This window comes from Crotalus tigris, unplaced genomic scaffold (assembly GCF_016545835.1).
Source record: "Crotalus tigris isolate CLP2741 ecotype Arizona unplaced genomic scaffold, ASM1654583v1 scf7180000017631.5181431, whole genome shotgun sequence".
Lineage (NCBI taxonomy): Eukaryota > Metazoa > Chordata > Lepidosauria > Squamata > Viperidae > Crotalus > Crotalus tigris.
Window position 1 is genome coordinate 20,652 of NW_024096525.1, and position 122,644 is coordinate 143,295.

General features: G+C 41.2%; 1 protein-coding gene across 3 annotated transcripts; it reads left to right on the forward strand.

Annotated features, from left to right (window-relative positions):
* The first annotated feature begins 56,702 nt into the window (after window positions 1–56,702).
* TTK (TTK protein kinase) lies at window positions 56,703–121,390 on the forward strand. Of its 3 annotated transcripts, XM_039334442.1 has the most exons (23): window positions 56,703–57,039; window positions 78,469–78,614; window positions 79,412–79,555; window positions 80,793–81,018; window positions 85,730–85,836; window positions 88,980–89,123; window positions 90,781–90,877; window positions 90,960–91,041; window positions 91,153–91,250; window positions 92,469–92,559; window positions 94,637–94,748; window positions 96,467–96,645; window positions 100,768–100,934; window positions 101,637–101,757; window positions 107,907–107,999; window positions 110,099–110,256; window positions 110,357–110,508; window positions 114,160–114,284; window positions 116,080–116,160; window positions 117,889–118,065; window positions 118,285–118,375; window positions 118,605–118,702; window positions 120,682–121,390. In XM_039334442.1, the coding sequence occupies exons 3-23, from the start codon at window positions 79,414–79,416 to the stop codon at window positions 120,769–120,771; spliced, it is 2,631 nt and encodes an 876-aa protein (XP_039190376.1). In that variant the 5' UTR covers window positions 56,703–57,039; window positions 78,469–78,614; window positions 79,412–79,413; the 3' UTR covers window positions 120,772–121,390. The 3 variants fall into 3 exon arrangements, with proteins under 3 accessions (XP_039190376.1, XP_039190375.1, XP_039190377.1); XM_039334441.1 differs by lacking the exon at window positions 78,469–78,614 and having other exon boundaries at window positions 56,706–57,039; XM_039334443.1 differs by lacking the exon at window positions 78,469–78,614 and having other exon boundaries at window positions 56,707–57,039; window positions 92,472–92,559.
* Window positions 121,391–122,644: the final 1,254 nt, after the last annotated feature.

The following is a 122,644-nucleotide window of genomic DNA, read 5'->3' on the forward strand; positions in this document are numbered from 1 at the left end:
CATTCTCAGTGACTCTGGATAGCTTATGAAAATAAAAACCCCATATACAAACAGTAAAAGCAAAAATCATAATAGTTGCAGCCTCCTGAGGTCATGAGACCACCATTTGGGACCTTCCCAGGGTGCTTCTGATAAGCAAACCCGGGGAGGGGAGAAGCCAGATTCACTTAATGATTATAGCAAAAATGGTTGTAAAATTGGATGCAATTCACAATGATCACATTGCTTAGCAACTGAAGTTTGGTCCCAGTTGTTGATTATAAGGACTACCTGTAAAACCTAGTAACTATCCATTTTATTACATGACTAATGATATGTAAAACATCATACATTTAGTCTACAAAATTTTTAAGGAACCATGATGTCACCTTGGAAAAGATACAAGTAAAAACACAACTGCAGTTACGCCAACATCTACTAAAATTGGATGTGACTCACTTAATGATCATATTGCTTAGCAATAGAATGTCCTGTCCTTTCTGGTTGTCAGTGAAGAACTATGTGTAAAACCTAGTAGCTATAAATTTTATTCCATAACTAATCATATGGTGAAATATAAGACTGTACTTGGTGTACAATTGTTCGCTATGGCAATTATACTCAGTGCTTTTTTTGTAAAAAAAAAAAAAAAAAGGTGCCGGAACTCGCACATGTTATACAACCCGCCTTGCCTACCCTACAAGGTTCCATCCAAAAAAGGGGCCAGAACTTCGTTCTGGGCGTTCTATGAGAAAAAAAAGCCCTGGTTATGCTAACATCTACTAAGAACTTACATAAATGGGTGCAGGTAGACCTCACTTAGAGCAGAGGTGGGGAACTATGGACTCATTATGACTTGTGGACTTCAACTCCCAGAATTCCTAAGCCAACTATCCCAGCACTGGGATGAACTTTCCAAAGGCTGAGAGAATCGGGAAAAGGAAAGTACCGTACAATCACAGTCATATGATTTACCACTTAACAACCATTTAATGGCACTTTCAATTATGGTTGGTAAATGAGGATTACCTATACTACAAAAAAAGAATGTGATAAAGCCTTTTGACATATTGGTGTCACCCCTCTCTGCAGGGAGATGTGGCCTGTTTAATTAGCCTATCCCGGGAGACGTATGGATCCTATGGGGTTCAGAGAGAGCTTGGGGTTTTCTTTAAGGATGTAGTGAGCAGTTTGGCTGAGAGCTTTGTAATTTCCTGAAGTGAGCAGGTGGCTGGTGCCTTGGATTATATCATTTATATGTGGCCTCTCCCTAGGCACTGATCCCAGAATACACCTTAGTTTATTGAGGAATTCTGGGAGATGGAGTTCCAGAAGAAAACCTGGAGTACCATTGCAAGAAGACTTGAAGCTAGTCTGACCAGACATGAATAAGAACCCATATTAGGGATCAAATTCCTCCCTGTCCTTATTTATCTGCTGATAACTGTCCACCATCTTATTTAGAATGAACCAGTTCCCATTTTTCCATTTAAAAAATATTTTTAATTAAAAAAGGAAGTGTGTATCCCCCCCACAATTTTTATTGACTGTTTTAATTACAATAGGAAAAGAAAATATAAATTAAATTCAGAAAAAAAATAAGAAGAAAAAGTGCAAAAAAAGAAGAAAAAATTGATAACAAATATTTTTTCTTCCCATAAACCAGACATGTCAAACACAAGAACTGTGGGCCAGATGTGATCTGCAAAGCCATCCTGGAAACAGTGAGGGAACGGCCCCCGCTTCCTTGGTCCTGGCCCAGGCCGGCCGGGAGCCAATGTACAATTTTGTGGTAGCCATCTATGCTGAAATGCATTGTCTTAGCTCCACAAGGCCATTTGGAAACAGCGAGGAACCAGTCTCTGCTGTGTCGGTCCCGCCCCCTGGGTGCATGCTGGGGAGATGTCATCCTTTGTGAGGGATGAAGAAATGCACCATTGCTTGGAAGTGGCCAGCAAATGGCCCTCGCCTACTTCACATATCCAGCTTGATGGGCTCTGGGGAAGGGGTTTCGGCAGGCAGCGGGGCGCTCTCACAGCGCCAAGAGACTGAGCTGCGTAGCGCGAATTTGATGAAAAGTGCAATGCTGCCTAGCCCCCAGCCTGCCCGGTTTCAGCAGGCAGGAAGGTGCAAAGCTGGTGAGCTTTGCATCGCCTGGCTCAACCTCTCGGTACTGTGATGAGAGCACCCCGCTGCCTGCCAAAACCAGGCAGGTTGGGGGCTGGGCGGCATCGTGCTTCTTTTCAGATTTGCGCTGCCTGGCTCAGCTTCTTGGCGCTGTGAGGAGAGTGCCCTGCTGCCTGCCGAAATTGGGCAGGCTGGGGGCTGGGCGGCATCATGCTTTTTTTCAGATTTGTGCTGTCTAGCTCAGCATCTCTGCACTGTGAGGAAAGTGCCCTGCTGCCTGCCAAAACAAAGCAGCCTGGGGGCTGGGCGGCATTGTGCAGGTAATGTTGACTCTCACGCTGCTCATGGCATCCCCTCCCCCAGAGCCTACCAAGCCAGATATGTGGTGAGGGCCATGTGCTGGCCACTTCCAGGCGATGGTGCATTTCTTCATTCCTCACGAAGGGTGTTACCACCCCAGCTACATTTCTTGCCTGTTTTTCTCCCGCCCTCATCTCAAATATTTCCCAACATTCTGTGCTTAGAAAGGAAGAAAGGAAAGAAGGAGAGGGAGGGTCTGAGGGAAGTCCTGCCTTAGTCCTGCCCTGCTACCCTTTCACCATCCCCTTGCCCCCTCCTCCTGGCCTATCCTGGGGGTCTCCCATCCTATTGCTAAGAAAGCTTTGGATACAAAGCTGGTCTCCTCCCATGGAAAGGGAATAGGCCTCCCTCTGACTTTTCCCTCATACCCATCATGAGCAACCTGGGTAAGGAGAGCAAGCACAGCAGCAGCAGCCTTGAGGAGGAGGTAAGTGCAGCTGGGCACCCCCCCTGGGGACGTGGGGCTGGGCTTGGTGCCACGGGTGCTCAAGGGCTAGGCTGGGCATTTGACCTCTGCTGCCCATGGCTCCAGAAAACCCGCACCACCATCCAGCCCCCCTTGCATGGCCTGAGAAGAACAGTGAGGCTCCTCCAGTGGACCTTGCCTTGGCACTTGCCCTGGTCCCACCCCCTTCTGCCAGAGACCCTCAGATCTGTCCCACTCCCGCCCAGGCCTCCACAGGCACCCTTGATGTGAATGATGTAGAGCTGGCCACGCCCACCCAGTAGGCCACACCCACTCCAGCCATGCCCACCCAGTAGGCCACACCCACCCTGGCCACACCCACCTGGACCCCCGAGGGCAGCCGCAATGCTGATGTGGCCCTCAGTAAAATTGAGTTTGACACTCCTGTCATAAGCCATGCATTATCTGTATACAGATCCATACATCATCAGTTTTTCAGCAAAAAGTCCATAAAGGATTATTAAACTTTATAAAAACATATTGTTTTAATTGTCATCAAACAAACTTTATATTCCATCCTTTTACTTCTGACAATCTTGATCTTTAATTCATTCAGATATTGTATGATATGGCTTCCCATCAAATTTTCAATTTTGAAATTGCTGAGAGAGATGTTTTGGTTCTTGGAGACCCTGACTCCACCCCCCAACCTTGATATTTATAATTTATATAAAACAATTGTGTATGAAAAAATGCTTTAGATCATCTTTCACTATCTCTTTCAGATACACTGAAGCATAAATAGCCTTTATAGAAAGAATCCATCTATTATTCCTAAGTTCACAAAATGTTTTCAAGGATAAACATGTGTTATACTTCCAGTTCATTACTGATCAAAGTTACAGAAGTAGATGTCAGAGTTCATGACTTCTGCAAATCATAATGTATAACTCCAAGTATAAGACTGTGTAGTGAAAGCTTTTGACAAACAATGGAAACTGTGATACCTATTATTATTATTGCAAAAAGATATCAACTCAAAGTGTCAATGTACGTCAAGACGTAGGATTTAGATTCTGACTCTGAAGAAGCTGCTGTAGTTGAACCAATAGAATAGAATATCGGCCTAAGGAGATACCAAGCTAAGAATCACCTGAGGCTGATCAAACACAAGTGCTATTGGAACAGCTGGAGTAACCAGATGATGAATTATAGCTTCCAAGGGCTTGTCCTAGGTGAGTACAATGAAGAGTAGAGTTAAGACAAAGAAAGAGTGAGGCTTCTTTCTAAGAAGGAAATAGCTATCTTAATAAAAGAGCTGGCTGCAGTCTGATTTAAGAGGTAGTCCTAAACCAACTTTTTCTCTGGAAACAACTGTTTGATCTCCTACTCTGGTGTGTTGTTCCTGTGTATTCTTGTTAAAAAAAAAACCAACCTCTGGAACTGTGATTGGATTGGACTGGCTGATGAACCTGGCTCTCTGTACTTTGGACTGGATTTTGACTTCTATGTGTTCCACTTGAAAACGAAGCTACTCAGTATGTGTGAGTTTGATAGTTGAAACAGGATAACATGAAGTTTTTTTTTTTAAAGAACTTCCAAACTAGTTTAACTATTGATACCTTATCTACACTATGGTATTCTAGTTAAGGATTTATGAGGGGAGTATTTTTTTATTGGCATCAAAAAGAAATTGATACAAAATCAAAAGTAGATACTGATGAATGAATTGATACTACTCCAATTAAGACATAAGCAGAATCTAGTCTTAGGTTTACAATAACAAAAAATCAAAGTGATTTGTAATGAATTGAACCTCATGGAAATAAATGAATTTTATAACAAGGTGAATCTTGTTAAACAAATATTTTGAAAATGATAACAAACCAGATAAACTATTTGTATTACAAAGTTTTTATATTAATACTTGCATGAGATAAAACATTCTTTTTAGTGACATAATAGCCCACTAGACCAGACCATAAAATCAACTCCACTGGAAGACTAAAGCTACTTTTATAGAGATTGGCTGTAATGTTGCAAGTCTGATTGTGTTGTAGCTGTTCCCCTTCTTATGCTCTAGGACAGAGGTGTCAAACTTGCAGCGTCACGTGATGTGTCGCGACGTATCGTGACTTTTTTCCCATTGCCGGCAATGGGGTGGGCACAGTTTCGGCATGATGCATCTGGCCTGCAGGCCGGCAGTTTGACACCCCTGCTCTAGGGAATCAGGATGATATCTGCATGAGCTGCTTCCAAATGTTATCTCGTTTCTCTGGACTTCAAAAATGTTACAGCTCCTTTTCCCTCTGTAATATTTATTTTCATCGAAGTCATTCCTATTCTCTACAAATACATCATGATCAGCTGGATTTCTCCCAAAGGGATACATAGACAATATCAGTTATTTTATGTTATTGATAATATAAATTAGAAGGAGCATGGTGGCTCATGTGGTTAGGATGCTGAGTTGGAGTTTAGCAAGTTTAGCAAGCTGTGTTCAAAACCCAAGTGCTGCTGCATGGAAGGGTGAACTCTCATCCTTGGCTCCAGTTCCTTGATGGGGACATGAAAGGAGCCCCCCCCCCATGCATCCAATGGGCAATGGTGATGTCACCGGCTAATCCTCCCAACCTGGGAGCACTTCAAAAGGTGCCTCTGACATGAACAGGATGGGAATATAAATTAGAAAAACAAGAAAGGGGCTACAATTTTTCTAGATGTGGAAAAAGGCTTTTGCTAATTTTGAATGAGCTATCATATTTATGGCCAGAAGGTTAAGTGTGGTTTGAATTTTCTTAAATGGCTACAGACCCATGCCTTTGTAATCTGTTGCTTAGATTACTGCAACACGTTCTACATGCGACTGCCTTAAAGGGAATTTGGAATCTGCAACTAGTGCAGAATGGGACTGCATATGTAGTAAATCATGCTGGGTACAGGACACAAGTTAACTACTACTACATGAGGTGCACTGGCTACCTGTGTGTTTCCTGTCAGTGTGTTTAAGGTGCTGGTTGTCACCTTTAAAACCCTACCTGGCTTGGGACCAAGTTACCTGATGGATTGTCCATCTTAAAGCAACTGTACCTGTCCAGTCCAGCAGATTGGACATACTGCAGATCCATCAGTAGAGCGTTGACTGGTGGAAAATAGAAGACATGTTTTCTCTGCTGTAGCCTTTGTTTTGTGAAATATGTTCCCCTTGGAGATCAGAATGTCTCCAACCCTCTCTTATTGTAGAATAAAATGAATGTAAAGGATGGATTACCTTTCCTGTAATTTTTTAGGCTTTTCAGCCAGATTTTCTATTAAACATCACAAGAGTTTCCCTACAAAGTATACCAAGGTTCCCTTTATCTATGACAATAGCTACCGGAACACATAATGCTTTTTATTGGAAATCCCATATAATTCTCTTTCAAAGAATGGCAAACTACACTGTATGAGTATGTATCACTATAAAAAATGACTGCATTTGAAAAAACAAAGTTGTTTCTGAATTTGGATCTTTAAATTGTATATCAGTTAAATATTGATTGATTGTTGAACTGATTATAATAGCTTGTGAAGTTTTAAGTTGTTACAAAACATCTGAATATGTAGCATTAAATGAGTGTCAATTTAATTTTTTGTGCATTCTTATATAGGCTATAAAGGTCTTTTCCATTTTTAATTTTTTTTTCTACCATTTTTTTCTTGATTGTCCTTTTAAATGATTTATCCAGTTGCCTCAGGGAAAAAGCACCTTTGGGATAAAGATTGTGCCATTATATGCAATGTTTTGGTTGTGCTGCCCAGCCTGTTCTTATGATTTTCCTAATCGAGTTCCTGGTTCTCAATTTATGATTGATTACTTCAAGGTGCTTTCCAAATATAAGGAATCAGGCAAGGATTATTCCATGATGTGGGAGTTTCATCACTGGAAGCTTTCAAGAAGAGACTGGACTGATCAGAAATGGTGTAGGGCAGTGATGGCGAACCTTTTAGAGACCGAGTGCCCAAACTGCAACCCAAAACCCACTTATGCATCGCCGGGTGCCAGGTGGGTGTCGCTGGGTGTGGCCCATTGGGTGGGCGTGGCTGCGGTGATAATGGCAGACTGGGTGGGACTAAAAAGTTTAATCAATCAATTCCAACTTTGCAAGATCTTTTTTTCCCCGCGAGAAGTTGAAATTGACTGATTGATTGAACCTTTTTTTTTTTTGCACATGGCGGTGGAGGCCTAAAGTGAAAAGGTTTTATAAAACCCAGCTGAAGGCCTAAGACTGGGGCGACGGCACGTGTGCCCACAGAGAGGGCTCTGAGTGCCGCCTCTGGCACCCGTGCCATAGGTTCGCCACCATTGGTGTAGGGCCTTTTGCTTGGGTGGCGGGTTGGACTAGATGACCTATAAAGTCTATTCTACTCTACTCTACTCTACTCTATTCTGGATGTTAGCTGTGTTTTTCTATAAAAAGCTACATTTTAATCTTTCTTTGCTATACAATTGCTTAGATGGAAGGTGCATACTTCAGTTTTATTGGGTTAGTGCATAGCCTTCACTTCTCATACTATTGGCTTAGTGACCTCAACTCCTTAGTAAAAATGCATTCCTGCTTCCTCAAAATCCTTGGTTTGGATAGCTACATGTAGTGCTGGATCATCAGCCTAGCAAAACTTTCAGATTTGGTTTCTGGCAAATCTCTACTATATAGAGTAAATAGAAGTGGGGCTAGAACTGATCCCCATGGCAAGCCATTCTTAATGGAAAAGGGTTTACTAATGGTGTATCCTACAGCAACCTGAAGTATTGGTTTTCTAACATGGTCTCCAGAAGGCTTGTTACTTTAAGACACGGAATAGTTTCCTTAAGCTTGAGCATCAAACAATCAAGCCACACAGTATCATAACTGCAGTCAAATCAATAAAAACCATGGCAGTTTTTAGTCCTTTTGGAAACCAGTTTTGATAAATGAAGTAAGAGCCTTGCTTGCAGCAACTCCTCTTGGTGTAGAACCCAGCCTGAAAAGAAAGGACAAGCCAATCAACACCAACATATTGGTACATTCTGTTATAAATAATTGTTCCAGAAGTTTATACCAAATGTTCATTAGAGCTGTAGGGCAGAAGCTTGCTGAATCATTGTGTGGTTTTCTGGGTTTGGGATATTTTGAACTGACTGGGGATCTTTCTAGTGTTCAAAGCATCTGTATAAAATTGTTATACAAGTCTTCTAGCATGTAGTCCTAAATGTTTAAATAAGCTCTGGGAACATCCCATCAGACCCAACAGCTTTCCTTACTTGCAGTAGGTGAAAGTTACATTAATTAAGAAAACCTGTTATTATCATGTCAATCTTTACTATGACTGATGCTAATCATATGGATCTAGGTGCTGCAACTTGCAATAGGGTAGGAAAACTGATCAAGTGTTATCCCATCAATTTCTTCACCGGAGTGGAGATATTCACAGAATGATCATGAATGATCATATACATCTTTTATTTGAAAGAACTTGATGTACTGCCTCATATTCTCATCACCATGTATTTTGATTAAAGGTATTCTGATGTAGACTACATTGAAATAAAGATCAGGCTAAAGGCTAAAACATATAAAGAATGGTTGCTGGAATTGGGTATGTCTAGTTTAATGAAGAGAAGGACGAGGGGGGACATGATAGCAGTGTTCCAATATCTCAGGTATTGCCACAAAGAAGAGGGAGTCAAGCTATTCTTCAAAGCACCTGAAGGCAGGACAAGAGGCAATGAATGGAAATTAACCAAACAGAGAAGCAATTTAGAACTAAGGAGAAATTTCCATACAGTTAGAATAAATAATCAGTGGAACAGCTTATGCTCCAGCACTAGAAGTTTTTAAGAAGAGATTGGACAACCATTTGTCTGAAATGGTATAGGTTTCCTGCCTGAGCAGGAGATTGGACTAGAACAGGGCTTTTCAACCAGTGGTACGCGTAACACTGGTGGTACATTGGCACCTGGCAGGTGGTAGGCGACCATCCTAGAGAAGTAGTGGGGGAGGGGAATGAGCTGAACTGGCAGCAGCACCGCACTGAGCGAGAGACGGCTGGAGCTGCAGGGCTGTCAGGGTTCAGCAGAAGTGCCAGGATCAGCATGGCTTTCCAGCTGATCGGCTCTTCTTCAGGGCTGTCAGGGCTCAGCAGAAGCGCCAGGATCAGTGCCGAGCTCCAGCTGGAGCTCAGGGCTGATCCTGGTGCTTCTGAGAAGCCCAGAAGAAGCGCCGATCAGCTGGAGCCCTGCCCCTACTCTGCAGAGGGCAGATCCCCATCATCCCCAGCCTGGCAGCGGTGTTCCTGCTGCACCGTTGCAGACAAAAGGGGGCTCTGGTGAGGACGAGGTGGAGGAAGAGGATTTAAGCAAGCTTAGCAACCGGAGTGGGGATCCCCCCCAAAAAACAACCTGGGGAACCTCCCAGCATGACAGAAGTGACCAAAACTTGCTGCATCCACCCAGCAGATGGGAGGGGGAATAAAAACCAAACACCTCCCCACTGCCAATCCTCAACAGAAATGCTCACAACAATGAAAACCTCAGACAGGAGGAAGAGCGCAGCCAGGCGGGCAGGTAGGTGTCTTTCTCGGCTGTGGCTTGGGGGGGGGAAGGGGACAACTTCACCCCCCTCAAACGCTGCCCTTCAAGGTCCCTTCCAACTCTGTTCTTCTATTTCAGGGGTAGGCAACCTTGGCTCTTTTATGACTTGTGGACTTCAACTCCCAGAATTCCTGAGCCAGCCATGCAAGTCATAAAAGAGCCAAGGTTGCCTATTCCTGTTCTATTCTATCACCTGGAATTTTCAGTTGCTGTAAAATGTAGCAGCCAGGTTCCCACAAAAGCTGACCACAAGGAACATGTTTCACATGTTTTGTGGATCCTGCTTTGGTTTCCTAGGAGCTTCCAAGTACAATTTAAAGTGCTGTTACTGATGTATGCAGAGTTTATGGCTTGGTGCTTGTTATCTGCAGCACTAGATCTCTCCATTAGAGTCAGTCCAACCACTGGAGAAGCAGCTAATTGTCCCTCATTTTGGTGAAGGAGGAGGGCATGGAAGTGCTTATTTTTGGAACTGGCCCACCAGCATAACCTCCCACAGGAGATTTATTTGCCTCTACCACTGTCTACCTTCTAGAAAAAGTAGATGATGAGCTTTTGTGGAGGGCTTTTGGGACCTGGTGCCATATATTTTGTTTAGATTTCATCTTTCTTCAGCTAATTAATATTACATTAAAAGATAGCCAGTTTGCTGTAGTGGTTAAGGTGCTTGCCTAGAAGTCAGGAGAGTGTGAGATCTAGTCCCATCTAAGCATGAAAGCCAGCTGGGTGATTTTGGACCAATCACTCTCTTTTAGTCCAACCCACGACACAGGTTGCTATTGAGAGGAAAAGAGTAGAAGGAAGGAGTACTATGATTGTTCGCCTTCTTGAGGTGCTTATAAAGAAATAAAGGGGAGATAAAAATGTAATAAATAAACATTATATCTTTATATCTTGTTATCCACCAAATCTTATGATTGTTTTGCCGCACAAATTTGATCAATAAATAATAAGCAAAGAAATATATGCCAATGTTAATCAGTTAGAGTTATTCTCCTATGGATCAAATCAAATTAATAATATATCTTTGCTACAAACTTAAACACTCCTTAGAGCAGAGCACAGGAATGAAGAACAGAATGAATGGGGAGAGTAAAATGTGAAATTGATAGTAAAATGGCAAGGAAACACCTACTGAATGAATAAATCACCAGGGCAAGATAAATTGTACCCTACTATCCAAGTGAATTATACTCCAGCTAGATTTTTTTTCTGTTACCTTTAAAAATCCCAAAGAGTACTTCTGTTCTGCCTTTCTGCTCTAGATATCTTGGTATTGAAAAAGGAGGAAAGAAATAGCCAGGTAACTATAGTACAGCTGTTTTTTGACACTGATACCAAAGAAAATTATAGAACAGATCATAAAGAACATGTTTATAAAGTACTTCTAGATAAGGGGTGTAAAACTCAATTTCATTGAGGGCCGCATCAGCATTGCAGTTGCCCTCAGGGGGCCAGGTGCTTCCTTCCCAAGTGCCCCATAGGTGCCCAAACACTTTCCCCCCGCCTCTGCCTCTGCGCATGAACTTATCTGCTCTGGGTCAAGGGGTTAGCGGGCTGTGGCTGCTGCCATACACCGTTGGCCTCCATGCGCTTGCTGCTGCTTGTGCAGGCCACGCCCACCCCAGCTTATTTTTGGGGTCTTGTGGAAAAATAAAGCCTTAAAAAAATAAAGGGCTTTTACAAAATTCCATGGGTGAAAGAGAGATCTTTATTTTTGCGCAAAAAGGTTCAGAAGTGACTTAACAATCAACAAATTTCTGAACAAGGGGGAGGGTCTAAACTAAAGCTTTATAGGTTTCTTTTTCTCAGGAACAAAGGAAGCATAGATGGAATCTTACATTGTATATGGAATCTACTTTGTGTAACATTCAGATAGTTTCTCACACGTTAGGTCCATTTCTCATGGGAATACAATGAAGGCAGTTTTTACTTTTATACAATGTTTCTAAATATGCATTAGGTCATTCACGTACTGTTAATACAGCTTTTGGCTAACACAGCTTTCTTTCAGAGATTATGCAGACACATGATTTTTGCTTTTAGTGATTTTTCATTATTATTATTATTATTATTACTTTATTCTTCTTTATTCTATGTTATTCTATTTCTTTCCCACTTTACTCCCCCCTTTTGGAAGTTTTCCAGCTTAAACTTCCATTATTCTACCTCTGATTCCGGATCTCCTGAAGGTACCATTTTATATTCCCATAAGGCTAACATTGTTTCATGTTTTGCTGTTAATTGGGCTGTACTTTCTGAGATCCTCCGAATCATGGCTATAAGACAGGGGATCAAGCAAGGAATTAAAATACATCCTAGAATTAACAAAACTTTCAGGCCTATAAACCTTCATAGTCATAGCAGCCTTGTTAATTCCAGGATCCATAGCAGCCTTGTTAATTCCAGAATCCACTATGGATTCTGTTTTGTTTCTTGAGTAACATACGTGTCCTACCAAGTTGGAAGTGAGACCCCAATCACCATCTTTCCCACTTGTATAGGTTAAATTATTATTTTTAGACATTTCTAGTACCTTGGTATAATTTAACTCTTGTGCCTCCCACGGCCACCTTTCTCCCATGTTTGTTCCACCACACACAAAACAGTTAGACACGCCTAAAGTATGGGCAATGTCTTCTGCTAACTTAACAAAGGTATTGGTTACATGTCTAGATACTTCAGGAATATGTAGGTTCTCCATTTCCTCATAATATGACCAAAATAATGATTTTTGTTCTGGTCTTTTGGTTGCAGTTATAATTTTGACTTCTATTTCTGACATTGGGTCATAGCCATTTGTATCTATTCCTATCCCAAACATCCATTTCTTACTTTCCCACTTATTCTGTTCTAGGAACCAACTGCCATTCTTGACTGTGAGAGTCATCAAATTACAGTTATCCGTTCCACAGGAATTTGCTTTTGTTTCATTCTTTTCAAACAAGATGTGGTCTATCTCTTTTGGGTCTTGGGTATGCCACTTAATACATGACCACCACTTACATTTGACCGCACATCCATCTGGTGGGCACAAGTACTTATGTTTTGGGATAAAGTTGTGAATATTACCGATCCCTCCGCAACCATATGTTGGAGTCCAATAATTAGCTGCTTTGCAAACATCAAAGGTGACGCTAAAACTGGAGTGTGGATTGGATTTCCATTGGGAGATCCCTAAGAGTGCCTGGTCCTTATAGCTAGTTCTTGTTCTATGTGTTTTGATTTGTAAGGCCCAACGATCAGGATCAGACTTCGGGTTATAACACTGATATTGGACACCTTTTCTACAAACTTTATATGTAGTTCTATTGTATGTACAAGAGTCAGGAGAACTATCTTGGCACCCTTCTGGTTTAACTGTATGGTAAATCAAAGTCTTGGTTATCTGGTTTCCTTGTTTTGTAGTTTTGATACAGTTTTGACAACCTTGGTTTCCCTGTGTTTCTGCTCTTTCTTGGTGTGTGCTACTCAATAATTCTTTATTAGAGGGTTTCTGCATTATGACCTCTCGTGTAGCCATTGTACTGATTTGTGTAGGAATGTGTGTGCATATTAAATAATTAACAAATATTACGAGCTGTAGAATCCTCATATCTTCCACCGTGCGTAGAGAGACAGCTTCCTGGGGTGTCTCAGCAAGGTTGTTGATCACACCGTGTCTTGGGAACCCGTTGCTGTATTTCTTGTAAATTTCAACACCAAAGGCTTGTCAGTCTTGTCCACCTTGTAGGTCACTGGATCTGCAGGTGCAGCTGCTTTCACTCTACTCCAATGGATCCAAGACTTTTCCTTCCAGGGTTTTCACTGCCAAAGGAGAACACATGACAACAGTATACGGTCCTTTCCATCTTGGGCTCAAGGGATCTGATTTCCAGTGCTTTACCCACACTCTATCTCCTGGCTTAACTAGGCAACTGTGCTGACTCAACAGTAGAATTTTGAGAAACTATTGCATAACCAGAGTATCTACATCCTTTATCCATAAAGCTAGAACCATCAGTAAACCATTGATAGTCTGGATTATGCAAGGGTTGGTCTGTAAGGTCAGGTCTGCAAGAATATTGTAGTTCTATTGTTTGCATGCAGTCATGAACAGGTTTGGTTGAATCAGGAATTGGCATTAGAGTTGCTGGGTTTAAAGTTGAGCATTGTTGCAGTGTAACTTGTGGATTTCCTAATAAAAGAGCCTGTATTTTATGCATTCGTTGATTACTTATCCATACATGTCCTTTATTGTCAATGATTGTCTGCAAGGCATGACTAGTGTAAACAGTCACTGGAGCTGAAAAGGTTAACTTGTTTGCCTCCTGCAGTAATAGCATAACTGCTGCTAGAATTTTTAAACATTGGGGCCAGCCCTGGGAAGAAATGTCCAGGTGTTTTGACAGATAAGCGACAGGGCGGTTCCAACTTCCCTGTTTTTAGGTAAGGACCCCTAAAGCTACATTTTGTCTTACACCCACATAAAGTGAGAAGGGCTTAGCTATATCAGGTAGTCCTAGGGCAGGGGCTGTAGTGAGAGCCTGTTGCAATTGTCTCATTGCTTGGGTTTGTTCCTCTTGCCACAACAGAGGTTCTTTTTCTGGTCCCCTTAAAGCTTGGTACAATGGTTTAGCTGTGAGAGCGAAGTTAGGAATCCAAATTCTACAGAAGCCTGTAATTCCCAAAAAGGCTCTAACTTCCTGTTTTGTTAGTGGGATGGGAATCTGTAACACAGCTTGCTTTCTCTGGGGGCCCAAAGTTCTTTGTCCTTGTGAAAGTTCATAGCCTAAATACATTACAGTCTCTTGAATTAATTGTGCTTTCTTTTTGGATGCTCTATAACCACAGTCTTGTAACAATTGGAGCAGTCTGGATGTGTTTTCAAAGCAATCCTCCCTGCTTTGGCCAGTTACTAAGACATCATCGACATATTGAAGGCAACAATCCTCTTGTCTGAATAACTTCAGATAAGCAAGATCTTGGGCTAGGGCTTGACTAAAGCACGTTGGCGAATTTTTAAATATACGGCTACCACAAGGATTTGATTGCTTGCCAATGGATTTATTTAGGACAGATCTGGTGGCTCCGTGTCAGCTAGCATCGGGACAACCTGTCCTCCCACCCTTATTTTAACAATGGGTTCTGGGGATGGGGCGATAGAACCCTGTCCTCTTCAGTCTTCCCATTCCATGTCAGCTAAGCCGATCATGTTTTCTTCTCTTTCATCTGTCTGATTGGGATAAACTGGATGCCCTCTTCCTTTGAAGCTCTTTCTGAAGCCTCTCTGGAAAGTCCCTCTAAATCCTCTTCCTCTTCCTCTTCCATACTGGCGAGATTGTCCCCTGGGTTGGCCATTCCTCTGGGGGCACTCCCTTTGCCAGTGTCCTTCTTGTTTACAGATGGCACACTGATTGGGTCCTAGGCATGTTCCTCCCAATGCCACGGCTAACATTTCAACTTTCTTTTTTTCTTTTTGATCTGATTTGCGTTCCTCCTCCCTGTCACAGTTACGGAACATATTGTAGCATTGAAATATTAGTGTTATCTGGTCCAGGAACCAACACCTCTCTTAGAGGGGCAATATTTTCTTCTGTTTTTATTTCTAACTTGCTCCTGGTGCGGCTAGAAACTGTGGTTTCACTTTCAAAGTTATTCAAGCTTTTATCTGTCTCTTGAAGGGATCCAGCTGTTGCTAATTTTCCTTCCTCACCGGCTTCTGGCTGAAATTGGGCTTCTCTTTCAGGCAGAGGGGGTGGAATTTGCTGATTTATTCTCCCTTCTTCTCTTCTAGGAACGTAGGGGGGTGGTCTGGCGATTTCCTCCCTATCTTCCTGGCTGAAAATCTTAGCTTTTGTTTGAGGCTTGGCTTTTTGGCTTGCCAAATATATCTTTGCACATTCTATCTGACATTTTGCTAACCATCTGGGTCTCTGTGCAATGTTGATTTTCCATAGGGGTACTGATCCCAATAACCATTTCCAGTCACAATTTGATGAACCCGTGCAATGAGTTCGGGATTCGTCGATCCCATTTTTGGCCACCCTACGCCCAGGGCAGTCCACTCAGATTCACAGAATCTTTTTAACATGGCTGGATTTGGTTTTGGATCTCCATAATCCCTAGAAAAACCTTCTTTGAAATTCTTTAACATGCACTGGAGTGGCGTCGAGTCAACGCTCTCCTTTGACTTTTTCCCACCCATTTCTCTAATACACTACCATTGATCACTCAGCATGAGCTACAATGGTTTAACCTCCCACACAATCCTGCCTGTTGAAGGCTTAAGGACGACACCTTTGCCTTCTAAGGGGTGATCAATCCCTTCTTCCGATCCAAAAGGGATCAGGTTTCCCCTGTTTTACAATACTTGCCTGCAGGCGTTTTCCAGACTCCTTTGTTGATTTAAGATCTGTCTGTCACCCTCACGGATCCTTAGACTGGAATGCTTCCTGATGGGTTAATTCCCTTTCCTCCCGTCGAAGTCTCCTCGTAGTCAAGAGCTACGAAGCCGGCTTTTGGAGCTGTCGTCGTTTAGGAGAGGGGGGGGGCCCACCAGGGCAATCCGTCTTGGAAGGTTAAATCCTTTTTCTTAAAAGCCCTTAAAAATGTCCCGGCGGAGAAGTCGCCATAAATCTTGTGGAAAAATAAAGCCTTAAAAAAATAAAGGGCTTTTACGAAATTCCATGGGTGAAAGAGAGATCTTTATTTTTGCGCAAAAAGGTTCAGAAGTGACTTAACAATCAACAAATTTCTGAACAAGGGGGAGGGTCTAAACTAAAGCTTTATAGGTTTCTTTTTCTCAGGAACAAAGGAAGCATAGATGGAATCTTACATTGTATATGGAATCTACTTTGTGTAACATTCAGATAGTTTCTCACACGTTAGGTCCATTTCTCATGGGAATACAATGAAGGCAGTTTTTACTTTTATACAATGTTTCTAAATATGCATTAGGTCATTCACGTACTGTTAATACAGCTTTTGGCTAACACAGCTTTCTTTTCAGAGATTATGCAGACACATGATTTTTGCTTTTAGTGATTTTTCATTATTATTATTATTATTATTATTATTATTATTATTATTATTATACTTTATTCTTCTTTATTCTATGTTATTCTATTTCTTTCCCACTTTAGGGGTAGGGCTTATATTAGGCCTACCCCCCAAAATCAGGCTAGGTCTTATTTTTGGTGTGAATCTTATTTTGGGGGAAACACGGTACTACCGCTTTATAATGCCTTGGTAAGCCCACACTTGGAATATTGCATCCAGTTTTGGTCACCACAATATAAATAAGGTGTTGAGATTCTGGAAAGTGTACAGAAAAGAACAACAAAGATGACTGGGGGGCTGAAGGCTACACCATATGAAGAATGCTTGCAGGAATTGGGTATAGCCAGTCTAGAGAAAAGAAGGACTAGGAGTGACATGATAGCAGTGTTCCAGTATTTGATGGGCTGCCACAAAGAATAGGGAGTCAACCTATTTTCTAAAGCACCAGAAAGCAAGACAAGAAGCAATGGATGGAAACTGAACAAAGAGAGAAGCAACCAAGAACCAAGGAAAACTTCCTGACAGTGAGAACAATTAACCGGTGGAATGGTTTGCCTTCAGAAGTTTTGAGTGCTCCAACACTGGAGGCTTTTAAGAAGAGACTAGACAACCACTTGTCTGGAATAATATAGGGTCTCCTGCTTGAAGGGGTTGGACTAGAAGACCTTCAAAGTCCCTTCCAACTTTGTTATTCTGTTAAGCTGCAAAAACTAGCTGAACTGTTTATAAGATTATACAGTTAGATTGCTATATATCAGGGGACTCCAATCCCCAGCTGTGGACTGGTACTGGTTTGTGGCTTGTAGGAATTAGATCACAGAAGTGAGCTAAACTGCATCTGCCCATGCACGTGATCTAGGTAGTATGTGAAACCATTACCCTCCTCCGTGTAAAAATGGTCTTTTCTGTAAACAAGTCCCTGGTGTGAAAAAGATTGGGGACTGCTGCTATATATAATGTGTAAGCAAGTATAGGAAACACAGAAGTGGCCAAGGAAAGGTGAATTAATATTCTTAGGTTTAAAAAAGGGAAGTGCTAAGAAATGCTCAAAGTACCAGACAGGTGCACTATTTCTCATATGCTCATAGGAAGGTAATGCTTACTATTTGCATCATCCCCCCCCCCCACATAGCTTATGTTAAGTACTTTGTTTGTGTGCGAATGATGAAGACACATGGCGATGTTAAACAGCTCTTTATTCTTCTTCTAACAACACCCGAACACAAACAAAAGGCATGCAGTCCTTTTTATATGGCCAGAAACCCGGACAATGTCAGCCAATGCGAACCGAACATTTTCACGCCTTGCATATGCACACAAGGCTGGTGCTGCTCTATCTGGTCCCGGGCAGCTTTTGGAATGCCCGGGACCAATGCAACGTCCCGAGCCTGCTTTTGCAGGCTCAGGACACAACACCCCTCCCCCCCTAGATGGAACATACTTGCGCACATACATGTACATCATACATTGGGAAGAGTGTTATACAGTTTCATTAATCAAATGCAAGGAGTGTGGAATACTCGAGTCTGCCCTCAGGCAAAACCTCTTCAAATTTTATTAATACAACAAATGTATCCGAAATAAAAAAAAATACAAAATAATCTACCACATGTTACTCCCGTTATTCAGGGGCCTCCTGACAGCAGTTTCACAAAGTCTCTCAGATGTTTGGGTGGGCACTTGGCCCGCTGCGACCTTCTAGGGGCTGGAGAGATTGCCTGGCCCACCTGCTCGCCTACCAGGCTAAGTAGGCCAGGGCGTTGCTGCCCTAAATTCCAAGGTGACCCCGGTGAGGATGCCTGGCCTACCTGCTTGCCTACCTGGCTAGGCAGGCCAGGACTTTGCTGCCCCAAATGCCCGGTTGACCTGCCCGCTGCTGGTTGGCTGGACTCTCTAAGTCCAGGCCAGCATACTATGGAGGGGTGGCATTCCCTGAGTCCACAATGGACTCCTCTTGGGAACACTGTCCCTCGAGCCCAAGTCCAGCAGATGGAGAGGACTGGGTAACGAAAGTGCCCCAATACTCTGTGGCCCCCAAGCACGTGCCCGAGGTGCCAGAGTCAGGAGTCGCCTCCATGACAACCTCCTTGCTAGTGACCTCCTTTTGGGAGCAATTGCGGAATTTGGCAAGCGCCCTGATGGAATTCTTTTTTTTCTTGCTGCTTGTGATTTGTGTGGATACCCCCGGTCAATCTCCCTGTCTGGAGCACTATCTGACATATATGAATACTGTGGATACCCCCAGTGTGACTCCCTGTCTGGAGTGATTATGGATGTGTGGGATGACCCCCTATCCCGTGAATTCCTGTTAGGAGCACTTGCGGAACTTTGGGATGAATCCCAAACAGCCTCAGTAGCAGCTAGCGATGGCCTGTTCGGCCTGGGAAACTGTGACCCAGAATGCATGTTATGGTCCTCCCCCCCCCCAGAGCAGAGCCAGGAGTGGAAGGGTGAGAGTCCAGTCTTCAGCGCAGTTGGTCTATGTGTCTGCGAAGAACGTGGCCGTCTCCCAAGGCAACTTTGTATGACAACAGCCCAGAGACCTTGCAAACCACAGCTGTGACCCAGAGATGACCAGGCCCATAGTTTCTTGCCCAAACCGGATCGCCCACCTGGAGTCTCCTAGGTGCCCGCAGTTGTGATACCTGTGAAGCCACCCGGTCAGGGTGCAGCCTGTCCAGTTTAATGATGAGGCAGCGACCCCAGTGGAGTTCAGCAGGGCTCTTCCCTGTGGCTGTGCATGGTGTGGTGCAGTGTGCAAGAAGAAAATCTGCTAACCTGTAATGTCAGTTACCATAAGTCAGTTTCTTGAGGGCATCTTTGGTAGTTCGCACCATCCTCTCTGCCAGTCCGTTGGAGGATGGATGGAAGGGAGCCAAAGTTGCATGGCAGATCAGGTTGGCCTGAAGAAGCCTGGAACTCAGAAGAGGTAAATTGAGGGCCATTATCTGAAACCAGAACATCTGGAAGACCGTGTGATGCAAAAATTCCTCTCAACACCTGGATGGTCCTGGCAGTAGTAGTGGAGGAAACAGGAACAACCTCTAGCCATTTGGAATGGCTATCAACAACAACCAGGAAGAATTGCCCCTGAAAAAGCCCAGCATAATCTATATGCACCCTAGACCATGGGGTTTGAGTTTCCTCCCACCTATGTACTGGGGCTTGAGGCTCGAGGGCCAGGCTGGGCGTTTGACCTCTGCTGCCCAGCCCGCACCACCATCCAGCCCCCCTGCATGGCCTGAGAGGAACAGTGAGGCTCCTCCAGCGGACCATGCCTTGGCACTTGCCCTGGTCCCAGCCCCTTCTGCCAGAGACCCTCAGATCTATCCCACTCCTGCAAAGGCCCCCCCAGGCACCCTTGAAGCGAACGATGTAGAGGTGGCCACACCTACCCACTCCATCCACGCTCACTCAGTAGGCTGCACCCACCCTGGCCACACCCACCCGGCCCCCTGAGGGCAACCGCAATGCTGATGCAGCTCTCAATGAAATTGAGTTTGACACCCCTGACTTAGAATATGAAATCTTGGAATATTAATTGATTATAAATTGAATATGGTATGAGCAAGTATTATGATGTGGCTGAAAAAATTTAGTTTTAGGTTCCATTTAATAGATATATAGCTTCCCAGTCCTGGAAAATAATAGTTCCAATTTATTCTACACTGAAGAGAGCCCTGCTTGAGCACTGGATCCTGTTATGAACACCATACTTGGAGAAAAAAATAAATAAATTGGAACACTGTCAAAGTAGGACAGAAGCCTTACACTACTGGGGCAGTCCATCTTTCCAGCACTGAAATGAAATGTGTTATCTGTCATCTCAGGTCAAATTGAAATTGTATTATGAAATGTGAATAACGTAGAATTAGACATCAGTAGCAGGATCAATGCCTACATTATCCACCAATTATCTTACAAAACTTTTAAGGCTCTTACATGTAATGTCACAACATGTAATAATGAAGGTTTCACATAATATGCCTGAAGCACAATCGATTTATAATTTCTTTCTGTAGAATATACTTATGGACATTCTCACACTCATTGCTACTATGCCAACATGGAGGGAGGGAGGGAGGAAAGAAGGAAGGAAAGAGGCTTTTTCATCTACTTCTCAAATAGAATGAAAATGACTCAGGAGATTCCAAAGATCTCTTTGTAGATGAATCTCAACTTACCAACACCATAATTCCATGATAGTTAGAACAATTATTCAGTGAAACTTTGGCTTGCTTTCAGTTGCTCCATTACTGGAGGTAATTGGACAAATATTTGTCTGAAATGGTATAGAGTCCCCTATTTGAGTGGGGGTTGGCTAGATCGAAGAGCTTCAGAGTATCTTTCATTTCTGTTATCCTGTTAGCTGAGGGAGATGGGCAAATCAAAAATGTGAAATACAAATAAATAAATACTGCTGCACCAATCATATGCAAAATCCTGCAACAAAGATAGCGCCCTATCTTTATTGTGCTAATAAATTTGATTTTAAAAAGCTGATAGTCTGAGGAAAAACAGTTTGTTTCAGGTAAAAAGAAAAATATATAAGAGAACGAATGGAGGGATGATACAAGAAAACCGTGTAAAGGGCTAATCACAACTGTAAATAATTTTTAGGAAAGGAAAACCAATTGGGTAGAATACCACCTTCAGTTGTTTCATTTCTTCTAGATTTATGATCTATGATTTATGATCTATGGCATATTACTTGCTGTTTATGTGTACATTGTGAACTTATGACCGGAAACAAATTTCTTGTGTGTCCATCACACTTGGCCAATGAAGAATTCTATTCCATTCCAGTCGAGTCTACTTTATTCTGTCTTCAGTTTTAACACTATATTACATTTTTATATCTTGCTAACCATGTGACTGTGGTAGTGTACAAATTTGATTAATAAATAATAAGTGAACAAATATATGCTACCATAAACTAGTTAGCGGCATATAGATAAAATCAATAAATAAAATGACTATATTACACCTTTCACTGAAATTTATGTTAAGACCTATTTAGGGGAAAACACAAAAATGAATCGCAGAATGAATAGGCAAGAGTAAAACTTAAAATTGATAGTAAACTGGCAAGGAAATGCCTCTGGCTTTGAATGAATTTAAATCTTCAGGGCAAGATAAATAGTATCCTAGGGTACTGAACCAAGTAGAGTATGATCCAGCTAGATTTATTTTAGAAAAATCCCAAAGAGCAACTTCTGTGACAGATTACTGTAGTAGGCAAGTGTCGAAAAAAGAGAAAAGAAATAGCCAAATAACTATAGTACAGCTGTTTTGGCACTGATACCAGTGAAAATTATACAGCAGATCTTAAGAAATGTATTAGTAAGGTACTTCTAAATCTTAAGGATTACCATCCCATTATTATTTATTATGAACATCTCATCAAATAAACATTATCTTGTTTTTGATCAAATACTCTGTGCGTGGACATTTCCAAATGGACCTGATTAAATCAATCAGAGAATTACATACTCTGCAAATCAAGATGGAGCAGCTTTATTCACTCAGTAAAAAAGGGCCTAGTGATAACTAACTGGTGATAAGAGGGAGATGTGTTACATATATTAGAAAAAGAGAAGGAGATTTTAGAATGCATATTTTTCAGTGTCAATATATTTTATGTGTTACTGTTTGAAAACCAGTAGGAAAGTTTTGTAAAAACTTGCATGTGTGGCTAACAGAAAGAACTAATTTATGAAAAATAGCTCTGTATGAAATGATGGTGAGCATGCCGTGTGTGGTGGTGAACAAAAGCAATGCTCTGCTGGATTGGACCCCTGATCCATCTGGTCCAGCACTCTGTTCTCATAGTGGCCAGCAAACTGCACAAAGAAGCCCAGATGTTTCCTAGCAGATGGCTTTCAGAAGCTGTCTCACAGCCTTCAAGGCTAATAGAATGTAATTAATTTATTCGCTTAAAGATGTTTTAACTTTTGTAAGGCAAGCACTAACAAGTTCCTACCTGACAACTTCTAACTGACAAGTATAAGCAGTTCCAGATTAAACAAAGGAGTCAAAGAACCTGAAGCACCTGAAGGCTGGACAAGCACCTGAAGGCTAGACAAGGAACAGTGGATGGAAGCTAATCGAGGAGAGAAGCAACCTAGATCTAAGGAGAAATTTCCTGTTACAATTAATTAACTTCTTGCCTCCAGAAGTTGTGAATGCTCCAACACTGGAATCTGTTTTTCTCTGAAGACATTTCACTTGTCATCCAAGAAGTTTCTTCAGCTCTGATTGGGTGGTGAGGAATGGAAGGATTTATATTGCTTGCAGACAGCTGGTCATTTGCATTCTTTTAGAAAGTTATTGGGGCCATTTGGAGGCTTACCTGTGTCCTCAGGGTCACCTGAAAAAAAGCACCTTTAGGACAACCATGACCTGAATGACTAAGAATCTCCATAGACATCCAACACTGGAAGTTTTTAAAAAGAGATTGGACAATCATTTGTCGGAAATGGCATAGGGTTTCCTGCCTGAGCAGGGGGTTGGACTAGATGATCTCCAAGGTCCCTTCCAATTCTGTTATTCTGTTAAAACTATTGCTCAAATTATGGATTTCTTGTAAAATTACAATTTAAAGAAAACAAAATAATCAGATCATCAAATTATGAACATAGTCCTATTTTCTGTGATTATACGGAAAAATGGGGTGGGGTGTGAAGTGGACCTAAATATAAGCTTTTAAAATCAGATATAGAGTGGAAGGAACATCTATCAAATTTGCAGATGAAACAAAACTGAGTGAGATAGCTAATGTTCCTTTAAGAGAATAAAATGAAAAATGATTTTCATAGGTTAAACAGATGGGCTGAAAATAACAGTGAAATGTAATAGAGAAAAATATGAAATTCTTTAGGAAATAGATATCAAATGCATATATATATATATATATATATATATATATATATATATATATATATATATATATACACACTAGGTAGGATGCTATATGGCCTAGTAATAGAACTTAGAATATGGAATCTTGGAATATTAATTGATTACATGCTGAATATGAGCAAGCATTTTGATGTGGCTGAAAAAATGCAGTTTCAGATTGCATTTATGTGTATAGCTTCTCAGTCTTGAGAAATAATAGTGCCAAATTATTCAAGGCTGATATAGAACCCTGCTTGAGCACTGGATCCAGTTATGGAGAAGAAATAAATGGAATAGTGTCACAGCAGAAGAGAGGCCTTACACAACTGGGGCAGCCCAGCTCTCTGGCTCGAAAATGAAATGTATCTATCAATGCTGCTAACATCGGATATTCTTGCTTTGATAACAGATGGAAATGCAGCCATTTTCCTCTTTTGCTTTTAGAATTAGTTGATGCTGGGAGGGGGAATATGGATGAGAGTCCAGCTAGTCATAACAATAATAACTCAGTCATGGGAATCCAAGGTTATTGGTGTTGATAAAGATTTGGTGGGCTGGAGAGCTGGGGGGAAAGCCTGCAATTCAAGCTAATTGGGGAATGTGATTTATGATGTTAATTGGAGGAGGGAATTGTGCTTTGCTACTTTGTGCCCAGGGGAGGGGAATTCAGTTTTTGGCTTTAACTATGTAGTGCCCTTTACTTTGTTTCTCGAATAAAAGATTCTTTAAGGTAAACAATGCCTCAAAGTTCTTTTGAAGAATTTCATCTGTTGGAACTGTTAAGTCCTTGCAGTAACGGCGAATGATGAAGACACATCTTTCCAGAACAACTCTTTATTATGTTTTCAGCCAAAACTCCAACAATGAGCAAAGGCACGCAGGCCTCCTTTTATACACCCAGATCCCCGGATACAATGGCAACAGAAACAGGCACTTTTCACGCCTTGCGCATGCGCGCAAAGCCGGTGCCACTCAGTCTGGTTCCGGGCAGCTTCTGCAAGGCCCAGGACCATTGCAACATCCCGAGCCTGCATTTGCAGGCTCAGGACACAACACCCCTCCCCCCTAGCTTGAAACAATTCTGACATCTTCAACATTCTTCTTTGGGAAGTAGAAATAGTCTTATTGTATATAATATTAATGTTTTAATTTTGAGAGAGGAACTGCTCGGGCATTTCCCCTGGACCGCATCAAGAGGGAGAAGAAGAAAGTAAGAAGTAAGTAGGAAGGTTGAGGTGAAGGAGGAGAGGGAGTGAGTGAAGAAAGAGAGGGAAAGAAGTAAGTTGGTTTGAGGTGGGATGCGGTTTGGGGGGAAATGGGCGGGCAGGACCGAATGTGGTGTGTATCAATTTATTTTATTTTTTATCTGAAGTATTTGTAAGATTGTTATGTATTGTAAAGTTGAAAATAATTTTTTTTTACAAAAAACAAAACAGGCAACTGTTGATAGGCCTTGTGCCAGGTCAAGCTTCGCAAAAATGCGCCCCCCTCTTGAGGGAAGCCAGAATGTGGCTTACTACAGGTACTGGATACGCGTATTGCTGTAGTGCCTTGTTCAGTGTTCACTTGTAGTCTGCACATATGCGTATGTCTCTATTAGCCCTGCTGGAGATGCCCTGCTGGAGCAATTTGTCCAGTTCAGCATCAATCTTGCCCTTGAGGGCAAAAGGTACCTTCCTAGGCTTAACCCTAATGGGTGTTATGGAAGGATCTAATCGTAATGAAACTGGAGGCCCCTTATAATCAAACAACGAATCAACGAACACCTAGAGGCAAACAAAGTCATTACTAAAAGCCAACATGGGTTTGTCAAAAATAGATCATGCCAGACAAATCTTATTGCATTCTTTGACCAAGTGACAAAATTAGTGGATCAGAGGAATGCTGTAGACATAATTTACTTGGACTTCAGTAAGGCATTTGATAAAGTAGATCACAACCTACTACTTGACAAGATAGAAAAATGTGGGGTAGACAGAACCACCACCAGATGGATCCGTAGCTGGCTGACCGGCCGTACTCAGCAAGTGGTCCTCAATGGAACTGCATCTATATGGAGGGAAGTGTGTAGTGGGGTGCCCCAGGGCTCTGTTCTGGGCCCAGTACTCTTCAACATCTTCATCAACGATTTGGACGAAGGGATAGATGGGGAACTCATCAAATTTGCAGACGACACCAAGCTGGCAGGAATAGCCAACACTCCAGAACACAGGCTTCAGATACAGAAGGATCTGGACAGACTTGAACACGGGGCACTAACTAACAAAATGAAATTCAATGGTGAAAAAAGCAAGGTTCTACATTTAGGCAAGAAAAACCAAATGCACAAGTACAGCATAGGTGGCACCATGCTCAATAGTAGTAACTGTGAGAGGGACCTCGGAGTCCTAGTAGACAATCACTTAAATATGAGCCAGCAGTGTGCTGCAGCTGCCAAAAAGGCCAACACAGTGCTAGGCTGCATTAACAGAGGGATAGAATCAAGATCACGTGAAGTATTAATGCCACTCTACAATGCCTTGGTAAGGCCACACTTGGAATACTGCATCCAGTTTTGGTCACCACGATGTAAAAAAGATGTTGAGACTCTAGAAAGAGTACAGAGAAGAGCAACAAAGATGATTAGGGGACTGGAGGCTAAAACATATAAGGAACGGTTGCTAGAATTGGGTATGTCTAGTTTAACGAAGAGAAGGACAAGGGGGGACATGATAGCAGTATTCCAATATCTCAGGGGCTGCCATAAAGAAGAGGGAATCAAGCTATTTTCCAAAGCACCTGAAGGCAGGACAAGAAGCAACGGGTGGAAACTAATCAAGGAGAGAAGCAACCTAGAACTAAGGAGAAACTTCCTGACAGTGAGAACAATTAATCAGTGGAACAACCTGCCTCCAGAAGCAGTAAATGCTCCAACACTGGAGGTTTTTAAGAAGAGACTGGACAGCTATTTGTCCGAAATGGTGTAGGATTTCCTGCCTGAGCAGGGGGTTGGACTAGATGACCTCCAAGGTCCCTTCCAACTTTACTACTACTACTACTACTACTACTATTACTATTATTATTATTATTATTATTAATAATAATAATATAGGATCCAAGCTCAGAGCTAAACACATCTGCAAATTCCTTGCAGACTTCCGCAAGACTTAACGTTTGCAAATGGTGCAGCCCCGTGACCTGGATTCCCAGAGCCTCGAACAAATCGAGTCCAATAAGACCCCCAACAACCAACACATCTAAGGGACCCTCAAAATCCTTGTACTGTACCTTAAGGGTGGCTTCCCCCTTAACACACACCTTAGAATTCTGAAAGTCTGTGAGTATTACATTGGATGGCCTGAGTTTAGGTCGAAGGCCACTGCTGCTGCAAATTTTCCTGAATGTGTTGAGGGAAATAATGGAGAGAGCGGACCCAGTGTCCAACTCCATGGATAAAGGAACCCCATGCAACCTTACTTTAAGGGACAGTTTCTTCTTTAGGGGTTTATGTGTGCCTGTCCTTAAAATACTTCTGCGCGTTGCACAGAAACCCACCCTATTTTGGCTGGGGACCCTGGTACCTTTCAGATGCAATTCTTCTCTAGGTTGTACTTTCTGACGACCCAAACAGACGGATGCGACGTGGCCATGCCTGGCGCATGCTCTGCAAATGGCGGAAAGGAACCAGCAGTCAGCTAGTTTGTGGCGTCCTCTGCACCCGAAGCATTGAAGAGCTGTTGAGGCCTTTCCTGTGTGTTCCTTCTGTCTCCTTCCGGCTGCCTGGTAAAGCTTATCCACCTCTTCTTCAGGAACTTCCTCCGACTCTTCTCGCACATTCTCCTGATGGACGGTGACGGTCTCTGTAGAGCTTCTGGTGGGCCGCAGATTCTTTACTGCCCCACCTGCTGCTTCCTCTGCTGTAACCTCTCGCAGAGCATCTTGGAAAGAGACATTTTCTTTAGCGAAGATCTTTTGCTATAAGACTCTGTTCCTTAAACCGCATACAAAACGATCGCGCAGCCTTTCTTCCAAATCTTTAAACTCATACGGTCTGGCTGCTCACCTCAAGGCCACAATAAAGTCCCTAGCAGATTCACCTGCCCTCTGATCCCTTTGTTCAAACGTGTGCCTCCAAGCAATGACGGACAACTTGGGCTGGAAATGCTCTTTCAGAAGTTTCTTTAAATCAGTATACGTTACTGTTTTCAGAGAGGCAGGGGCCATTAGATTTTCTGCAATCTCAAAAGTTCCCTGTCCACAGACACACAACAAGGTTGCAGCCTTCAAGCCATCTTCTCTGATCTGGTTTACCCTGAAATAATTCTCCACCCTCACAACGTAGGATTCCCATCTCTCCGTGTGTAAGACATCGAACTCAGATAAACGGCCAATCTTTGCCATCCTAACTTGCACTTCACCACTCACTTCTCTTAGGGAAAGGGTCTTTCAGCCGAATTCACCTCCAGCGACGCTGTACTGGCAGGCTGGAATGCTGACTTTAACGCTGTCTTCCCTCTTCAGGATTTCTTTGGGTGAGTCTTTAAAGCTTCCTCCTGTTTAGCTTGTAAAGCATCCCACCTTCGTCGCCAGTGTTAAGTCCTCGCAGTAACAGCGAATGATGAAGACACATCTTTCCAGAACAACTCTTTATTGTGTTTTCAGCCAAAACTCCAACAACGAGTAAAGGCACGCAGGCCTCCTTTTATACGCCCAGATCCCCGGACACAATGGCAACAAAAACAGGCACTTTTCACACCTTGCGCATGCGTTCAAAGCCGGTGCCACTCAGTCTGGTCCCAGGCAGCTTCTGCAAGGCCCGGGACCATTGCAATGTCCCGAGCCTGCATTTGCAGGCTCAGGACACAACAGGAACCATGACAGTAATATCTGTCATCTCAGGTCAAGTTAAACCCATATTATGAAATATGAATAATATTGAATTAGAAATTGGTAGCAGTATCAATGCCCATATTATCCACCAATTATATTATGAAACTTTTAAGATTCATATATGCAACATTACAACATGAAACAGCGAATGTTCCACGTAATATGACCACAGCATGATTTCATTCCAATTTCTTTGTATCAAATATACTTTATGAATACTCCTGTTCATTCCTACTATGCCAACAGGGAAGGAGGGAAAAGAAAAGGAAAGAAGGAAGGAAGCCTCTTCAACTACTGTCCAGGTAGATAAAAGTGACTCAGGAGGTTCCAAAGAGCTCTTTGTAAACGAATCTCTGCTTTTCAACACCAGCTGAAAACAGTTCCATCTTTTATACTCTTAACCTAAATATATCATTCATTCTTTAATTTATTTCTTCCTGTTTTAAATCTCTACAACAGTTTATGTTGTTGTTGTTGTTAATTGCAAAGTCGTGTCCGACCCATCGCGACCCCATGGACAACGTTCCTCCAGGTCTTCCTGTCCTCTACCATCTTCTGGAGTCCATTTAAGTTCATACCTACTGCTTCAGTAACTCCATCCAGCCATCTCATTCTCTGTCGTCCCCTTCTTCTATTGCCCTCAATCTTTCCCAGCATTAGGCCCTTCTCCAGTGAGTCCTTCCTTCTCATTAGGTGGCCAAAGTATTTGTGCTTCAACTCCTCTAGGACTGACCGGTTTGAACGCCTTGCAGTCCAAGGAACTCCCAGGAGTCTTCTCCAGCACCATAGTTCAAAGACCTCAATTCTTTGGCGCTCAGCCTTTCTTATGGTCCAACTTTCACAGCCATACATTGCAACTGGGAAAACCATGGCCTGGACTATACGCGGTGATGTCTCTGCTTTTTAGTATGCTGTCTAGATTTGCCATTGCTTTCCTCCCCAGGAGTAAGCGTCTTTTAATTTCTTGGCTGCAGTCCCCATCTGAGGTGATCTTTGAGCCCAGAAAAATAAAATCTGTCACTACCTCCATTTCTTCCCCATCTATTTGCCAGGAATTGAGAGGGCTGGATGGCATGATTTTGGTTTTCTTAATGTTGAGTTTCAAGCAAACTTTTGCACTCTCCTTCTTCACCCGCATCAAAAGGCTCTTTAGTTCCTCTTCACTTTCTGCCATTAGAGTGGTATCATCTGCATATCTTAGGTTGTTGATATTTCTCCCGGCAATCTTAATTCCAACTTTTGATTCATCTAGCCCTGCCTTTCTCATGATGTGCTCTGCATATAAGTTAAATAGGCAGGGTGACAGTAGACAGCCTTGCCGGACTCCTTTTCCAATTTTGAACCAATCAGTGGTTCCGTGTTCGGTTCTCACTGTTGCTTCTTGACCCACATATAGGTTTCTAAAGAGACAAATGAGATGGTCTGGTACTCCCATCTCTTTAAGGACTTGCCACAGTTTGTTGTGATCCACACAATCAAAGGCTTTTGCATAGTCAATGAAGCAGAAATAGATGTTTTTCTGGAACTCCCTAGCTTTCTCCATGATCCAGCGTATGTTGGCAATTTGATCTCTAGTTCCTCTGCCTCTTCGAAATCCTGCCTGTACTTCTGGTAGTTCTCGATCCACATACCGCTGGAGTCTAGCTTGTAGGATTTTAAGCATAACTTTACTAGCATGTGAAATGAGTGCAATGGTGCGATAGTTTGAACATTCTTTGGCATTGCCTTTCTTTGGAATTGGAATGTAAACTGACCTTTTCCAATCCTGTGGCCACTGTTGAGTTTTCCAAATTTGCTGGCAAATTGAGTGTAGCACTTTTACTGCATCGTCTTTTAAGATTTTGAATAGCTCAGCTGGAATACTGTCACCTCCACTAGCTTTGTTGTTGCTCAGATTTTCTAAGGCCCATTTCACTTCACATTCTAGGATGTCTGGTTCGAGGTCAGTGACCATCTCATTGTGGTTATCTGAGATGTTAAGCTCATTCTTGTATAGTTCTTCTGTGTAGTTTTGCCATCTCTTCTAATCTCTTCTGCCTCTGTTAGGTCTCTGCCATTTTGGTCCTTTATCATGCCCATCTTTGCATGAAACGTTTCCTTCATATCTCCAATTTTCTTGAAGAGATCTCTGGTCCTCCCTATTCTGTTGGTTTCTTCTCTATTTCTTTGCACTGTTCATTTAAGAAGGCATTCTTATCTCTTCTAGCTATTCTCTGGAATTCTGCATTCAATTGGGTGTATCTTTCTCTTTCTCCTTTGCCTTTGCTTCCCTTCTTTCCTCAGCTATTTGCAAAGCTTCCTCAGACAGCCATTGTGCTTTCTTGCATTTCTTTTTCTTTGGGATGGTTTTAGTTGCTACCTCTTGTACAATGTTGCGAACTTCCATCCATAGTTCTTCAGGTACTCTGTCTATCAGATCTAATTCCTTAAATCTATTTGTCACCTCTACTGTATATTCATCAGGAATATGATTTAGTTCATACCTGAGTGTTAAGCCTAATTTTTGCAACGAGAAGCTCATGATCTGAGCCACAGTCAACTCCTGGTCTTGTTTTTACTGACTGTATACAGCTTCTCCATCTTTGGCTGCAGAGCACATAGTCAATCTGATTTCTATGTTGACCGTCTGGTGATGTCCATGTGTAGAGCCGTCTCTTGGGTTGTTGAAAAAGAGTGTTTGTTATGACCATCGTATTCTCTTGACAAAATTCTATCAGCCTGTGCTTTGCTTCATTTTGTACTCCAAGGCCAAACTTGCCTGTTATTCCGGTTATCTTTTGGCTTCCTACCTTAGCATTCCAATCCCCCATGATGATAAGGACATCATTTTTTTGGTGTTAATTCTATAAGGTGCTGTAGGGTTTCATAGAACCGGTCAATTTCATTCTCTTCAGCACCAGTGGTTGGGGCATAGATTTGGATTATTGTGATATTGAATGGTTTGCCTTGGATTCAAATTGAGATCATTCTGTCATTTTGGGGATTGTATCCCCGTATTGCTTTTCCTATTCTTTTATTGACTATGAAGGCTACTCCATTTCTTCTGAGGGATTCTTGCCCACAGTAGTATACCTGATGGTCATCTGAGTTAAATTCACCCATTCCTGTCCATTTTAGTTCGCTGATTCCTAAGATGTCGATGTTCAGTCTTGTCATCTCTTTTTTGACTACGTCTAGCTTGCCTTGATTCATGGATCTTACATTCCAGGTTCCTATGGAGAAAAAATCTTTACAGTATCGGACTTTCCTTTCACCACCAGATATATCCACAGCTGAGCGTCCTTTTGCTTTGGCCCAGTCGCTTCATTCTTTCTGGCGCTACTAGTACTAGCCCTCTGCTCTTCCCCAGTAGCATATTGGACACCTTCCGACCTGAGGGGCTCATCTTCCAGCGTCATATCTTTTTGCCTTTTAGTACTGTCCGTGGGGTTTTCATGGCAAAGATATTGGAGTGGTTTGCCATTTCCTTCTCCAGTTTATACATTTTAGCAATTACATGTTCAACATCAGTACACAACTGAACAAATTTTGTCTTACTTTTCTCCATGCCATAAATCTTTTTATCCATTTTGAATCTTTCTAATAATCGTAAATGGGAAAACCATTAACAACGATATTCTTCTGCCACTAATTGTTCACTTGATTTAATTTTATTTTACCTTAATGGTTTTCGAATAATTCTTGATATATTAACCATTTGTTTTTGCCTGATGTTCCGCTTCTATAGAATGCTACTTGTACTGAGGTTCACAAATGTATTTTTAGGCCCAATCTAGGTTTATTCCACATTCTCAATATGGCACATCTAATAAAATGATTTTTAAAATCCACATTAATTTTAACTTCATTGTACCCTAAATATCTATGCCATCCAAACCAAAGTGATGTTCTAACTCCAAAAGTCTCTTGTTTTTTGGCAAATCCAGACCAAATTACAGCTTCAAAATACAATCAGATAAACTAATTCACCTCTTACCTTTGCATCTGTTAACACTTTAATTTAATTTATTGTTCTTTATCTTGCCATTAAAAAATAGACAAATATTTTTGAAATGAACATTAAAATAGCTCATATTTGCCATAGTAATACCAAAGTATTTTATTTTTTTTCTCAGTCTTAATACCAGTTTTTTCTATCAGTTCTACTGGTCTTCTAATTTTCATATTTTTGTTAAGACCTTCATTTTCTGTTATTAATCTTAAAACCTGTGAACATACAAAGTCTTTTAATTTTCTCATTAATGTTTTTACTACTTCTAGTGGATCTTCCAAAACTAACACCAAGTCATCCTTAGATGCCCTTAAGTTTCTTTTTATATCTTTATTCCCATGATTCTTTGACTTTTGTCTTATGTCTCTATTATGTACCACAAGAACTAAAATGAACAAGAGTGGAGTTGGTAGACGTCCTTGTGTTGTCCCTTTTTTAATCTCAAAAGGTTTTGGTAGCTCTTTGTTAACAATTATTTGTGCTTTCACTGAAGTACCAATGGATCTTACCCATTTAATAACATTATCTTGAAGGTTCATCTATTCCAAAATTCTTAACAAGAAAATCCCATTCAAATTGTCAAAGACTTTCTCTGTATAAGAATTTCAATGCAGCTCATTTTTCATTATATTGCTCCAAATACTCCAAAATATCCAGCATATTTCTAATATTATCTAATAATTGTCTTTTACATAAAGGCCTGTATTGAACTTCATGAATAAAGATCTTTAAAATTATTTTCAATCAATCAGTGAAAATCATAGTCATTAATAAATGGTCATTATTCTGTAAAGGTATTGATCAATAGTTTCTTGTTAAAGTCAAATCTTTAAGTATAATGCTACATTAGCATCTTTCTAGCTCACAGCTCCCCAGTCTTTTGGGCACCAGGGACCGGTTTTGTGCAGATGTTTTTTTCTTGGACCGGTGGAGGCGTGATTTTGTGTGCTGCCTGCATCCTGCAGATGGGGCTTTGCTTGTTTCTGTGGCCCGGTTCCTGGCATGCTGCAGATCAGAGGTTGGGGATTCCTGTTCAAGCTATCAGGAATTTTTCCAATTTTTAGAATAATGTTCATTGTTTGTAGTAAAGTTTGTAAAAGCTTTTTACCTCAAAACATAAAGAGTAAAAAGCTGGCAACTCACCTGGACCAGGTACCTTTCCTGTTTTAGCCTTTTTGATAGCTTCACACAGTTTCTTTATTGTTATAGACATGTTCTAAATTTGTATCTGATTCTCTGTAATCTTTGGTAAATTATGTTTATATAAATATTTATCTACTTTTTCTGCGGTACGTTTTTGACCTTTGTATAAAATAATATAAATACCTATGAAGCACTTTTTGCATATTTGATTTATCCTTTATTACAGTATTTCCTTCTTGTAATTTTAATATTACTTTCTTTTCTTTTTATATGCAATCATTTTTTTGGCTTATGTGCAAGTTCAGAATTTCATTGTTTTGCATAGATCATCTTTATTTCAATCTCTCTCATTCTTACCACAGACTGTTACCTTTGTAAAAGCTTAATTTGTTGAGTAATAGTTGTCATTCCTGGTTTTTTTTTTAATTCTTCTTCCTTTTTTTAAATTTCATTCCATCTCATTCTTGTAATCTGTCATTTAAAAATCTACTTTCAGATTAGCCTCAGACTTTTCTGGTATAACTTGTTTGTCTTCCAAGGGACTTAGTCCTTTTTTGAATATATATGGTAAGAGGCAAACACAGGTAATACTCCTGCCTCCTCTTTTCCTCATGACAACAGCCCTGTGAGGTGGGTTGGACTGAGAAGTCTCTGGCACTAAGTAACTCTCCAGTTGTCATGCCTAAGTAAGACCTAGAACTCAGAGTCTCCTGGTTTCTAGGCCGGCACCTTCACCACCATGCCAAACTGGCTTTCTTTTGTGTTGGCATAGCAAAGAAAACAGAAAACCAATCCAATCCAATTGCTTTTACAGAGATGGCATGCAAGTACTTTTATGTTGGCATCTTAACATCATAAAAACAAGTACAGGAAATATAAAACACACCTGTATAAAATCTAAGGATTCGTAAGTCCAGATATATTATCAAGGTGTAGGATTGAGGTGGTATATTATCTAGAGCAGTGGTTCTCAACCTTTTTAACGCCGCGACCCCAACCGGTCATAAGTTGAGGACTACCCAACCAGTTGTAAGTCGAGGACGACCCAACCGGTCGTATGTCGAGGACTTTCCCTGCCGGGGAGCGCCGTGCATGTGTGGTGCCACCCCCTGCGCTGGCTGAGGCGTAGCTGGCAAGCGGCAGAGACGGCGCAGGCCGACCACCGGCTGGGCCACAAGCTGGCCCAGCTCAAGGGAGGTAAGGCACCCGCTGGGCCCCACGTGCGCCAGCAACCCTCCCTGCACCCGCCGACCTCCCACCTCCCACCCTGGCCCTCTTTTACTTACATTTTTAGTAGTTGCTCATCAGGGAGGGGTGGAAACTTCCAGACAGCTCGCCTTCGCTGCAGACAACTTGCAGCACCGTTTGCAGAACGGGACTTTTGGCGGGCTCAGCAGAGCAGAGACAGCGTGGACAATTCCTATTGGCTTTTGAAAGCCAATAGAATTAGACTCTATTCAAGAGAGTCTATTCTATTGGCTTTCAAAAGCCAATAGAATAAAAGGGAGTAGCACAGCTAAGGAAAACGGGAAAAAAATGGCGGACTGCGTTGTTTGGCGACCCCCGTGAAATGGTCATTCGACCCCAAATGGGGTCCCGACCCACAGGTTGAGAACCGCTGATCTAGAGTCCCTGTGAGGAGTGGCAGATACAGGCTCAGGGGGCAAGGAATCTGGGGTTCCCAAAAAAGAACCATGTAGGTGTAGAAAGAAAAGCTGAGATGCAGAGAGAGAGAGAGAGAGAGAGAGAGAGAGAGAGAGAGAGAGACCGCTTCCTTAGCATTGAAAATATGAAGAAAATAGTAATTCTTCTTAACCTCAGTTATACCAGTCTCTGTGGTTTTAGAATGATCATGGTGTAAGACTCATAGTTCTTAAAGCAGATGGTCCTTTTTATACCAGTCTCTGTGGTTTTAGAATGATCATGGTGTAAGACTCATAGTTCTTAAAGCAGATGGTCCTTTTACTTCCCTCACGTCTGCTTCATTGTACTAGTTAATGAGGAATTGATTGCTGCCTACCAACTATGCTGGGTTCAACAATGCTTTTGACCAGAGAAAGCAGACCATGTACCACTAGATCAAGCTAACAATCATACTTCACTACCACTCTGAACCAATGACGGCCGCATGCTGCTGACTGCTAGCTTGAATAATTTTCAGTTAATTACAACAATTGTTCCCCAAAGGGAGAAGATCTTAACAGCAGAAGTTGAACAACTACCATAATATTTCAGTCATGACACAAACACTACCTTGTTTTCTGCTCCTTCAGGTTCTTGGGAAACTTATTACAAGGCTACAAAAAAAGGGTGCTGAATAGGTAGCATGATGGCAATATCAACTTAAACTCTGCTACAGCTGATGTAAAGAAAGAGAGAAGTCACTGTCATTATTGCTTTCCTGTCTGTGGTAGTCTTCTCCTCGCTAAGGCAGATAACGTTCAGTTTTTCTGTCCCAATAACAGAATGATAAATTGGATTATTTTGTGTTACCTCAGCATAGTATTACTAAAAAGATTCTGTTAGTGCCAGGAAAGGAGAAAGAATCTTTGTTCAATAATAAATCACATATTTGTACATCTACCCAAACAACCTATCGAGTGCCTTAAGTTTGATTCTAGAACATTCTTCATACCACAGATGGTGTAAAAGATATTTTTATTTTTTGTCTTTACAAAGGTGATGGGAAAAAATGCAGGGTCAACAATTCTGATTGACTGTATTTATTTATTTATTAAATTTATATGCCGCCCATCTCATCAGAAAATATTCTGGGCAGTTTACAAAGATTAAAACCAGTACACATTAAAATAATAAAAGAAAGAATAACAACAGTACTAAATACTAATACTCTGGCTTCATGAATAAAAATGGTTTTTGTTGAGTCCGTGGCGGGAAAACAGACACGAGAAGCAGCTGGAGTTCTCAGTTTCATTTATTCAGCGTTCAGCTTACAGGAAGATGGCTTCAGCCTCGCCCAAACGCCTCGCAGCCTCTTATATAGGCAACTCCCGGGTAAATGGGTTACTTTTCCCGCGCCAGCACCCGCGCATGCGCACGGCGCTGGCGACAGCCTGTCTGGTCCCGGGCAGCTTTGCACCTGCCGGGACTGCCTGCAAACGCCCGAGCCGTTTGCAAAGGCTCGGGACATAACACCCCTTTCCCCCGGGCTAAAACTACTACCAACATACAACATTTATTTTATATGACATTTTGCTCCCCAGTGCTCCCACTGATTACTGGCTTTTGCCTTGCCAGCAATGTTATGTAATCTTCTAGATACTTAGGAGATTTCTTTGCTCTCTGTGACCTTCTTAGCTCTGGGTTACTGGCATAAGTCCCCTGACTGGAGGGAGGCGTGAGCCTGTTCTCTCTATTGTGCCCTGGTGTCTTCCAAGGACTGTGCCCCGATGCCTGGCCTGCTTGCTTGCCCACCGGGCTCGTCAGGCCAGGGCTTCTGTTACTTTGTGACCTGGTGGACCTACCTAGCTGTAGACCCTCAGGCCCCTTGAAGTGATAGCCGCTGCTGGGCGTCTCTGTAGAACCTCCTAGGTCAGTCCAAGACCTGTCAGGAGGCTGTCCATTCCCTGAACCCCATTCTGTGTTCGGGCTCGTGTGGGTTTCTGTACTTTCCCAAAACTCAGGTGTTCCCTGATTTGTGCTAGGGTTGTTGTAGTCGGGACTTGGGTCCTCGACTAACTCTGTGTATGTTTGACCCCCTGTAGGATTTGGGGTAAGGTCAGGCCAACCTTGGGAATTGTGTGCCAGTTCTCTTGCGGGGAATGATTTGTTGGGATGCCCCCGGGTATCCTCCGTTGCTGGAGTGCTGTGTGATGTGTGTGGAAAGTGAGTATGCCCCCGGGGTGACTCCCTGGCTGGAGTAGGCGTGAGTGCCTGTTGTGTGGGTAAGCTCCATGACTTTCTTTTCGGAGCAATTGCAGAACCTTGGGACAAGCCATTTGTGGCTCCCTTAGTGGAGATGGGCAGTAGCTCTTGCCCTTCCCTTTGCTCCAAAGGGTCCCCCTCCCCCCCTGGAAAAGACCCAGGAGTCTCAGCAGAAAAGTCTTGCCTAGAGCGAAGTTGGTCGATGTGCCGACGCAGGACACGACCGTTGTCCAGGGCAACCTCGTAGGAGAGAGGACCTGTGATCCTGGACACAGAAGCGGGGACCCATGTATGACCAGGCCCGTAATTGCGAGCCCAAACCGGGGCACCCACAAGTAGTTGTCTAGGTGCCCTAGGATGTGAGGTAGATGAAGGCAGTCTGTCCGGATGCAACCGGTCAAGTCTAGTAGTAAGTTGGCGCCCCCAACGAAGTTCAGCTGGACTTCTCCCTGTAGAAGTGGATGGTGTGGTGCAATAAGAAAGGAGAAAGTCAGCCAACCTGTGATGCCAGTCCCCGTAGGTGAGTCTCTTCAATGCGTCCTTTGTGATGCGCACCATGCGTTCAGCCATACCGTTGGTGGACGGGTGGAAGGTGCAGACGTGGCATGACGAATCATGTTAGCCTGTAAGAAAGCTTGGAATTCGGAGGAAGTGAATTGAGGGCCGTTGTCAGACACAATGACGTCTGGGAGCCCGTGTGCAGCAAAAATCCCCCTCAGTACCTGAATAGTCTTTGCAGTGGTGGTGGAAGAGACAGGTACAACCTCAAGCCATTTTGAATGGCTGTCAACGAGGACCAAGAAGAACTGGCCCTGAAAGGGCCCAGCGTAGTCAATGTGCACCCTAGACCATGGGGACTGTGTTTCCTCCCATCTATGCACAGGAGCTTGGGGCATCTCTGGGCGAGATCGTTGGCACAGTGGCATGCGTGTACCTTAGCCTCAATATCTTTATCTAAAGCAGGCCACCACAAGTGGCTGCGTGCAAGAGCCTTCATACAAACAATGCCAGGATGACCCTCGTGGAGGGATTCTAAGACCCTAGTCCTCATTGAGGTGGGAATGACAACTCTGTTTCCCCAAAGAAGACAACCCTGAGAAAGGGACAGCTCGTTCCTTTTGGACCAGAAACTCTGAAACTCAGGACTAGGGCAGTGCTCAGGCCAACCAGACAAAACCCAGGAACGGACACGTGAAAGTGTGTGATCTGTACCTGTTTCAGCGGCAACATCCCTGGCACTAAGAGGGAGCTCGGGCAAGGCTTGGATTGATAGAATGTTGACAGCTGGCGCGGGGTCAGCTTCTACTACTGGCAGAGGCAACCTACTGAGGCCATCAGCATGGCCCATTTCTTTCCCAGGCTTGTGGATTAATGAAAAATCATATGCAGACAAAAAAATAGACCACCTAAGCATTCTAGGGGAAATGATGTGGGGAGTCTGCTTACGTGTGGTAAACAGTCCCAGCAGAGGCTTATGGTCAGTGAAGACCGTGAAATGCCTGCCATATAGAAAATCGTGGAATTTTTTAATTCCAGCAACAACAGCCAGAGCCTCCCTGTCTATCTGAGCGTAGTTGCGCTTGGCAGAAGACAGTGTTCTGGAGTAGTATGCAATAGGAACCTGAGTTCCATCAGACCTGAGGTGACTCAGGACAGCTCCAACCCCGTAGGGGGACGCATCACAAGCGATGCACACAGGGAGAGACTCGTTGAAATGTGCAAGAACACTGTTAGAAGTGAGCAAGGCCTTGACTTCTTTAAAGCAAGCCTCATGCGCTTGTGACCACAGCCACACAGCCTCTTTGTCTAGTAGCCTGTGAAGAGGCTCAGCTACACTAGCTTTATGTGGAAGAAAAGAATTGTAGAAATTCAGGAGGCCTAGGAAGGCCTGAAGTTCGGCCTTAGACTTTGGCCTGGGTGCATTCTAAAATAGCAGTTAGTTTGGATTCAGCAGGATGAATCCCAGCAGCATCAATTTTGAATCCCAGAAATTCAGTAGAAGGCACCCCAATCTTGCATTTGTCTTTTCTGAGCTTAAGGCCTGATTTCCTGAATCTTAACAGGACAGCCCTAAGCCTTTCAGCTAGAATGTGTGTGGAGTCTCCTGCAATCAAGACATCGTCAAAGTAGGGGCAGACCCTGTGTCTAGTTCCATAGATAATGGAACCCCTTGTAGCTTCACGTTGAGTGACAGCTTTTTCTTCATGGGCTTGTGTGTGCCTGTTCTACAGATGCTTCTTTGCGAAGCGCAAAAACCTACCCTATTCTGGCTGGGGAATCTGGTACCCTTCAGGCGTTCTTCTTGGGGTTGTGCCTTTCGTCGGCCCAGGCACACAGCTGCAATGTGCCCTTGTTTACCGCATGCCCGGCAGGTAGCGGAGCGGAACTTGCAGTCGGTTCTCCTGTGGCGACCTCCACAGCCGATGCACTTGAGCGGAGCCGAAGAGCTTCCCTTCTGGTTCTCTTCCTTCGCGGGGTGTAGACGGTCGACTTCCTCGTCCGGATCCTCCTCGGAGTTTCGTCGGACGTCTTCCTGGTGCACGGACGCACCCTCTGCACTGTTTCTGATCGGCCGCATGTTTTTGACGGCGCCGCCTGCTGCTTCTTCTGCGGTGACTTCCCTTAAGGCGTCTTGGAAGGATAATTCTTCCTTTGCGAAAAGTCTCTGTTGTAGCTCGCGATGCCTTAACCCGCACACGAATCGGTCCCTCAGTCGTTCCTCGAGGTCCTTGAACTCGCAGGGCTTGGCGGCCTTCCGTAACGCAGCGATGTATTCCTTGGCTGACTCACCGGACCGTTGATCCCTTTGTTCGAAGGTGTGGCGCCATGAGATAACGGACACCTTGGGATGGAAATGCTCCTTCAGCAGCTTCTTCAGGTCTGCGTAGCTTACAGACTCTACTGGGACAGGTGCTGCAAGGTTTCTGCGATTTCGAAGGCGTCTTGGCCGCAAACGCAAAGCAGGGTGGCCGCCTTCAAGCTATCTTCCCTCACTTGGTTTGCCTTGAAGTAGTTCTCCATTCTTGATACGTAGGACTCCCACCGCTCTGGATGTGAGACGTCGAATTCCGAAAGCCTTCCGAGTTTCGCCATCTTCGGATCTTCAGGAGACGGGTCTATCAGCCAGCCTACCCCCGAATGCGCACCGGATTGGCGGGCAGCTGCCGAGTCGACGCCGTTCCTCTTCCGCCGCTCAGGACTCCTTGGGTAAGCTTACACTTCGTCCTTTCCAGGTAGTGCAAGGCATCCCACCTTCGTCGCCAGTGTTGCGTCCTTGGCGGGAAAACAGACACGAGAAGCAGCCGGAGTTCTCAGGTTCTTTTATTCAGCGTTCAGCTTACAGGAAGATGGCTTCAGCTCAGCCCAAACGCCTCACAGCCTCTTATATAGGCAACTCCCGGGTAAATGGGTTACTTTTCCCGCGCCAGCACCCGCGCATGCGCACGGCGCTGGCGACAGCCTGTCTGGTCCCGGGCAGCTTTGCACCTGCCCGGGACTGCCTGCAAACGCCCGAGCCGTTTGCAAGGCTCGGGACATAACAGTTTTCCCTGTGGGAGATCCTGCTATTACTTGTCAAAATGATAAGGAAACATACAAATTGATTAAGCAATATATGTCACTGCAAGATTATATTGAGTTCATAGTCCAGTGATGTATCCACCAATAGGAGGAACAGGAGCAATCTGAGCATTATATCACTGCATTGGTGATGCATGGAACCATTTAAATTCTAGAACATCTACAAACAAGTTCAGCCTCTCAAGATAAAGCCAGTTATACAGCTGCCGCATAGACTGTTTTACTTTGAACAAAAAATAAATAAAAATGACAGATCAGATAAAAAATAAACTGGAAAGGGAAATTGGAGTATCAGATCTTTCAAAAACTTGAGTTTTATCCAAACAGCAATATTAGTTATAATAATATAATTTAATATTATTAATATTAGCAGTCTGTTGTAATAACTAAAGTGCTGGCATAGAAACCAGGAAACTGTGAATTCTAATCTTGCCTTAGGCATGAAAGCCTGCTGAGTGACTTTGGGCCTGTCGCTTTCTCTCAGCCCAACCCACCTCATAGGGCTGTTGTTGTGGGGAAAATAGGAGGAAGAAGTATTATGTATATTTGTCACCTTGAGTTATTTATAAAATAATAAAGGTGAGATCAAACTCTACAAAATAATATATGAAATAAATTAGTCATTTGTTTAGGATGCATATCGTTGAAATGTGGAAAAGAAAAAGAAAAGAAAAGAAAGGTCATTCTGTACTTCTGTTCATTCATACATAAAATTTATTCCTAAAAAGATTGAGGATGGGAGCTTAAAACTTTACAAATGAACTTTTGTACTCCTAATTCTAAAAAAATTATCATCTCCCAGATCAAGAGCAACCAGCAGGATTTCTCCCCCTTATGAAAAGCATTGATTGGCCATTTCTTCCTGATTATTAGATCAAAAAGTCTTTTGATCAAATCAAGCCAAGCTTTATGTTAAAATAAAGAACCCCAGCAGAAAATGGAAGGAATAGTACACCTTGAATATTTAATGATAAGTTCCTTGAATGAAGAAGGTAACACTGGAATGATTATCAATACTATCAGCCAACTTCTCTTTTCTTCCTGAGCTGTGGTAGCTTTGCTTTGGGAAAAGCATTATGACAGTTGAAGATGATGAATGATCAAAAATCATCTCAGGTCTTTCTTGTGTTCTTCACAGACATAGATGTAGATCAGGGGTGTCAAACTGCTGGCCCACGGGCCAGTTTCATCATACTGAAGCCACACCCACCCGATTGCTGGCAATGCAAAAAGAGTCGCGATATGTCGCGACACGTCACATGACATGGCGAGTTTGACACCCGTGATGTAGATTGATAAACTATTACAGGTAGTCCTTGACTTACAATTGCAATTGCACCTGAAATTTTGATCCCAAGTTGTGATGGTTATAAGTGGAGGCACTCATGTGACCAGATCTGATTTTACAACTGTTTTTATGGCAGTCATTAAACGAATCATGCAGTAGTAGGTCCAAATCACACAGTTGTGAATCAGAATGCATTCTCTCAAATAAGCAGGTTTTTTTTTTTTTTTGGAAACCAGTCACAAATTCCAGCCATGTACTATAGGATGCTGCAACCAGTCATAAATGTGAACTGGCTGCCAACTGCCTGAAATGAGGTTAAGTGATGGGTGTGTGTGTGTGTGATATTTTACAATGGTTGGAAGTGCTTCCTGGCCATAAGTCACGTCTTCTGAGGCTATTGTAACTCCAACCGTTAAATGACCAGTTGTAAATTGAGGACTATCTATACTAACAATATAAATGGACATATATTTCTTTAGAAGTATTATGGATTTGCATCTTACAAATTTCATTGCATTAATCTGAATATCTTTTGTGTAATAAGTTAAAATTGTGTTATCATACTATCAAGGTATATTAGGTGTGGTGAATTTTTGCAATATGTATATTGTATTGACTTTGAGGCAAGGATATGCCAAACTAGGAGTTTAATGTTGAAATTATAGTCTCAAGTATGATCAGATTTAAAGTATGTTACTTAGCTAGTCCATACTCCGCAGGTGTATGCTATTGTTACAACATCGACTTCAGTGGGTGTATCACCGTTGAAGGTGTGTGTTGGTTCACAAGAATAATTTTGCATCATGACTTCTGCATTAATATTCAAACTAATCTTCAGTGGCTTCGGGCAATATAGTGGAGAGTGGGGAGACTGGATGTTGATTATGCAATCATTTTGATTTTCTGTAGGAACTGCAGTAGTCAGTTTTATCAGCAATATATATGTTTTCTGAAGTTTTCTGTATGTAGGTCTTTGGTTATTCAGGTTTTCTCCTGCATAAAATTGGAAGTGTCTTGGCTACGTTTTGACGAAGTCCCATTCATCATCTTCAGGCTGGTGTTTTCGGCTTCGTGCTTCTATATATATGTACACACACACACACACACACACACACACACAAACACACACACATTTACTGGGTTTTGATTTTGAAATTACATAAGAATTGCAATATACTTTTATGTGATAGGCACAAATTTATGAGATCATCTGTCAGCCATGAGTTATACGTGAATGGCCTGAAGTTTTATTCTATAGGAGATGGGGATTATTTATGTTTCTTATATATGTGTGTATGTATGTATGTATATATATATATAAAAATGACACTAAAAATCGAAGAATAGTGCTTCCTGGGTATATACATTTCAATAAAAAGGCGATCACCAGGAGATAAAACAACACAGTTTTAATAAATAAGACCAAGCTTTCGATGGCTAAGTGTCTGCCATTATCGTCAGGGTATAAACCAACCAGTGAGGTAACCTGCTTATGAATACAGCCGCGCCCGCACTCTGCGCATGGATCTCGTGACGGGTCCCAGCCGACTGATTCTTGTTTCACTTACAGCATTTGATGATTCCTTCTTGTGGCCCTTGGGAAATACACGTTGCCTTCTTGACTTGAGAACAAAAGGGAATGGGGAGGTGGGCAGCTACGTAAATGTAAGCAAGGGCCACAAGCAGGAATCATCAAATGCTGTAAGTGAAGCAAGAATCAGTCAGCTGGGACCCGTCACGAGATCCATGCGCAGAGTGTAGGTGCGGCTGTATTCATAAGCAGGTTTCCTCACTGGTTGGTTTATACCCTGACGATGATGGCAGACTCTTAGCCATCGAAATTTTGGTCTTATTTATTGAAACCATGTTGTTTTATCTCCTGGTGATCGCCTTTTTATTGAAATATATACATACATACATACATACATACATACATACATACATACACATACATACATACACATATATACACACATATATATTTTGTAACTTTTGTAAATATATTGTATATATTTACAAAACTTGTTATTTAAGTCAAGTTACTATTGAACATTTAGACACATTTCAGGGCACTTTTGTATCCTAGGGAAATAAAAAGATACACAAATATATCTAGTTAAAACACTAGCTATATCAAGATATCACTATTAAAATGAAGAACCTTTAAATGGAATTGAAATATTAAGTGGCAAATTAAAATGGTACATTAACAGATTTTAAGATTAATAAACAGAAAATGAAGATATTAACAAAAATGTGAAAATAGAAGATAAACAGAACTGATTAATAAAATGAGTTTTAAGATTGGGAAGGTAAAGTATCTGTCACTATGACAAATATGAACTATATGTTATTTCAAAATAACTATGTTAAGACATGGTATGAAATTAAGTATATTAAGACTGGAAAAATTACAACTTGTCTTTGCTGGAGAAAATTTTTGTGATAAAAAAAATCAGTACCGGTATCTTGCCTAGCGTGAGGTTTTTGTTTCAGACAATACTTGTTTTGTCAACTAATGCATCATTTAAACAGTGGCAGAAAGATATATCTAAATTTGTCTGGTAGAAGAAAAAAACAATCAGTTAAATATAAGTTGTCACAGATGCAAAGGAAAGAGAAGGGTTGGGTTTACCTGATTTGAAATTATATTTTGCAATTTGTTTGATTTGAAGAAAGGAGTGGATGTTGCTGACAAATAAATCATTTATAATTAGAAGGACATGACCTGAAATTTGTGGGCCATGGATAATATGGATATGATAAAGTCAAAGTTAATATGGATTTCAAAAATCATTAGACATGTGATATTGAGAATACTGCAATAGATACAAATCCAGGTTATGCCTAAAACCACCTTTATATATCTCCACATGAAGCATTTATGGACAAGAAATAACAGGCAAACACATTCAAGAGGAAATGTAAAATAAAATCAGGAGAAGAACTTGTGGCTGAATCAAACAGTTGTCAATGGTTCTCTTATTTACAATTTTTTTATATTCCATTCAATCATATCTGATTCTTGGAGACTGCCTGGATAAGTCTCTGCAGTTTTCTTGGTGAGGTTTTTCAGAAGCAGTTTGTCATTGCCTCCTTCCTAGGATTGAAAGAGAGTGACTGGCCCAAGGTTACCCAAGGTGGCTGTGTGCCTAAAGCAGCAGTAGAATTGACCGACTCCTGTTTTTAGCCTGATGCATTAAACACTACACGAAATTGCCTTTCTTACAATTATTATAAAGAATTATACTAGACAAAAGAATTCATGTTTTTGAACACTTTTAGAAAGGTTTGAAATGGAATTGTGTAACTTTAATAAAGTTAGTAAATGTATTAACTTTTATTGACATTTGAAACAGAAGAACAAGTGGAGTGTATGATAAACTATGGTAAAGTTTTTGGTTATAATATACTGACGGAATAGTGAGAAAATTTGTGGCTGAAAGGATTGAAATGTGTATTGTGTTATTATCTTAAAGAAGTTTTTTTTAAAAAATTATGTACCATTGGTATATGTCATCAGAGAAATTGTCTAGAAATATAACAGCACTTCAAATTTATGTTGTAAATGTGAACAAGAAAGGACATTTTATTATGTTTGGTGTATGTGTCTAAAAGCTAGAAAATTCTGGATTCGAATACATTGATCCAGAAGATTTTAAAGATTAATATAGAATTGAAACCTAAAGTTTTTCTTTTGGGATTGATGGACAAACAGTTGGGAAAAGGTCATGGAATTTTATATTTGTGCATGATAACCATAGCAAGATTATTTAATACACAAAAATGGAAAAGTTCTATTTCTATTTTACCCCCTCCCCCTTTTAAAATGATGTCATTATTAAAATGGTACCCCCAAAGTGCATTGAAAAATTGTGTTCCTTCTCTAAAATACAAACTGAAATGGAGAATGTGGATCTCCACTAAGAGAATATTTATCTCACAGTAGTGACAGCCCTATTTTCTGCATTTTACAATATCCTCCCATTTCCTCAGAGTGGTAGGATACATAGTAGAACCAGTAGAGTAGATTTAGCATTAAGGCAATGAATAGAGGAAGCTGGTGTAGGCTGTTTAAAGATAAGAATGAAAAGCAGCTTTACAGTTAAACCTGGAGATAGATTGGAAACCAAGCAAATGCCACAATATTGGAAGTTTATAATCCACAAGCTCCAGTTAACACTTTGTCAGCTCAGGGGCTGCCACAAAGAAGAGGGAATCAAACTCTTCTCCAAAGCACCTGAAGACAGGACAAGAAGCAACGGATGGAAACTAACCAAGGAGAGAAGCAACCTGGAACTAAGGAGAAATTTCTTGACAGTCAGAACAATTAATCAGTGGAACAACCTGTCTCCAGAAGTTGTGAATGCTCCAACACTGGAAGTTTTAAAGAAGAGACTGGACAACCATTTGTCTGAAATGGTATATATTCTGTCCCAGACTACTTCTTTGAGTTTTTCTACGTTCTGCGTAGTGTCATCTTTGATGGTGTCCAGCCACCCTGTTCTTTGGCAGCCTGGTTTCCTTTTGCCTCCAGCTCTTAAAAATATAATTGCTTTCTCTAGTGAATTCCCCCCTATGAGCTGGCCAAAGTAAGTGAGACGCAGTTTCATGATTTTACCTTTTAGTGATGTGTCTAGTGTTATGCACTCCAGTACTTGCTTGTTGGTCACCTTTGCTGTCCAAGGAATATGCAGGAAGCTTCTCCAGCAGCACAGTTCAAATGAGTTGATTTTCTTCCTCTCTTGCTTAACCCATCCAATATATGGACTTTATTGATAGATTATAAACCTGTTGAAAACATTAAAAGGTAAAGCCCCTCCATCAATTATTAGTAAATAGATCAGATTAGATATAAGAACACATCCATGGAAAAGCTGCCATCAAAATTAATGTAAACAATTTAAAATAAAAGATTAAATGCCTGAGAGAAGATGAATGAGATATGGGCACTCTAGGGTTAGCATTTCACAAATGCAACCTCATAGCAAAGAAGATGACCTTTCTTGTAGCAACCAAGATAATTTTACTTGATGACATGGAGTAAAGCCACCAGGAATGATAAACAATTATTGAGCTGGTATATATATATATATATGGGAGAAGATGCTCCTGAAGACATTTTTTCCCTCTATATTATTCAGGTCTTTAAAAAGCAACATCAGAACATAAGCCCCTTGAAGTTCTGTGAACCTATACATTAAATATGCATAAGATTGTGCCTTAAATATCTATAATAGTAAATATCCATAAATATTATGTTCATTGCATAAAAAGATCCTGTCAAAATACATGTTTGTTTATATGGGTTTTCTTGTCTCCTCATGGCTTCTCTTCTCTTTAAAAAGTCAGAACTGTGATACTTATACACTGATGTGGATCACATATCATTTGCCTGTCTATTGAGAAGTAAATACTATTATGGGGTGTATGGAGTGGTCAGGGAGGGGTAGTACCTCTGGTGTAGGGCATGTCGTGCCTCTTTAGGGCAGCTCTTACACCTTTGGTCCCCACCTGACACTCAGCTCTCACCTGTGGCTCCTAATAGCTGTAACATGCGCAGCGGCCACACCGGGGCAACAGCTTCGACAGGCTGGCTAAACCAGATTGAGAGTAGCCATTGTGATTTTGACACTCGGTGAGTAAGGGATTTGTTTATCCCGAGCATGTGAAGACAGACTCTGGCGGATTGAGCAGATGAGATCTATTAAGATAGAACCAACGGTCATGAAGGAAGTTTCTGCAAGCGACGTGGTACGCTGAGAGCACGGCAAGACACGAAAGATGCCCTGGTCAACCACTGCGCCCAGCCCATCTCCAACTGTCTGACTTTTGTCCTGCCATTGGAATAAGATGGAATCTGGGAAGAGAGAGTGAGGCTGACTATGCGCACCTCTCCCTCACTTAAATCCAATCCACACGCAAGTCTTGACATCTTGACTTTCCCTAATTCCGACAAATCTTAAAGTCCTGTGGCGATAGGCGAGCGAAGAAGCACCAGGTGTGGAATCACTGGGAGCTGTGGACGCGGACCTGCACACAGGCGGCTCAGGTCTAATGGTCGCTTCTTGCTGATGAAGCAACAGCTGGATTCGGCGTCTATTTGAGCAACTGATCAGCCCTCTTTAGGATCACACTGCTCACCTCCGTAGTATGAGGAAGGGGCTAGAAAATATGCCCTAAAGATTGTTGCTTCCTTCAAACCCTGTCCAGCCTACCGTGGTTGGAGGGGATCCCATTTCATGCGGTCAAAATACAAAATTTAAGATGAAACACAAGGTGTTACCACTTATTATTGGTACATGGAACATATGTACGCTTCAAGACAATCCATTAGCAGATCGCCCAGAAAGAAGAACAGCTCTGGTAGCCAGAGAACTTGCAAGATTTAACATTGACATTGCAGCCCTGTGTGAAACTCGTCTAGCCAATGAAGGTCAGCTCACAGAAACAGGAGGCGGTTACACATTTTTTTGGGTGTGGACGTAGCAGTGACCAACATCGTGAGTCTGGAATTGGCTTAGTGGTTAAGAACCATCTTGTTCACCAACTTGCCAGTCTTCCTAAGGGTGTGAATGATCGACTCATGACACTGCATCTCCCAATACTAAGTGGAAAGCAAGTCACATTGATCCGTGCCTACGCACCCACAATGACAAATCCAGATGAAGTAAAGGACAAGTTTTATGAAGATCTTGATGCCCTACTTTCATCCATGAAGCGCACCAATAGGCTGATTTTACTTGGCGACTTCAGCGCGAGAGTGGGGTCCGATCATTTTACCTGGGATGGCGTTATTGGTAAAAATGGAATTGGTATGTGTAATAGCAATGGTCTGTTACTATTGAAGACATGTGCTGCTCATGACCTGGTCATTACTAATACCATCTTTCACCTGCCTACTCATAGAAAGACATTCTGGATGCACCCACACTCTAGGCACTGGCATCTCATTGATTATGTCATTGTGCAGAGGAAAGACATGCAAGATGTAAGAGTAACTAAGGCTATGCCAAGTGCTGACTCCTGGACTGACCATAGACTCCACATTTCCAAGTTAAATATTCACATCAAGCCAAAGAATTGTCCACAGGGAAACAGAGTTGTGATGAAAAAGATCAACGTCAGTACACTGGAAAACCCCGATGTAGTAGCTTCATTAGTAAAAGATCTTGACGATCAACTCCTGGAGCTGCAAATACAGGAAAATGCTGAGAAGGACTGGGAATGTTTCCGGGACATCTTGCACTCTTCTGCACTTAAGGATCTTGGACCTTGATATAGGAAGCAGCAGGACTGGTTTGATGAAAACGATGAAGAGATTAAGGCCTTGCTTGCTGAAAAACACCATCTCTACCGTGCTCATCAGAATGACCTGTCATCAACTGCAAAGAAAAATGCTTTTATAAACACTCACAGGATTGTACAGAGCAAGCTCCGCAAGATGCAGGACTCCTGGTTGAGTGCCAAAGCAGATGAAATCCAGAGGTTTGCTGATAGAGGCGATGTCAAACGATTCTATGAAGCCCTTAGATCCCTGTATGGACCTCAGCCCTTAGGAATCTCTCCTTTATTGGATTTGAGTGGTGCAACTCTTATCACTGAGAAGACCCTGATTTTACAGCGTTGGGCTGAGCATTTCCACTTTGTGCTGAACCGCCCATCCACCATCAGTAATGAGGCGATTGACAGGATATCCCAGGTAGATATCAACTATAGCCTGGATGCCCTACTATCAGAGGCTGAAACCTCACAGGCCATCAGTCAGTGTTCCAGTGGTAAGGCGCCAGGATCTGACGCAATCCCAGTGGAAGTCTATAAGGCTGGTGGTGCTTGTTGAAAAACTTACCCAGTTGTTCTGATCTTTCTGAAAACAAGGTTCCATTCCCCAGGAAGTGAAAGACGCATCCATCGTGCACCTCTACAAGAGGAAAGGAAATAGACAAGTCTGCGATAATTATAGAGGGATATCACTTCTCTCTGTTGCAGGCAAGATCTTTGCACGAGTGTTGCTAAATTACCTGATTGGCCATCTGGAACAGGGTATATTACCTGAGACACAATGTGGTTTCCGCAAAGAGCATGGCACGGTGGACATGAACTTTGCAGCTCGACAGCTCCAGGAGAAATGTCAGGACCAGAATCGTGAACTATACACCACCTTTGTGGATCTCACCAAAGCTTTTCACATAGTTAGTCGTGAAGGATTATGGCGCATTATGTCAAAGTTTGGGTGCCCTGACAGATTTATTCTGACGGTATGGCAGTTCCATGATGGCATGGCGGCTTGTGTTCTGAGTAACAGTGGAGCCTCAGAGGCCTTCCCTGTCACTAACGGCGTTAAGCAAGGCTGTGTGCTGGCACCAACCCTGTTCAGCATGATGTTTTCAGCCATGCTGTCAGACGCCTTTCAGAACAGCTCAGAGGGAGTTAATCTGAGGTACAGAACTGATGGGAAATTGTTCAACCTGCGAAGACTTCAGGCTGTCACCAAGGTAAAGGAGACTGTGCTACGAGATCTCCTCTTTGCTGATGACTGCACTCTTAATGCAGGATCGGAGCAGGAAATGCAAGCCAGCATGGACAAAGTCGCAACCGCTTGTGACAACTTTGGCCTCTTCATCAACATGAAGAAAACTGAAGTGATGTACCAGCCAGTTCCAAAAGCCCAATATCAAGAGCCTACCATCACAGTAAAGGGACAAAAGCTGCAAGCAGTGGACCAACTTACGTATCTTGGTAGTACCCTCTCCCATGCAGTGACAATTGACAATGAGGTCAACTGTAGAATTGCTAAGGCAAGTTCTGCATTTGGCAGATTGCGGACTAATGTGTGGGACCGCTGTGGAATAAGCCTTGATACTAAGCTTCAAGTTTACCAGGCAGCAGTGCTAACTACCCTGATGTATGCTAGTGAGACCTGGACAGTGTACAGGAGGCACGTTAGGCAACTGAACTACTTCCACATGACTTGCCTTTGTAGAATTCTGAGGATCCGGTGGCAGGATAAGATACAAGGCACAGATGTCCTCTCCAGAGCAGACTTATCATCAATTTACACTCTGTTGATGAAAGCCCAGATGCGCTGGGCAGGCCATGTTGTAAGGATGCCAGATCATCGCATCCCTAAACAGCTCTTCTATGGTGAGCTGTCTCAAGGAAAACGATTGCACGGGGGACAAAAGAAGCGATACAAAGACACGCTGAAAGCCTCTCTCAAGTCCCTGGATATTAACACCATCTCTTGGGAACTTCTGGCACATGATCGACCGACATGGTGCACCTTGGTGTACCAGGGTTGCCAGACATATGAACACAGAAGGACAATCTTGGCACAAGAGAAGCGAGCACTCCGCAAAGCGAGAGCTGTAAATGCTGAAGTAACACTGTCTACATTTGTTTGTTCAGTATGTGGTAGAACATTCCGTGCTAACATCGGTCTTATCAGCCACCTACGGACACATCGTTGATGGCCCATAATCTACAAGATGTCAAGGTCCTCATCGAAATCGATGGACAAACAACAACACAAATACTATTATGCAGATGTTTTGGACAATAACCTCCACTATCTCTGATTATTGGCCCCACCGGGTATAAAGTAATCCAAAGCTTTGGTGGTATCAGGCTTTCCATCTGATTAAAATGAAGCTTATAACAATGTGATCAGGTGTACTCTTATCAATACTGTCCTGTGATTGACTCACACTTTTAATTAATGGTAAGAAGAAAGGTTGCTTCCAGTGTGCTTGCCTGAGCAGTGCATTACTTGCTTGATAAATGGCAGGCCACAAACTAACAGCCTCCTCGCTCTGACCTTAATAAAATAATTGCTTACTGCTTTCATCTATGGCATGGCTTCTGCCTTCCTGCTAAGGGCTTAACAAGGTGAACAATCTGTGCTAGAAGGTAATTCTTGTAGTTTTTCCACTGTTTGACGCCTCTGTTCTTGGGATGAGCCTTCTAAAGAATGGGGCAAAGAGTCTGAAGATCCACCCAAGAAAGGAAACCCCTTTATGAGCTGGGTGCCATGCCAAAACTTTCTTGCTGCTCTTTTTGCAGCTGATTGGGGGGGGGAGATCTTTCCCCCATTAAGATGTTGTTTTTAGTTGCGAAGTCATGTCCGACCCATTGCAGCCCCATGGACAATGTTCCTCCAGGCCTTCCTGACCTCTACCATCTTCTGGAGTCCATTTAAGCTCACGCCTACTGCTTCAGTGACTCCATCCAGCCACCTCGTTCTCTATTGTCCCCTTCTTCTATTGCCCTCAATCTTTCCCAGCATTAGGCTCTTCTCCAGTGAATTCTTCCTTCTCATTACGTAGCCAAAGTACTTGAGTTTCAACTTCAGGATCTGCCCCCACTAAGTACCCAGATTTAATTAATAAACTTTTATTGATTTTAAATATCCTGGCATCTTCTGTCGATCATTCATTTTCTGGTATCCGACCCAGGGCTGCTTTAGCCAGCAACAAATACTTACTGTACAAGAGACCACATTAAATTTAATGCTCTGAATAGATTGTGTAGTTTGCTTATTGTTTATATCCTGCCTTTATTATTTTTATTTCAAGGCAGCAAGCATACAGAATACAGGTAGTCCGTGACTTATAACCATTTGTTTAGTGACTTAGAAAGTTACAATGGTACTGAAAAAAAGGGATGTATGTCCTCACATTCCCTAGTCACATGATCAGAATTTGAGGGCATGGAAATTAACATGTACTTACAACAGTTGCAGCTTCCTGGGGTCATGTGATCACCATTCGTGACCTTCCCAGCTGATTTCTGAGCAAACATAGTCAATGGGGGGAAGCCAGATTTGCTCCATGACAGTGTAATTCACTTAAATTCTGGTCCCAATTGTGCTCATAAGTTGAAACTACCTGTATGTTCTCCTCCTACTGTCCCCAGCACCACAAACCTGTGTAGCGAGTTGGGCTGACAAGAGAATGACTGCCCCAAGGTCACTCAGTCAGCTCTTAAACTTAAGGCAGGACTAGAACTCTCAATCTCCTGGCTTCAAGGCCAGCATCTTAACCACTAGATCCATCCGTTTCTCCCATTCATTTCTTATAGGACTTGTACAGTGTTTTGAACTACTTCAGGATTTAGTTCTGAATTATCTGGGATGATTTTCACAATGCTGTTTATTTGGGGAAAATAGTATTTTATTTCCTATTCTGTTTGAGTGAAAATTGTGGAAAGAGCAACAATCTCTTCTAAATGGCAAAATGTTTCCCAGTTGGTAAGAATTATTTTGTTTTCTGCCTCTTGAACCAAAACAAATATAACTTTTCGCACAGTGATTTAGATTTCTGTTTCTATCATCTTTTCTATATGCATTATTTAGAATTTATTTTCCTTCATTTTCATAACCCCCATATCAACATGCAACTATGACTGCAGCTTCTGATAGAAACTTCCTGCCCTGATTTGTTGATGTCACATTTGGTGTGTGTGTGTGTGTGTGTGTGTGTGTGTGTGTGTGTGTGTGTGAGAGAGAGAGAGAGAGAGAGAGAGAGAGAGAGAGAGAGAGAGAGAATGAGAGAGAGAGAGAGATTTAAAATAATAGTGGTACTGATGCATGATGAAATGCAGGATGCTTTCAACTGCCTGTACTGAAAAGTTTGCGATGAGAACTATTAGAGCCAAAGCTACACTACAAGGTCAAAAAAAAACCCCTCAAAAAACAAAACAAAACAAAACAAAACAAAACAAAAACACCCCAGGAGGCTATAGCAGTTCACTTTTGTATCATTTACAGATATGTCTAGACCAGTGATTCTCAACCTTTCTAATGCTGTGACCCCGAGGTGGCGCAGCAGTTAAGAGTGCAGTACTGCAGGCCACTTTAGCTGACTGTGTTCAGCAGGTCAGCGGTTCAAATCTCACCGGCTCAAGGTTGACTCAGCCTTCCATCCTTCTGGGGTAGGTAAAATGAGGACCCAGATTGTTGGGGGCAATGTAAATATATATATATATATATATACATTGCTTACTGGTGTACACCGCTTAGAGAGTGCTTGCACTTAAAGCGGTATATAAGTCAAATAAATAAATAAATACATAAAATACAGTTCCCCATGTTGTGGTGACCCCCAAGTGGGTGTGGCCACCAATAAGAGGGAGTAGGACAGCTAGGGAAAAGGGGAAAAAATGGTGGACAGCATGGTTTGGCGACCCCCGTGAAATGGTCATTTGACCCCAAATGGGGTCCTGACCCACAGGTTGAGAACCACTGGTCTAGACCAGTGGTTCTTAACCTTTTTGAACAAATTGCCCCCTTGAGCCAATGAGGAAGTTGTCATCGCCCCCTCCCCCAACATAACCTCTCAATCACAACATAGGAAATAATTCTTCAATTTATGCAAACACTTTTTTTGTTTTCTTTAAAATTGTCATCAGGACATATCGATGCAAATAATTTATTTCCAGTCTTTTCCCCATATCTCCCATATTCTGGCCAATGGCGCACCACTGTATGGGTAGAGGCTGCTGCACAACACGCATGAAGATAAGCAATGCCTATTTACATATATACAGCGTTCTGTACTGAAGCTAGCTGGAGGAACATTTGAAAACACAATTCAATTCGATCTGATGTTTTTGTACGACAGATATACAGCGATTCACTGTACGAAAAAGTCTCAAAAGTGTCCCCAAAACGTCTCGCTCCATCGCCCCCATATCGACCCCTTTTCGTTCCTTTGCCCTCGCGTCGCCCCTTTTCGTTCCATCCCGCCCCCCTGAAAAATGAAATCGCCCCCTGGGGGGCAATATCGCCCAGGTTAAGAACCACTGGTCTAGACTCTAGGAAGTCATCAAACTCCAGTAGACAAAAGTTATTATAACTAAGGAAATAGAGCACTGGCCAGATGTTCTTTAATATTGTTTAGATGGGTTGGAAGGATGAAAAGGAATTGAACTCTGATTGGCTCGTGATGTGAGTGTTGGACTTGCAACTATTTAGTCCATATTACAGTACTCAGTTCATATTGTATCAAGGAGAGAAGCAAGCTAGAATTAAGGAGAAATTTCCTGACAGTTAGAACAATTAATCATTGGAACAACTTGTCTCCAGAAGCTGTGGGTGCTCAAACAGAGGCAGTTTTTAAGAAGAGATTGGACAGCCATTCATCTGAAATGGTAGGGTCTTCTGCCTGAGCAGTGGGTTGGACTAGAACAGCAGTTCTCAACCTGTGGGTCAGGACCCCATTTGGGGTCAAACAACCATTTCATAGGGGTCGCCAAACAATGCAGTCCACCATTTTCCCCCCTTTTCCTTACTCCCTTTTATTCTATTGGGTTTTGAAAGCCAACAGAATAGACTCTCTTGAATAGAGTCTAATTCTATTGGCTTTCAAAAGCCAATAGGAATTGTCCAGGCTGTCTCTGCCCTGCTGAGCCCGGCAAAAGTCCCATTCTGCAAACGGTGCTGCAAGTTGTCTGCAGCGAAGGCGAGCTGTCTGGAAGTTTCCACCCCTCCCTGCTGAGCAACTACTAAAAATGTAAGTAAAAGAGGGCCAGGGGTGGGAGGCCGGCGGATTGCTGGTGCACGTGGGGTCCGGCGGGTGCCTTACTTCCCTTGGGCTGGGCCAGCTGGTGGCCCAGCTGGTGGTTGCCCCTTGCCAGCTACGCCTTGGCCGGTGCAGGGGGTGGCACCACACATGTGCGGCGCTCCCGGGCAGGGAAAGTCCTCGACTTACGACCGGTTGGGTAGTCCTCAACTTATGACTGGTTGGGTAGTCCTTGACTTACGACCAGTTGAGTAGTCCTCAACTTATGACTAGTTGAGTAGTCCTCGACTTACGACCGGTTGGGGGTTGCGGCATTAAAAAGGTTGAGAACCATTGGACTAGAAGACCTCCAAGGTTCTTTCCAGTTTTGTTATTATCGGCAAACAATAAAAATGATCGGCACTCAGCTAGGTGCAGCTTCTGGGTGCAACTTTTGCCAGCCTATACTGCACAAACGAGTTCAGTTTTTCAAAGCTTTGCAAAAGCTTGTCACTTTCACATTTTAAATTATACATAGCCTCCAGTCGCTCTATGAGGATATATAAATACAAAACCTCGATGTACATGGGGATGCTTTAGGAGAAGAGGCCAGCCTGCTGAAGGTCTGAAATCTCCCAAGCACGTCGAAGAGCTTCTTTGATCACAGATTTTAATCACGACCATCTTTTACGTTCGGTGCATTTCCTTCTCATAATTGCACGTTCTCCGTTCTCTTCGTATGTTCCAATCTCTTGTGCTTATCGGTAGATATGGGGCAGGGGTAGGCAACCTCGGCTCTTTTATGACTCATGGACTTCAACTCCCAGAATTCCTGAGCCAGCATAGCTCTGGGAGTTGAAGTCCATGAGTCATAAAAGAGCCGAGGTTGCCCACCCCTTATTTGGGGAAATGGGGGGGGGAGAAAGCGCGGAAGCCCCCGTTCTTTTATCAGAGCAACACCGCAGCGCGCGCAGCTCCGAACTGAATGAAGCGAACCTACAGGCGACCGCAGCCCGCGCTGAACTGAATGTAGCCCCCAAGTAGGATTGGTTGAGTGTGTGCTTATCCCCCACCCCTCCGCGCGCCTGATACTTCGCTGGCGCCTGATTCGCCCGCCTAAATACGTCTTTCAAGCAACGGGAACCGGCCGTCATCCCCTTTTCCGGGTTGGCCACGGTCAGAAGCGGGCCTCGCCGCTTGCCAATCAAACGACAATCCAATCAGAAGCGGCGTAGCTTCAGCCATGGAGTTAACCAATCATCTGCAAGTTGCTTGTCAGTGACGAGATTCAAACGCCGGGAAACGGCACCTCCACCACGATCCCTTCAGGTGACGAGGAGTGTTAATAACACGAACGTGGTGAGTTGCTCAATAAATGGCTCTTCCCCTTCGGGCCTCGGTGGAGTCTTGCTCCGTTAGTGATAGGCCTCCTCTGAAAGCGAGCGCGGTGCCTTCGATGCCCTTCTGGCTTGCGGGCCTCTTCGACGGCCGGGCCTTTCTCACCAGGTTCCCTCCAGCTGGGAGGCGTTTTCGCACGTCTCTGTCCGTTTTACTGCTTTTTCCGTCCCCTCTTGAGTTGCTGCCCTTCTCGGTATATTCATTTCATTTCCCCTTCCTCGACTGCCCACCTCGCCTCCCGGGTTTTGGTTTTGACGGAAGGCCGAGCTTCCCTACTCGCCGTTTGGGTTCCGCTGATCTCTGAGCAAGATCCTGATTTCCAAATCCTCACCATAAAAAAGGGGTTGGTCAACCAACTAGTGGTGGGATTCAGCCGGTTTGCACCACTTCGGCAGAACCGGTAGCTAATTATTTGTTGCCCAGGCCCTGAATGGACTTCCAGAAGCGGCATCCACACAGAGAACCGGTTGTTCCCATATTTAAATCCCACTACTGCAACCAACCCTTTACAGACAAGGCCAGAACACATTCAAAAGGATCAGGGAGCCAGAGTGAGGCATGAAGTGCTGCGCTCAGACGTCCAGTTTTTTTTGGGGGAAAAAGTGCTCCTGAAAGATTCCATGCATTTCTGTAGGTGGTGTGGGTTTGAATGTACAGATGTTTTCTTTCCCATAAAGTGGTTTCTAGTTGTGCCACGGGTTCTCAACTTTAGGGGTGCTGCAACTCTCATCCCTTTACTTGTATCTACGTATTAGGCAAAACAATGGTAGAATCCTCTTATTTTCCAAAACAAGATCTTTCAACAGGAAGCAATCGGGAACGCAGCCAAATTCATAGCTGCTTCTCAGGGGAAAGGATTACTGCACAGCCCCTGAGGGCATTACTTTTACTCAACTTTACCCTGGCCCAGAAAAACTCAACTCTGCTACCATCCCTCTGGGCAGAGTGGGAGCAAATACCCAACAGTGATCCAGCCTGGAGCTGATACATCACTGATGCCTGCCGCTGAACCTTGGAAAGGAAGCAAGTGCTTCCAGTCCTGCTTGGAAAGCTACTTGTTGCCTTGTCCAAACCACTTGCTGGAGAAAGAAGGTATCAACCTAGGTTGCCTGACATGTATGTTTTTGCATTCTGCCATTTAGGATTGCATAAATATTCCAGTCAGAACAGAGTCACTTTATATAATGAGATGAGCAACATATATATGTATACATTTAAATGTATATATATATGTATGTATGTATGTATATATGTATATATATATATATCAATAATGACATTAAAAATAAAAGTGTGATTCCTGGGTATATTCATCTTCCAAATAACCAAAAAACACATGAGCACCAGGAATATTATAAAACTATAAACGTTTAATACAATAAATCACCTAGCTTTCGTCGGCAACTGCCGACATTGTCAGGGTACAATGTTAGTCGATGGGAGAGTTTATTTATAGGTAAAGCGCTGCTTGCACCTGGCTCATAGATCTCGTCACCGGTCCCAATTGGCTTAGCCGCACTCTAGTCGTAACTTCTGTATCAGTGACTGCTTTTTTTGCATCATCTGCCTACGTGTGTGTTGTTATGCATTCTCCCCTCATGTGATCCTAAGTTGGGGGAGTTTTCTCCCCCCCCCCTTTTTTGATTAGTCAGGAGCTCCGCATCTCTCAGCTGCCCTCTCTTCTCGCACTTTCTCCCCCCTTGTCCGGGCTGTCCTGCTATGGTGTAATCTCTCTCCCCTTCCTCCTTTCTGTATCCCCCATCCACATCCCAGTTGCTATCTTTTCTCTTGTGGGGTTGCGCCCTTAATACCTCCCATTGGTTCTTACTCTCCAGTCTCCCCCTTCCCGTCACACTGTCGTCGTTCTTGTGGCTGCTGTCCAGTCTGGCGTCTGCTTTCTCCTCCCCCCCATTTCTAGTACTGTTGGTCTCTGTATCATCCCGGGCGCCTCGAGCGTCAGTTCGTGAACCCCGTTGGCGCAATCAGGCCGTCTCTATGGGGCAGATTGATGTAATTGTCCTCCCCCTTCTCGGGTGTGGTTGGCCTGTCGCTGTCTCGAGCCGGCTCCTCCCATCTTCCCCATTCGGGGAGTCCAGTGGAATCCTAGGTTTGTTGGTCGGCATTCCTTCATCACCTGACATTCCCTTTGTTTTTTGGGAGCGTGGGTGGATGGAGATTCTATCAACCGACGTGTGTCTGGCTGAGGAATTCTGGGAGTTGAAGTCCACAAGTCATAAAAGGGCCAAGTTTGAAGACCCTTGTGCTAAATAAATAAAAAATACAGAATAGAATAGAATAGAATAGAATAATACCTTTATTGTCACTTTGAAAGTACACTAATCGGCATACATTAAAATGAAATTTCATTGCATACAGCTCTCAAAGGGTCACCGCCTCCGATATACACTACATGTGACAAATATAAATAAATACAGAATTATGCATATGCCCACATATATGTTCGGGTTATGTATACATGTGCAGGGCGAGAAAAATGAATCTTGCAAGTTTACCAGACGGATGGCATTGGGAACAAAGCTATTACAGAATGCTAGAAATACTTCGAAACCTCTTCCCAGAGGGGACCAATAGAAACAGTCTGTAAAGTGGGTGTGTGGGATCTCTAACAATGCTTTGAGCTCTGAGCACATAGCGCTTAAATAAGCAGCATCCTAAATACCAGGAAGTGAGCTTCCTATAATCTTCTGAGGCACTGCTGCCACCAGACCAGACAATGATGCAGTTTGTTAAAATGTTCTCAGTTGTGCCTTTGTAAAAAGTGGCCAGGACAGAAGGAGAAAGATATGCTCTCCCCATCCAATGCATGAAATGCAGATGCTGGTTTGTACGTTTCACTAAGGATGACGTGTGGAGAGACCAATTCAGATTATTAGTTATCTGCACCCCCAGTTACTTAATACTGTTGACCACCTCTATGTCTGCGTCCTTGATACTAAGTGGAGTATGAGTATGCTGGCTCTTTCTAAAATCTACAATGATCTCCTTTGTTTTATCAACAGCAAGTTCTATCTACTCATCCTGAAGCAGTTGTTTCCATTTCTTCCCTCCTAATGTTAAATACTATACTTGGCTTCTTTTGCTTCTTGGCCCTTTTAATTTCTGTGCTGCTACACATTTATTTTCTCATTGTAACAGATCTTTTTCTTGATTTGCCCTGCACAACAAGTTGGGAATTGATTACGTGCACGGGAACAGGTCAGTCCCCTGGGAGAAACCATATGTATCTGCCTTGGTTAAACAGGCTGGCCAATGTGTGAGGGATGATTGTTGCTGTACTTTTTACCAATTCATTTTTCAGATGAGCAATCAGAATCCTACCCAGTGTTTCAATTTGGCCAGAATATATACTGTGTTTCCCCGAAAATAAGACCGGTCTTACATTGATTTTTGCTCCAAAAGATGCATAGGGCTTATTTTCTGGTTAGGGCTTAAATTTGGGGAAATGTGGTACTAAATGCATCTGTCCAACTGACGATCTTAACTGGGGCTTAATTTTGGGGTGGGGCTTATATGATGAGCGTCCTGAAAAATCATGCTGGGGCTTATTTTGCGGTTGGGTCTTATTTTGGGGGAAACACGGTATGTATGGACCCTATCATTACAAAGCTATGTTAAACCTTTTTCTGAAGATAGTAATGTGTTACTTTTATAGCTATCCTAACCTTGTATGTAGAAGGAGATGAAACGCCTTTTTGTATCATGGATTTGGGAACACAGATCCTTGGCCCTTCCCTCTTCTACAGTTGCAACGAAGCTCAGTGGGACCAAGGCAGTAGAGAGGATGGCCAGGCTTTTGTCAAAGCTGTCATATTATTTGGGAGTTTGTTCTGTGAACTCCCAATGGTATTTCCTGCCACTTGTTTTTTGAGCCACTCTGGCTGTTTAAAGGAACAGGAAGAAAGGTTACCATGTAGGTCCAGTAGGCTGTCATGCCTCCTTTTGGAGGCAGAAATACCAGCAGTCTTGAAGGAGACTGTGATGAACCCCCTTCTGAAAAGGCTATCCCTAGATCCAGAAGATTTGGATAACTATCATCCGATCTGCAACATCCTCTTCGCAGCCCCCTAGTAGAAATGGATTATCTTTCTCTTTCTTAGTCAGACTTTGATATGGGATAGAAATAGTGTTGAATGGTGTGTGTGTGTGTGTGTGTGTGTGATTGAAGCCTCCTGGTCCTGTTAGACTTCTTGGTGGTCTTTGATACCAATAATTATTCAATCTTACAGAACCCACTCATCAGAGTTGAGGATTGAGGGCACTGTTTTGCAGTGGTTCTATTCCTTTTCAGGGGCCAGTTTTAGTCTAAAGTGATAGGATGATAGGAGGCAAGAAGTTTGGTGATACCTTGGCTTCTATTATGTGCAGTGCTGCAAGGATTGGTCTTTTCTGCTCTTTAATATCTGTGTGAAACTCCTGGGAGTGGCCAGTGATGATATCAAACTCCTGGTGTGCCAGTTGTATATTTACCTAGTGGAGGAGGACTTAGTTGTAATCAAATTGCCATCACCACCTGATTGCACAATTACAGCACATTTTACAGGTAGTCCTTCAATTAGGACAATCGAGCCCAAAATTTTCATTGCTAAGTGAGACAGTTATTAAGTGAGTTTTGCCCCATTTTATAACCTTTCTTGCCCCATTTGTTAAGTGAATCACTGAGATTGTTAAATTAGTAACATGATTGGTAAGCGAATCTGTCTTCCCCATTGACTTTGCTTATCAGAAGGTTGCAAAAGATGACCAGATGATCCCAGGACACTGCAACCATCATAAATATGAACCAGTTGCCGAGCATCCAAATTTTGATCATGTGACCAGGGGGATGCTTCAACAGTTGTAAGTGTGAAAGATGGTCATAAGTCACTTTTTTCAGCGCCTTTGTAACTTTGAACAGTCTCTAAACCACGGGTTCTCAACCTTCCTCATGCCGTGACCCTTTAATACAGTTCCTCATGTTGTGGTGACCCCCAACCCCCCATCCAGCTGGCCGGGGGGGTATCAAAAACTTGACCAAAAAAAAGGAAAAAAAAAGAAAAAAAAAGGGAAAGTATAGGTAGTCCTCGACTTACAACAATTCGCTTAGTGACTGTTTGAAGTTACAACAGCACTGAAAAAGTGAATTATGATCATTTTTCTCACTTATGATTGTTGCAGCATCCCCAGGGTCATGTGATTTACATTCGGATGCTTGACAACTGATTCATACCTATGACGTTCACAGTGTCTCAGGGTCACGTGATCAATGGCCAGGGGGCGTGGCCAGCTGATCACTCAGTTGCAGAGGGCCTGTGGGGGGGGAATCTGTGGGTCTCTGGGATGGGACTGGGGTGGGTGCCTGCCTTCCTTTCCTTCCTTCTCTCCCCTTGTCCCTTCCTTCTTTTCTTCCTTTCCTTCCCCTCCCTCTTAGTCTTTTCCTCCTTCCCTCCCTCTCCCATACTCCCTTCTTTTCTTCCTTTCCTTCCCCTCCCTTAGTCTCTTCCTCCTTCCCTCCCTCTTTCCCATTGTCCCTTCTTTCCTTCCTTTCCTTCACCTCCTTCTTAGTCTCTTCCTCCTTCCCTCCCTCTCCCATTGTCCCTTCCTTCCTTCTTTCCTTCCCCTCCCTTAATCTCTTCCTCCTTCCCTCCCTCTCTCCCATTGTCCCTTCCTTCCTTTCCTTCACCTCCTTCTTAGTCTCTTCCTCCTTCCCTCCCTCTCCCATTGTCCCTTCCTTCCTTTCCTTCCCCTCCCTAGTCTCTTCCTCCTTCCCTCCCTCTTTCCCATTGTCCCTTCCTTCTTTCCTTCCTTTTCTTCACCTCCTTCTTAGTCTCTTCCTCCTTCCCTCCCTCTCTCCCATTGTACCTTCCTTCCTTCTTTCCTTCCCCTCCCTCTTAGTCTCTTCCTCCTTCCTTCCTTCCTTCCTTCCTTCCTTCCTTCCTTCCTTCCTTCCTTCCTTCCTTCCTTCCTTCCTTCCTTCCTTCCTTCCCTCCCTCCCTCCCTCCCTCCCTCCCTCTTTGTCCCTTCCTTTCTTCCCTCCCTTCCATTGTTTCTTCCTTCCTTCCCTCTCTCATTATCCTTTCCTTCCCTCCCTCTTCGTCCCTTCCTTCCTCCCCCCCTCCGTGCCCAGGAAGGGACAAGGGGAGGGGGATAGGCTGCCAGCGTGGCTGGAGGCTTTGCTGCCGGTGGCCATGGTGACATGCCAAACCTGCCTCCAGGTTACCAGAGACAGAGGAGAGCTCTGCCCATTTCACTTGCTCAGCTTCGCCAGAAAACATGCCGCTTGCTAAGTTAGCAGAAATGCCAGGATCAGCGCCAGGCTACAGCTGATTCGGGCTTCTGCTAAATAAGCAAGCGGCATGTTTTCTAGCAAAGCTTGAGCAAGTTTGCTGGGCAGGAACCAAGGAGAGCTGCTACAGCTGACCTGTTTCTGGGCTGCTCTGCAGAAGTGCGGATCAGCTGTAGAGGCTCACCCCGATCCTGGACAAGAGGGAAGAAGGAAGGATGGAAGGGACAAGGGGAGAGAGGGAGGGAAGGAGGGACAAAGAGGGAGGCGAAGGAAAGGAAGGAAGGAAGGGACAATGGGAGAGGGAGGGAAGGAGGAAGAGACCAAGGAGGAGGGAAGGAAAGGAAGTTCCAGCAAGCAGAGGCTTGGCAGCCCGGCAAGAGCGCAAAGCCAAGGAGAAGAAGGTAGCGGTTTCCTCCCAAATGGGGCTCCTTTTCTCCACCCCTTCCCTGGGTTTGTGGGGAATTTCTAGTCATCAACGCTGACAGGTGCTCCTTCGAGCCTGCCGCGAGCTTTCTCACCCCCTTTGCTTCTCCCCTCCCCGCTTTCGTGAGGATTGTGGTGCCCTTGGGAAGCCGATCATGCTTTGAAGCTTAGGAGAGGAGGAGGAGTCCCTTCCTCCTTCCCTCCCTCTCTCCCTGTCAAGCCCCGGCGGGCTCGACATGAACGGGCGGAGGAGGAGACGAGGACAGGCGGTGTGGCAAAAGAGACCGGCGGCCGTCGCCAGACCTCTCGGTGACAAGCGCAAGTTCGGGGGTCGCCAGCTGATGGGCGCAAGAGTTGGGTGCTGTGGCAGCTTCCCCTTCGCTGACTTGCGTGCACAAGAAGAAGTCAATCCGGTTGCTGCACAATGAGTCTCTGGGGAGGGCGGGGCCTTGCTCTGCACCTGCGCTCTTTATGCGCCCCCTGCAGGGCACATTTGGTAGAGTTCGTGCAGACTGGCGCCAAGCAGCATATTTTCCACAAATGGAGTAGGGGGGGAGGGAGATAAGGCAGTTGACAAGGCCTGCCTAAGACCATCGGAAATATGTGTTTTCCGATGGTCTTAGGCGACCTCTGTGAAGGCTCGTGCGACCCCCAAAAGGGTCGCGACCCACAGGTTGAGAACCGCTGCTTTTAACAAATGGTTTTAAGTTTGGGACTATCTATATATTGGATTGCTCTTAAAGACAATTTAAAAATTATAATTGGTTCGTAATACAGTGACTTGTGTACTCTGATTCTCAGCAATGGGAACAGCTGTATTTGAAGAAATTAAAACAACTAGAGAAATATATTATGAAGTTAGATGAAAATCTATATTCTTATAGAATATTGTTTGTATTGAAGAAAAGAATTAAATTGGCACTTTTTGCTATTCTCCTTTCTAGTGGATTAGGTGTGTATCAGATAGCATTCTAAATGTGTCTACTTCCCTAGAAGGAGCACTACAGTGTACCATCAGGAAGTGGGCCAATTAAGATCCAAAATGCATTTGCTTGTTTCCAAACTCTTGCAAGTCCATATTTGTTCAAGATGCTAGGATTAGTTAAGGCAAGGGAGTGATTTGTTTATGGAAAAAAAAATCAGTTTAACCAGAGGAACAAACTGAGCAAAACCTTTTATTGCCAGTGGGAAAAGTTGCATAATGTGGTGATGGTGTAAATGCAAATTATTTCCTCTCACTTCCACTTGAGTGAGATTTGGGGCATTAGGTCTGGTGTTGGTATCAAACTGTGTTTCTTAATTCTTGTGTGAGTGTGGGAATGCCTTGTTGAGAGCAAGATTCTAAAGTAGTAATCTTGCTTAATTCTAAAGGATTATTTAAGATAGACTGAAATATTTTGTGTCTTCATGTGCATATGCAATTATGTTAGAAAATGAATATGAGATTACTGTTGACATTTGCTTTCCAAATTCTTTTTATTTCAACTTACAATGGTGGAGTTCTTTATAGGATTATGTTATGCTTGGTGTCATTGCCCAGTACGAGTAACTTAGAGTAGTGTTTTCTTAGCCAATATGCTAAGCTTCAAGTCGGTTTAAAATTATATTAAACAAAAGAATTTATTGGCTAAATTACAGAATTATAGATAATGATCAAGTCTTGTTAATACTTGAAAGATAAAATCTAAAAATATATCCTATCTTTTCCTTTAACTATGGGTTTCTCTAGCCTAGCTATAACCCACCAAGCTAATGATCAACAGAGCTTAATAAACTGTGAATCTATAAAACCAGATGTAATAGTAATAGTAGTAAAGTTGGAAGGGACCTTGGAGGTCATCTAGTCCAACCCCCTGCTCAGGCAGGAAACCCTACACCATTCCGGAAAAATGGCTGTCCAGTCTCTTCTTAAAAACTTCCAGTGTTGGAGCATTTACTGCTTCTGGAGGCAGGCTGTTCCACTGATTAATTGTTCTCACTGTCAGGAAGTTTCTCCTTAGTTCTAGGTTGCTTCTCCAGTACAGGAGATGGATAATCCACGGATGGGTTTTCTCTGTCTGCCTGCTCTTGAGACCAAGTAGCCAAAGCTTGACACGCCCCCACTTCCTGTGGAGTCCATTCTTAACTTGGTCTCTGCTCGGAGAAGACTCGTTTTGGCGTGGCTCTCAGCTTATCAGGTTAGACAAGAAATCCATTGATTGATTATCCCTTGATAATTGGCTTCCCCTTCCCAAAAAAATTTCCACCTATAGGAATTTAACCACAAAATTTTCTGGGGATCAGTCCTGATCTCAAACCTAAAATTAAAAAGGGGATTGGTGGGGAGGGAAATTTCCCCACAGATATCAGCCAGCCCCAGGGCTCTGGGGGGTGAAAAGGGGGGGAAGAAGGCATCAGCAGAGACTACTTGCTGAACCTTTTCCTCAACCACTAAGTTTTCCTTGGGATCATCCCTGATCCTATATTAAAATTGAAAAAGGGGGTGGGGGGGGGGAAAACTCCCCACGGATCCCAGTCAGCCCCAGGGCTCTGGAGGTGAAAAAAGGGGGGGGGGAACAAAGGCATCAGCAGAGACCACTTGCTGAGCTTTTCTCCCCAACCTTCCAAGGGATTTTTTCCTCAAATTGGGGGAAAAAATAACAATCTCCAGGTCCGGATTCAAACTTGAATTCGGATCATCGGAGATTCCCTAGCAGCCCAGGGCAACCGCGGGCGCCATTTTAGTTGCCGTTTTCAGACAACAAAGGCAATCCCTGACTGGGATTCCCTTAAAATGTCACAGCGCGCCAAATTTAAATCCCCGGGCACAAGCAGCTTCTGGGAGGCTGCGGAGCTTATCTTCAGAGGGAAACGAAGCACAGGAAGGGAGTAAGCCAACCAAGAAACGGAGGCTAGAGAACCCTCCTGGGATCTGCAAAGCCCTTTTTCAGGGAGAAACGAGCTGTGGCTGCCATCTCTTGCCAGAGAAAGGCAAACCGAGCTTAAGGAAGCTCTACATCATATCTGGAATCACTGATAGAGGCGGAATAGGAGCACACAACCAGCGCTCCACCCCCGATACACACATATAATAATAGGACAAAATATAATAATAATAAAAATAGATACATAAATTTTAAAAATAATAATAATAATAATTAAAAAAAATTTTTTTTTAAAGCTAAAAATTAAGCGACTGCAGGGCCAACAGGCCTAAAGACAGAACACACAATATTATCATCATCACCATTATTGTTGTTGTTGTTATTATTATTATTTTATTATTGTTGTTGTTCCTATTATTAGTATAATAGTAATAGTATTAATAAGAATAAATTCCGCTCTAGGTGACCGCCATTTGATACCTGCTGTGTATTAAGTCAGGCCTACAGACCCTTTTGAGGTCGCCACTGATATTTTTTGCCTCCCTTTTCCTTTTTCTACTGGTGCACGTTGCCTGGTCACCTAAGACCTCCGGGCGGAACCCAAAGAGTGGTTCCAAACGTGCCTTCGGTACCTCCCTCAGCTACCGTGACCTTAGCCCAGAGAGAATATTTTTGTTGTGGTCGGGTGATCAGGGGAACAGTCCTGGTACTTGTTCCAATTTCGCTCCCGCCAATACTTGCCTGCCTGAGCGTCTTCTCAGTTTTTCTGGGACTGCTCAAGCGGAATGGAGGGACCCTCGTTGCCTCAATCCATGAGCACGACCCCTCCACCTCCCAATTACGGCTGCAACACACCTTCTGACCAGAAGGCGGCAGGCAAGTGCAAAGCGAAGACAAAACACTCGCTCAAGAGGCCCTCCAAGTTGGCGGAAAAGCAAGCCAGCCGTAGGCACCAGGCCCTGGAGAAGGAGTTCTCCAGAGCGCAGAGGCAGGCCCAATTGGAATTGGTTCAAATAGCGGCCACCGAGATGGAATTACCATTGGGTCCATCCACATCAACCCAGAGCGCGTGGTCCATTCCAGGAACACCGCAACCACTGGATCCGCCATCTACATCAGCCCAACAAACAACCATGGCGGCAGGCACAACCACTGAGTCCAACTCTCCACCTGCGGTCACCACACCCAAAGGTAATGACATAGGGGACATCTGGGCAGATGGACGGCTAGAGGCCCTATTAACCAAAGTGGTGGACCGAGCCCTAGCACAGCGCTCCGCCCACCACGACCAGGGGCCCTCCATCTCAGCCATGCCACACTCGGAACTCCCCTCAGAGTCCTCAGGCATTCAGGAACCCGTCTCCCCGGCCCAGTCCTCCATGAGTGGTTATTCTTCACCACAAGAGGAGGATCAACCTGGGATCTCTATGTCAGAGGATGAGGAACTTCCCCCTGAGCCCCCCTCAGGGGGATTATTTAATCCCAACCGCTTCCTCACGATACTACGCAAGGCCACAGCCATTGCGGACATGGGGACGGATCAGTTTTCTCAGCCGCAAGCGACACCGGCCACCACATCCAGACCCGTATTCGTAGAAAAGGTGACAACGCAACACCATATACCTTGCCCCGCCATTTTCCTGAAAGGGATCAAGAAGCCATGGGACTCTCCCGCTTCCTTCCCATCAGTGAGTGGTACGGACAAAAAATTATACAGCACTGCCACAGACCTCAATGAGGCCTTAGAAATTCCTAAAGTAGATGAAGCCTGGACCCCCTTGGTCTCCCAGACAGCCATGGCTGGGGACCTAGTGGAGGCCCTTAAGGCAGATGACAAAAAGTGGGAACAAGCCTTTCGCAAAACCCACCAGACAGCGGCATGGGCCATCAAAGCAGCCACCTCGGCCTCCTTTTTTGTCCGGGCCACCCTCATCTGGTTGCAACAACTACAAACCATAGTTCCTATGGAGGACATACGAACACACCAGGACCTGGCTAAGATGGTAGCAGCCACGGAATACGCTGCAGACGCAACGTTCCAATCGGCCATTTTTTCATCCAGATCCATAGCATCCAACATAATTGCCAGGAGAATGCTATGGCTAAAACACTGGCAAGCTGACACCAAGGCTAAGTGGCGGCTAGCGACCGCCCCTTACTCAAGCAACGGTCTGTTTGGGGAGGCCTTGGACCCCTATCTTGTAGAGAACAAAGACAAGCGGAAGGTCATGGCACACTTGAACAAAAGGTCAGACAAACGTACCACACCTTACTTTCGTAGGCAGTCCTTTCGCCAACCGACAACCACGCCTATCAGTCAGGCACCCAAGCCATTCACTCCCAGGCAGAACAAACCGTACGGCCGCCCCTACGACAGACCGGGGTTCCAGCCCAGACAACAAAACCAGTCGAGACGACCCTTTCGTGGAACGGGTCGTCCGTACCGGAAGACAAAATGACTCCTACATAGACCTACCCATTGGAGGAAGACTAGCTCACTTCTTCCACCAGTGGGAGCAGACCTCCACGGACAACTGGGTACTACAAACCATCCAGTCCGGGCTGTCCCTGGAGTTCCTGGTCACACCCCCAGACCGACTCATCAACTGCTCGGTCTCCAGGAACCCCACCAAACGCAAACTCATGCAGGAGGCCATCCAACACCTGTTGGACATTCAAGCAATAGAACCGGTCCCAGCGGAATACAGAGGCAGAGGATTTTACTCCATCCTCTTCGTGGTTCCAAAGACTTCAGGAGGATGGAGGGCAATCCTGGACCTAAAAAACCTCAACCGCTACATCACATACAAAAAATTCAAGATGCAATCCCTTCAGTCCATCCTGGGAAGCATCAGAGAAGGAGACTTCCTGGCATCGATAGACCTCACGGAAGCCTACCTTCACATCCCCATCCACCCAAACCACCGCCGGTTCCTACGTTTCTGTTACGGGGGAAAACACTTCCAATACAGAGCTCTCCCCTTCGGTCTATCTTCGGCACCCAGGGTATTTACCAAGATACTAGCAGCGGTAGCCGCCAAACTGAGAAAAATCCCAATACGCGTCCAATGTTACCTAGACGACATACTAATCCAAGCAACATCCCTACAGACAGCTCAGGCGGACGTAAGGACCGTCATTCGCGTCCTCCAATTACACGGATTCTCAGTAAACTTTCAGAAGAGCCAGACAGTTCCCTCGTCCAGGCTGCTGCATCTGGGGGCCATGATAGACACAACCAACTGTATGGTCTATCTCTCCCAAGACCGGGTGGCCGGCATCAGGGAACTGGCTCGCTGGGTTCACAGGCAACGTTCAGTTCCGATACTAACACTTTCCCAATTATTGGGCAAGATGGTGTCGGCCATAGCCATTGTACCCTGGGCCAGGCTCCACCTACGGGAACTACAGTGGTTTCTGCTCCCGTACCAACAGCAGAACACCAGCGCATCCAACCACCTAGTCAGGGTCACGGCACAAATCCGCAGGGCGCTACGCTGGTGGTGCTCTCGGGCCGTGACCAAGGGGTCACCCTTCAAGGAACCAGTCAGAGTTACCATCACTACAGACGCCAGTCTGTATAGTTGGGGAGCCCATCTGGACTCCCAGTTTGTACAGGGACGTTGGTCCGCCACGGATCTGAGAAACAACATCAACTGGCTAGAACTCAGGGCTATCCACCTAGCCTTGCAACAATTCAAAGACAGAATCAGAGGCCACCACGTTCTAGTCCTAACAGACAACGTAGCAGCCAAGGCGCACATCAATCGGCAGGGGGGGACCAGATCAAAAACCCTGATGACAGAGTCACGACTCCTATTCAGCTGGGTAGAGCCCAATCTGAAGTCACTAAAAGCGGAACACATATCGGGGGTCAACAACCAGCAAGCGGACTTCCTAAGCCGCACCACAGTGGACCCTTCGGAGTGGGGGCTACACCCGAACTTGTTCCTAGACATCTCCCGCAAGTTCGGGTACCCGATCCTCGATCTGTTCGCATCATCAGACAATGCCCAGCTCCCCAGATTTTACTCTCGTTACTTCAACCCGCGAGCAGAGGGGACGGACGCTCTGAGAACTCAGTGGCCTCAGGGTCTGCTTTATGCCTTTCCCCCACTACCACTCATACCGGCGGTCATCCGAAAGCTGATTCAGGAGCGGGCAGAAGTGATCCTAGTAGCACCATATTGGCCACAGAGACCGTGGTTCGCCGACCTGATGAACCTGTCTCAGTCGCCCCCATGGAACATTCCCCCTCATCAAGTGTCCCTACACCAGGGAACCATCAGTCACCCGGAACCCCAATGGTTACAACTGACCGCCTGGCACTTGAGCGCCAGATAATGGCACAGGAACTATTCTCTCCCGGGGCCATTACCATAATTCAAGCTTCACGCCGTCCGGCAACAAACCGCATTTATGACTCCACTTGGAAAAATTTTTGCCTTTGGTGCAGGGAACGGCAGTTTGACTTACACAAACTCTACATCCCTCAGATAGTAGATTACCTCTTGGAGGGACTAGACAGAGGCCTCGCCCCCGCGACCATCCTCAGGCAAGTGGCGGCCTTGTCCACCCTCCTCACCTGCACGGATTCGGTTCCCTTAGCTCACCACCCCAGGATCCGCGCCTTTATCAAGGGCGCCTATAACACCAGACCTCCAGTAATTCACAGGTACCCGTCCTGGGAACTACCGCGAGTCCTTCACGCACTCACTCGGTCACCATTTGAACCATTGGCGACCGTTTCCTTGCGACACCTGTCGCTAAAGGTGGCGTTCCTGATTGCCATCACATCGGCCAGACGAATTTCGGAACTGGCCGCACTGTCAGTCAGAAACGACCTATGCATTTTCCACAAGGACAGGGTGGTCCTTAGGTTAGATCCTGCCTTCATACCGAAGGTGAATTCACTCTTTCACAGGACACAGGAAGTAATTCTCCCAAACTTCTGTCCAAATCCAACACATGACCGGGAGCGGCAGTGGCATACATTGGACGTCCGCAGAGCCTTGCGGCGTTATATAAAGCGTACAGAACCCTTCCGCAAATCGGAGGCCCTATTTGTGTCCTTCCAAGCGGGCACCTTGGGGCGGAAAGTTTCCGCGGGCACCATTGGAAGGTGGATCCGAAGCTGTATCGCAGAAGCTTACAATGTATCATCCCTGCTGCCCCCAAGTCATCTCACAGCCCATTCCACCCGAAGCGCTGCAACTTCGGCGGCATGGGCTACCCAGGCGTCAATCGAGGAAGTTTGCAGGGCCGCGACATGGTCCTCGCCTTCCCCGTTTATACGACACTACAAGATAGACCGCTTTGCATCGGCGGACGCCTCCTTTGGTAGGAGGGTCCTCCAGCAAGTTGTCTCAGAGATCAATCTACCGGCCTTATCTGTTTCCCACCCCTTGGGACAGTGAGGCTTTGGTACGTCCCATCCGTGGATTATCCATCTCCTGTACTGGAGAAGGGGCGTTGGTCTTACCTGAACGCCTTTTCTCAGTACGGAGATGGATAATCCACACCCACCCCAAGGCCAGCAGGCCGCTAGTAGGGAGCTGAGAGCCAATACCTCGTCAATCATCAGCCAATTCGCCCTCGTTAAGAATGGACTCCACAGGAAGTGGGGGCGTGTCAAGCTTTGGCTACTTGGTCTCAAGAGCAGGCAGACAGAGAAAACCCATCCGTGGATTATCCATCTCCGTACTGAGAAAAGGCGTTCAGGTAAGACCAACGCCCCTTCTCTCCTTGATTAGTTTCCATCCGTTCCTTCTTGTCCTGCCTTCAGGTGCTTTGGAAAATAGCTTGACTCCCTCTTCTTTATGGCAGCCCCTGAGATATTGGAATACTGCTATCATGTCCCCCCTTGTCCTTCTCTTCGTTAAACTAGACATACCCAATTCTAGCAACCGTTCCTTATATGTTTTAGCCTCCAGTCCCCTAATCATCTTTGTTGCTCTTCTCTGTACTCTTTCTAGAGTCTCAACATCTTTTTTACATCGTGGTGACCAAAACTGGATGCAGTATTCCAAGTGTGGCCTTACCAAGGCATTGAAGAGTGGTATTAATACTTCACGTGATCTTGATTCTATCCCTCTGTTAATGCAGCCTAGCACTGTGTTGGCCTTTTTGGCAGCTGCAGCACACTGCTGGCTCATATTTAGTGATTGTCTACTAGGACTCCGAGGTCCCTCTCACAGTTACTACTATTGAGCATGGTGCCACCTATGCTGTACTTGTGCATTTGGTTTTTCTTGCCTAAATGTAGAACCTTGCTTTTTTCACCATTGAATTTCATTTTGTTAGTTAGTGCCCAGTGTTCAAGTCTGTCCAGATCCTTCTGTATCTTAAGCCTGTCTTCTGGAGTGTTGGCTAGTTCCTGCCAGCTTGGTGTCGTCTGCAAATTTGATGAGTTCTCCATCTATCCCTTCATCCAAATCATTGATGAAGATGTTGAAGAGCACTGGGCCCAGAACAGAGCCCTGGGGCACCCCACTACACACTTCCCTCCATATAGATGCAGTTCTATTGAGGACCACTCGCTGAGTATGGCCGGTCAGCCAGCTACGGATCCATCTGGTGGTGATTCTGTCTACTCCACATTTTTCTATCTTATCAAGTAGTAGGTTGTGATCTACTTTATCAAATGCCTTATTGAAGTCCAAGTAAATTATGTCCACAGCATTCCTCTGATCCACTAATTTTGTCACTTGGTCAAAGAATGCAATAAGATTTGTCTGGCATGATCTATTTTTGACAAACCCATTTTGGCTTTTAGTAATGACTTTGTTTGCCTCTAGGTGTTCATTGATTCGTTGTTTGATTATCTTTTCCAGGATCTTCCCAGGTATTGAGGTCAGGCTGATAGGTCTGTAATTTCCTGGATCCATTTTTTTCCTTTTTTGAGGATGGGAACTACATCAGCTCTTTTCCAGTCCTCTGGTAGTTCCCCTGTGGTCCAGGATCTTTGAAAAATATAGTTCAGTGGCTCCGATATCACATCTGCCAGTTCCTGGAGAACTCTGGGGTGTAATCCGTCTGGTCCTGGCGATTTGAACTCATCTAGGCTGGACAGGTGCTCACTAACGATTTTCTTGCCTATCTTAACTTGTGTTTCTGTTTTGTTTTTTATGGTACTATTTTTGATAGTTTGGTCTGTTTTTTCCCTTTGTGTAAAGACAGATGCAAAAAACAAGTTAAATAGTTCTGCTTTCTCCCTGTTGCTTGTCACCTTCTTGAACCAATCATTTCCTTCACTTTTTCCTTGTTTTTTACATGTTGAAAGAAGCTTTTTTTGTTATTTTTGACTTTGGTCGCAAGCCTTAGTTCATTTTGAGCCTTGGCTTTCTTCACTTCATCTTTGCAGGCTCGGGCTATTTGCTGATATTCTGACTTAGTTATGTTACCCTCTTTCCACTTTCTATACTTGTCCTTTTTATCTTTCAATTTGTCAGAGAGTTCTTTATGCAGCCATGCTGGTTTCTTTTGAGAGCTGTTATTTTTCCTCTTTGTTAGTATTGTGCTAGACTTTTATTATCTCATTTTTCAAAATTTCCCAAGCTTCTTGAATTGTTTTCCCCTTGAGGATTCTCATCCATGGAATCCTTCCCAAGCCCTCTCTAAGTTTATTGAAATTAGCTCTCTTGAACTCCAAGACTCTAGTTTGACTGTGTTCTATTGCTTGTGCTTCTATAATGTTGAATTCTAATATTGCATGATCACTTCCTCCCAGGGTTCCTATGGCTTTAACACCTTCTATCATTTCATCTCTGTTAGTGAGAATTAGATCCAAAATGGCTAATCCCCTAGTTCCCTTCTCTACTTTTTGGGAGACAAAGTTATCTGCTAGGTTTGCCAGGAACCTGTTTGATCTTCCACTTGGTGCAGAGTTTGTCTCCCAGTTGATGTCAGGGTAGTTAAAGTCTCCCATTACTATTGTGATGTGCTTCCTACATACCTTAGTTAGCTGACTAGCAAAAAGTTCATCTATTTCCTCTGTTTGGTTGAATGGTCTGTAGTATACACCTATGGCAATGTCATTTCCCCCCCTCTTTTATATTGACCCAAATGCATTCAAGACAGTTTTTATCATTGTTGTGCTCTATTTCTGTAGAGATGTAGTTATTTCCTATATAGAGAGCAACTCCACCTCCTCTTTTATTTGATCTGTTTCTTTTAAATAATTTAAATCCCTCTAGCTGTGTGTTCCATGTGTGGGTTTCATCCCACCATGTTTCCGTAATGGCAATAATATTGTATCTGCCCTCATTAACCTGAATTTCTAGTTCACCCTGTTTGCTGTTCATACTCTGTGCATTGGTGTATAAACATTTGAGTCCTTTGTGAGTGGCCCTGTGCTTCCTTTCTACATAACCTGTGTGGTGCCTGAGTTCCCCTATTGTCTTACCACCTATTTGGTTAGTGCACTCTGTGTGGCACTCGCTATTAGAGGCTTCAGTTTGCTTGATAGCAGGGTTGGTATTCTTGTCCACACATCTATGCTACATGCACTGATAGCCCTATAGTTTTTAAATTGCCGGGGACAGGGTTGTTCCGTATCAATTAACTCCCTGTCCCCGCTGTTTAGTTTAAATTTCCCTCCAGAAAATCTGTGAATTTATAGCCGAGTAACTCAGTCCCTTTTTTTGATGGATGCAAACCATCTCTTCTGTACATCTTTTGATTGGACCAGCTACTGACATCGTGAGTAATATATCTGAAGCCTTCCCCTTTACACCACTCATATAGCCACATATTGAATTGTGCTGTGTGATTGTCAAGCACCTACCCCAGTGATGGCAAACTTTTTAGAGACCAAGTGCCCAAAAACTGGCCCCACACTGCTCAGGGTGGGGAAGGCCATGGAGGGCCTAGTGATGGAACAGGCCCCCAAGGCTTCCCCGACCCAGTAAGATACCTCATGCTTCCCCCTCCCTTCCTGCCGCACCAGACTCACCTGGAAAAGATCTGTCTCCTCTCTGCCGCGGTTCCTGCTGCCACCTGGATCTGAGGCTGGGGGACACTTCCGCACCTCCCCCATGGCCCAATCTGGGCTCCGGAAGCCTTTTCCAGGCCACTGCCGCTGGAAACGGGCCACTGGACGGCTATGTAAGTGTCCCCCGGCCTCAGATCCGGGAGGCAGAGGCCTGGAAAAGGCCTCTGACGCTCCGATCCAGTCTCCGGAGGCACGTGGAAATATCCCCCGGCTTCTGTTCCATTCTCTGTTGTAGAGAACAGAGGCCTAAAGTACCATGAGATCATGTGAGATCAGTAACATGAGATCTTATCCCATTGATCTAGCATGATCTTGCATTAATTTAGGCCTCTATTCTCTGAAGACCTGGAGCAGCCAAGAAAGCAAAGGATTTTGATCTTCTCAGGGTGAGTATTGAAGGTCTGGTGCTTAGGGAGACCTGGGCGGGGGTGGGGAGGGAGGGAATAACCAGGTTGAATGTCGCAGTGCCACTGTGGTCGCTCGTAAAGGCGAATGACTGCTGTGGTGCTGTAATATTCATAATTTTGGAACTTGCTCGTAAGCACTAGGGGGCACTCATCATGTAACTTTGAACAAGCATTAAGTGAACGCTCGTAACTTGGGGATTACCTGTAATAAAATTAGTACTCATCTGATTCAAAATTATGGGCTAATCACCTAAAGTACTCTAATGATTTCCTTTCCACAATATAGAAAAAGAACTGTATCGTAACAAAATCCATATGACTGTAAGTCAGACTTTCTTATAATAATTCAATGTTACTGCTCTAATAATAGGAGTCAAGAAAACTGTAGGTACACTAAAGAGAAGATGGCAAGCAAATAACAGGCCTCAGGGAGAAAGCAGAGCTGTTTAACTCATATTTTATATCAGTCTTCACACAAAAAGAAACCATAGCCCATCGTACCAAAAAAACCACTGCAAAAGATAAATTAGAAACAAAAATTAAAATAAGCAAGAAAATGGGCCCTACCCAACAAATGAGTTTCAGTGTGGAGAAAAGCAAAGTTTTACAATTAGGCAGGAAAAATCAAAGGTACAAGTACAGATTGGGCAAGACCTGCTTAAAAACAGTAACTGTGAGAGGGACCTTGGAGTCCTAGTGAACGATTTCTTAACCATGAGCCAGCAGTGTGCAGCAGCAGCAGCCCAAAAAGCTAATACAATCCTGGGTTGTATAAACAGAGGCATAGAATCAAGATCATACAAAGTATTATTACCACTTTATAAAACCCTAGTAAGACCACACCTGGAATACTGCAGCCAATTTTGGTCACCATATCACAAAAAAGATGTTGAGAGTTTGGAAAAAATTCAGAGAAGAGCAACTAAAATGATCAAAGACCTGGAGACTAAAACATACGAATAATAGCTGCAGGATTTGGGTTTGGCTAGCTAGTCTAAAGAAAAGAAGAAATAGGGTAGACATGATAGCAGTGTTCCAGTATTTGAGGGGCTGCCACAAAGAAGAGGGCGTCAAACTATTCTCCAAAGCACCAGAGGGCAGGACAAGAAACAATGGTTGGAAACTGACCAAAGAGAGAAGCAACCTGGAATTAAGGAGAAACTTCCTGACAATGAGGACAATTAACCGGTAGAATAGCTTGACCCCAGAAATCGTGGGCGCTCCATCACTGGAGATTTTTAAAACAATCATTTTTCTGAGATGGTATGGTTCTCCTGCTTGAGCAGGGCGTTGGACTAGAAGACTTCCAAAGTCCCTTTCTATTCTATTCTATTCTATTCTATTCTATTCTATTCTATTCTATTCTATTCTATTCTATTCTATTCTATTCACTTCACATTTTTGCAGCTTGGTATCATTTTCCTCATTCACATATTTTCTGCCCCAGCTTCTTATGAACTGTCCAAAATTATGAGAAATTTTATGGATGCATAAAAGGATCCACAAGATAAAAATCCATTTTATCTAACACTAGATAAATTTCAAATCAAAGCAGTTCATAATAAAACATTAGTTTCATCATTTTTAAAAAAGTTCTTCATGCAATTATTTTTTCCCCAGTTTTGATCAAGTCAGGTATTTCAGTTACTATAGTTCTAATGAGTCTGCATTGTGTGGAATCAAATACATCAATCCTCTGTTATTAGAAAATTGAATATGTGTGTGTTAAGAATGCAACAGTGGCTGGTTCTGCATATGAATTAATTTTTATGCAGAGGAATCATACTGTGTAACTACCATATATTCTGATAAATGAACACAAACTGGTCTTCATTAACCAATATTTTCAAGAAGGAAAAACAGCCAAGATTTTTGGAGGAAAAAAAAAACCAGGAAAAATATTGAGATGTACAAATGACTATTAAGGTGTGCTTTATCCCCCCCCCCCCAGAAGAGGTAGGGGAACTACTAGCAGTGAAGAGAATTGTTTGAGAGAATGAAAAAACAGAAAAGAGGTTGAACAAGAAAGAGCAACACTAGTTAACTAGTTTTAGCAAATTAATGAAGGAAAGCAAATCTCAAGAATAGATTAAACAGAAGAGTCAGTCATTCCCAATTTGCTGATAATATCCACTAATTCAAATTGTTAGAAATTCGAGAAAATCCAGTTTCCCAAGTGAAAATAAGTCACCATACAGCCTAGAAAGATGGTTAAGCAAGAATGACTCAAACATGTGACCGCCTTTGTCAGCTCTTCAAAGTAGGCAAGGTCAAGAAACAGGTAGTATTAGGAGTTTTAATACACTTTAATGAGGTTAAGATTATTGCAACAGACTTTGGAAAGCTTGTCAAAGGCCCTTTCTATTTCCAGTTATACTTTGCCCAAACAAAGTGGAGCAGTTTTTCATTTTTCTTTTTCAGGCTTTCTACTTTCCCTGGAGTCGGATACCTTTCCTGTAATGGTTCAGCATTCTCCTCCCGCTTACATACCATCACATGCCGCAGGATTGTTGAAAAACATGTGCTCAGAGATAAATGTACTTCATTTAAGAGGATGAAAGTTTAAGGTGTCTATTAAACAGAGCCCCTCTCCCTTCCTTCAGAGCAGATGTATGCAGACGTTAGCTACACCACTAAAAAAGAAACAGGGGCACTAGAAACAATTTATTTTTGAGAGCAGAATTCTTTCCATTGATCTGGTTCACAAGAAGTATTACAAAGAAGTAGAAATAAAGGAAGATTTGAATGTTTTTCCTAGCAAAATATCACCAATGCATTTAGTAATAGATAAAAAAAATGACATTTATCTCACATCCTAGATTGTATATTTTTTTATTTAGACTCAGAATGAGTATGGACTGGGGAGAAGCAAATGTGGCAATTCTGTGAGGTGGCTTTGTACTGCTTCAACTGGTTGCTTTTGGAACTTTTCCCATCTTGGTATGCCATGACTAGATTGTTAATGTGCTCCCTTGCCAGGAAACCTGAATGTATATGCTACACGTGATTATGTCACATTTTCAGAAAAGTTGCTTGGCTGGCTTTGTGGGAACAGGGAAAATATACCATTAAAAACGAAGCTAAGCAAATGCAAATATTTCTTACCACATTACTTATTTTTCAGTGTACAAATTAATATGATTTCATTGCATTTTAACTGAATTCTTAATATATGTGCTGGATAAAGCATAATGTGATAGGTCTGAATTATTCTATTTTACCGAAATGTATAGCATTACAATGTTTTTGCACTAAATTATTTGTGTAAAATACTGGTTGTAAAGTTATCCCAGTATTTAAAGCTAAAGTTAAACATTCAGATTTTTAGAAAGCTCTATATTTAATATGAATTTCCTTTTTCTAGAGATGCAGGAAGACGATTTAAGTGAAAAAGGTCTGTTTGTCGCATCTATTATGAATAGAGTTAGAGACTTAAAAAGCAAATATAAAAATGAAGATAACGTTACAGATGAACTTAACTTTACTAAAGTATCAACTGATACAACAGGTATGCAACGTTTTAGTTAAATTAATGATCAACTGAATAGAATTCCTCCAAATAATGTCTATTTTCTTTATTTTTTTAAACAAATTATGTTTAGTGGACATGTATTAAGTTATTTCTGACATATAAAATACATGTAGTTTCTCTTTTATAACTATTACTTTCTATTTTCCCCCCAGCCTTTTTCTAAGGCAGCTATGTTTTTGTATTGATACTTGTTTAACTGTTTGTTCCCTGAATATTAAAGATTTAAGTAATACTTATTTTTAATAGCCAAATATAAGGAACATTTGTTTGTCAGATAATGACCTAAGCTAGAATGGCCTATTTTGAAATATGTTGCAAACGTGTCTTTAATACTTCATCATGTGTATACAAAAAAGATGTTTCTGTGTGCACAAATACAGTATAGATCAGTGGTGGCGAAGCTATGGCACGGGTACCAGAGGCAGCACTCAGAGCCTTCTCTGAAGTCATGCACGCTGTCGCCCCAGTCCTAGGCCTTCAGCTGGGTTTTATAAAACCTTTTCGCTTTAGGCCTCCGCTGCCATGTGCAAAAAAAAAAAAAAAAAAAAAGGTTCAATCAATTTCAACTTCTTGTGGGAAAAAAAGATCTTGCAAAGTTGGAATTGATTGATTGAACTTTTTAGTCCCACCCAGTCTGCCGTTACCACCGCAGCCATGCCCACCCAATTGGCCACACCCACCCAATGGCCCACACTCACCCGGCACTCGATGATGCATTTGGTTTGCAGTTTGGCCACTCAGTCTCTAAAAGGTTCGCCATCGCTGGTATAGATCGATATAGGAAAACACACATGTATGCTAACATCTTTGTTATGCTTCAATCTTCAGTTACAGAGGGAACTTACAGTGGTCATTTGATACTTTAAGTTTCTTTCAACTAAATATTTGTGATTTGATTGCCAAATGTCTACATTTCTAGGTATAATATATCTTCATATTTAATAAGAAATACTTCCACTCAAAAAGCATCAAAAGAAAATATTTAAGTGTCTTGCAATATCTGATGCTGTTGTGTAATACACACTAACCAACAGTCCCTCTTCACAATTGTTGCGTTATAAATTATAATATGGATATATAATGTGGATTGTTATATCTAGTTAGACACACACACGCACATCTGTTTGTAGGAATCTTTTCCTATATTAATTTCGAAGATGGATTTGTTTTTTTTAATACTGCCTTAAATACACTTTTTGTCTCTGTGTTTTAGATAATTCTGGAACTGTTAATCAGATTATGATGACTGCTAATAATCCTGAAGACTGGTTGAGTTTCTTACTCAAAATGGAGAAAGGGGGCACTTTTCAGACTGACACAAGCTTACTAAATAGATTGATTGGTCGTTACAGCCAAGCAGTTGCAGCACTATCAGCAGAAAAATATAGCCAGAATGAAAATTATGCTCATATTCTGGTTAGATTTGCAGAACTGAAAGCGTAAGTATTTGCAATCTGGAAAAAAATTCAAATGGACTCACTTTAATGGTGTTTTACACAAAACCATGCTGATTTTAACTATGTTTTGTTGAAGTCATAAAATAGTGCATCTTCTAGAAAAGCAAAATAAGACTGTGAGTTTAATTTTAATTGCTTCCTTTTTTTCTCCTTTTGCTTTTGCCCTTGCATTTCTGGATTAGAGGTTTTGACTTTACACAGACCCCATCTAAAACATAAACTAGTCTTGTTACATCAGACCCATCTTAACTCAACATTGTATTTTACACATCCAGCCTCTGGAGTAATCTCAAGGAGGGGGTGGAGATAATATATTGTTTCTATTGTTCATTTACAACTGGTGTTTAGAGATATGTTTCCCTCAGACTGGAAATGCTATTAAGTCATCAAGACTAATAGACCTTGATAGGTTTGTCTTTCATGATTTGATCCGGTTTTCTTTTAAACCCATCAAAGTAAGTGGCTATCATTACGGTAATTGATTTTACAATTATTTTTTATTTATTTGTATTTATTAAATTTATATGGTTTCCTGTCTAACCCAAATTGAATCTGGGTGGGAGGGGTGTACAATAAAACTAAGAATTAAAATATTTCTGTACTGTAAAATCCATCTTCCACAAACCTAATATAGAGATACATCAGTAATGTGTCACATACATTCTTATGAAAAGCCAAGCAATTTCCTTATGAGTGAATCGTTGATTGTCTTTAATCGGTTTATAAACCTTCCTAATAGAACACTTGTCAGTTGCAGTCACCAGCCTCCACTTTGTACATGATTCCACAGCTCTTCTTGGCTCACCGTCTTCACATTGTTTGGGGCCAACGACATAGAATACCCACAGAAATTCAACCTATCACTTAAAGCACAGGAATGGGTACTTACTATAGGCTTCTACTTCCAAACAATAGCAACACAAGCCCCTTGGCTTCCCATCAAATGAAGTGACGGAGCAATGCTAAAGAACATGACAGATATTCTGCCACATCAGTACTGCCATCTGTGGACAACTTATAACATTGGACGCATTTGTCATTCAACCTTTGCATGTGTCAAGTTATGTAGTTATTTTGCCATACTTTAAATTATTTGATCTTTACATAAGTTGATTGCATTTGCTTTTTGACTGATCATTCACCTTGTTCAAAATGATCCTTTTGGAGCTCTTCAGAATCTCATTACTTTTCGCCACCCCAAAGAGATGGTGTCATTTGCATACTTGGCCAATTCACTGTTTACTCTTTAAGTTATGATAATTAAAAGCAATTTAAAAAACAAAACATGTTCTTAGGTGACTCCATTTAATCACTTTCATTGATAATTTTGACAGTTCCTTTTTATTCTTGTGTTATGTACTATATATACAAATTCTCAGAAGATCTTTATCTTCTGTCCCTTAACCACTAATTCAAATGCTTTAAAAATTCAAGTAAGCAAAGTTGATAAGGTGATTCCCAGCATTACATTGATGGAGGCTCTCAGAAAGTCTTCCAAAGTCTGGGGAGGCACGAGTTACAAAATTCCATATCCTTCCCTTCTTTCTCATTTAATTGCCCAAAATCTGATTTCATGGAGGGAAACTATTCAACAGGGCTCTTTTGAAAAGGAAAAACTACTTGGCTTCCTTCCCTTCATGGAAGTAGAGAAGACTTAGTAGGTTATCACAGGAAGAAGGCATTCGATAGGTTGATGGTGATTGGAAGAGCTAGTCTTGACAATACCTAATGTCAATTTTTAAAGAAATTCTTATTGCTCATTTTGCTTTTGCTACCTGTTTCTTAATTCTTTTCAAATGTTCAGCTCCTTTTGCTTTCTGAACACTACTAGAAATTCATGGTAGCTCATGCTTGGATTTGGTTGATCATGTGGAATTGTTGTGGAATATATTCTACTTGAGCCTCAATTACTATTTTAAATATCTTTGCGGGCTTTGACTAAGCAGAACTGGATATGATACTTCTATTAAAGATCACTGTGCTAGGGATGTAGGGAAGGATAGAAGGTAAAAAAATTCCACAGAAAAAGTAATAGTGAAAGTTCTGCACTGTTTCCAAGAAACCTAGATGGATGTGTCTGATAAGACACCCAAAAGTGAGTTTCATTTGAAGGAGATATCTCTATGGTATGAAGAATATAGTTTTGTGTAAATGTTATAGCTTCTGCTGTTCTTCTTTTTTTTTATAAATATTTTTATTGAGTTTTATAAAGGTAATAAGGGGATAGGGTCAAAAAGGGTAAGACAACGGGAAACATACAAAAAGGTTAGACCAGGGAAAGGGGATAACACAAAAGTAGGATTAATCCCACAAAATAACATCGCTTCAGCAAGTCTACTAGTCCGGGTTTACATATTAAATCTTAATAATTACTCTATTATTAAACAACTTTCCATATAATCACGTAAATAACAAATTAGTCAATAAATCTCATTCATTTCACTACTTAATAATGCTTAATGTTAATTAATTATAATCACTTTAAAATAATAATATACTACATATTAATTATAGTTTACCATATTATTTAAGTTCACAAATATACAAAGAGGAAGAAGAACAAGAAGAAATAAGAACAAGTTCATACAAATAATTATGGAATATAAATACAAATTATCAATTATCTCTTTAAATTTCATAACCTTTTCTCACTCTAGCGTATTTCTAACCAATAATAAAATTTTCCCCATGTTTTAAAGTAAATTGTGTCTTCTTTCTCTTTCATTTCTAAAGTCAGTCTATCCATTTTTGCACATTTGAGTATTTTTGTTATTATAGCCTGGTCAGATGGTAAATTTTCATTTTTCCAAAACTGGGCAAATATTATTCTTGCGGCTGTCAGCACATGCAATATTAAATACTCATTCTCTTTTCCATAATTCAAACCTAATATTCCTAACAAACAGAGTTCTGGTTTAAATTCTATCTGTATTTTAATCATCTCTTCTAGCCACATATGGATCTTAAACCAAAATTTTTTAACATTAGGACATATCCACCAGAGATGGTAATAAGTGCCTGGTTGTTGTTTACATTTCCAACACATATTTGATACATTTTTAAACATTTTCTCTAATCTAACTGGTGTCATGTGCCATCTATAAAACATTTTATATAAGTTTTCCTTATATGCAGCTGCTTTAGTAAATTTAATATTTCGGTCCCATAGTTTTTGCCAATCTTCTAAATCTATAGAATAACCAAAATTCTTTGCCCACACTATCATTGTTTCTTTCACTTGTTCTTCTTCCATCTTCCAGTTTAGCAGGAATTTATAAAGTATCTTAATCAGATTTTCGTCTGTTTTCAAAAGTATTTTATCTAGTGATGTCTGTTCTTTGTAAAATCCCATTATTTTTACATCTTTTTCATATCTTGTTTGAATTTGCAAGTATGACCACCATGTTAAATCAATGCCAGTTTGTTGAAGTTCTTGCCTATCTTTAAGTTTTCCTTCTTTATCTAAAATGTCTTTATAGGCCACAAGTTTGTCATAGTTAATTAAATTTGGATACGCAAATGCTTCCATTGTGGAAAGCCGCTCAGGTATTTTCATATAAATTTTCTTTTTAACTATCTCCCACTCTGAAAGTAATGCATTCCTTATGGCATGGGTTTGAAAGTATTTATGTAATTTGTTTTTCTCGTACCAAAGGAAAGCATGCCAACCCAGTTGCAAATCATGTCCCTCTAAGTAAAGAAGACGTTTATTTCTCAGTATGATCCATTCTTTAAGCCACAACAAAATAGTGGCTTGGTAATAAAGTCTCCAGTCTGGGAGCCCAACGCCCCCTCTGTCTTTTGATTCTTGTAGCAGTTTAATTTTAATTCTTGCTTTTTTCCCTTGCCATATAAATCTCATTATTGTTGTATTTAAGTCATCAAAAAATGTCTGGCTTAGTTTAACAGGAACCGTCTGAAATAAAAATAACAATTTGGGTAGGATATATTACTAGGAAGGATAGTCGCTATCCTTCCTAGTAATGATAATTGAAAGTTTTTCCACTTCTCCAAATCCATTTTTATTTGATTCAATAATCTTCCATAGTTATCTTCTTTTATTGTTATACATTCTGATGTTAAATAAATACCTAAGTATTTAACTTTTTTAACTATCTGGAGATTTGTTTTTTCCACAAATTGAGCTTTCTGTTTTTCTGTTAAATTTCATGTAAGTACTTTAGTCTTTTCCCTATTTATTTTCAACCCAGCCACTTCTCCAAATTCCTCTATTTTCTGCAATAATTCAGTGGCTGTTTCCAAAGGCTCCTCCAAAATAAAAACCAAATCATCTGCAAAAGCTTGTAATTTATATTTCTGATCTTTTATCTCCAGTCCTTTGATTTCCCCATCTTGTCTAATATTCCTGGCCAACACTTCCAGTGTAAGAATAAATAACAAGGGAGACAGTGGACATCCCTGTCTTGTACCTTTCCTAATCTCAAAATTATCTGTATAGTCTCCATTTATAAGTATCTTTGCTGATTGTTCCTTGTAAATTGCTTGAATTGCATTTATAAAATTTTCACCAAGTCCATCACTCGCAATTGATGAAACATAAATTGCCAGTTAAGATTATCAAAAGCTTTTTGAACTTCTGCTATGCTGTAAGGGTTTTATTTATTTTTAAAATCATATGAAACATTGTTTTTCTCTGAATTAATCAGTGGTGTCTTGGTTTTTTTATTTGCAGAATTGAAGAACCAGAAGACGCACGTGATCAGTTCCATCTGGCTAGGCTGAACTGCAAGAAATTTGCTTTTGTCCATGTAGCTTTTGCACAATTTGAACTGTCACAAGGTTTGTAGGAACAGGTTTACAGTTAAATGTAGATTTGCTGCTATTAGCCTATCGTAGCCATATAGAGAGATTCAACTGTGTAGTTACACTCAATGTTTTTTCTTCTAAGGTTAGGTAGGAGAACACATTGATAATGGAACAATTAAATGGTTCTTTTCTTTTTAGAGGTAGTTTCCAACAAATTTTATACCAAGGCAGAAAAAATTAGAATAGAGCACTCCTTTATTGTAACTTGAGCATTATATTGTCCTGTCTTCACTCTGTATTTTTTCATTTCACTACTTCTTCAATGCATTGAAAGTTCAATTGATCAAAATGAATTTTTAATTGCAGTATAAAGATATTTTTGCTGTGCGGTGCTTGGGTAGATGTAAATTGAAGTAGGGAATAGAAATAAACTAAGGTGGCATTTCTATGTAACAATGATTATTTATGAAATAAATCTAAAATATTTATTTCTATAAAATATTACATCATGTATTTAATATACTTCTTTAATATACTTCTTTTTGTATTTATTTCATTATAGAATGTATATCCCATCTTTATTTTATATAGAAATAGAGCAGAACAGAACAGAACAGAATAGAATAGATAGCAGAGTTGGAAGGGACCTTGGAGGTCTTTTAATCCAGGCATGTCAAACTCACAATGTCATGTGATGTCGCGCAATATATTGCAGTTTCTCCCCATTGCTGGCAATTCCCCCCCATTGCCGGCAATTTGACATGCCTGTTCTAGTCCAACCCCCTGCTTAGGCAGGAGATCCTATACCAGTGGTTCTCAACCTTTCTAATGCTGCGACCCCATAATACAGTTCCCCATTTTGTGGTGACCCCCAACCACTTATACATCACCGGGTGCCAGGGGCGTGGCCAAAGAAAAGGGGAAAAAATGGCAGACAGCCTTGTTTGGCGACCCCCGTGAAATGGTCGTTCGACCCCAAATGGGGTCCCGACCCACAGGTTGAGAACCACTGCCCTATACCATTTCAACAAATGATTGCCCAATCTCTTCTTAAAAACTTCAAAATACATTATACATAATCCTCTCATCTCTTATTTTCTTCACCAGAGCAGCTCAATTAGGCAGTTTGGACTAAGAGAATAACTGGCCCAAAATCACTCCACTGGCTTTCATGCATAAGGGAGGACTAGAACTCAAGTCTTCAAATTTCTATCTCAGCCCTTAACCACCTGCCAAACTGGCGCACATATTTAAATAATTTAATTTAATATTAAACTTTCAAGACAACTACATTAAGATTTTAGAAAAATACTGATTTATACATTTTAAACCTAAATACAGGAAATACAGGTAATGGTCACTTAATTATCCTAGATGGGACCAGCAACTCTGTTGCTTAGTAATGTGGTCATTACGCAAAATGTCATGTGACCACTCTGTTTAGAGACAGCAGTTCTGGCAATCCCAGTTGCTGTCGTTGAATGAATCTTGTGGTTGTTAGGTAAGGACCCACCTGGATCCAATCCATTCTTGGAAGAAAGTAAGGGATTGTCTCCACTTCATCTTCCTCCATCCACCTATCCCTTTCCACTGATTTCCCCTGCTGTTCAACCCTGCCTACAATGCCCACCATATAACATGCCACAACTATACTGGTTGACTTTTTTTGTGCCCCATTTTTTTCTGCCAGTGCAGAGGGCGACCTTTTCTTGAATGCTGACCTTATTCTCCATTCGTGAAAGAAATCCCTAGCCAAAGTGCAAGAGAAGTCCCAGCCGGTGCATAAGAAGAAGGCCCTACCTGCACTGGCACAAAAAAAAGCCCTAGTGCAGTGGTGGCGAAGCTGTGGCACGCGTGCCAGAGGCGGCAGAGCCCTCTCTGTGGGCACGCGTGTCATCACCCCAGCAGAGTTCTCCAGAGTAGTGAGTACATGGTATTTGGAAGCGACGGGGCAGGAAGTGAGCGAGCAAGCTGCGTTGGCCCCACGGGGATGCCCCGGAGATGGCGAGGGACTGGCCCCAGCCCAGGCCGGCAGCCCAGGAGGTGCTAAGCACATGGGGGCTGACAGCATCCGGCAACAGGGATTGCGTAGCCTGCTGTGAATAATGGGCTGACCATCCAGCAGCAGTGCTGCGGTGGCACTGGCAGCATACGGAGTCGGAGGAGCACATGATGTGGACTGCCAGACACGCCTACTCCATCCCATCTCTTTTTGGTTGGAGAGCTGGTTGCCATTGGTCATCTCCTCAGCCCCCTTGAGAGTCTTGCCCTTGGCCCGCGGGTAGAGTGCATTCCCCACGGTACCTTCCACAGTCGCCAGCCGCTTGCGCAGGTCCATTAGGCCGCCGCGTGGAGCACCTGGCCCAGTAGAGATGGGGGGAAGGCATGCAATTTTAGCTGGAACTGTGGGGCCATGGCACCAATGGGGATCGGGCTTTTCCCATTAGGAGTGCCCTTTGGCTTGCTCGGCACCTCTATTCAAGCTTGCTAGCCAACCATTTTGCTTCCTTTGTGCTGGGCGGGCCAGGTGCTCTGGGAGCAGCCAAAGGCAGCAGGTAGATGGGTGGCCAAAAGGGGGTTTTAAATGTGGGTAGTCCAGAATTTTGGTCAGTTGACCTCGGGATGCTACAATGGCTGGAACGTAAAGGGCCAGTCATAATGAATAAATGAACATTAAGGAAGGACTATATTTACATATCTCAGTCTTTAATAAATATCGAATCAGATTTGATGTTGACATTTTACCTTGTTTTCCCTTAGTTTGCCTTTGATAATGGCAAATTTTAAACGGAGAAAATGCATGACCATTGATTTTTTTTAAATATCTGTGTGACATTGAAAATCTGCTGTCTCAAGTAAATTTAATTTATTTGCCTAATTATGGATTATTTGCTTTGATAAAAGCTATTATATTAATATGAAAGTTTCTTTGAAATTAATGTTTCATAAGAAACAAAAATAAAAGCTAGATAAAGGAAAAAATAATTTGGCAGAAGCTTTGAGAAATAATCCTTTTGAAAGTAATTGCAACAAATAGTAGTTCTTTGTTAACTACGTTGCGCTTGGGAGCCAGACAGGATTATCTCTGGTAAGATGAAGATTTCTATTCCTTTAGGTTAGACTGGGACATCAAAGAATATCTCAGAAGATGATTTAGTATTGTTATCTTTTACTAGGAAATATCAAGAAAGCCAAGCAGCTGCTTGAAAAGGGTGTAGAATCAAGAGCAGTTCCAGCAGAAATGTTAGAAATTGCTCTACGAAACTTAAACTTACAAAAAACACAACTACTTTCAGTTGAAGAAAAAGAAAATTTGTCAGGTGAGCCATAAACTGCTGATCTTTTGAATTTTAATTAAAGGGATTATAACTTGGGTAAGTAACCTCACTCTTTTCTAAGCTAATTGTGTAGACTTTTGCATTTTTTATCTGAGCTTAAAGTTTGAAGTTCACTTCACTGGGAAATTACACACTTAATATATACTATAGCTATTTAGAAAATAACTATTTTGTGTTTGGAAAAAAATGACTCACAATTTTAATTTATTCATTCAAATGTATCAATGAAAATTCCAGCTTTCATTTTACAATGCTTGTGACTTGGTTAACCCTAATTAAATCGGTTGTTTACTATGCACAAATCTATAGCAGGGGAAATTTTACTTAAGAAAAATCTATACAAGTGGTCCTTGGCTTATGTCTGTCTGTTCAGTGAAGTTAGGACAGAAGTGGGAAAAAAATAGATTTGCAACCAGTCCTATTGCAGCATCACAGTGAGCCACATCACATAATCTCCAATTTTGACTTTCCCTGCTGGCTTTCCACAACCAAAGTCAACGGGAATGTTGGCAGAAAAAGTTGCAAGTCACCTCAGTAAGTTGTTCCTGGTATTTTTTTTTTCTCCTGAGGAGTCTGCCACTGAGTATGAGATCCCAGAGATCAGTATGAACACCCCATGATATTTTTCAGCTCCGGGGCTGGCCAAGTGAGGCTATTGAGATTAATGTTCCAATGCATGGAGGTACTGTTTAGGTTTGATGTACAATTTGGGGATCTCACTGGACACTCAGCTCCTGCTTGATGAGCAGGTGCTACCAACTGTAGCCAAGAAGACCTTTTCACAGCTTCATCTAGTATGTCAGTTGTGCTTTTTGCTAGATCAAGGGATCCTTTTAGCAGCTATTCATACCTTAGACATCTCACACCTGAACATAGGGCTGCCCTTGAAGACCACCCAGAACCTTCAACTTTAAATTGTTTTTGGCATTTTGGGCAGCATATACATTTAATAAATGAATAAATATGTTTAATTTTCCTCATTTTCTATATTTTTCTGCATCATTTTTAAAATTATTTTATTAAGGGGAAGGAGTAAGAACTTTGGAAGCATTGAAGCCTGCTCCCAAGTACTAGATATTTTTATTTGGCTAGATGTCAGCAAGTATTATATATGTGTTTTAGATTCTGTACAGATGGATATGCACATAATATTTCATTCTCACATTAAACCAAATGCACATTTTTTCGGATTTCATGCATCAGCTGTGAAATATAAATATGCTAACTTAGGAAAAGATGCAGTTGCTTTAACATGTTCCTGATAAATGCTGTATGCCAGTCCACATGCGTTTGGAAATACATTTTGCGGTTTGAATCCGATCACTGCATAGCTCCAATAGATAATATGAATTTTAGAAGAATGATGATAATGTTGATTGATTTAGAATGATCTAAGTGTATAGTTAGTTATGAATCATGATATGACATTAATTCAAATCCTAAAATGTTATTCAACCATGCCTTACTTGCTAGAAAAAGATGAGTAAACTTCTTAAAGTTCTTCAAGGTGTTGTGGTAAAATATATTAAAACGTGTATTCTGAAATGTGAATTTTATTGTAATGTTTAAATGTACACTATTCAGCAGAGATTGGCTAAAATATTTTAATTTTGTATCTTGATAAATTGCATATTTACAGGATCAAATTTGCACAATATAACTGGAAACTTGCAGAATAAGAAAAAAAATAGTGATTTTAATGAGATTACTACCAGTATGCCCAATTTTTTCCCAGGGTAAGTGGATTAAAATAGTACACAACATTCTAATGCTCTAGCCTTAGTTGATATAACTGAATATCTCATATTTTCATTTTAGAGAAAAAAATGATTTCCCAAGAGAGTCTGAACTGGTTTTTGGTGGACGCAAACCATTAACACAATTGAATAAGTCTAATCAGGTAGAAAGCTTTATGTTTCTATAACTATTCTACAAAAACAACATATTCTTTATGCTTCTGTTATATTTATTTATTTGCATCTGATCAGTTCCATTGTGTTTGATTATTTAGAAATGTACCTTTGGGAGAGTTCCTCTTCAATTAATAAATGAAAGTGAGAGTGACACAGATGAATCACTGAAGATGGAAATTCCTATTGTTGCAAAGAGGTATGAAACAAACTGCCTATAGAGAAGGCTTTGGGGATTTTGACAGGAAAGAGTATCCTGTGTGTATCTTGAAGTTGATAGGACAGAGTCAACAGGAAGCCTCTACCTTGTACAAAATAGCCTGAGCAAGCTTGGTTGCATTTGTGGCTTGTTAGCCAAAATATGAGAAAACTAAGGCCAATAGTTTAATCTACACCTCTTCTCTATCTTACTAGCTAAGCGTAACTTGAAAAACCTTGATTGACTGAGTAAATGATGGGCAGCAGAATATCTGCTGGAGCTTTTTGGTGACGACCAGACCACATTAAAGATTCGGTCTTGAACTAAATGATAAAGAGCATGAATTAATGAAGGAATGAAAGAAAAAATGGCTGGATGATTTTGGGCCAGTCACTTTCTCTTAACCCAGTTCATTTCACAGGGTTATTGCTGTGGGGAAAATGAGGAAGAAGGAATATTGGTATGTTCACAACCTTGAGTTATAGATGAAAAAAGGCAGAATAATAAATAATAGATTTCTAGGTATCTGCAAAAGTAGTTAGATATGTGTTTGTGAAAGGGGAAGGATGTAATAGATTTACTTTTAATTCCTTTTCCTCATGCTTTCTTATTTTTTTTTTGGCTTACTACTTCTTACTCCTTTTTTTTGTGCCTCCTATAACATTACTTATCATGAAAGGGAATAGTGTGATAGATGTGTATGTACAGTAAGGAACAATTAAGTTTTCTTTGAGATAATGTATTGGGTGTTAAATGCTTACGGTGAGTAAGATAAAATACCAGAACAATTGGGTCTGTTTTTCTGTTTCTTTCCCACAAGTAGTAGACAGGGAAGGAGCAGGTAACTTTCCAGACATCTGAATAGCTTTAAAAATTTTGCTAAGATGTAACTACAAAACTCTGGGGCCCAAGCTGGTCATCTCTATTACAGAGTAATGTTCCAAACTCATTTGCTTCTAAAAGATAATTTTGAATTAGGATTGTGAAAGGGCAGAAAGGACTGTAAAGACAAACCCAAGGCCATAGAGTTTTGGAAAACTTATATTGAAGTCTATTTGTTTTAAATTGTTTGAGTTTATTTAACAAGAAAAAGTGCCAAATTGAGACAGTTTTTTTTTTTAAGTAGCTATTATATTAGCTTGTTCTCCTTGCTAATTTTTGAGTACTGTTGCTTTTATGTCTGGAACTTTGTAACTAAATTTTAATATTCTGGGAAAGTAGGCAAACATCTGGAACCAATCTGATCCAGTTACTACAGCCTGAATCAAAACCTAACCAAAGTGGTCCTTATTTACCCAGAGACTTGAAGGTAATCGAATAATCTGTTTCATGTCTGTTGTTATAGTTTATAATGTAGGAGGAGGAGGAGGACTGAGATAAATAGAATTTGATTATGTAAATGATGGGGAACTGCATGTAGGAGTTACAGATACAAATAAGAGACTCTGTGGAGGGGCAGATATCAGAGTTCTGCTGTTGGAGGGAAGATGTGCTTCTTGGTGTCCTTTCTTCACTCAGGAACATGCTGTGTCCTTCCTAGAGAAAAATATTTTTTCTGTGTAGCACCAACTGGGACAATTCATTTAATACTGCAGAGAAAATAGCAGAACTGTGCTTGCAGTGCTCCAAATAAAATTGTCTAGCACATGTGGGCCTTGATAATATCAATCGCCTCTTCCCTTTATCAAAGAAAATAGAATGGTACCTGAAGGAAAGTCACTCTTGAAGACGTTCTAACTAGAGTATTTGTTAAATGTGGCTTGCACTGAAATAAAGAGCAGACCGATTGGCCCATCATTAGAGAGCTCCATTCTGCATACAGTATAGATCATTTATTTTCTTCTGTTCAATCGTGTCTGATTCCTGGAGACTGCCTAGGCAAGTCCCTGCAGTTTTCTTGGCAAGGTTTTTCAGAAGTGGTTTGCCATTGCCTCCTTACTAGGTCTGAGAGAAAGTGACTGGCCCAGGGTCACCCAGCTGGCTTTGTGCCTAAAGCAGGACTAGAACTTACTTTCTCCTGATTTCTAGCCTGAGGCCTTAATAACTGCACCAAACTGACTCATAGAAAAAATAGGAATTTGGTAATAGAGTCATACTGAGAGGGGTGGGGAGGAATTTTTCTAAGCAGATTTTGGGACGGGATTCAAATGAAGAAGATAGTCCTGTTATATAAACAAGTTGTGTTCCACCCTTCCAAGATTGGTAAAATGAGGACCCAGATTGCTAGGGGCAATAGGCTGGCTCTGTAAACCGCTTAGAGAGGGCGGTAAAGCACCGTGAAACAATATATAAGTCTAAGTGCTAATGCTATTTAAGTACAAACATGATTTAATATTAGGAAATAGGTATCACTTGCATTTACACACTGAATCTTCCTAGTTTGATGAGTGGCAGGTACATTGGAGCCAAAATTTCCATTGTTAAGCAAGAAAATTGTCAAGTGAGTTTTACAACTTTTTTGCCATAGTTGTTAAGCCAGTCACTGCAGTTGTTAAGTGAATCTGGGCTTCCCCATTGACTTTGCTTGTCAGAAGCCAGCTGGGAAGTTACAAATGGTGATCACATGACTTCGGAATAGCGCAACTGTCGTAAATACATGCCAATATTCAAGCACCTGAGTTTTGATCATGCGACCATGGGGATTCTTCAATGGTCGTAAGTGTGAAAAATAGTTATAAGTCACTTTTTTCAGTGCCGTTGTAACTTCAGACGGTCACTAAGTAAAGAGTTCTAAGTTGGGGACTACTTGTATTGACCCTTAGCTTTGAATTTAAGATGTTTTTCCTTATTTTTAAAACATAGTCACTGATATGATTCAGTGCTATCTTACAAAATAAAATAAAGTAGAACAGTCAGTGTGGACAAATGTGGGTGAACTGTACATTCTTCCATCCTTCTTTTCCCTTGAAAGCAGTCAAAAAGTAAATGTTAGATATTCAGCCTTAACCAACAACACAGCAGTTGATGAAATAAAAGTACATCTGAACCGAATGCTCAACTGATATATTGTAACTATAAATGGAATATTTATGACATGCTTGAAATTTCTACTCATTATTAGACTCTTTGATTTAGGTGAGATTTGATTCTGATGCTGTAAGTTTTTCAAGAGAGATTTTGCAGTAACCTCTATATTTCATTCTGCATTGTACAATAGAGCCTTTAAACTTGGTAGGCCATTGGTACTTTGTATAGACTAGGATAGATTGGGACACTGTTTTCTGTGCCATAAATTCTCTTTGAAGGGCACATCTGCTTAACGTGGTTCAGACCACCTTGTTGTGGTGCACATTTTCATCTGTGGTTTTGGGGCAAGTGGAAATGGGGAAAGGGGTGTGTGCTCATGCAGCCATTAACTGGAGCTTTATTTTTCTTCTTTTATTTAGTCTTTGCCAATTAGAAATCTTAGACACTCAGATGAAGAGAATTCAGAAAGTGCTATGAATTCAACTCTAACATTAAAGGAGAAAAATGACCCTGTTTATGTTAAAAAAAGAGGTTTGTTTTAATGGATGTGGAATTATGATAACTTTTGTTATTTTTATAATTTATTAGCACTCTTCAGTGCTCTGGGTTCAAAAGGAATAAGGTGAGATTTCAGTGCATCTGTGGAGCCCAGCCTCACGATCCTGACTAAGATGTAGCTGCTTTAAGGAGCTTAAAAAGTGCTTCTTAACTGCCTCCATACGCACCAAAGTAATCCTTTTCCTTTGAATTTAAGGAACTGCAAAGGCTTATGATTTATGTATTGAATATTGTTTGTCAAAGTTGGCTTTGCATTTTCTATTGAAAATGTAATTCCAAAAGGGAAGCAAGACTGGTGGGGTCTAAGAAGAGAGCATTCTTTGCTTTGCCCCTGCCTTATGGAACATCTTGTTCTCAGAGGCGAGGCAGGCCCCGTCTTCCAACTTTCCGGAAAAGTGTCAAGACCTGACTCTGTGCTAGTTTAAAATATGCTTTCTGTGGGCAATTAAGCTGGTATGCATAGATTTCTATGCTCAAATAGAGCATAGAAATAGACATTGCACAATCTGTACTGTGTTTTCCCAAAAATAAGACCCGGGCGTATATTTTTTTGCCTCCAAAAGAGGCAGTAGGTCTTACTTTTGGGGGATGCCTTATTTTTTTTCTGACACCTGCCTTATCTCATCGGTGCCAACAACCCCATCCAGCAGGAGCCCACGTGGCTGCTGGCCCCCTTCTGTGGAAGCTTGCAGCAGAAGGCCGCGTAGCCTGCCGTGCTGCCGTCACGAGGTAAGGCAGGTGTGGTAGAGCTACTGCAAGCGCCCCATAGGCGCCCAAACACTTTTCACCTGGATGGAGAAATGACGGGGACTGGAAGCTTCGTCTGCTTGCAAATGGGGCAGTTGGAAATGGAGTGAATCCCTCAGTTTCCAAGCACCCCATTTGCAAGCAGACAAAACTTCCAGTCTCCCTTTGGGAGAAAAGTGCACGGCGCGTCTGGATTGCCTGCCTCCCCCCAAAATATAGCAATATAGATTCATACTGATTTCTCCAGACTATAGGTAGTCCTTACCTTATGACCACCATTTGTAAGGAGGGCAAGCAGCTGCCCTCTGTGCACATTCCTGCAGTGGGCTACAGAAATGAAATTGAGATCTTCACCTCCTCTCTATCCATGGAGGGAATTCCTAAGCTGGGTTGGAGAAATGAAGCAGGGATTTCAAAGAAAAGGGGAATCCTTTGGCAGGTGGCAGTAGCTTACAACCTTCCCGGCTTCCCCACATTGACTTTCAGAGTAGATTGCAAACGATGATTACGTGATTGTGGGGCGCTTGGCAACTGGTCGTAAGTGCAAACAGGTTGCCAAGCACCCTGATCACAATTAGGTGACCTTCAGGAGTGGCGGTGCAGTATTTTATGATGAGTTTACAGACTGTAAAGCACTCTTTCTGAGCTGCTGCAACTTTGAATGGTCATTAAAGAACTGAAGTTCTATGTTGAGGACTAGCCATGCCTGCAATGTTCTGTCTAAAAATTCTGAACTGGCTATGTTCTGCTGAAACACAATTCAAGGGAATTCTATTTTCAGTTTCAAATCTTTTTAGGAGTTTCAGTCATAGAAAACAATAGAAATTGACAAATAGATTAATTTTTAGAATATTTCCTGTATGATTCACCCTTTTCTTGACTGGCTCTTTTATTTAGATATTCAACTGTCGTATTCATTTTAATAACTACATTGTTTGTTTCAGAAACTGAAATACTGCAGGAAGAACCAAGAATAATAGAATCCGCCTGCCTGGAAGGACAACAGCAGACCCTTCTTTCTCTTGGAAGTTGCCAAAAGGAGCAGGAGCAGTTGAGATTAAATTGTCTTGCATCTAAAAATAAATGGTCCCATCTTGAAACACAGTATAAAAGAAACTCAGAGGTATTTTTAAAAAGTCTGTTAATTCAGATTATTAATTTAGTCAATGCAAAAAATGAACTTGAACTACCTGGCTTTTCAGATTGTACATTTGCTAGAATTATAACATAGTGATGTTTTGTGTCTTTTATTTGACCCCATTTTTTCCTGTCCAGGAAAAACCTTATTACTCTAAAGTGAAGGTATGCGGTCTAGTGCCTGGGATCATATTAGTATGATCCCTGATATCTCATTTAATTCCCACCAGACTCCTTGTTCCACCTGATTTATTTTAATTTCTCTTTGGATTATTATAAGCCACCCAGAGTCATTGAGAATTGATCAACATACAAATTTGATAAATTATAATTATGATTATTAAAAAGTATCAAGAAAAGTAAAGAGGAATCTGGAAAGCACTAGCTTTTAGAGTCACATTTATACTTAGGCATACTCAGGTGGGCACTAAGATGACAGAGAGCATGGGGGGGGGAAATTATAGCCCACCTTGTGATAAATGGCTGTTTTGTGATTGATCATGGTAACCATAGCAACAACACATTTTGTAAACATGTTCGTCACATGTCAACATTCCAAATGTGCTAGAAAACAGGACTCTGTGTTCAAGTCTTGCCTTAGGCATGAAAACTGGTTAGGTGACTTTGATTCAGTCACACTCTCTCAGCCCATGATGTCAAGCTCGGGGACAACCTGATTGATCAATTCCTGCCATAACCAATGGATCAATGCTTGATTGGTCCAAATAAGTGGACCTTTTATTTGCAGAAAAAACCCTAGGAAGAAAAATAATGGATTTTTCTTACAAAGGAGGTTTAAAAACTAAGTTTAGCATCTACTTTAATAAACAACATGTTTGTTAAAGGTAGATGTTAAACTATAGCCCTTAGTCTACAACAGGGTGGATTTGATTTAAATCAAGTCGATTTAAATCATGATTATTAAAGAGCAATTGTCATCTCTGTCCTGGCTCCTCCTCTGACCTGCTGTTGACGCACCAACTGTGCCATTCACTTTAATGGGACAGTTGGTGATGCAGTGACACAACAAGGTGAGGGATGTGGTGAGCAGCAGGTGAGTGGATGCCCGCTAACAGGCATTGCCATGATGGATCTGAAATGACAGGTGCTCTTTAAATGTAAGGACTCATTCTTGCTGGTAGTTAGAATCTTTAATATTATTTGCAAACAAAATGAAGGTTTCTTATTTAGAATAATAAGCCGTCAGGTTAGTAAAACAGCGATATCAGAACCGATTTTAGGTTAATAGGTTAATCACACATAATTGGAGAATTACTCAAATTCTTTTATTTAATTAAAACACTTAGAGCCTGGTACAGATGCATTTCTCTTCAAACAATAATACAGTTTGTGGTGTACATAGATTTGCAAAACAATGGGATAAAGGAATATTCCTGAACTTTGTTTTATGATTTATTTCATGGTTAGTGTGAAATTGTGTGAATGCATTAACGCAATGCATGTTATCTTAGTTTGTGGAGCTTGGATTCATTGAATGAATTTACCAAAAATGTAAATATTGCAGAATATACAGCCTCCATTTCATGCTGAATAAATTAAATTGTTAATGTATCTTAAATAGAAAACTATATTTAGATAGATTTTTACTCCAAAAGCATTTTATTAAAATAAATTTGATAAAAATAATAAAAAAATCCAATTTAAATTAAAAAAATCTTATTTTTTAAATTTTTTTTAAAGAAAATCATCAATTATTATCCACCCTGATCTACAACAATCTCCTTTGTAGGAAAAAAACAATTTTTCTTTTGCGCTTTTATATTCCCTTCCCACAATAAAATAGTTTAAAGTAAAGCTATAGAACAGATAATTCTGGAGCTGTTACTCAGATTATGATCACTGCTAATAAGCCTGAAAATTGGTTGAATTTTTGCTCAAAATGGAGAAAACAGAGGCACTTTTCAGACTTACACAAGCTTAATAGATAGATAGATTGGTTATTTCAGCCAAACAGAAAAATATACCAGAATCTAAATTATGCACACATTCTGGTTAGATTTGCAAAACTGAAAGCATAACTGTTTGCATTCAGGGAAAAAAATTCAACTGGACTGGCTTTGATTGCATATTACACAATATTGTGTTCATTTTAACCTTGTTTGCTGAAGTCATAAAAAGTGCATTTAATCATCTAGAAAAGCAAAATAAACTTGTGATTTCAATTTACTTTTACTTCCATCACTGGAGGTTTTCAAGAAAAGAGTGGACAACCATTTGTCCGGGATGGAGTAAGCACTCTTGCCTTCAGCAGGGGGTTGGACTGGAACAGGGCTTTTCAACCGGTGGTATGTGTACCACTTGTGGTACTTTGCCATGTGGCAGGTGGTATGTGACTGCTAGCCAAGTGTAGCAGGGGAGGGGAATGAGCTGAAGCGACCCAAGCCTGAGGGAGAGGCAGCTGCAGTTGCAGGACTGTTGGGGCTCTGCAGAAGCCCCAGGAGCCAGCAGGGCTCCAGCTGATTGGCGCTTCCGGAAGCAGCACGGAGTTGGAGGTGAACTAAAGAAAAAGGGAGGGAGGAGGAGAAGAGAGGCTATAAAAGGAGGTGGTTTGGGTGGGAAAGGGAAAAAAAACAGGGAAAGAGAAGAAGAGCTCAGCAGGCAGGGAGGAAACAGGGACAGAGAAGAAGCAGCAGCTGTTGCTGGAAGAAAAAGTCCCCTTTTTCGTTTTCTCCAGTTAGGAGAATGCAATCAGCGCTGATAAAACGAAAAGCTGGCAGACAAGTATGTCGGAAAGGAGGTGGGCTTATTTAGTTCTGGGTCAGTTGGCAGCTTGATTGGGTTACCATAAGGATTGTTGTACAGTTTTTACAGCATTTTGTAATTCAGAGGTTCCTTTGTGTGCTTTGGTTACTCAAATATTTTAGACTGTATTTTAGGCTATCAATGAGTGAAAAATGTTGACTTCCATAGGTTTAATCCCTTTAAACAAATGTAATTAGTTTTACCCCCTTATCTTGAGTCTGTCTATGGCTTTTAGAAAGTTTTCTTTGAAGATAAAAAGGCTTAATTTAAGGGTAAAGCTTTTCACAGTTGCCAGAGCCTTTCAGTCTTGGATTGCAACATTGTGACATGTGACACGTCTGAGGCAGCTTAAAAAAAAACCAGAGTTTATGTGTTTCTTTATTTTGTAAGCCTTTCTTGCTTTGTACTTGATTCCTGTGTCTTTAAGGGTACAGGGAAGGGATTGGGGGGATGCATTCTTACTACCCTGGAAGGAGAGCTAAGAAGGGCTGACCAGCTAGCTCATGGGTCTACAAACTTAGCAACTTTAAGACTTGTGGACTTCAACTCCCAGAATTCCTCAACCAGCTGTGAGGGCTGAGGAATTCTGGGAGTTGAAGTCCACAAGTTTTAAAAGTGCCAAGTTTGAAGTTCCCTGAGCTAGCTGGTAGTGGTGCATATTAATAAACAGGGATAAATTCATCATACATTTGTCAGTGCAAATGGAAAGTGATTCAGCAAAAGAACAGCCACCAAAGAAATTTAAATGGTACTTTTCCCCTTTTTTTCTACAGTTTGTAATATTTTATTAGATTATAGAATAAAATACAAAAGCAAATAGTAGGACACAGTGGGGAGGAAAAAGGGGGAAAAGTGAGGGGGAGAAGGGAAAAAGAACAGACTTCCTCTGTTGCAGTAGAAGGAAGCATTAACATTGAACCTCAACTTTTTACTTTTCTATAATATTATAAACTAGCCATTTCTATAACAACAAATGAATCTAATCAGTAAAATTCAAAATCCCCCCCCCCTTTTTTTTAGTCATCAAGTTTTTGACACCTCGCTAAGCACTGGTGGTACTCAAATATTGTCATGTCCTAAAAATGGTACAATCTGTGAAAAGGTTGAAAAGCCCAGGACTAGAAGACCTCCAAGGCTCTTTCCAGCACTATGATTCTATGATTTCTCCAATGACTTTTTTCCCCCAGTAGTGTTAAGATAGTTGCACTCATTGTAGAGAGTAAGTAATATAATCCATTTCTGCTTTCTAGTTCAATTTATATTGTCCACTAGGAATCAATGGAAGTGGACATATACTATGTTCTTGTTAAGAACCAATCATATAAAAGTGTTCCCCATTTTGCAGGGAAAAAGTTCAAGTTTTGAACATGCTGCTTTTCCAGTTCCTAAAAGATGTTCACCGTCAGAGCAAGCTTCACGTATCATTTCACCAGAGACTGCTTCAGACAGAAAGAATCAAGTTTTTGTTGGCGGAACACCTCGCAACAACGTGATTCATGATTATGTGGCCTGGTAATTTCACTTGAGGCTGGATTTTTTTTAATATGCAAATTTATAGGTTATTTGAATTTTCTTTTGGACAATTTAACCCAGAGGTCACCAACCTTTCTAGGATGGCTGTCTGGAGGGAAAGGAAAGGGGAGGCATGGGGCCACATGCGCACACGCAATGCAAAAAGGTGTGGCACGAGTGCCCCTGCGATGCTGGGGGCGGGGCTAGCGCCTGTGTGAAGCAGGGTGCAGGGCTAGCGCCCGCGCAACACTCAGGACGGGGCTAGCACCTGTGCAATGCTTGGGGCAGTGTTATTGCGATTGTGGAGGGGGGAGTGCACGCACACGTGCGCATACTGGCCAGCCATTCATGTGGCCCGGTAGCCAAGAGGCCACGGCCCATAGGTTGCGAACCTCTGGTTTAACCCATCACTTTTGTACATAAGAAGACACATAAATGAACAATTGAAATATGTTCTGAGGGAATCATATAAAGTTGAAAGTGAAAAAGTAATTCTAAAAATTATTTCATGTTGGCCTAAAGTATTTCTTAAAATATTGAAATAGCATATACTCCACAATAGTTCAATAAAACAAACTTTATATCTTCAAAATTTAGTGCTCGAAAAGAAAAAACAGGTTGTTCGTTACTTACAAATACGATTGTTAGGAGATACAGTATTTTGTGCAAAGATTATAATTATATCTTTTCTTCCCATTTCAGTACTCCAGTTGTAAGAAATAATTTTCTTCCTATGGCTAAGGCAACTACACCATATAATCAGTTTTCATATTTGCAACATTGTACTCCAACAGCTCCATTCCATCTACAGAGTGGATTACAGGTATCAGCTATTTTTAAATTGTATAACATAATTTTATTTATTTTATTTTATTTTTAAAATTTATGAGCCGCCCCACTCCTGAAGGACTCTGGGCGGCTAACAATAAAAAACACATAAAACATAACAAACAACAATACAAAAACAATCATCCAGGGGCAAGGTTTTATAAACCCCAGGCCTGCCGGAAAAGCCAGGTCTTAAGTAGCTTACGGAAGACCAACAGGGTGGGAGCGGTCCTAATCTCCAGGGGGAGCTGATTCCAAAGCGTGGGCGCCATCACAGAGAAGGCCCTCCTCCGCGGCCCCGCCAAATGGCACTGCTTGGCCGACGGGGCCCGAAGGAGGCCCAGCCTGTGGGATCTAACCGGATGTAGGGAACTATGAGGTAGTAGGCGGTCTCGCAAATAGCCTGGCCCTGAGCCATATAGGGCTTTAAAGGTAATGACCAACACTTTGAATTGGACCCGGAGACCAATAGGCAACCAGTGCAGCTCATGGAGGATAGGTGTAACGTGGGTGTATCGAGGAGCACCCACTATCACTCGTGCGGCTGCATTCTGGACCAACTGTAGTCTCCGAATACTTTTCAAGGGTAGCCCCATGTAGAGCGCGTTGCAGTAGTCCAAATGTGAGGTGACAAGGGCGTGAGTTACTGTAAGGAGAGCCTCCCAGTCCAGGTAGGGTGCAACTGGTGCAACAGGCGAACTTGTGCAAAGGTCCTCCCAGCCACAGCCGTCAATTGATGTTCCAAATTCAGCTGTGGATCAAGGAGGACACCCAAGTTGCGAACCCGCTCTGAAGGGGGTATATTTTCCCCCGCAAGAGTCAACACTGGACAGTCGACATGATCCTTGGGAGGCAACATCCAAAGCCACTCGGTCTTGTCAGGATTGAGCCTGAGTCTGTTAACCCCCATCCAGACCCTCACGGCTTCGAGGCAACGGCCCATCACATCGGCCGCTTCACTGAGAGAGCTCGGGGAGGAGATATATAACTGGGTATCATCAGCATACTGATGAAACCTCACCCCGTGCTGTCTGATGATCTCACCCAGCGGCTTCATATAAATGTTAAATAGGAGGGGAGAGAGGACCGACCCCTGTGGCACGCCACATTCAAGGGGCCTCGGGGTTGACCTCTGCCCTCCCACCAATACCGATTGCGACCGGCCAGAGAGGTAGGAGGAGAACCACCGTAAAACAGTGCCTCCCACTCCCACCCCTTCGAGTCGTCGCAAAAGGATACCATGATCGATGGTATCGAAGGCCTCTGAGAGGTCAAGTAGCACCAAGACAGAGGAATAACCTCTGTCTCGGGCCCGCCAGAGATCATCCATCAGCGCGACCAAAGTGGTTTCTGTGCTGAAGCCGGGCCTAAAGCCAGATTGAAAAGGGTCTAGATAATCCGCTTCATCCAGAGACCGTCGGAGCTGGAGCGCCACCACTCTCTCTACAACCTTCCCCACAAAGGGGAGATTGGAGACTGGACGGATGTTATTTAAATCAGCCGGGTCCAGGGTAGGCTTCTTGAGCAGGGGCCTCACAACCGCCTCCTTCAGGGATTGTGGAAAAGACCCCTCCCTCAACGAAGCGTTGATCAACACCTGGAGCCAGCTTCGTGTCACCTCCTTGGCAGCCGAGACCAACCAGGAAGGACACGGGTCCAATAAACAAGTGGAGGCGCTCATTGCTCCCACCGCTCTGTCAACATCCTCAGCAGTCACAGACTCAAATTCATCCCATAAAACTGAGCTAAGACCTGCCCCAGTCATCTCGAAAGGCCCTGCCCAATCGGAGTCTAGGTCTGTCCAAATCCGAGCGATTTTGTCTGATAAGAATTGCACAAATTCCTCCGCTCTACCCTGTAAGGGCTCCCCAGCTTCCCGAACATTAAGTAGGGAACGGGTCACCCTAAACAGGGCGGCGGGGCGAGATTCTGCAGACGCAATAAGTGCGGAAAAATGCGAACATTTTGCCGCTCGTATCGCCACTAAATAAGTCCTAATATAGGCTCTTAGAAGTGTCCGGTCGGATTCGGAGTTACTAGCCCTCCAGCGTCGCTCTAGACGTCTCTTCTGACACTTCATCTCCCGTAGTTCCTCGGTAAACCAAGGTGCCCTCCGGGATCCACAATCACGGAGAGGTCGCAAAGGCGCGATCCGGTCTAACGCCCCTGATGCCGCCTTATTCCAAGCAGCGACCAAGGACTCAGCCGGTTCGTGGAGGAGGGAATCAGGAAAACCCCCAAGCACTATTTGGAACCCCTCCGGGTCCATTAAACGCCTGGGGCGGAACCACCTAATCGGTTCCGCCTCCCTGCGGTAGGGGAGTAGGACCGAGAAATCTAACCTCAACAGGAAGTGATCCGACCATGACAAGGGAGAAGTGACTATACCCCTTAAATCGAAATCACGTCTCCACTGCCCCGAGAGGAATACCAAGTCGAGCGTGTGTCCTCCCCTATGGGTCGGACCCTGAATTATCTGGGTCAGGTCCATGGTTGTCATGGAAGCCATGAACTCCTGAGCCACACCAGAGGATTCGCCGAGTGACGGCAAATTGAAATCCCCCAGCACCATAAGCCTGGGGAATTCCACCGACAACCCGGCTACCCCCTCTAGCAGCTCAGGCAGGGCTGTTGTCACACAGCTGGGAGGCAGGTATGTCAACAACAAACCCGACTGAACCCTTGAATCCAACCTCAAGAGAAGGGACTCACACCCAACAACGTCTGGGGCTGGGATCCTGCGAGGTCTTAGGGATTCTCGGACAAGAATCGCCACTCCCCCACCCCTTCCCTGGAGTCGCGGTTGGTGCATTATCTGAAACCTGTCTGGGCACATCTCTGAGAGAGGAACACCTCCCTCTTGGCCCAGCCAGGTCTCAGTAATACATGCCAGGTCGGCCTCCTCATCCAATATCAAATCCCGCATGAGGGGGGCTTTATTAATAACCGACCTGGCATTAAAAAGCAGCAGCCTGAGGCCAGGGTCCTGAACACCCCCCTCTCCAGGTATTGGAGAAGAGTCCAAGGGGTCGGAACAGATAATCGCTCTAATGCAGCGAGTCCTTGTTCCCCGAAGATGGCCCACCCCTTGGCTCCTGCCATATCTACCTCTCCCTACGATAACCGGGATGTTCCGGCCCACCTCCACCCCTGAAAACTCCCCACCCACCCCGCAGGTCTCCCTCCCACCATCCCCCTCTCCCGGCAGGCCACATCTCACATTCAAATCGAGCCGGGAAGTAATCCAAAAGAAGTGTTGATTTCTAAATAATGTTTCATTCATTTGGGCAAGAAGGAGTTAAGAATTTTGCTGGTGATTTCATATTAACATTAACTCTTTTAAACCTAAATTTTTATTTTTACAGAGTAAAACAATACAAATTTGTAGAAAAAAAGAAAAAGATAAATAAATAAATTACAAACAAAAGAATAAGAAAGTAAGTTAGTGAATAAGTAAGAAAGAAAAGAAATATAAAAAGCAGCTTCCAATCTCCTTTATTGCACTTATGAATGCAATAAAATGCAGTTATATTTTATCTTCTATATGTATAATTACATTGTGATTCCCTTCTTTCTATTGTCAAATTCATAAATCACAAATTCATTTTTTTCTGTTTTGTCACTGACAAATGTAGTTGTTGTCTTTCCCTAATCAAGCAAATCTGTTTTGTCATCTCTACAAATTTTGTCATCTTCACCAACCATTGTGAAGTATTTCAGAGCCTTTCCATGTTTATGCATATAATAATCTTGCTGCAGATACCATGTACAAAAATTATCTTTCAAAGGTCTTTTCTAGTTGTGTATTCATTAGTCCCAGCAAAAAAATTCTGGTTTTGAATGGTTTGAATATTAGTCTTTGTATCACTGTATGTATTTGAAACCAAATTTTTCTAGGTTTTAAAAAGTCCACAGGCATGATAAAACAATACTTCATATTTTCCACATTACCAAAAGTTGGAAGCATGTTTGTACATGCTAGAAATATTTTTTAATGTCATATAACAATGGTATATCATTTTATAAAAAATATTTTTTACAATCACATATTTTCTCATTAATCCATCTTCATATGATAACCAAAGTTCTTCACCCATTTTATCGTACGCTCTTTAACTTATTCTTCCAATTTCAGTAAAAGCTTATACATTTTAGCAATCACATATTCACAATTTGCAGGTAATTCAGTTTCAAATGCTGATTTATGTTCAGTTGCAAGGATCTTTTTGTCTACTTTAAATTGTTCTGTTAATTGTATATATCAAAATGATTGGAAACTAAATCCCTTTAAGGTCAGTCGCTCTTTTAACTTCATCAAAATGTAATGCTAGGGCTGTTTTGAGACTGTTTTTAAATCTTGGATTTTCAGGAAAGTTGGGTTTTTTTAACGTGGTCAAAGGACTGATTTTTAAACATGTATCAATACGTTTATGCACAAGTGGTCCTCAAGTTACAACTATAATTGAGCCCTGCAATTATGGTCATAAATGGTGATGGTTGTAGAGCAGAATGTCATGTGACCAAACCAGATTTTTACAGCCATTTTTGCGGCAGTTGTTAAACAAATGCAACTGTCATTAAATGAATGCCATGTTTGTTAAGTGACCTGTTGTTCACTATGGGGCAGTTTTTGTCAGAAACCGGAAGTTCAAAATGCAGTCATGTGATTGTGGGGGAGGCTGTTGGAACTTTGAAACTGGGTCATAAGCTTTGGTGGGGGGGTGTCATCACAAGATTGAATGGTTGCTGAGTGATTGATCATAAGCTGAGGATTACCTGCATGTACAGTCAGTCTGAAAGCTAAGAATTGAATTGAATTGAATTGAATTCTTTATTGGCCAAGTGTAGTTGGACACACAAGGAATTTGTCTCCAGTGCATAAGTTCTCAATGTACTTACAAGCACTAGTGATAGATCATGATCATAATCAACATAAATATATTCATCATAAATTATAAATTACAACACATTCATCATAAATCATAAGATGCAACACTTAGCGATAGTCATAGGATACTAGCTAAGCGAACAACATAAATCATACTAGGATACTAAATAAAATAATATAAATTGTAAGATACAAGCAACAAAGTTATAGTCATAAGAAGATAAGGATAGGTAATAGGAAGATGAGAATAATAGTAATACAGCATTACTAAGTAATTTGGCAGTTTTGAAGGAATTAGTTGTTTAGCAGAGTGATGGCATGGGGGGGAAAACTCTCCTTGTTGTTTTGGGTGCAATGCCCTATATAGCATCATCTTGAGGGAAGAAGTTGAAACAGTTTATGTCCAGGATGTGTAGATATTTTCACGCCCCTCTTGCTCATGCAGTACACAGGTCCTCAATGGAAGGCAGGCTGGTAGCAATTGTTTTTTCTGCAGTTCTAACTATTCATTGAAGTCTGTGTCTGTCTTGTTTGGTTCCAGTTTCAAAACGGACAGTTATAGAGGTACAAATGACAGATTCAATAATTCCTTTCTAAAACTGTATCAGCAGCTCCTTGGGCAGTCTGAGTTTTCTGAGTTAGAGCAGGAAGAACATTCTTTGTTGTGTTTTTTTGATGATATTTTAAAATGTCCATTTTAAATCTTGAGATATTATAGAACCTAGGAACTTGGAGGTCTCTATTGTTGATACTGTGTTATCGAGTATTGTAAGAGGTGGTAGAATACTGTCATTTCAACAGTTTTGAGTGTGTTCAGTTCAAGATTGTTCCGGCCGCACCACAAGGCTAGTTGTTCAAATAAAGATTTTTTATTTTGTACTTTTCTAAAAAAAAACAACAAAAAAAACAGCTGGAAAATAGCACCTCTGATGTTTATTTTGCTGCCAAACTTTGAATCACAGGGAACAAAATAATCTAAGGGAGCCATCCTTGGTTTTACCTTTTACATCTTCATAAAATAATGATGCTTATTGTACATCTACCCTTTGCTTTAATAACAGCAACAAACAATTTATTAAACATACTGTATGCCATTCAACTCTCAGTGACTGTAGGCAGTTCACAACAATCAAATCACAATAAAACCCATAAAATATAAATGATACAAATAAAATACAGTAAATGCAACGAAGCCAGAGGTTTCACTTGATTCTTTCTAATATATATTTCTTTTCACATACAAACTTTTTATATAGGTTTCAGCTTCTGTACCACCAAATGAATGCATGCTTGTTAAAGGAAAGTTGTACTCTGTGTTAAAACAAATAGGCAGAGGAGGATCTAGTAAGGTAAGATAATATTGTAATATCAATTTGTTTGATTTGATGAAAGCTGTTATTTGTGAGAAATGGTTTGTTGTGAAAAAAACACATGTATCTACTTTAAACTTTTACTGTATAAAGAACCATAAACATACAACACCTCCCCTTTCCATTATATAGTTTCTCAATCATCCTCAAATTGTTCATTATACCATCCATCATACAATTCAGTTAAAACTCACATTAATATAGAAAAAAAGGTATGAATACTAAAATTCAAAATCCATTAATTGGGTGATTAGGACTAATCAAAATTACACAAAATGTACAAACTTTCCAGATCATCGAAATTTGATAATCGTTTTTTTCTCATTTCCATATTCTAATGGTTCAGTATTCATATTCTAATTGCTAAGTAAATCTTAGCAGCTACAAATACAATATCTCATGGTTAGTTAATTTTAATGTGTAATACTTATAAATTGGTTCAGAGAATTGAGTAATTCAAACTTGCAGTCTCTTTGAGTACAATAATGCCTACTTTTGAGCAGATCAGCATAAGACTCCACTATCCAATACTTCAATATTTCTGTTAGCAGAAGCCAATTTATTCATTAATTTGGTATGTTAACATATACAATGCAACAGTGGTATATACCTGTGTTTTTTATAAAGTTACTAAGATAGTATGGTAAAAATAAAATATCAATGGATTATTACATCAGAGGTTCCCAAGTCTCAGTTCACAGTGCCCTTGATGTTGCAAAAATATGACATTGCAAATGGATCTCAAAAATTTAAAATATCCCATAGCACTTTGGGGAGTTCACTATAGCACCTCAAGGTGCCACAGTTCACAGTTTGGAATTGCAGGCTTATTCTATCTATTATTTGAAAACAAATCATAAGCATTCTTGGTCCTAAAACATTCTGTGTTGAAAAGATATTTGTTCCATGTGTATAACCATGAAAATATATTTTTTATATTTGATTATATACGTCCAACCACTGAATAGACGGTTCTAGCAGCTCGTATCCTTTCCTTGGAAAAAATGCCAGATCTATTTTAGAAAGCAGGGTTTGGACTCCTCTACTCCAGAGTATGCACAGGGAATGGATATGAACAAAAGTCCCAAATATGACCAGAACATAATGACTAGATGTAGTTCTGAAACTGCAGTCCTGGGTATGCAGGGCTAATACTCTTATGTGATTTCAGTGGCTGAAATTTCTATATACACGTTTCTACCATCAAAATCATGCATAATGCTATTTATCTACCAACCCCCCCCACACACACTTAATAGCCTAGCAGCTGGGTTCTGTATCAGATGCAACTTCTGGAAACCCTTCAAAGCTAGATTATGTGGAAACACATCATATGGAACACATCCAATTGTGAGTTTATTAGGTGTGAGTCATTGGAAACTATTTTAATCCAAAAACAGTTATCATCAGCCAAAACTAATCTAGAATTTTACTCTTCTCTTAAGAGCTCAAAAAACTCAGATTTCTAAGTATATAAATTGATAAAAAGCTGGTTAAAAAGTACATTCATAAGGTTTTTTTAATTAAAAAATTGACATTTTTTCAGCAAATGCATTTAAATCAACAATAACAATGCTAAATCGTTATTGATATTAATTCTCCTTAACATTGTTGCAGTCGGCAGAAATATGCAAATACATTGATAATCTTGAGTCAGTGATAAATACTTGACTCTCCTAGTGATAAGAATGACATATATTTAATGCCATAAGTAAGTTAATTTTGAGACTTTGAAAGTAATGCTGGAATAATCATATACTATTTAAAGGCTTTTAAAAAAAGGTCTTAAAACAAAGGAGATTGTGGATAGTGGTGAAGCAGTGAAATATTGGTTCACTGGCTTTAATATAGGTTATTAAATGGGAAATAGACCTCAGCCAAGCCTGTTACATTTATTATTTCATACATGATGGAGGAGTCTATTTGTTGTTTTTAAATATAGATTTTTTATTATACTGTATGTTGAAAATCATAGCCTTGTGCTGGTTAGTGATCGCAGTAAAGTAAAATAAAATTATATTGAGTAAATATAGCAATATATTATAAAGAATCTATGTGTTTTTAATTGGGTTTTAAAGGTATTTCAAGTACTTGATGAAAAGAAACAACTTTTTGCCATCAAACATGTTAATCTAGAAGAAGCAGATCAACAGACCATAGAAAGCTATAAAAATGAGATTGCTCACTTAAACAAACTTCAGCAACATAGTGATAAAATCATTCGACTTTATGACTAGTAAGTAAACGCTTTTGTAAAATCAGTTTAATGCCTCTTTCTGCCTCCCCAAACATGCATGCTCAGATTAACTTTTATTTTTGCAACTATATTGTTTTAGTGAAATCAGTGAGAAGAATGTCTATATGGTGATGGAATGTGGAAATATTGATCTTAATAGCTGGCTTAAAAAGAAAAAGACAATTAATCCATGGGAACGGAAAAGTTATTGGAAAAACATGCTGGAAGCTGTACATACAATTCATCAACATGGTAACTAATGTTTGTATGTTTGAACTCTGTTCTTTAGAATAGCTTCTCTCAGGAACAACTGCAAGGAATAGACTTAGAATAGTATAACTGAATAGTCAGAGAAAATAAAACAGCAAGACAATAAATGCATAATGTGGTTGGAGTAAAATGTACATTCAAAAAGTTTCTAAAAAGAAAAATTCCTGTTAAACCCACTTTCACACACATGTATGATATGATCCTTTCAACTTTGCCTTAGTTACAAGGGCATTGTTGGGTACTATCGTGTTTCCCTGGAAATAAGACCGGATCTTTTTTTTTTTTTTTTTTGCCCCAAAAGAGGCACCAAGTCTTATTTTTGGTGGGGGTGTCTTTTCTACTCACCTCCGGCACCGACAGCCCCACCCAGGCAGCCCACTTCTGCTGCCGAAGGAGCAGCTTCATTCTGCAGCTCAGGATGGAGCTTGGGCCTGCATTTCACAGCAGGCTTTTCTGGAAATCCTCTGCAGCTGATAACCGATCAATGGATTCAATCCATAGCTCGGTTCTCGGCTGCAGTGGCCTTCTGGAAAGGCCTGACTCTGAAATGTAGTCCTGTGGATGCCGGAGAAGAAGTGGGCTGATGAGGATTGGCCTGGCTGCAAGGTAAGTGGGTGCGAGGCGTGTGGGACAGTTCCATACTCCCGCCCTAGCTTGATTTTTAGGCGTGTGCCTCACCCCAAAACTAGGGCTTATTTTTGAGGCAGGCCTTACTTTTGGGGAAACATAATATCACAAAAAAGATTGCCCATCCAAGTCTTAAGATATAGATAGCTATAAGAGAAAGTATTATAATTCATTGTTAGAGTCATTAATATTCAGCTATGCAAATGAAGAAAAGTGATGGTTAAGAATAAAGATGTTTCTTGGAGGATTTGAGGCAGTTCAACGAACTATAGTATCCTATCTGAGAAGATGAAGGGAGAAAGAAAACAATTTGTCAGCATATGGGAGTGAAATTTTGCCTGAAAAGCAATTCATATTCTTCTCTGATTAAAAAAAAAAAAGAGGTTCCCAGAGCTAGCTTCAAGAAAAAAAATTATAAATTGTAAAAAGAATTATTATTAAATATTAAAGAATATATAAACATGCACACCAAAGATAGGATTTTTTTTCTATCAGTCCTAACAGAAATCACTTATAGGTACACAAATTTCTAATAAGTAATTTTAGTGTAGAAAGGCTGAGAAGCCCTTACAAAAAAATTCAGTGACTGCTACTCTCACATAAATTCCTGTAGTGAAATTTAATTTAATTTATGTGCTTTTTCCCCAAATTGAGCTATAGAATAAGGTAAGTGGCCTTATTTGGCTGTGAGGCTTGGAATCTTGCTTTGAGAATAGCCAGATTTGCTATGAAGCTGTTTTCCTCTGACCATGTGTGAGCTGTCAGACTGTGTATTGCTGTTGACACAATAATGTACACAATACCAAGTACATGTGTAGGTTTTGTTGAAATTAATGAGATAATAGGGTCAGGTGTGAAAATATTTCTCAGTCAGCAACCTCCTCAGCTGTTTATTGCTTAGAAAGCTATTGCTGTATTCTACAGTTGAACTGGGTATTAGGATAAAGGATTTAAGGACTGTAAGGACCTGTCTCAACTAAACCACCCAAGAAAGCAGGACTCTTGAAACAGGCATTGTTTCAAAAGGAACTTTTTATTTGAGAGATAGCGGTAACAGGAGAGCAAAGCAAAGATATGGCGCCTAAAGGATTCCATCAAAAAGGCTTCCAATCCACAGGTGCCACCGTGTTATGAGAAGCTGGAGATTCAGCGGGCTTCTCAAGGTCTCTCTTGGTTTTGTTTCCCAAGGATCCCAGGCTCCATTGTCTGGAGATAAGGCAGATGTTTTTCAGTCCGCATTACTCTCACCCAGAGGAAGGCCCCTCACCCAGAGCAGAACAAAACAGTTAATAGTTTCCCAAGCAACTATCCCTCTCCCCACAGAATGGCAGGCCCCGAAAATGGATACATAAGCAAAGCAGGGAAGGATACGGAAATGGATGAGGTAGATATGTAAATAGAATGCGAAAGCAAGCCAATGTAATTGAGGGGTCCCGACAGTAGTCTTTGACTTACAAGCACAATTGAATCCAGAATTTATGTTGCTAAGTGAGTAATTTGTTAAGGGACTTTGGCCCATTTTACAACTTTTTTTTGCCACAGCTGTTAAGTGAATCACTGCAGTTGTTAAGTGAGTAACACGATTGTTAAGTGAATCTGGTTTCCCTGTTCACTTTGCTTGTCAGAAGGTCGCAAAAAGGAATCACATGACCCCGGGACACTACAACCGTCCGTCATAAATATGAACCAGTTGTCAAGCGTCTGGATGTAAATCACATGACTGTGGGGATACTGCAAGAGTCATAAGTGTGAAAAATTGTCATAAGTCACTTTTTTCAGGGCCATTGTAACTTCAGACGGTGACTAAACAAACTTTGTAAGTTGAGGACTACCTATATTTAAAAAGTTTCCCATAAAAAAAGCAGTATAGCTTACAAATTAGCATAGAAATTCTATTTAAAATAATTTAAATACCTGTATAGCAAGCAAAAAGGGAAAAACTAATGGTCATTAAATAACAGGCAAATGCATTATTATTGTTATTGTAAAGTTCATTATTAATTATATTAATAACTTCATTAATATAATTAATTATATTCATTATTATTTACCAAAGGGTGATACAAAACCAAACCAAACCAAAATTTCTCCCAATAGTTACAGATCAATCCCAGAAAATTATTTTAGAACTTAACAGCAACCTACTCAGTAAATATTAACACTAAAACAACCATCACAAGAACAGTACATTTAAAACAATGCCTTGGGATAGGGCAAAATATTTATATATCCATAATAATGTAAAGATGTGTTTAATTAGACTGTCAGCTAAATAAGATTTGGGTGGAAAAATCTTTACAAATTTTACACTAACCAACTACTCAAAAAAAAAAAAAAAAGGCTTAAAATCAATCAGATTTCCACAGAAACCAAGGGAGGAAGGAAGCTGATTGTAAACTCTTGAGGTAGCCAATTCCACTTCAGGATGATGCCATCAAAATTGCTTTCTTATGTACTGCTATCATCAGCCTCTAAAGACATCAACATGGAGAAGTAGTTCATAGAAACAAATCTTAAATAATGGACAGGTTGAAGTAGATGGATACAGTCTTCCAAGTAACTAGATCCCAATTTCAGACAATTTAAAATTCTAAAAATAAAAGGAAGGATTTCAAACTTCAATTGGAATGCATATTGTAATAGAAATATTCTGCACTACTTAAGGATTCCAGATGTTTTCAGAGGCAATCAACAGAGAAGATGGTGGTATTCTGACATGTAGGCATATAGTCATTTATGTAGTGGGCAAACCAGAAGAACAAAAAAATATATAATTCAAAATTGCACGTGTCTCTGGAAAATTTTATAAACCAGCTGTTCTACAATATCATATAGCAGAAAAGATCCGGTGATATCAGGGACAAAAAAATCCTCCATTCCTGATTGCCTAGATACTTTACATGGGATTTTGATTTTTTTTTTTGTTTACCTTGTGTTTTAATATGTGGGTAAATAATAATCATTCTTGACACACCTTGAATTAATTGAACAAATTTTAATTTGCAGGTATTGTTCATAGTGATCTGAAACCAGCAAACTTTCTGTTAGTAGATGGAATGCTAAAACTAATAGATTTTGGCATTGCAAATCAGATGCAGCCAGATGTGACTAGCATTGTTAAAGATTCCCAGGTGAGACAACTGTGAACTGCTAAACATAGTAAAAAAAATGCAATTATCTTAAATAATTGCCTGATGTTATTGTTTGATAATTGGGTGTGATAAGAACATGTAATCAGGAAACATACAGCAACACACACACACACACACACACACACACACATACACACGTTGCATTTGTGTATTTCATTTACTTTCTTGGTATGCTTGAACAGAGTCAAATCTTATTTTTCCAAAGATTTAGGTTGAAGGATTCATAATGACCTCTAATGAAAGAAAAAAGTGAATTTTCCTGGCTATTACAGTTCCAGTTACTTCACTTTGTTGCTGAAAATTTTAAGGAGAGTCTTGTATATGAATATGTATGGGACTATGAAGTGTATCAAACATCTATCCAAGGTTTTAAAAACATTGAAAGACAATAGTCTGGTCTCTAGATGTGGCTTTAGCTCTCATTATTCCATGGAAAACTATTCTGATTAAAGCTGATGAGGAGTAGACTCCCACATGTTTACTATCTAAATGGCCACCTTTAGGTTTAAAAGTGGAATATCTGCTTCCTATCATTGCAATATGGAAAAAAGCTAACACATTGTGCTGTTATCTATAGAATTGTTCAGCTGTTAAATGAAGGTTAAGCAATCATGAATGGGTTGTATGACTGTACTGGTCTCAGTAAAACAAGTTTCTCTTGTTATACGGTAGCTAAATTAGTGTACTTATTACTGATTCTAGAGTGAATTAAGATTCCTATTGTACTAGGAGGTTATATTGATGTTAAATTTGATTACAGCCGCTAGGTTGTTAATAGGACAATATTGGAAGAAGGAATCTTTGCCTACTTTACAAGAATGGTTTCATAAAGTTTCGTATTTGGCAGAAATGGCAAAGATTTCGGCTTTCTTAAAGGAGCAATCTCAAGAAAAATTTTTTGCGGTATGGGAAAAATGGATAAATTTTATACAACATAATTTGGATATGGAAAAATATTATTTAGCCTTTTTATAATTTGTAATGATTGTTTTTTCTTTCTTTCTTTCTTCTTTTTCTTTTTTATATATATACATTTTTTATGTATTATTATTCATATATTTTTTTTTTATATATATATGCTTTATTCTTCGTCTACTTTCTTCTTTCTCTCTCTCTCTTCTCTTTTTATTTTTTTTTTCTTTTTTAGTATATATTATTCATTTTAAAGTTTATGTTATGTACATTATTATTATATATATTATTACTGTGATTTTTATTATTATTATTAATTATTTTATAAATTGCAAATGTTATTTTTAAAATATTTGTTAAATAATCCTATATTCAGTTCTGGGAAGTCGGGGGGGGGTGGGGTGGTTGGGGAGGGGGGGGTGGATTTTTATTTGTAAAACTTTTGAAAAATTTCAATAAAAAAAAAAAAAAGATTCCTATTGTACTAGAATTCTTAACCAGAGAGCCTAATTAGCCTTTAATTTTAGTATTAGTTAATATTAGTATCCATTAACATCATATCCAGGATTCCTATTAGAACAGGATATAACTACATAGCATCCCAGACATATATTAGACTTAAAATGATTGAGCTCTTATGAGGTGTTGGTGTTCTCTGGAAATGTTTAGTAAGACAGTCAAAAGCTTGTAAGATCTTTGGGATTAAATTGCTGATATCTCAGCAATTTTGATTTGTAGCATCTATGAATATTCAAAAAACCCAAACAGAAGCTAACTCTCTAATATATTTTAAATCAGTTATAGAGTGTTAAATGTAACTGTTACTTAAATGTACATCATCCTATTTTTTTTATGTTAAAAGGTTGGCACCATTAATTACATGCCACCAGAGGCGATCAAAGATATGTCTTCCAATGCAGAAAATGGCAAGTCAAGATCAAAGGTAATATATTCCTCCTATAGCTCAATTGTTGATATTGTTTTCTAAATTGGAGCAATTTGGGGACAAATTTTATTTGAATAAGGAGATAGAAATAAATTATAAGGAAGCTTGAGAAGAAGCCTGAGGCAAACTCCTTATTCCTTTCATCTCTCCTTTCTTCTGAAAAAAAAATGGAATAAAAAGTTCATCTTAAATGTGACCAGCTGCTGATGGACTGATTTTACCCATGGGATTTATTTATGCAGCACGAAATTGTGAAGACTGTGCATGCTTTAAACAATGATTGAGAAGTGCTTTTGACCTTGAACAATTGCAGCACTTTCTTCTCTTCTATAAAAGTACTAAAAGTAGCCCAACATTTTCAGGCTTCCACAGCAGTTAAGAAAAAAGGGTTGTTGTGGCTTTAAGAGTTGCGTTAACTTCTGAGTGGATTCCTTAAAAATGAAGCATGAAACCTCCATGCTTTGCTACATTAGACTGAATTAAGCAAGTGGAAGACATCTTACTAAAACAAGAAGCATCTTGCAGGCAGGTAGAGATTTAATATTAATAGAAGATGACTTGCTTAGAGAGTAAGGGGCATTATTCCCATAGGCATCTGCAACAAGTTGACATCAAATGATGACATCTGCATAGAAATATGCAAAAGAAGCAGTTATATAATCTGCATCTGAGCGTACAGCTTGTCATCCACTGAGTTCTGGTTAATGGAATGGGTGGTATTGGCAATTGCTTTCTTTTGTCCTCATATTTATGTTCTTAGTGTTGCCTTCCATGCCAGGCCTTCTACAGTATAGTGAACTGCCTCTGCTTCTTGATGTCCAGGAAGATTGACAGGGACTCTTCCCCCTCTAGTGTTTGGTTTGTACTATTTGGCACTTGATGTCCAAATTTAGCCCACAGCAACTTCAAGCAATGTTGCTTTCAACTTCAAAAATAAAATTGGAGTGATAATAGTGCCTGATTTCTTCACCTTGGCCTTATCTTTACTGTACATTTCTACTGATACACAGGCATATTGCATGATGTAGAAATACTGCCACCTCCATGTGATTTTCATATCATGCTATGCTGTTGCTACTGCAGTTATTCAGAACCACTTCCTAAAGTGTGGATGTTCTGCTTTCCTGGTCCTGTTTTCTCTGCCTACTCTCACCTATTCTATGTCATCCCTGAGATTCAGCTGAATCTATTGTTAAGGAGGTTAGATCATAAAATTACAGACTTTAATGCAGAAACTTTGGTGTAACTCAGGGGTGTCAAACTGCCAGCCTGCGGGCTGGATGCGTCACGATGAAACCACACCCGTCCCATTGCCAGCAATGGGGAAACAGCCCCGATACGTCGCGCGACATCACGTGACGTCGTGAGTTTGACAAGTCTGGTGTAACTGATTTGTGATTTAATGGATACAAATATTTAGCATTTCCTTTATCATATTCCTAAAGACTTTACCTGTTAATGCCACTTAGATTGTTTACCTTGAAAACAGTGTTGATTTTTGGTTAATTATTTTTCACTTTCATTGATTTGACTGAATTAATGACATGTACAGATGTTAATATACATCATTTTTGTAGTGTGCAGAATCACAATGTGTGATCGTATAAAACAAATGGTTCCCCTTACTGCGTAATCAATTGTGTCAGATAGGGTTATGTTAAGAAGGATAAAAACATCAAAATAATTGTGTGATTGAGTGAGCCTGTTTTTCTTTCTGCTTTTTAGATTAGCCCAAAAAGTGATGTATGGTCATTGGGTTGTATTTTATATTGCATGACTTACGGAAAAACTCCATTTCAGAATATAACGAATTATATAACAAAACTTCATGCTATAATTGATCCTAATTATGAAATAATGTTTCCTGAGATTGCAGAAAAGGATCTCCTAGATGTCTTAAAGGTAATATTTTGTCTTTCTCTTGTATAATAAATTCATGCTGAGTTCTGTTTCAGAGATAATTTTCCATAACATGATTTATTTTAATTACATTTAACTATCCCAGAATATGGGAGGCACAGTAGGTTTCTTGAATTCATATTTCTTGATTTTATGCATATATCCTTTAAAATGATTGGTTCTGTTTTCAATTATTTCCTATCTTTATGTCTTTTCCCCCAGAATTGTTTAATTAGGAATCCTAAGCAAAGAATATCTATCTCTGAACTCTTGACTCATCCTTATGTACATATACAGTCCAGTTCACAAACAGGTAATTCAGCTTTTCTAATAGATATTACTATAGCATTTCATTTTATTTTACCAAAGTTCTTTTGTTTAAAAGAGATCTATGTTCATGCTCTCAATTTATTTGCAGACTAAAGTATGTATGTTAGCTTAAGTTAGGTCACCAAGTGTTACGGTACCAAAATCTTCAAACAGCTTTAAATCAAATCATAGGACGTACATCTCAAACAGAATTTAATTTTAAATTCTTCTAGGACATCAAAATGCAAAAGGAACAACAGAAGAAATGAAGCGTATCCTTGGTCACCTTATTGGCTTGAATTCTCCTAACTCTATTTCTAAAGCTGCTAGAGTAAGTAAATAAGTAATATCACTGCTAGTATAATGAAAATAAAAATAATAAAATCATGTTAGAACTATACATTTCTTGCTCAGAGTGCTTTTGGAAGAGAGAATTGGGCTGTCAGGGTGGTACATGTGTAATGAGAAATGATTTCCAAAGTTACTAAGTAAATGATAAGGAATGTTGTTGATGAAACAGAGGCTCTTATAAAGTAGATAATGATCAATTCTTTGATTTAGGCAAAGTGGGATGCTCTTCTATGCAACTAGTCCTCGCTTAACATCTATTCATTCAGCGACTGTTCAAAATTACGATGGTGCTAAACAAAAGGATTTATGACCAGTCCTCAAAGTTCTGGCTGTTTCATTATTTTCATGGTCACACGAACAAAATTTGGGTTCACTTTGGCCCACCTGTATTTATGATCGCCCATTGTCCACTTGCTCCAATCTCCCAGCCCTGTCCATTGCCACGCTGAGTGCCACTACTGTACTGGTGGAGCCTTTGTGCCACCTTTCACGCTGGTGTTTCCAGAGCTTCTCTCATGCCCCAACCAGAGACTCTGTGCCCTGAACAAGGCTTCTGTTTGCCCAGAAGACCCTAAAAGGATCCTCCTTTCCCGCCAGTGCAGCACAGCAAGAAAAGATAAAATGAGCTGTGGATAATTAGGGAAACTTACTTTTATTCCAAGAAATTGTCGCTTGGAGAGAAAGTGTTTAAATTTACAGTATGTGTTCTAATCATGAGGGGATCAATATTATGAGCATAGTTACCTTCCTGAATACCTTTAATTCCAGCTCATGTGTTAAATCCAAGTTGAAATATCAAGTAAGCTATTTTAAATGAACAAGTTTATAAATGTGGAAATAGCCAGTTGATTTTTCATGGATTTGCTTGAAGTTTTTTTTAAAGAAAATTTATCACCATGCCAATTTGACTTTACATATAGAAATAAAATAACATTTCATTAAACAATGTGCTTCTACTTAGTTTGACCAAAACAAGCAATATATAATGTGGGGCGTTCTAATGACTCATATTTATGAATATAATTTTCAATTTCTTTTGAAAATAATTGCAGAAAAATACATTAATAATCCTTTGTCAGGCACTGATTGATAAAAAACAAATGTAAATAAAATCTTAATTAAAATTGAAGTTTCGACTAAAATGGTAGAGAACTCTTATAAGAAAGTATGAAGATAGTGTAATTATTTAATATTAAGTCGGACACTGCTGAGCATGGCCAAAATAAATTGCAGAAGATTATTTGCAATATGTGTTGGGAAGAGTGAGGGGATTAAGGAAAATCTGTGATCAGAAGTTGTGCAATTTATTTCATTCAAGTTACTTGTGTCTTTCCAAGGCTGTGTAAACTAATGAGATTCAATTGTAAATCATATACTGCCAAATCCTTAGTTTTATAAATGTACAAACACTTTACCCAAGCCTCAGAAACATAACTTTCTCACTAGCTTCTTTTGATCCTAAGAAATGTTTTTTGCTAGTTTTTGCTGCATTTGTAACATCAACCAGATTTTTTTTGATGGTTCTTTCTTTTTTTCCTTGAGAAGAATAAAAAAAATATGCTAAGTAGAAAACAAGAGGAGAAAAATAAGGGTTGCACCAAACTAATTCTGTTCTTTGCAGGGCATGTGTAACATTGGAATTTCCTTTGTATGTTTTCACTGTGCTCATGTATAGTATATTAAATTGGCATTTACACAGTACTGTTGCAGAAGTTTTAGAAAGAACAGCAAAAGATCCTCTCCTAAGTGGCTGAGAGAACCAGAAAAAAATGGAAGCAAAAATAAAAAAACTGGGGTGGGAAGAACAGTAAATATTTATTAAGGATTTGTTTTAGTTAGAGTTGACAGCAAAAAAAAAAAAAAGGATTAAGCTCAATGTTCCATAGAAAAAAGAAAGTAAGGGGATTTGAAAGTAAAGAAGAAATATTTAATAATTTGTCTTGTCTTTTTAAATTTCAGACTTTATATGAGCAGTGCAACAAAGGTGAAGGTTTAGATGTGTCTGCTTTTTCGAAATCTGACAGTCGGACAACCTGGAAAACAAAGTAATAAAGACTGATTTATAAAAGATATTAATGAAAATAAGATATTCTGAGCAAAGGCTGGTCCCATCTGCATATATATGTCTTGCCACTTACAAATACTTTTCACCGTTAATCCAGTATTTGCATATGAATATTATGGGACATCCCTGTTATGTAACATGCTGGTCTGCTGTTACATTTGAATAGCAAATACTTGTGGACTAGTTGAATATGGCTTATATTGTGAGACATATTTTGACTTGTTTTAACACAAACTAAGGAAGTCTATTTTTGGACAATTATCTATCTTTAAGAATCAAGTCAGTTATTTTATTTTCTATCAGATTCAGCTGTCATTTTTTTTTCATATTTTGCTGGTGGTAGATACTATAAAAGCAGTATTTCAAATCATGCTGCTTTTATACATTATTTTATTCTGTACATATTCCCATGGAAAGATTTTGATGTACAGATGATGCAGTCTACTGATACTGATGTTCAACTTTGTAAATAAAAAGATACTCATATTGTGTTAATCTTCTTGCAAAGTTTCTAAGTAAACAGCGCATCCTATAAAAATTAAATATTCTGATTTGAAAAGCTTAACGAATTAGTGATCCTGAAATTAAAATCGTAATTTTCTATTTGTTCTGGTTCTACAAATTTGTTCCTCTTTACTGTCTATGGAGATTCTCAGTTATCCAGGTCATAGTTATCCCAAAGATGCTTTTTCACGAGGCAACTGGACTTTCTTGTTTTTTCTTTGAAGACGTTTCGCTTCTCATCCAAGAAGCTTCTTCAGCTGTGACTGGATGGTGGGGAATGGAAAGAGTTATACTCCTTGCAGACAGCTGTTCATTTGCATTCTTTTAGCATGTTGTTAATGCTACCTGGAGGCTTATCTGCGTCTTCAGGGTCACCTGAGTAGTGCAAATGTGTACGCCTTTTTGGAACTGTTGCAAGAACTGTGTTGTAGACTGGAGACAGAACATGTGGCTATCCCAAGTGGGCCTTCATCAAATCTCAAAAAAGTCCCAGCAGGAGCTCCTCCATACCAGACGAAGAAAACAATAAACGAAGCAATGTAGTCATTCCATACGCTGCAGGAATATCGGAAAAGTTCAGGAGGATCTTCAACCAACACAACATACGTGCACACTTCAAATCCAAGAACACACTAAGGCAAAAGCTTGTCCACCCCAAGGATAAAACACCCATACACAAACTGAGCAATATGGTATATATAGTACAATGCAGTGAGCCATGTGCAGATCTGTATATTGGGGAAACGAAACAACAACTTCATAAAGGTATGGCACAACATAGGAGAACAAACCCATCAGGACCAGATCCAGCAGTTCATCTGCATTTAAAAGACAAAAGCCACATTTTGGACAGTGAGGACCGCTGGTTTGAAAGAGGGGTCAAAGAGGCCATCTATGTCAAAACTGAGCAGCCCTCTCTCAACAGAAGGGGAGGGATACAATATCTATCTGCACTCTACAACACAGTCCTTTCAACAGTTCCAACAAGGCTCCACACACATTTGCATTACTCAGGTGACCCTGAAGATGCAGATAAGCCTCCAGATAGCATTAATGACTTGTTAAAAGAATGCAAATAAACAGCTGACTGCAAGGAGTATAAATCTTTCCGTTCCCCACCATCCAGTCACAGCTGAAGAAGCTTCTTGGATGACAAGCAAAATGTCTTCAAAGAAACACAAAATCCAGTTGCCTGGCGAAAAAGCATCTTTGGGGTTCCTCTTTACTATTAAGTGTGGAGATTTAATTTTTGGTTTAACTATGTTATCACTTAGACAAACCTTTTGTGATGTGAAATTTGCATTGCAGTTTAATAATTTAATTTTCAGGTCAGCTCCTATTTCCGTTGTTCAG

Coding starts and splice junctions, on each gene's coding strand:
- TTK (XM_039334442.1), top strand. CDS start 79,414: ATGCAGGAAGACGATTTAAGTGAAAAAGGTCTGTTTGTCGCATCTATT. Junction 79,556..80,792: donor AGTATCAACTGATACAACAG/GTATGCAACGTT, acceptor TCTGTGTTTTAG/ATAATTCTGGAACTGTTAAT. Junction 81,019..85,729: donor AGATTTGCAGAACTGAAAGC/GTAAGTATTTGC, acceptor TTTTATTTGCAG/AATTGAAGAACCAGAAGACG.